Genomic DNA, 112,472 nt, shown 5'->3' on the forward strand with positions numbered 1-112,472 from the left:
TATTAAAACCTTGCCATTTACCTCTTCTGGGGTAATTTGCCGCATTTACTTCAGGAAATGGGGCGGCGCCAGGTGGGCGCGCTTCATGATTTTTCAAGAACAACTCATTGTTGCGTTCAGCAACAAGAAGACAAGAAATTAACTCAGAATATTTTTTAAATCATTTTTCTCGATACTGCTGCTGCAGGAGCACATTCGAGGCATGGAAAGTTGAGAAAGTTTTCTCCAACATATCATGATCAGTGATCTTTTCCCCACATAATTTCATTCGTGAGGTGATTCGAAACATTGCATAATTATATTCATTTATGGATTTAAAATCTTGTAAACGCAAGTGCGTCCATTCATATCGAGCTTGAGGAAGTATCACCGTTTTCTGGTGATTATACCTTTCTTCAAGGTTTTTCCAAAGATCTGCAGGATCTTTTAATGTGAGATATTTATTTTTCAATCCCTCGTCAAGATGACGACGAAGAAAAATCATGGCTTTGGCTTTATCCTTCTGTGATGCATTATTTTCAGCCTTAATGGTATATCCAAGATCCATTGAATCAAGATGAATTTCAGCATCTAGTATCCATGATAAATAATTGTTTCCAGATATATCAAGAGCATTGAATTCAAGATGAGAGAATTTCGACATAATGAAAATTTGTTACTTGAGTCTTCCTAAAAATTTGATCAGAGTCTCGTGCTAACGTGTTGTAAAATAAATAAAAGATATATTAAATATAAAATAAAGATGTATAAATAGAAGACTCTAGCATTAATATAATTAGCTCAATAATGATTTATATATATATAAAGATAGAAAGAAGTATTAAAAGTAAAGAGAGAGAGAATTGCATTTGTTTATTGTTACTGTACGTCCATTGTCTCATACCTCACTATTTATAGAGGTAAAGCATGGAATATTTCAAACTTTATTTAATGTTAATTTGACTTGGGAGCAACACTTTTTCATAGGAAAAAACAACCGCCCATAAATGGTCATTCACATTCCACATTTTTGAACTTATCACAACAGTTAACCGACTAAATTTTCAGTATTTATTAAAATTTACGGTTTTTATCATTTTAGCCCTTCAAATTTCAAGAGTCCTCCAAATGTTCCAAACATCATATTGATTTCTGAATCTTTTTTGGCGTTAAGTCAATGAACGAAATGCTAAATTGACATTTAAATAACGCAAAAACAAAATCATTTTGAAAAATGTAAAAAATATTACAATTTATACATATAAATTCTTTTTCATCTTCTCATTTTTGCCTGGGTTAAGTGCCAAAACGAAACCAATATAATGACCAATGCTGGATCTCAAAAATTAGTGCAATGAATTTTAAATTTAAAAAGCTAAAATGATAAAAATTGTAAATCTAAAAAATCGTAAATCTAAAAAACAATTTTGAATTTAAAAGACTAAAATGATAAAAATCGTAAATCAAAAAACCTATTTTGGAAATTTAATCATTGTTAACCACATTCATTTGGAGTCTAATTTGAATACTGCGATCCAAATCGTTTGCCGATTTTACGCTCTACTCGATAAAGCAAGAACATGTCTAGTCGATCCCAAATCACGAAGATGAATTGCTAAAAAGGAACACCATGCATAGGCAGCAGCAGCATAGCATCCTCTACCCGACGACCTACCCTACATCTTTCTTCACAAAGATACACAGATTCTTGTTGATTGAGATTTATTCTTGGATCCTTTTCTAGCAAGAAACAGTTTTTATTCAGTATTTTAAACTAAGAGTGGAGCATTATGGTGGAGGACAATGAGTGCAAGCTATTCTGTCTTTCATCAATTCACTATTTGATTCGAAGATGATTAATATTGTCTCGCTTATTCGGCTGTAAAAAACCTATTTGATGTACTTGACATCATGACATAATTGAACCATATATACAGATAAAATAAGAAATTTTGTGAAGCGATACAACAAGTGTCGCTCCTGATTGGACCAAACAAGAAGCTAACTTGAGAATTTAGATCATTAGATATTGAGTAAAGAACCAAGAGGAATTATTGAGGGATATAAACCCATAAAGACATCCAGCTAACCCTAACCAAATGCAATGATCTTCAACAAGATCACATTCTATTCCAATCTCCCCGATCAAATCAATGTACAAAGGAACTGCGCCAGCACTGCATTATTATGTACAAGCGCAGCTACAACAGGATGTCTGAACCCTTGAATGCCGATGTACTAAAGCCTGCATATACATGTATGTGTTTGTATGAGACACATGCATCAATATTCATATTGCTATTACAACCTTTTTTTTTTTTTCTAAGGGAAAATAATATGAACAGACTATTTTATATTTGATAATAATCTATACTCTAGTTTGACATGCAACCAAACATTCAAAGAACATTACAATCAGAATACTGGAATAATGCTATAATGAGTTAATGACACAAGTAACTACCTGAAGGATTCTTCATAATATGCTTGCACTTGGTATATCAACAGGCCTATCTCTTACAAAGGATTCATCGTCATAATCTTCATTAGTTGAGTTTTCTTGGCATACCTCACGAGGAGGATTTAAATCAAGGGCATCGTCCCAAGCCATTGAGTTACCCTCACAAGTATTGCCTTCCTCTAAAGCATGATTGACATCAACATGGTCTTCCGCATTCAGTTGTGTATCCACATTAGGTATGAGTTCCACTCCCTTATCATCGTCAATGCATGCTGGTGGATCCACATTGAGATCGTTGCCCAAATCATATCCACTTTGCTCCCCACCCCCATGGTAAGCAACAGTAACAGCTCCTTGATCAGATTGGTCTGCAGCATCTTTTTTCTGCCTCTTCCATTTCTTTGTGGACGATGTGCCATCATCCTCAAAATCTTCTTCTTCTCTTTCTCTGTGTAAATAAACCCACAATTTTCTTTCCCCATCAAATTGTACACAAGGATCACGTTCATAATGCAATCTATCCAAAGCCCCACTAACTACTTGGTTAATTTGTGCATCAGAAACATCTTCAACAATATATTGGGAATCTCGAATTAATGTACAGACATCTGCTCTAGTGCCAATACTTCCCGGCAACCTAGAAGCTGCATCTCTGACAAGACAGAGAATTGTAACATGTGGAGGGCGATCGCGTTTCAACATAAAATGATCTCGGGCTTTGGATGTTGGCTTACCACCACACCTTCTCAAAGGTGCCACAATAGATTTTTTCCCATCAGCTGCAGTATAAGAGAATGCTCTATCAGGAATTGAGTATCTTAGGACTTCCTCCTTCCGGAAATAAGCCCTCACTTCCTCTGAACTTGGGTTAATGGTGTTAAGACTCTTTTGGGCCCTAAGGTCTCTAAACCTCTCTTTCTCATCAAGGTTGACCTGCATCAATGCCAAAGGTGGTTCAGGAAGACTTCCTATTTGTTGAAGAGTTTCTTGACCACATTTCAACCAATTGGCAAAAGAATCAACCAACTTGACGAGCATCTTATGAGGAAGACCCCAAGCCTCAGGAGATGTAACCTCCTCAATGGTATCATGGCCAGATGAATTATGAGAAACTGGGCCAGTCCATGTCCAACTTCTAGTAGACTTCTCATAAGCTGCTAATACCTTCCAACCCTTTGCTCCTAAGGGTGCTGTTTTGGAAGAAAATATTTTCAGAACACCTCTAACCAAATCCTGCAGTGGCTCTTGTGTCTCAAGGATAGAAGGATCACCAGGGTTTGACCTCACACGATTTACAATCTCCAGAACAGTAAGAGATGGCATATTCAGTTGATCAGAAGGCTCAGCACGGGCAACTGCCTTATCATCAGAAAGAGCACCATTGACCACACCTTCCTGCGATTTGCTCTGCTCTTCTCCAGGTTTCTGCACGTCCAAGCTGTCTTCAGCAGGTGGACTAATCATTGCCATCCGGACTGCTGATAGAAGATGTACAACAGAAAATGAAAACCCTGTATGAACAGTAGGCGTGATCAAAGTAAACGGCTTTTTCTGAGGCTTAGTTTCATGTTCCACATCTGCTGTCCCCATATCAATAACACGCTCAGCATTTTCAACATCTGGTATCAAAGTTACCACCTCAGCCTCTTTTTTCTTCTTTGACTTTTTCTTCAAGGGAATGGAATCACCAGTTTGGAGAAGAGTGCCAGACAGAAGATTAGCATCTTCATCTCTTCCAATAAGATCTATGACGTCAGCCTTCACTTTTCGCTTCTTCTTTGATGAGTTGCATCCAAGTAATGGTGCATCGGTTCTTTCACTTTGATCACCCTTATGTGCATCTCTCCCAAACCTACTCTTCCCAACTCCATTATCATCCACCAGAAACTGTTTCTCAAGCGAGACATCATCATCACCAACAGAATCATGCAAATATTTAGACCTCGAAATGGAATGATCAATGGTGGAGATGGTTCTCCCCTTCTTCTTTCGCTCAGCAGTATATGCATTTGATAACAGCATGTCTAGCCTTTCAGCAGGCTCCCCTCGCATTCGACCATTCCTGCCTATCTTGTATGCCTGTCTCCAATCATCATCACCATCATTAAGCATATCTGATCGTGTGGGATAGCTCTCTTCCATAATTCTTCCAGGTGGGTTATGCAATGGACCTCCATTTTGTGCTTTGCCCTTCTGCTTTGCTTTTGTAAGGTAATTTTCAATATGCCCTGCAAATCCACCTTTCTTTTTGGATTGAATAGTTGCATGTGCATTCATATCTGTCCCAACAAATTTTGCCTTTTTAGGATCTAGGTGAGACTTCAATGATTTCATGTGAGAACCATCAGCAGCGCCCATTGGATAAGCAAATTTTCTATGCAATAGAGGATTGTCATCCTGGTCATCATTCAACTGTTCTGATGAGTCCGACTCAGTTTCTTCACCTCTTAGAAACATATGGTCACCCCTCCGAGCCTCTGTACTTTTTCCTCCATTCTGTATAAAATTTACCCTGAACTTCTCTTGCAATGATTTTGCTCTGAAACCAGAGGATTGAAGTCTTTCACTCACCTGCGGTGTGGAAGATCTATAGGCTGTGTAAGTAAGGTCAGGAGACTCTCTTCCTGTCTTCCACTTCTTTGCCCTCAGATTCCAGTCATCATATTTAAACGATGAATCCATACCAAAATTGTCTCCAGGCGTATTGTTATTGTAGAAAAATTCGTCATAATCTGATGGGTCAAGCGGATTACCTTTTACTGGTAACTGTGAACCCCTCGTTCTAGACCTCATCTGATCACTATTTACAAATTGTTGAACATTTTCAGGATATTTAGCCTTCCTAGAAATATCAAAGGAACCCCGCTTGGAAGACGACTTTGCTGTGAACTTCATATCTGAAGATTGGTTTGAATTTCTAGCATATCCATGTAGATCAGCCTTCAAGGACGGAGATATACCCAACAAATTATCAGCATCCCTTTCATCACCTCTTCGTAGGTCATGCTTCTTTCCTGCTCTTGGAACACCAGAATTGTCCATCATGTTGCTACGTGATACATTACGATCTCGGGCAATAAGCCCATATGACATTTCCTCATCATTGTCGCCATTCCTAAGCTGATCCCTCATCCTGAATATTGACCCTGAATCATATCCCACAGACTCATTATGTTGAGAAAGAACAATAACTGGACCATGGAGCCCAGGAATCATATCTAAAGCACTATGGTATACAGAACACAAATTACCTGTTGGGTCTCTTGCTGAAGGTGCCTTTGAACCAGCCAACTTAAGTATACCTTTCGGGCTTTGCTTTTCAGACTTTTCCTGCTCCCTGAACCCCAATTGTCCTCGTGAGTGGAAATCAAATTCAGACCCTACCCCATGGAAAGGATAACGGCCAATTTTTTTAGCAACTTTCCTATCCTTGTTCTTCCTACTCCATAAACCTTCACCAGATTCTTCATCTGAAGAATCAACCTCCAAATCTTCCTTCTCATACATCAAACTCTTTTGACTTTTCATAATGTTCAAAACACGGAGCTTTTCTTCAATACTGTAACTCCTACAATTAAGCCAAGCGTCTCTTATCTGACAAAGATTGTTGACCATGTCATTCTGATGCTTCCTCAGCCCATGGTAATGTTGTCGCTTCTGAAAAAAATTTAAGCCCTCCCGGTACAGGGCAACCCTTGGCTCACACAAGCCCCCCTTCAGCATATCAAACAACCTCTTAATAGGACTCCCAAAATGGAGGTTAGAACCAGTGAAAAGCTCTGTCAGGGTTTGAACAAAAGTCTCTTGGTCCATGTCAGGCAGATACTTGGCGAGCTCAAACCTCTCCTCCTCAGTCAAGGCCTCATTCCACACATCCACTGACAGTATATCTTCAAGTCCAGCAAGATCATACAGTTCCAACGGAATGATGCAGGTTTGATTACCAATCTGACAAAACTCCGCCCCAGTTTCGCCTAATTCCAGCAAATCAAAATCATCAGACCCTGCCCCAGAATCTGCATCATCGAACTCATCATCCTCGTCGGATTCCAGGGCTGAGCTACGCCGTGGAAGCTCATCTTCATCGGTAGACATAGTATCCCTGCTCCGTGGCGAATACTCCGAATCAAGCCTAGACACCTTAAAGCTATTCTTCTCAATTGCCATGAAACATAACACCAAACTGCCGCCAAAAAGAATACGTATCCAGCAACACAATTCCGTAGAAAAAGAAATTGAAAACCCGCCAGCAAATCTCAATCAATAGTTAAAACCCTAACAAAATCAACACCATAAATTACAACCAAAATGTAAAACAATCTAAACTTCATAATGAAAACACAACACCCATCGAGCTCACATATTCAAAAAAACGGAATTCGAAAGAAAAAGCCAGAAAAAAATCAGCATGAATAAAAAAACGCGTAGATTTAGGGCGAGGAATACCTCAATCGAGAGAGAAGCGAGGATCGAAACCCGACGCGTAGGAGAGCAGCGAAGGCGCGAGAAAGAGAGAATGAACGATTGTTGTTGCACAGTGCGATGAAAAAGGAGAAAGAGGCGAATCTGAGAAAACCCTAGGCGGTTATATAGTGATAGAAAAGAGAGAGGTGAGAACGTAAAGGAAGGTGCGGGTGTGGTGAGTGGTAATGAAGAAGACGAAGGTGACGTGGAATGTAATGAACCGTCTGATTCGATGGGAGAGTTGAAAAGACCAAAAGGGTCACCGCACCGAAACAGAGAGAATGGAATGGAAGAGATGAACCACAATGCAGAGAGAGAGAGAGAGAGAGAGAAGCAATGCGAAAGAGCGAAAAAAAAAGTGAGAAAAAAAGGGTTTGGTTCGGTGTGTTGTGTTTAGAGAGAGAAAATTGAAAGAGAAGACGAGAGAAAGAGAGAGTGATAGAAGGTGAGTCAGTGTGTGTGACTCGAGCGAGTCGAGTGAGCCGAGTGAAACTCCAAATGATCTGGAATTATTGACTGTTGGATATGACATGAACGGTTCAGATTAAGCTCTATTACCGCGGGGAGCTGTTTTGATGCGACGTCGTTTGTGGGATGGCTTCCTTTTTCTTTTGATTTTTCCTTTTTAATTATTGTTGTTGTTGTTGTTTTAGTTAAGTAGTAGCGGGAACATGACTGTGACTGCAAAATGCTGAACCGTCAATAGTAGTAGTGTTTTGGATTCACTTCTTATTTCCCATTTTCAATAATGCCCATCGTTTATGTTTAGCTTATCGGATCTTATTTTCCACAAACTATATATCCATTTGATTAGATTTTTAATTTCTTTAATAACAGAACATTAGCCAATAAGAAATAAAACTAACAAGTATTTATTTTGGGAAAAGAGACTTCCATTATATTATAGTAAAAATTGCAACAACAAGAAAAAACATAAACTAAAGAAAAAGTTTAAGAAGTTAGCAACTTTTTTAAATTCTGGTTAGGATGTAACAAACAAGAAAAAGTGAGTTATTGGATGAAATCTCACACCAATCTCACACCATTAAAATCATTATTGATGACTATTTAATAACTACAAATACCAAAAGTTGCTGGTCCCTAACATTCCTCACAAAAAACTGAAATAATTTGTTGTTGTCTATCCATCAGAGGTGTACATAATCCGCCGATCCAAATATTCAGTCTAAATCTAAACATTTTTGGAAGTTAATTTTGTATTTAGAGTTAGATAAAAATCTTAAAAATAGATCCGATTATTATTTAAAATTAGATTTAGATCAAGATAAATCCAATTTTCACCTAACTTATATACATTCTAATAGAACTAAAAAAAAAGTATATATTTTAAATTAATTATAATATTATATTATATTAATTATAAGTTTATTGTTTTATTTTTAATTTAAAAAATAGATCAAAGAAGTATGAAATTAGAATTTATGAACAAATTTAAATTTATAACTCAAATGATATAGTCTCTCATACTCAGAGATTACGAGTTCGAGTCTCACTTTCTCTAATTTTAATGTGATCCGAAAGTAGTATAATTTTATCAAATCTAAAACCAAATAAAAATCTCAAAAATAGATTATTATTCAGCTCCGAATCCAAATCTAGGCAAACTCGACTCCATATAGTCCATGTACATTCCTACTACCCATTTGCACTAAATCATTTCAACTCATTAAATTTATACTTTGCTTTTAACTTAATATATAATATATTTTACTTATGTATCATTCTTACTTTTTTTTTTTTTGGTGACATGTATCATTCTTACTTAAATAACGTTATATAAAATGTTACATATATTGTTATATTTTATTATTATCAATTCGTTTTTTTATTTATTTAATGATTTGTACTTCTTCCTTTTTATTTTCAAATTGAGCAAGTAGTTAAGCCCATCCTAACTAATTTCGATGGTAAGACGAACATGCTTTAACGAAATAAAAAAACACACACACACACTTGAGAAATGAAAATCAATTTTACAAAAAATGATAAATCTAAAGACATTTTTTTAATCTAATTTTTTAAAATATATTATTCTATTTACCCATCAAAATATAAGAATATATTATAAGAATAAGTTTTCCATCTTCATTTTAATTTTTTTTTTGTATTTTATGTACCGTGAAAGTTATTAAATATTAAGTCAATGGTCCTCCTTGTCTCATGTAGGTATCTTTAGTGATATTACTTTTTCTTTTATTGAACTTGTTTGTAATAAATCTTGTGAATTCTAATTTTGATCTCTATAATTTTTCAGTCCAAATATTTAGAATAATAACATTTTCCTATTAGCTCCTACAAAAATGATGTTATGATATGGATTCAAACATGTGTAGACATTTTTATCTGTTTACTATTGCTTAATATAAAAATAAAATTTAATTTGTGTGTCCGTGTATATAATTTTTATACATACAATCAATTATGTATATGGTCGAATTAATAAAAATAACTAATTTTAAAATATATTATTTAAAAAATTATTTAAATACATAAACCTTATTAAATAATTATATAAAACTTCTTGTATTATCAATATATCAAATTTAAACTCATAACAAGACTAGTTTAATATCAAACCAAAAACTGAAAAAAAGATGGTTAAAATTAAAAACAAATGCTTTTGGAAAATAGAAAAGCATTTTTTTTTTATTATGCATACATAACCTATTTACACCAATGAAAATATTATTCTAAAATTATACAAGAGTCTTGTAATATAAGCACACAAAATCTCTCTCCTTCCTCTCAAAAAAAAAAAAAAAAAAACACCAAATTGATCCTTAACGATATTTGTATCGAATAAATTAATCTCTAATAAAAATATTTAACAAATCAATCATTAAGTAGAGATCAATTTGTTAAATTTTTGCTAAAAACTAATTTATCCAAAGGGACCAATTTAGAGTATTACTAAAAAAGATAAATAACAACAAAAGCATACAAGAGTTTCTGCTCTAGACTAGAGTGTAACTTTCAAAAATGTTTGCGGGATCTCCATTCTTAAATTACGATGAAAAGCATCAGACACTGCATGCACATTACTCATAAAACGGGTAAATGGTTTCACCATGTGTTCCTCGAAAGCGACATAATTAGTTAACTGTTAACTACATCCTCTAACCTGCATGCGAAAATATAATAATAAAAAAATTATTAATTAATAATTGGGTAGTCATTAGGATAACAAGTGGGAGGGAGAGAGTGAGGAACCTTTTCAGAAAACAGTTAGCTGCATATCCTCCAATTCAGGGTCCACTTTGACTTCATTTTCCAGCGAGAGAGGAGCATCAAGTTCAGGAGGTGTCTGTCAACATAATAATAATAATAATAATAATAATAATAATAATAATAATAATAACAGAAATAATTGATAAAAAAAAAACCAGTCAAAATTTATTATTTTTTGTTTTATTTAATGTACTTTGTAATAAATAAATATTATATAAAATATTGTTTAGACTGATTATTTTTTGTCTTTCTAACATAATAGCATTACCATAATAATAATAAATATTTTACTAATCAAAATAGTAATTAATTAATTAGGTTTAGTGTATGTGTTACCATGCAGCGGACTAATGCCCAATTAACAGACTTAAAGAATGGATGACGCTTAATTTCATTTGCTCCTTCTTGTGAACCCAATCTATCTTTGGGATCTCTTTGCAACAACCAATAAATTAGCTGCTTTCCCTGGAGACTTACCTGCATTAAGAGTAGTTTTAGCATATTAAAACATCATTATTAATTATTTATTGAATTTGACATAAACTAGCAAGGATCGGATTGGAGGATTTCATCAAATGTAATTAAAAGAACAAACTCACTGGTTTGCTTTTGGGAAATTTAAGATCCTTGTGTAGAATATTTGCAAATGTTTTTTGCCTTGTCTTTCCCCTGAATGGTGTATACCCATAAAGCATTTCATATAGAAGAACACCTGAAAAGAATAACGCAACTTAGTTAATGTCAATTAAACATAACGTGTTAAGTGTTAACATTATCTTACATGCAATATATAAGTTCAAGATTTTATTTATTTATTTAGCATTTGAATTGCCTATTGATAACTTTTTTTTAATCTATAATAATGTCCAAAGCATAAAACGGGATGTGTATAGATAAATTGAAAATAAATAAAGGCCAAAACAAAAGGTGACATTGGAACAGGATTAAACACAATAATAACAAAGCCAATTATGCATGCTAACTTGTGCCTAAAATCTTAGGTATGAAAATTAAAAATTACCAAGAGCCCACCAATCCACAGCACTAGTGTGGCCTGAACCAGATATAATTTCCTGCATAAGTGTAACTGTCAATATCCAGAATAGAAAAAGAGAAAAATATTTTATTCTCATTAGAATATGTCAAGAAATAACAAACCGGAGCTATGTACTCTTCTGTGCCAACAAAAGAATTTGATGCTCTCATGGGTTCAGCCATAAACACCGGAACCTGTTGACCTTTTTGTTGTTTTTTCTTCTTTTTCTTCTTGTCATCCGTGGCTGGTAGAAGCAGCTGCACAAGTATAAATCAGACATAAACAAAATTGTTATCAGTGGTTGAGTTATAAGTATTGCTTATAATAATTAAAAGCTGCATTATATGAAGTTTCATCTCAGAGATACCTGTGGCTTGCAAGATGTTAAACATGACAAATCAAAATCTGTTAGAGCCACATGTCCATTGCTCTGGATTAACACATTTTCTGGCTTCAAATCCCGATATATTATTCCTGCAAATTTTCATAAAGGATGTCAAATTCACTTAAGACATACATCAGGAAATTTTATAGGCAATACTTCTTCCCAGAGTACAAAATGTTGTGATAACAAAGCAGCATCTTTTGATCAGTTATTGCAGCTTGTTAACTTCATACCGGATTTAGAGAAACATTTTGTCAGTCTTATACTTCCCAAGTTGTATTTCATGGGTTAATAATTAAAATTGTTAGGCCATACCAATGCCTAATAACCTACCTTGACAATGAAGATACTCCAATGCAACCACTACCTCAGCAGCATAAAATCTATGAATATTGAGAACTTAATGTCAGTTAGAGGAAAGTAGGAGCCATGTGCATGTAGTAGCATAATATTATTATACCTGGCAGCCTCTTCCTTAAGAACTTTTGTTGGCTGTCGATCAAGAAGCAGGAACAGTTCTCCACCAGGGCAGTAATCAGTTATCAAACAAACATGTGATTTGGTCTGCAAATCAATCAAGTTCCAATGATTTTGACAAATTCATTATATAGTAAAAAATAATGAGGACTAGTATGTTTTTCTAATTTGAAAGTGATATGTGAGCATGAAACCTGAAAGGAAGCATATAATGCAGGTAGAAAAGGATGGTCCAACATGTCAAGGATTTCTCTCTCTGTGCAAGCTCTATGCACCTGCAGAAAGTGTAGAAACTTGAAAGATCTTGATAACTGGAACCAGATATGTGGGATATGACAGAATAGACCCAAAACATAACAGAAAAGAAAGAAACAATTGTGTGCTTCATAATCATATTGAGAACCTTGTTACGATTGAGCATAACACCCTTATCCATAGCCTTCATGGCAAAATGGTGACCAGTTCCACATAGCTCCACTAGATGCACACTGCAAACCAGTAGTAATATACCATAATGTCACTACCACATAAGCTTGATATGAAAAAATAAATAAAAGTCTAGAGTTTTAAAAGAATATATAGAAGTTCTAATTAGTTTTTAAAATATCGAGCTCTCTTGAATTGTTCGCTATTGGTAGAGGAAAATTCACCTATAAGTTTCTCATCTATGTTGGAAATGTGAAAGAGAAATAGGGAAGAACTAATTAAAACCTGCCAGTATCTCCTGATCCCAAAGGTTTAACTGGCCTAAAGTGCTTTAAGCCTATCTGTTCTCCACTGTCCAGGATCTGCAAACCCAAGGTTACATAAACAACAGGAAAATGGTATATCCAACAACTTTCAAACGAAGCAATGAATATAATAAAAAAGTAATACCTTCTTGATAGCTCTCCAAGCAGCATCTTCCTTCCTATGAGGTTTTGGCTGAACCACTTTTGAATGATTCATCCATAAATCGTCCGGTTTCTGGAGATTGTCAATAAGACCATGTCACAGATTGAAGCCAAAAGCTCTTTAAAATACATTGGAACTGGGTAGCCAGTAGATATTACCATATTAGCATCCGGAAGTTCTCTTACTGCCTCATCAACATTTTCTGCAGTTTGTTTGACCTGAAAGTGGATGTCAAAAGAACTTGTTATACTCAGCATTCAGGAAATACTTATAACGAAAATGAATAGATATCAATATTATAAATTTTAATGGAAGTCACAATTCTTAGGCTTTGAAGACTTCAATATTTGGCACAAGTTGAATATGTAATGATGTTAACAGAGTTTAATGATTTGAGACTCAGTATATGGTAAATTAATGAAGCACTTGAATGGAGTCCAAACCAGTTGTTCTCCTTCTTTTGCAGTATTTTCTGCGATGCAGTTGTGAAGAGGCTCCACATGTTGGCTACCGTCGAGTTGAACACCAATAAAATACTGTACTTCTCCCTGTTCAAACGAGTAAAAAAAAGTGTTTATCCATCCAAAACAAAATTTCTGCGGCAAGATATTAGAAGAGCTAACTTCTTCACTCAATTATGATAAGTTATACCTTCTGGTCACGCATAGGTTGCAGATGGAACAAGTTCCAGAACTTTTTACCTGATGAGTTAAGCAGAAAAAGCTTCAATAGCAATAATAGGAATAATAACTGCAGCACTATTGTTTCCTTTTAATGAACTAAATAGTGCCAAGGGAAAAAACTGCTAACATTTCCTATCATTTTAGTAGTTTTCTGTGCAGAAACATTAGGCTAGCTTACCTGTCTTTGTATAATTAATGAGTTGTACAGTAACTTCAGTTTGGTTGTCAATGGCTTGTCTAATTTTTTTCACAGTTGCTGGATCTGTTTCAGGTCCTTGAAGAAATCTGAATGACCAAGGAGTATCCAAGTTAAAGATAAATTTGACATAGATAATTTCCGTTAAATCAACCTCTCCAATGAAATTTTATAATATTCTAAGATAAAATGCAGAGTTTTGTGGAAGTATGGCATATATATGATGTGTGAAACAACAAAGTGTCAATATAATATTCATTTGCCTGTATGGACATTTAACTTGGAGCATATCATTAAATATTAATTAATAACGAAGAAGGCGAAATAAAAAATTAGAACATACCTGCAATTTTTGCCCAAGATTTCTTCACGACTATATTCAGTAAGCTCTAAGAAGCTGTCAGAAGCAAATATCTGTAACAAAAAAAAAATAATACAAAATTACAAAGCTTATCTTGTTCTTACATGTTTATATGAATTGAACAGGAGGTTAATATTCTCATCAGTAGTGTAATTAACAACAGTAATTAGTACATAAATTGAATATTACAATGGGATTGTCAGGGAGCCTAGGATCAGTGATGACAAAGTTTTTCTCAATACGTTCAAGTGTGGTGGCAAGATCAAGACCTTTCCTCTTCTCCCTTTGGATCTCTTTGCCCTCAAATTCAAAACTATCAGGCCTGTCATCATCATCCTCACTCTCTGAGCTCACTTCCTCAACACCTTCGTTATCTATGCTTTCTTCATTTGCCTGATTTTTCTTCATGAACCTGATGAAATAGTATAGAAGCATGCATAACAGCATTACGATAAGATAACTAACTATGAAATAAGCATAATACAGATAAACTACCCCATGAAAGAACGGCGACGGGAGTTTTTCTGCTTCTTTTCAGGGACCTCACTGATTTGCTGCAATGAAGTTAATCCATGTCCTCCTTCTCCTTGTGATTTGCGTCTAGCAGATGAAGCTACGCTCTCAGATTTTCTCCTTGATGTTTTCTCTGTTTTGTGCTCTGCCTCTTCTTGTTGATGACGGTCAGCGACTCCGGATGAATTTCTGATGAAGGGACGGCGGTTTGTTGATTCACTGAGTGCTCGAGGACGCTTTATGGCACTCACCAACTCCGTTACTGAAGTTGTAGCATTCTCTTTTTGCCGTGCTGCATCAAATGTTTAATAACAAAAAGGAGTTAACAAAAAACAACTAAAATTTAACAATTAATAAATGTTAAATAAGGTAAGTTTCGATTTTTTTTTTCTAACATTACCGCTGCATTATATATTTCATGCACAAGCATTAACTAAACAAGATGATCTCATCAAATTCTGTATATATTTCGCATGCTGAGTGATATATTGATATTACCTTCTTCGCCCTCCAGTGAGCAGTGTTAACTTTTTTTGTTATGAGTCCAGCTAGGGAACTAATAGAGTATTTGTACAATGTGTATAATGGACTATTTATTTAGCTTATGAGTTAAAAAATGAACATCTAGAATAAAATATTACTAATTTCTCAAACACAATACATACATACTATCCAAAATAACCATTCGGGTACTAAAGATAATAGACATCTGATATCCTATTGAATCGAACATCCCTATACCCCCATTATACACATTGTATAGATACTCGATTGGCTCCTTATATTCCCTCTTTTATTATTTAACCAACTTTATTGTGATCACATACATATTTGACTAAGTTTCAAGCAATGAGAGACTTATTGTTGATTATTCATTCTGATCAAAGAATATAAAGTGGATAAGTGATATATTGATCTGAATCTGAAATGCAGAGAGCTGTTCTCAGTACCATCATATCGAATCAATGATTCAGGCAAGCCATTGGGACGTAACGCCTTCTCCTTGGCCCCCTCCGTGTGCTTGCTAACCTCCACTTGCATTCTAACACAAATGGGAAATAAATAAATAAATAATCTATATTCCTAATAAATTATTTTACTTCCTAAATAATAATGCTAGGTAACCAATAATATATTTGAACAATATGAACAATAAATTTTGAAATTGGTCAATTTCAACTAAAAGACACTACATCCTAATTTAATGCCACTAATTAAATTTAGAATTAATTTACTCTTTTAATCTTATTATTCACATTGTTGTTCAATATTGTTGTTTACTTATACTTTTTCAAGAACTATTATCATTAAGAAAATTTTTAAGAATATTTTAAAGCTATAATGTATAAGGATTAAGGACCCGTGGCTGGCTGCTACTGGCTCCCTTGTATTCCGTCAAGCCCCACAGGCAATCAATGTTAAGGTTCGAATCTTTAGGCACTTGTGTACGATAACAATTAACAAGTCTCACAAATAAAAAACGTGGTCCATTTGGCCCAACACATGAAAATAACTCACAAATCACATTCATCTTAAAAACATAGATCCTCAATGATGTTATTTGTTAATGGGTTTTTAAGTTTAAACCACTGCTTTGTTTTATAATTAATAATGATTCCCCCCTTGGATTTTTACTTAAATGTTTAGTCAGGCCCTATATATGCGAAGTCAGTTCTTATTTTTATTTATCAAAATTTTCAAACATTCCACATTTAATTACAAAAGGAATCAATAAATGTTATAAATGTCAAAAGGAATCTATAATTTAACAAAAACAGCTAAACAAGTAAACATAGCCCTCGTAGCACTTGGCAGTTTCTAAATGGGAAGAAAATGATACATAGTATGGTCATTATCAAATTATTATCAAAATCCATGCAGCCACAATTTGGTCCCCAACCAGCCCTCTAATTAAAACAATGACAAAGAAGTCAACAATAAAATGAATAAAAAACTAACTTCAAAGACAAAACTCAAAAAGTGGTAAAAAAGGAAACTATCTTTACCCTATGAATTTGATGACTTTGCCATCCTCGTCCTTGATGGGTGAAATAGTAAGAAGGTTCCAGAAGGGCGTCCCATCCTTCTTGTAATTCAGCAACCTTCCACAGTAACTCTTCCCAGCTTCCAATGCTTCCCTTATGCTTGCCACGTCATCCGGATCCGTTTCCGCACCCTGTAAAAACCGACTGGACCCCACCCCGCCATTTAACATAAAAATCGTTATAACCGTTTTCTACTAATTCTGTTATCATTTTACAGTTATGGTTGTTACTAGATACATACCAGTTTCTACCTATCACCTCCTTGGAGGTGTAACCAGTCATCTTGAAGAACCCGGCACTGGCGTAAAGGATCGGGTAATCGGCTTTGGTAGCATCAGAAACCACGAAAGTTTGTTGAAACGCCGAAAGGGCGTTCTTCAGGTCCTCCGATACTCTCGGGATCCCGCGCGATTCCGCTTCCTCCGAGGAGTCGCCGGAGGTGCGAGCTGAGTTTTTCGAGTTCCTCCGGGAGGAACCGCCGCCGTCGGAGTTTCGAACCGCCACTCCCTGAGGCTTCCCGGTCTCCGTGTCCGTTTTCAGTACTAATCCCCACTCTGCAGCTCTCTGCGCCGCCGCACCAGACTCCGAACTCGCCAGCGGAATGGGTTCCTTAAGTGCCATCCAGGAGGTGGCAGTGGTTGTTGTGGACGTGGCGGCAGTGGTGGTCAGCTCCTCCAAGGAGTTACTGCGTGGCAGCTGCTGCTCTGCCGCCCAGGTTTTCCATATAGGCTGAGGACGCGCCGCCGCCGGCGAGCCGGTAGGATTGCCCGCTGCGGATGCGGTGGAGTAGGAGGAGGCAGGGTTAAAGACTTCGAGGGAGCCACGTGGATCTCTGGGAAACGGTTTGAGTGGTGATTTCTTCGGTGATTTCCCTGCTGACTGCTCCATCGCCACCTCCTTCTCTCTCTCTCTCTCTCTCTCAATTGCACTTTGTAGAGTATTTACAGTACAAGCTTTATTAGTAATAGTAAGTCACAACTTTATGCTAAGCTTTTTTAAACAAGTTCAATGAATAAATATTAACATAAGTTTACCCGACTATATACGTATCATCATATATGTGAATTGAATACTGATATTAGGGGAGAAGAGAAAGAGAGAGAGAGAGAGAGAAGAAGGGGGAGGGGGGGGGGGGCACAGCTAGTGGGGTATATTAGATTTTAGTTAGTAATTGTAATGGGGACTTTCGAGAGTGATGGTGTTACGTGAAACAAATGAAGATTGGGACTTGTACAGCGAATGCCACACTGATCTGTCTAGGGTTTGTTTCGTCATTTCAATATTTGTGTTCAAGTCCTATGCCTATGTGGTTGGATCAATGCAAAGGAGCTTCTCTGACTGCCTCACATTTTTCAGGGATAGTTTTGTCATCAGATTTTGAGATGAGTTCAAATTATTGGATGGGGGTGGACAAGAGTTCTAGTTGGGGACCTTAGGGAGACATGGCTTTAATATTTAACTGTGTGTTAATTATGGCAAAAAGCAACACATATCTGCAAGCTGTCAAGAAATTAATCCAAATGAAATAGCAACAAGAAATTAATATGTGATCAAGAATGTTCCTGACACACAAAGCCAAGCATGGACAAGAATGGTCAGATAATTGCAAGTAAGTAACCTCCAAATTCTTAAAATCTCCTATATAGTTAAGTTTTAAATGACAGGATTGAACTTCATATATGTAATTGAAAATGTGATCACAGTAGTTTAAAGCAATGCAAGACGACAATACAAGAAAAAACAATACCTGAATACTCTGAGTTGTGATGTTCTGATGGATCAGGAAGAATTATTGTGCTGATCAATTAGATAGTTCTGCGTCACTAGTATTCATAAGAAGCAAAGACACATGATGAAATGTTATAAAAGTTGGTATTATACTATTATAGAAGTGAGGTTTAATTTTAACGACAAGAGAAGAAATAAAGAGGAAGAAGGGGAAGAATAATTACAATTATCATTATCAAAAAAGAAGGTTGGCTTCTCATCTCATTACATGGATCCTTCAATTGTCCCCAAAACCATTCCTCACTCTCATGTCTTGGAATGATTAGGACACTAATAAGATCTTCATTTCATAAACTTTTTCAATGATATATATCCCTAAAGTAGCCTAATAAGCCTCCTTTCTCCCATCTTCTATAATATCCTTTTTTTTTTCACCTTCAAATCATTTCTTGTCAATGACAGTCTGGAGTAGGGTTGGCACTTTGGTTAAGTATGAAAAGCTCAGAGAATACATACATAGAGAGAGGTGTTGTTATAATCTTCTTCAATGGGCACGTTGATCTTGTTGCATGCTCTACCGACCGGTGGTTATGAGGGTAATGACTTTTGTGTCTGGATTACTAGAATTATTCATATATATATATATGGCGCAAAGACAGAAGTAGAAAGAGACAATAACCTTAGATTGAGTGTGCAATATACACATATATAGTAGTACTAGTATTAGTATCTACTATATACTATGGTTTTTGGGAACAGATATTATATATTTCGCATTAATATATATATATATATATATATATATATATATCTACTTATCTACCAAAGAATTGAACTATTTGAGGTTGGAAAATTAACCCCCACTACTATTGCATCCACACCTAAAAGCAAATGGAGATTGGAGATAGATAACAGAAAGAGAAAAATAAAGCATGGCCACAAAGACAAGCACGGAAAGTGTGCACGTGACAACCATGTTTGATTGATGCATGAATAATGACCACAGCCACATATTGTCGTCAATGTTGTAGGGATTAGGCCTACAATTTAATTTTAATTTTATTTTCATTAAGAGATATGCAATTCTTGAGTTTGACGTTCCCCTAATTGCATCTTTAATTTCTTGTTTCAGATTATTATTTGCAAATGGGGCCGAATAATTCTACATTCTCAATGCTGTGTCTTCTTTTATTTTATTTATATATTGTGCTGTCTTTTTTTATATTGGCTTAAAACAATAAATTTTACGGTATATTTATTTTTTATATTAAAATAATAAATTTTATAATGCTTTTTACTTTAGTGTTTAAATTGTCTAAATCATTTTTTAAATAAAAAATCAAATATTTAAAATTTATTAAATATTAACTAGTTACCTATTTTTTAAAAATTAGACACCATTTATAAGACATTATAGCAATCACTACTAGAAATAGGCAAAAGCTATAACAATGAAAATATCTGAAGGCCATATATATAGGGAATACTAAGGTATATTGTGAATGAAGATGAAACTAAACCTCATCATAGAGAGATCAAAATAGATCATAGAAGCATTATGATGAGAAGCATATTGGAAAGAAATTCAAAGAGATGGCGATGTATTGTGAGAGGATGACCATAGATGGAAGCCAAGCCATAAGGGCCCATAACCATGTGAAGTGCTTTTTGGACAAAAATCATGGGTGTGTTTGGATTTGCATGGGAGAAGAGATGAGCTCGTTTGATTTCCTTGAACGTTTTATCTTATGTTTGGCAATATTTTTATGCTGTAAACAAGTGATTTTTGTCTTCAACCCACGTTTATCAAAAGCTAAAAATTCTAGCTTTTCCGTTCACATTTTCACGTTGTATTGAACTTTATGTTCTATGTACCAATTATGTCCTTCATTTTTCATATGTTTATTGTTTTTTTTATAATACTTTTTTTCTAATACTCTCTTAGTATAGGGTACCAATACACTATCTGCCAACTTATTACCAACAATAATGAATTATTATATTTTAAACATATGTATAAAGAGACACATCTAAAAAATACATCTATAAACACACTTCCATTAGAAACCAGCATAAAAAAAATATTTTTAGTAGACACATCCACAAAAATACTTCCATTAAATAATATTATAAATCAGATTTGACAGAAGTTGGCAGAAATGCTGTTGGTAACGTAACGAGATTGTATTTTTTTTACTTTGTATTATGATTCTATTAATCCTATTAGAGTATTAAAGAATATTGAGAGTACTAAAAAATATTAAAATTTATTTAAATATTTAAAATAAAATTATAAGATAACATAAAATAATTATTTAAATTCATATCTTTTTTGTAATTTTTTAATCTAAAAGTGATTTTGAATAATGTAATCCAAACAATATTTAGTTTACTATAATTCATTTTGAATAAGAATTACCAAATATAAACCACATTAATATTAACTCACTTTTAATCAAAATCAATTCTTCAAAATAATTTTACACAAACTTCCGTTTGCAAACCGTAATCCAAACACACCACATCATAGATCATATATCATGTTAATCACTTTCATTTGCACCAAGAATTCAACTCAGCTAATGTGCTGCTACTTATTGCTATTCCTAATGCTACCTAGAGTCGTAGACAAAGACTATACCTAGATACAAAGATAACTCCGAAACCTTTTACCAGCTTCTTCTCTCAATTTTGCATGGGAATCATGGGTTCTCATGGGTTAATTGTGTATGTTGCTATGTTACATCCTTATCATTCACTACATATATCATCTCATCCTCTATGTACTCTTGCAAATTATCGATCTTCAGGGAACAATATAGATATTCACGTTATTATTAATATATTATTGTTATTCTTATCCATATTTAGGTAGTGGTCCATCACCCATGATCAATTACATCCATAATGTGACCAACCATAAAAAACAAAAATACAAGAGACCATCCATGTTGGGCAAATGCTAGTGGGATATCTACAACACTGATTACATTTTGTTTCTTATATGATGGGAAATCAACCACTAATCCGTAATTATCATTTAAATTTTGGAGTCTACTAGGATTTGAAGGAGACTGGGTGTAGGAATGTAGGGCTCGTGGATTATGATATGATCTAACAAGTACTCTGATGGTCGTTCTTCTATAGGCCTCTATATTTTTGGGCCACGGCTGTGCTATAAAATGGCCCAATTATAAAAAGGTATAAGTTAAAAAAAAGGCTATTTTGTTAACCAAAAACAAAAATAACTCCCTTTTCAAAAACCCAATGTAGGCACGACAAAAAAAAAAAGAAGAAAATAATACTCTATTTGATTCTCGCAAATTAATTAATTTTATTATGGAGGCATCGTTAGTGTAGGACGCAGATATGAAGAGGAGGAGAGCTTTACCGGGCTGTGGTGTCAGGAACACAGTAATCGGACCCTCCGATTTCCTGTAAATTAAAAAAAAAATTCCTCTCAAGTAGAAATCGGACCCAGCGACTAGTATAACGAAATAAAAATAAAAAAAACCAACAAAGAAAACGGACCTTCCGTTTTGATGAAGACATATCGCACCGTCCGATTTCTCCCATGTGAATTTTGTATACAAGCAAAATGGACCCTCCGATTTGCTTAAAAATTTTTCAAAACAAAGAACTCGAAGGGTCCGATTTCTTCATTCCCACAATTCGGTGTAGCACCCCCACATTCCATAACCCGGCACAACACCTGCCCCTCTTCCATAACCAAAAAAATTAGGCTTTGATTCTTGCATGTAAACTTTAATTTATTTTTTGAAATTTTAATTATCTCTATTTAGTCTCCAAAATTTATAGAATTTTCATGTTAATCTTTGAAATAATTTTTTATGTACAGATATTAACGGAATGTTGACGTGAACAATTGGATGTAACATTAGATTTTATAAAACGACGACATTTGTTGTTTTAACACTCAAATAACTTAAAAACAACATCATAGTATTTATTAATTTTTTTCCTTTTAAAACAAGTGATCCAATATTATTTTTAGACTATTTGAGTGTTAAAACTAAAACTATATTATTTTATAGATTTCAGCATAAAATTTGACTATCTATATTTGCATTCTATTAATATTTGGGTGCCCAATATTGTCTTGAAAACTCATGCGAGTTAAGTTTACAAAATTAAAAAACTAAATTAAAGTTAACCTATAAATTTAGGACCTGACTAAAAAAAACGTAATGTAGGAAAAAACCATATATTTTGGTAGTAATTCTTTTGACGAAACGTGGAGACAAATATTATGAAATGAATTCTAATTAAGATCGAAACCTTAAAGTTTGAAATTAGTCTTCCAAACAATTAAACGAATAAGGTCAAAATAATCCAAATAAAGAAAATTGGAGTATGGTTACTCATCACTATGGTGCAAAATTTCAACCTAGCTTCCCATTATAACCGCATTCAACTTCGCCTTCTAGCCATAACAAACTTCACTCATCATAATCACAAACAACAAAACACAAAAAGAAAGAAGAAGACAAATTAAAGAAAAATAAAAATATTAAAACAATTTCCTAATTTTCATTTTTGTGTGATCCGAACTATCCTGAGCTTCCAAGTTTCTTCTCACACATACATCATCTTTGTAAATAAGAAACAACCTCAAAGAAAAGAAAATCGAACCTTGAAAATAAAGTAATAATTAATAAAAACAAATCAAATGCACCCTTATTCTAATCAACGCAATAATGGATCAAAAAGCAGCATCACCCCTTGGTTGATCCTAACCACCATCTTACTCTACATTCTATATTCTTCCAACCTTCTCCTATTCAACAACAATGACCAACAGGATTGCCCTCCCATCACCACCACCAGACTCGACGACACTGCAGAACAACAAATCCTCCAAATTAGTACCGACAACAACACATCCATGACCACATCAACCGAAGAAGAAGCAGCAGCAAGCAATGACAATGAGAATAAAGAAACAACAACACAACAAAAAGCTTCGAATGACGATAAAACAGAAGATGAAGAAGACGAAGAAGAAGCGATTACATCGTCCGAAGAAGAAGAAGAAGTGGAAAATAACTACCCCGTGGTGGTTCGGTTAACCCCAGAACAAACGGCACAAACAACCGAAACAGAATTAAAACACATTGTTTTCGGGATCGCCGCATCATCAAACTTGTGGGAACAAAGAAAAGAATACATCAAGGTATGGTGGAGACCAAAAGAAACCAGAGGCGTTGTTTGGTTGGATCAGAAAGTAACAACAACAAAAGACGAAGGGTTACCAGAGATTAGAATATCGTCGGACACGTCGAATTTCAAGTACACGAACAACCAGGGACAGAGATCTGCGTTGAGGATATCGAGGGTGGTTACGGAGACACTGAAGCTTGGGATGAAGGACGTGAGGTGGTTCGTGATGGGTGACGATGACACGGTTTTCATAGTTGACAACGTTGTTAGGATGCTTCAGAAGTATGATCATCGACACTTCTATTACGTTGGCAGCACTTCCGAGAGCCATATTCAGAACATGCATTTCTCATATGCCATGGCTTACGGCGGTGGTGGCTTTGCTATAAGCTACCCTTTGGCGGTGGAGCTCGCTAAGATTCAAGATCGTTGCATTCAACGCTACCCTGCTTTGTATGGAAGCGATGATAGGATTCATGCTTGCATGGCTGAGCTTGGTGTCCCTCTCACTAAGGAATTTGGCTTCCACCAGGTTTGTAAAAGTTTGATTATCTAATAACTAATTGATTATATTTAATCATTGTTAGAATATAATTATGATTATTTAGCATATCTGAATATTTATTATAGGAGATTACGTCTTTATTATTACGACTCTCTTAGTACTTATAAATATCCTTTTATATTGTATCATTTCAGACAACTTAAATAGACAACTAAAATACACTCAATAATACACTCAATAATACACAAATTCTTTCTCCGGTCTAATCTCTTGTTTCTAACAGTCATGATTATGATGTGTTGGTTGTGCAGTATGATGTGTATGGAAACCTATTAGGTCTATTAGGGGCTCACCCAGTGGCGCCACTAATTTCAATTCACCACCTTGATGTGGTGGAACCAATATTCCCAAGGATGAGCAGAGCAGAAGCAATGAGACACCTAATGGAATCTGTGCGTGAGGATTCAGCCAGCATAATGCAACAATCAATCTGCTATGACAAGACCAGATATTGGTCAATCTCAGTTTCTTGGGGCTATGTGGTTCAGATAATAAGGGGAATGTTGCCACCTAGAGAGCTTGAAATGCCTTCAAGAACCTTTCTAAATTGGTATAAGAGAGCTGACTACACTGCATATGCATTCAACACAAGGCCTGTTTTCAAACATCCATGTCAAAAGCCATTTGTTTACTATATGTCTAGAACTTACTTTGATTCATCAAGGAAACGAGTTATTGGTGTTTATAATCTTGATACCGCTGCTAAACCTCCTTACTGCCGATGGAGAATGCCTTCCCCAGAAATAATCACTTCCATTGTAGTTACAAAATCTCCTGATCCTCTAAGATGGAAAAAGGTATTCACATCTTTGAAATGGATTTTATTTTTATTATTTTTGTTGATAAACCACACATACTTGTTATGATTTGCAGTCACCAAGGAAAGATTGTTGTAAAGTTCTACCATCGCGTAATCCCTCAACTCTGTACATATGGGTGGCAAATTGCCGGGAAGGTGAAGTTATTGAGATGCAGTAGAATGTGACAGGGTACATATATTGTTCCAATCATATGTTTTTACCATTTTTGATCCTAAATATGTTTCAAGATACACAAGGAATGATGAATAAATTAAACGAGTCCTCCTAAAGGTGGAAATTGAGCTTCCAATGATATTACCAATTTGAGATGCTTCTTTTTTGTTCTTTTCATCTTTTTGGTCTATGTAAACTATCCAAGGATACATCAGTTGTGTAGTTTGTCTTGAAATGTATTGTAGTTTGTCTTCAAGTGAATATTAGAGTTTTCTTCCTCAAAGTGATCAAGGACACTGAATATTACAGTTTTCACTTGCCATCAATCCATAGTTCATTTTTTTTATATACATATAAAGGTAGTTATTTTTTGTTGCCACCAAATTGTATCAAATCTTGAGCAATTTTAGATATTATTCGTCTTTAAGGACGAAAGTGAGTTAAGTCAACTCATAAATCAGCTAATTTGACTTGTTAATTGTTCGATAATCAAAGCTCATGAGTTTGTAAGCTACGCTTGAGCATAAATTTGAACTCATATCTTGTATTTTATACACATATACAACAACAACAACAAAGCATTATCCCACTAAGTAGAGTCGGCTACATGAATCAAACGATATAAATATACATATATATAATTATGACAAAGGATATAAATTATAATTGATAAGGTTTTTATTTATATAGAATTATAAATTATGTTCATGATATTTGAGTTCGTGAGTTTTTGGTGAGACGAACTTGAACTTTATAAATATACTCAATTATTAATAAGTCGAGTAATGAACTAAGCTCAATTTTCGTGAGCTGAATTTAAACTTAAATTAAACTCAGCTCGACTCACTTCCAACTACCATACTCTTCGTATTTTGAATTTTATTGACGACTTTTCATGCTCCTAAAATAAACGTTATTTTGTCAAATTATTTATGGTAAAATCACGTTGTACAGACAGAGTCATAAATTCAAGGATTATTATTTTTCTAACAAAAGAAACCGACTCATACGCAATAACTGAAATAAACTTTCCTTTGTTTTGGTGATCATATTATATACATTGATCTTTAACATAATATATTACTTTATAGATTTGGAAAATAAATATGCACTATAAAAAGATGGGAACTCATTATTCATATAACATATTCAATTATTCATATTCAGTTTTCCACTTGAATAGTGAATTTAATTTCCATCTTGGCACTCTGTGGAGCAGAACATCGGCATGGAAATTTGAGTTTGGAAGAACACAGAAAACATTCTGTTCAAACTGCAAACACATGCACTGGAGTCTGAAGGTGGTAGCAGATGTTTAACAAAGATGAAGATCATAAGGTCATTTACTGTTGCAAAGGATAAAGCAACCATTTGCATTAAGAGAAACAGAGCTCACATTTACACCGAGATGGTGAAGGAGGAGGGACTAAAAGGATAGAAACAAAGGCTTAAGAGTTTTGAAGATGCACCACCCGTTATCTTTCCTATAAAACAAAATTGATAACCAGGCACGTCACAGCATGGTTTTGTGTTCAGAAAAATGAGCTCCATTTTGCTAACCTCCAGAACTTCATATCTCAGAACCATTTCTAACAGAACATTCGGGGTCATCACTCCTTTCTGTCTCAGAACCGGTGCTTGGGACAGACCATTGGTCATCCATTTTTCGATTTGGAGATGGACTTTTTGAGACTGGATGAGTGTAAGGATCGTATTTCTGCGAAGCAAGGAAGTCTAGAGCTGTAACCACATCGGCCGTGTTAGGCCGCATATTAGGCTGCTCTTGTAGACACATCGCGGCAATGGCAAGAGCTTGGTACAGGCCTCTCACTGGATATTTACCTTCAAGCAATGGATCAACCATCTCTGAGAATCTTTTCCGGTCTTTGAATAAAGGCCTTGCCTGCAGAACAAATATATGGCTTGTAAGGTAATGTTTTAGGATGGAAAAAAAAAATGTTTTTGGGTAAAGTATATTTTTTGTCCCTGAAGTTTAGCAAAAATTTTAAAAATACCCTTAAGTTTTATTTTGTTTTAATTTTGTCCTAGAAGTTTTCGATTTGCATCAAATATACCCTTAACGGCTAAATTTTCAAAAAAATTAAGACCAATCTAACAATAATGCATGAAAACTATGCTTGATTTGCTTGTGTTGAGAGTTGTTCTTATGAAATTGTTGTTGAATTGGTCTTAAATTTTTTGAAAAATTAGCCGTTCGGGGTATATTTGATGCAAATCGAAAACTTTTAGGACAAAATTGAAACAAAATAAAACTTAGGGGTATTTTTGAAACTTTTGTCAAACTTCAGGGACAAAAAATATACTTTACCCAATGTTTTTTGACAGCTTAGTTAGCTCATTTATTTGCCAATAAACCAGCAACTTTTCAAAGTTGAATTTTTTCTCTTCATTATCATCAATTCACTGATTGAAACAACACATAAAGATCAATGCTGACAAAGGAGCTCAAAAGAAAATGTTGGGGATTATATCAAGTGCTATTTAGTCCTTGCAGGATTCTGTACCAGAACACTTACCACTCAATATTAAACAGGCATAATGAGACTGAAAGCTTGAGTTAATCAAGACTATGAGCATAACATCTGAACCAACTTTGTGAAACAACATTACAATTTTGAGCATTAGTGAGATATAAGATTTTTCATTAGTTTCTAATTGGAGTTTCCTTTGTGTTTGTTGAAGGGAATTTTGGCATGAAACTCAGCTAGACAAATTTTTAACAAGGACAATCACTATAAAAGATGGGATATAAAATCAACAAACAGATGCAGCTTAAAATAGTAAGGTTAATAGGTAAAAGAGCATTGACATACCCATGCAACTAGATTTTCTTCCTTTTCAGGTCTTCTATGGTCAATGACTTTCCTTCCTGTGATGAGCTCCAAAAGAACAACACCAAAGCTGTAAATATCAGACTTGAATGTCAACTGACCCGTCATTGCATAATCTGGAGCACAATAACCATATGTGCCCATAACCCTCGTCGAAACATGAGACTTATCACCACTCGGGCCTACTTTCGCTAAGCCGAAATCAGACAATTTGGCATGATATTTCTCATCTAGCAAAATGTTAGAGCATTTCAGATCACGGTAAATGACAGGAGGCTTCATTTTATCATGCAAATACTCCAACCCCTTCGCTGCACCGGCCGCGATTTTCATCCTTGTATTCCAACTTATCGGTCTTTTTCCCGGTGGAAGATCTAAGGGAGCAAGCAACACAAAAAAATTAAGACAAGCATCACATTATTCTACTCCAAATGAATCAAAGTTATTAGGATGTGAGTATGTACCATGTAAATGGTGCTCCAAAGATCCCAATGGCATGTACTCATAAACCAATAGCCTCTGATCTCCCTCGGCGCAAAACCCAATCGACTTGACAAGATTAGGATGATCTACCAAACTCAAAGTCAAAACTTCTATAACAAATTCCCTAATTCCTTGAAGGCCATGAGGGTCAAGTTGCTTTATAGCTACAACCTACATCAATAACAAACAAACCTCAACCTCAACACATGACAATAGCTGAACTAGAATGATGCATCAACATTAATTTCTTTTTAATTTATTTGAGGTACTTTTTTGTTTCTTGACAAACCTGGTTTATGCTCTCCAAGTGGCCCTTGTAAACCTTGCCAAACCCTCCTTCACCAAGAAAACAATCAGGCCTGAAATTCCCTGTTGCAGCTGCAAGCTCATCAAAAGTAAAGGTCATCGCTTTGTTGACGTTGCTGGGGTTTCCATTGTTATCTCTCAAATTCAACTTCTTCACGTCCAAAGAAAGTTGATTTTCATCATCATTGGAATTGCCTTCTCTTTTAACATTCGCTTTCACATTCAAACCAACTCTGCCCTTATTCCTCTCTGCACAACAATCAAACCAAAGCAAACATAATAAGAGAGAAGAAAACGATTGTTATCAACACAAAAGGACAAAGCCCCTATTCGGATTATGGATTGGACCATTCCATTTCATCCATGCAAACAAAAGAAGAAACAGACAAAAAGAAAAGGAATATGAAAAAGTTTAAGCCTTTAGAAATATCTAACGCATCCATGTTCAAAATTCACCATCCTACACAATTTCCAGACACAAACAAACACAACACAATCAAATTGACAAGTACCATCGTCTTCGCATATGCCACTGCCACAAAATTGGAAAAATTTTCCTGGAAACATGTCTGAGAGAGGAACAAAAACATGACTTTATGAATTAGGACACAAATGGGAGGTGAGATTGAACAGGATCATATGAAACCTGAAAGTATATTTTATTTTAGCAAAATGCATGTGATTTGATTAGAAACAATGAAATAGTAAAAATATTTACCCTCAAAGGCATTATTTTTATTATTGTTGCTGTGTTTGGGGCTATTATTGCTATATACATTGCTGACTAATCTTTTTCGTGGTTTTCCTATGCAACGCAAGCAACCCATTCTTCTTTTTTTTTTTTTTTTTTGGTTCCCTTTTTCGCAAGAGACCCCAAACACAAGCACAAACACAAACAGAATCGAGAGTTTAGATGACTCCGGAAAAAGTGTCACAGGCTGTGTGTGTAAGAGAGAGAGAGAGAGAGAGAGAGAGAGAGAGATGTGGTGTTTTTTTTTAGCTGGGGTTTAATTTCAATATATATTTCTGGGTTTATACGCGGTGTACGTGAATTGCAAAAGATATATTGTGTGTAGCCAATTAGAGGAAGCCACGTGGAAGGAGAGAGGTCCTTTTCATCATGGGATTTTATATCTTTTGCACCTCAATGTGAATGAAACTAATTTTTTACTATGAGTCTTGTATGTCGTTATTTTTATATAAAATTAATAATTAAATTTTATAAAATTATTATTTAATAATTTTTATAATTTAAAAATGAAAAAATCTTGAGACAAGTAATTTTTGTGTTTTGTGGCTAGTACTTAATCATTAAAAGAAAAGTGAATAATCTCTCACTATTAGATGTAATCTCACACCATTAAAAATATTATTAATGGCCAATTAATGGTTACAAAATATAAAAGTTATTGGCCAATTAATGATTTCATATCTTTTACACCTCAATATGAATGAATTAAACTAATTTTTTACTATGAGTCTTGTATGTCGTTATTTTTATATAAAATTAATAATTAATTTTTATAAAATTATTATTTAATAACTTTTATAATTTAGAAATATGCAAAAGAACTGTAATTTGCTTTTATTTAAAAGCCATTATATGATATATTATGTACGAAATAAAATTGGCAACAATGAATGTGAATGGTGATAGTCAAACATTTTTTTTGTTTCTTTTTAGGTGCTGGAAAGCAAAGCTTCCTTTAACAGTATATTGTATATAATATAGTGAACAATTATATATTTGTATAAAAAATAAAAATATTATGTATATCCCAGAATTCAGTCAGTATGTATTGTTCTATTTATTTCGATGTGTATTTTATATAAAAATATTATTATAACATATTGAAATTTGTTAGACAAAGAATAATCTGGTCAACTTGTGAAAGGAAAAATAATCCACCTGAGTTATGAGGTATGAACTATGAAGTATGAAGTGTGAAGAGCAAGCCTACGCGTATTGCACTTATGGTTTTGTTCTTTTATCACTACTGTGCATTCCAACTAACGGTTATCTACACGTTACGGCTAATAATTTCATTTTCAAGATAGCTTTAATTTGATCCCAGCTAGGGTTACTACTATGCTGGATATATATATTACTGCTCCTGTTTAAAATTTGAAACAAAATTTTTATTATAAATGCTCTATTTTGTTGTAGTGTTACTATTCAAAGGTTATTATATACAGGTTCTTTTTCTAAATTTTTTTTTTTTTGCAGATAATTATTCAGATAGTAATACCCATAATTGTATATTAGCAGAAACCTACAATAATATAATATCATATTATTTTTGTTCTATTATATATAATGGCTTGAAATGAAAAGAGATCTGGTTCATAAAAAAAAAAGTAAGGTGTCTATCATTTAGAGACCAATCTTATATTCATTAATATACAAATTTAATCATTAAAATGATATATTATTAATATATATGTTAGTATCTATTTATTACAATACACTAATATAAGGTAAAGAATTTAATAATATAATGTAGTGGTGTTTCTTTTTTTTTCTACAGAAAAAAGACATATTATTAGGAATATATGTTGGTGGTTGGATGAATAATAATGTGGCGACTATCTTGTTTGATATCAGAATATGATTTAATGATAGAAGGCATTTAAGGTGATAATTACAACCATACTCATACATATACGTGCATGTCACTAAACTAAAACTTAAAGTATATGTCTTAATAAGATTAGATTGATTGATATTACATGTTAAGTTTAGCAAACAAATTAAATCCAAAGGGAAAAGAAAAAGGTAAATGATGTCATCGCTTTGAAGAGAGCATAAAAGTTTTCTTTTCGAAAAAGACACATCAATTGAATATTTGGATCTTAATGTAAAGATTATAAACACGTCATTGACATGGCACATGCCTATCCACTATATATATATAAGAAGAAATATTCCTGAGTAATGAGTATGGATAGTTTTATCTGCACCTACTCTTCAACCTAGTTGGTTTATTTATTCATTATTACTTTAAGAAAATAATATTGTTTTAATTTTAAGTTAAATGATATATATACTGACACTAGTGCTTGCTGCTTACTTTTTTTTTTCTTTTTTTTTTAATTTTTATTGCTTACTAGTTAATTTGTTGGGTGGGAGCAACATTGCTCATTTTCTTGTTCAATGAGAAGATTCTCCACTATCATTTGAAAGGTAGAGCCATACAATATTGAGAAGGAATTTTGAGAAGGAGGGTTAGTAGGTAAAAAGAATAATAATATGCATGTGCACCACCATGAACGGTGTGGAGTATTTGATGACCTAATTCAATAGGGTCCCAAAGTGGAACTATTATGTCATATTGGATACGACCCATATACTATTCAACTTTACACTAAATTATATTTATGTTCATGTTGGAGCTCCTATCCTCCTACTCGCATTATTCATAGATTCCAATAATTCACGCTCTTCATTTTTTTTCTCTTTCTGTTTCCTAATATATTTACCTTAAGAAAAGTTCTTAGAACATAGAGAAAGTATATCTTCCTTCTCATCACCAATTGGTCACTACAAAAATACTTAAAAAAAGTGAAAAGACAAAAAAGATAAATAAGTAATTATAATTAAATATGAAATAAGAAGTTTGTATTCTATAAAAAACGATAAAATGTTTATAGTAATACTAAAAGGACAAAAAAATATCAGAATTTATTTTATTTAGTATTTATTAATTATTGTTAAAATTATTTTATTAGTTAATTTTTTTTACTAAACCTTCACGAAATCTTTATTACATCAATCGGAGTTCTGAGAGAGCTTCTTTTGCAAAAAAGAAAAACAAAATAAATAACTTTTAACTTTTTCTTCATCTAATAAATAATAAGTCCTTTGATTAGTTCAAATTAAAAATATTTTGACAGTTTTATTCCACTTATACATTTATCATACATCTAATATATGCATCAAATATTTAATTTAAGACAAGAAAATATAAGATAAATCTATTATCCAAACAGTACACTTAAAATATTTTTGAAGTTTTTAATGATTTTTTAATATATGTGAATTTTGCCTCCAAAAGTGACATGCATGTATCTTTGGAAGGAGAAAGTAGAACAATTACGCGGAGACAAGCATACAGATGGTGGCAGGTAGGAGAATGTATTATTAATTAATTAATTAATTAATTAATGTATGACATCTGCCACTAAGCTGTAAGGAACTAAAATTAGGATGATGAGTAGCGAGGTAGGTTGGTACATGAAATCAAGTAATATGGATGCGCTCGCCGCTCTGTCTTTAAAGTAGGTCCCCCACCATGCAAGCTTAGCTTCTTGCTTGCTTTCAACCAAGCTAGCTAGCTAATTGGTTCCCATACAACAACTACAAGTAGCTCTATTAAGTAGTCAGTTTGGGTTAGTCGAGTGGTCATTTCACTCGTCTGATTAAATAAGTGTCGAGAATTTTAATTTTATTTTGTGTATACGTAACAATTTATTAGTTAATGATAAATCTTTAAATAAAATTAAAATCTGTCATAAATTAATTTTTGACTACCAATTAAATTTGGAGATATCGTAAGTAACCAAAAATTAATTCTCTTGTGTTATTTCATTTCTTGAGATAGATCTAACTAAAGAAAATGTATAAATACAATAATATTGAGAAGATAAAAAAAAGTCATAATTTATTTTATTTAATATTTATTAATTATTATAATAATTAATAAATATTTTATTTTATTTTAATTATTTTTTATTATCAAATATTTTTGGTGTTGATGGATGTTGCTTACTTGCTTCCAACCAGCAGCGCCAATAATTAGTTTCAATTGCGGTGTCTAGATCATTAATTATTATTTATTATTATTGTTGCAACCAGGAGTTCGCAGCATGTTCATTCACGGCCGAAACACAATCCCAGCTAATAATTAATCTGTAGGAGAACAATATTCAACAACCAATTAAAAATAATTATAGTGTTCCGATTGATGTTTCCTACGTTGTTCCATCGCAATTTGTTGGCATGCAACCATTTATATTAGTGGATACGACATGGCTTTTTGTTAGTGTGTTAGGAACTTAGGATTGTGTATATATCAAAGCATAAAAAATACTAACTGTTATGGTTGTTGTCATTATTATTAGTAGCACAAATTCCTAATTAAGTATGGAAACATAGAGCATAAAAAAATATAAGTAAATAACTCTTAACTAATTATTGTAATTAATAATTATTAATTTTATATTTTTTAAAAAAATAAAATATAAATAATCACTAATTAATATTAATTAATTAATATAAAATATAATTTAAAAATATTTATGACTAGACACCATTAATTACCTAACGGTTTGAGGCTAATTTTTTTTATATTAATTAAATATATGTGTAATACATTGTTATTGAAAAATTAGGTATTTTTTTTATATGGTGTTTTATTTAAATCGGATGGTCCGATTTGTTTGATGAAAAAAATAAATTACGAATCGGAGGGTCCGATTTGCTTGAAGAAAAAATTAAACTCCAAATCGAAAAGTCCGATTTTAACATTAATTTTTTTTTTATTTTTGAAATCACAAATCGGATCATCTGATTTGTGATTGTTTGTATAAAAAACAAAACAATGCAAATAAATCAGTGCCTCTTATGTGTATCATCTTATAGCCAAATAAAATACCTCTCTCCTCACATCATATTATCACACACGTTTTTTTCTTCCGCACGAAAAATCAAAAGCGACGGTTTGAAAGCATAATCATGGACAAAAATATTCCATAGTATCTGATATGCACTACTTTTATGTAGAAATAAATAATTTTTTGAGGCATAAACACAAAATAGTAAAGTACATAATATAAGGGAGGTTTGAACTTTGAACAAGTGATTCCACATGTACAGTAGTAGGTGACCACGTCATAAAGAGGGACAACAACATGACGGTAATAACTCTACTCTATCTACTGCTAGGCATGCACGCATGCAATGAAGGAGACGTGAAAGAGTAACACCTTCACGGATCCATTTAAGTTCACACTTTAATAATTCACAACCATAGCTGCCTACCATTTATCTAGATCCCTTTATCGCCTTAAAGTTTCAATAACATTTTTAATTCCACGAAGTAAAAAGCCTCGTATGTCTAGCATAATTAAGACACCTGGGAGCTTCTTCTAGAAGGCACGTTTACGTTACGTGGTTTAATTGTCCGATAATACAAAACACAAGCAGCCAGAGGCACTGGTATACTGCTAATACTAGTCTAATGAACCCACTCAAATAATAACCATAACCTCATTGAACTCCCATATCATCATAGGCCTAGCATTTTTGTATACTCGTACAAAGTTCACATACATATTAATAATTAATTTATTATGAACCAAAACATGCTATACATATACAAGTTAGTGAAGTTACTCAATTTTATATTCAAATTCATCCCATTCATTTAGTTTATGCTGCAAAATTTATTATCTTATTCTTCTTTCTCGTCTTCCTCTTATTTTTTCTTCTTCTTCTTCTCCTTTTTTTTCATCTTTTTTATTATCATCATCGTCACTACCACCATACCACCATATCCATCTCCTCCTCCTCCTCCTGTTTTTTTTAGTTGAATTTCTTTGATTTCCTTCTTTCTTTTCTTCTTCCTCTTCTATTATCATTATCGTCCTCACCAACAATACTAATATTTTGCTAAATCTTTATTGATTTTGATCCTCTATGGTGATCGAATGAACCGAAAATATTATCAAAACAAAACTATTGTAAATACCAAATAAACCGAAAATAGTCTATTATATAAATTCAAATTCAAAAACATCTGCGTTTCGAATGAATCAAAAATATTATCAAAACAAAATTATTGTATAATATCAAATGAACTGAAAATTGTCCATTATATAAATTCGAATTCATAAACACTTGCATCTCGAATGAATAAAAAATTAGCTCAAAACAAAACTATTGTATAATATTAAATGAACTGAAAATTGTTCATTATATAAATTCGAATTTGATGATAACGATAACGATGATACGTATTAAAAGAAGACAATAATGATAAAGATGACGACGATGATAAAGGAGAAGGATGAAAAAGAAGAAAGATACAAAATTTCAATAACAAGAGAAAGAAAAAAAAGAAAAAGAAAATAGAAAAAAAAAAAACGTAACCGGATGAATTTGGATGCAAAATTGATTGGACATGGAGAATTACTCTATTTTGTGCCACCAATGCGTCAATATGAAGATATGTATAACCAATTATTTATCTTTTCTCTCTTTTTGGGTAAGCCATTGGATTTTTTTTTTTTTCAAGTCCAATGAAATAGACCATACTTGTTTTCTTCGTTCTTTTTGGTCATCAAATTAATTTCTTCTTCAGTGCCACAATCGATATTTCTCGAAATAACTAGTGGGCTTATGGCTTGTGAATGGATTCAGGCCCAAATACAGGTCCAGCCCAACATTACCGAAAGCAACACAACATCCAAGCAACGACGTCGTTTCGAACAAGTTGTTACGACTGTGGTGTTAGTTATTTTTTAACTCAGCTGGAACGTGGAAGGCTGGAAGCTACAAGCAGAATCGCCAAGAGCTACCATAACCCAAAAAAAAAGAAGGTTCGAGAACAAATAAAACGAATACAAGAAATGTTGCGATCGTTGGTTGCAAAACCTCACAGTTCCCAATGCTTTATCTTCAACCTCTCGCAGAAGTTACTTCACGGAAACGGCGCAGCTCAATTCCGAGCAACGCGCGCATTCACGCCGCGTTCAGTTGCCGGGGTGTCGCCGCCGTCGAAGGCGATCGTGTACGAGGAGCACGGGCAACCCGACGCGGTGACGAAGCTGGTGGAGTTTCCAGGTGTGGAAGTGAAGGAGAATGATGTGTGCGTGAAGATGCTGTGTGCTCCCATAAACCCTTCCGACATTAACAGAATACAAGGCGTGTATCCCGTCAGGCCAGAGCTACCCGCAGTTGGTGGCTACGAAGGCGTCGGAGAGGTTTACTCCGTCGGCTCTGCCGTCACTTCTCTCTCTCCTGGTGACTGGGTCATTCCTTCTCCACCGTCCTTCGGTGCGGTCTTTTCTTTCTCCTTTCCTCAATTTTAATTCACTTGCATTTTTTCTGTTTTGGAAATTTATGAGTTTTTAGTTTTGGTTCATTTTCAATTTTATGCTGTCTTGCGTATTTTGGTTCAAGTGACTTGACACTGGTTATTCTTATGTAACCTCTTGAATTTGAGTACCTAATTTATTTATCTGAATATTTTTACTGGAACGTTTAATTTTTATGAAGAAAGTTTTTGTGGTATTTCAATGGGAATGGAGTAATTGGTGAAATTCGCTTTTATGCTTCCTTCATTACTTATCAGTTATCATATTGTTTCTAAGAAAACTTTTGATTGTATGTTATTTTGGGTTTGACAGGGACATGGCAGACATACATTGTGAAAGATCAGAGTGTATGGCACAAGATAGACAAGGGCGTGCCTATGGAATATTCTGCTACCATCACTGTTAATCCCTTGACTGCTTTTCTCATGCTTGAAGACGGTGTTACTTTGAGCTCAGGCACTGCTCTTTCTGCAATTCCTATATTATATATAATTTTATTCTGTGTGTTTCATTAATTGATATTTATTTGTGCCTGTTTAAACTTTGTGATTCTGGATATGAACAGGGGATGCAATTGTGCAAAATGGGGCTACCAGCATGGTTGGGCAGTGCGTCATTCAGCTTGCAAAATCACGCGGTATTCGCAGCATAAATATTATAAGGGACAGGTGCTCATTTGAAGGTTCATTGCAACTTTCTGAGCTTCTGAATTGTTATTATAGATGACACTTTGCTTTTATAGTGAAAGCTTGTCCCTCTTTTTATCCATAATAAATAGTAGATAACACTGAACACTTTCTTGCTCCCTTGTGAAGATATTCTTACATTTCAAATCTTTCTACTACAGGGCTGGGGTTGATGAAGTGAAAGAAACTCTTAAGAATTTGGGTGCTGATCACGTTTTCACTGAGAATGAATTGGAAGTGAAGAATGTAAAGAGTTTCTTGGTATATATCATTACTCCTGATGGATTTGATCTTTATCTTTATTTTTGATGATTAGCCTTCACGGGGATGCTAAGGAAGCTGACAAAACTTATTTTTCTTTACTGTTGCAAGAAAAAAAAAATGATTTTTGAAGAATTGTTATCTGTATTGATTTCAAATCAACTTATTGTGTCAAATTGACATGCTAGAATGATATACCTGAACCTGCACTAGGATTCAACTGTGTTGGTGGCAATGCTGCTTCTCTGGTTCTCAAATTTTTGAGGTATGACGTGTCAGACTTGAGATGTTGGATAAAGACTGGGTTGGCCTAGAAACTCTGTTTTGACTGTACATCATTTTTCATTTTATTCCAATAATTTTATGCAGACAAGGAGGAACTATGGTGACTTATGGTGGAATGTCTAAAAGGCCTGTTACTGTCCCCACCTCAGCCTTCATATTTAAGGTATGGCAGGAACTTTTGATCATTGCCTGCGTGCCCTAAATAATGACCATGAGCCAAGGAATCCCATGTATCATGACTTATTTGTGGCGAATTTCTTTCAAATGCCATGTGCCTATCTACTTACTAGCATAGCACACTGCTCGTTTATTAACTTTAACAATGATCTGGAATCTGAAAAACAAATCATATTTGCAGGAACTTTCCTTGAGGGGGTTCTGGCTGCAGAAATGGTTGAGCACAGAGAAAGCTGTAGAGAGCAGAAGAATGATAGACAAGCTTTTGGGTCTTGTACATGAGGGCAAGTTAAAATACAAGTAAGCCTTCTATCTTTAATGGGGAAAACACATTTATACTTCTCACTCAGTTGATTGACCAATTTCATTCGCTGGTCACCTTGTTTACTTTGCAGCATGGAGCTGGCTCCTTTTAGTGATTTTAATACATCATTGGATAAGGCTCTTGGAAAACTTGGGAGCCAACCTAAACAAGTGATCAAATTCTAAACGTCGGATTTTTGGAGAGGGAGTTTGCATTTGTCTCTTATCTGTCAAGTATCAACCCAAATCTTTGTAGAACCTCATTTGTATACTACGTGGATATAGTTATCTAAATAATACGTTGTCTTTAGTCAGTGTATCGTGTCTGTTTTTCATGCTTGATGCAACCAATATAGAAATTCTAATTCAAGCCCGATTACGTAAAACTGATGTGTGCTATTTTTTTATTCGCGAACTACTGTTTGGCTCCTAAATGATTTTATTGTCGTATGTAACTTTTTCTATTGATGCACTAAACCAATGTCATTATGAAATTACGTATAAAACTGAAAAACCTAAAAGCAAATAAATTGAAAGGAAATGTTTTTTATCTCTCGCAGCATATGTGACCGTGTAAACAAATAATTCAAACACGGGGCAGGGCAGGTAAAAAATAAATAATTTTTTTCCAATGAAATATGAAGTAACTAATGCTTCAAATAAATGGCAGAGCAAGCCATACAAATTATTGTATTTTTTGGTGACAAATATTATTAAGCTATGATTGATCATAGAATCACCAATGAACTCTAAAATATTATCTTTGAGCTCGAAAAATTCAGGGACCTTAAAGTTGATGAAACCTACGAATCTTTGCATTCTTTGGTCAGAATGTAGTCCACTGCCTCTTCTACACTGTCAACAACCTGCAGAAGCGAAATTCTATTATAAATAATACTCACCCCAAAGTAGTGGCAGCCATGGCCATGAAATAAACTATTGTTTATCCTTTACAGTGCATCTAAATCAAATTGCTTATCCATTTAGTTTTAAGCAGGCTGCCTACTTCTTGTTACCATCTATGCATCTAGTGTAGAAGAGAAAACATGTGTTTCTCCAAAAAAAAATAAAAAAAGTAAAATACAAAACATAAGCCCGTATCTAAGAAGAGCATGAAGGAGTTACCAGATCCGCTGGGAATTTGTGATGATTTTCCTTCCCCTTGAATACTCCAGTTCTCGTGAGAATAGAAAACCAAGGATGGCCAGTCTGAAATGCATAGTTTCATTCATAGCATCATTTGTTTGCATATAGCTTTATGTATTATACTAGTGAAGTCTAACTTCGACAGACATACCTGTCGTGCACCCCTAATGTCAACTGCAGGATTATCTCCAATCATGTAAAGTGTTTTAAAATGTTGAGCATTGTTATGATTTTTAGCAGGGACATCATTGTAAAACAGCGGAACAAGTTGTCGTAACACAATCTCTGCATTCTGGAATACAGATGGATTAGGTTTGCCAAAACTTGTGTAATCCAGAGGTTGAGAGTGAATACTGCATACAAAGCTTTCCATGGTTAGAATTGGAGACATTATCATGGAACTAGATAAAATTGACCATAGTCTTGGTTGTCTGCTTAAAAGCTTCTTCATCAACATTCAACAGTAAGATAATTGGCAGTCTTACCTATTGAAGATGGATTCTAATGCAATCCTGAAAGCTCCCATTCCCAGACGTTCAGAAGGAAATGCAGTCTACCTTTTGTGGGACCTTGTCAGTGATCATAGTACTATATAATACTTCAACAGGATTCCACATAATCTCTATCTATCTGCAAAATTATCTGTAGCAAACATCAACCAACCTGGTATTCAAGGTCATCATTTGCAAAATATAGACTTGGTTGTGGTCCAGTATTTCTTCCGGGCAGGCCTCCTGTTTTTAATATGTCGCATAGAACCTAGATGAGAAGTCTTGGTTAGTAACCGTCTCACCGATCTACCAATTCCATTAAAATATCAAATCAAAGAACTTTAAAAATCCTAAAGTAGAGATTGTTTATTTGTTTTCATTTCGAGGAAAGACAAACTAAGCAATTATTCAAGTATATGATTTCTAAAACTATTAACGCTGACAACAGCTTAAGAGTATCAATGTTAAACCGAGTTGAATGTACTCATTTACGATCTTTAGCATTTCCTGTTTAGCTATGAAGTGCAAACAAAGTGATGGCCTATGGGTTGCCCAAACACAAATACCACCTTCATTTACTCACACATAATGGCCATGAGCCCAGAACCACCTAGTAGGTAACAACAAACCCCATAAGATACCAAAATCACTTTATATTTATAAACCAATTATGTTGTTTCATGTCATTTGCAAATCACACTGCTTTGTAAAAATGAAATGGTTGCACGATGGTTAAACTTTCCATTAACTTTTTATGTTTATAGACTTATAGTAAAAGCTATTTAATTAATTTATTATTCTTCATAAACTGTGATTCAAATTTTATACAAATAATTCACATGGATCAGACACAAAATCATTGTAACCTGTATGTCCCTGCTCCAATCAACAGGGTCACTAACTATGAATGCTGCTTGAACCCTTTCAGAGAAGACATCATTCCTTGGAGTGCTCTCATTAACCTTTATATTCTTGGTAGTCCATTTCTTGTATGGGGCCAATGGATCAATATGTTCAAAGCATGATGCATATTCATCAATTGTAAGAACATTTCTGAAGGAGAAAAAGTAAATTAGGAGAAAAAAAATAATCAGGCATTATAGATGCAAATTGCTTAACAGTTCCATGAAATATCAGACTGAGACAAAGCAAACCAATCATCTAAGAAACTTACTTAAAGCCATATTCAGACATCACTGCAGCAGGTTCCCCTTTTCCCGCAGCAACAACAAGCTCATTCTCAAATCTGTAAATTGAAATTTCTATGATGATAAATCTAACAATAAGAGTAGGACTGATGGCCCCAAACTGTATATTAACCACCTTACTGGTTCCACCGTAGTTTATTCATTTCTGCCAACAGATGATGTAATATACATACCTGCTAGCCAATTGCCTAAATGGTGAATGACCCTGTAAAACCTGCACATTGATCACATTTATATCTGTTCAGGCCACAAACCCTTCGCACATTCGAAAGAGAACTCAATGCTAAAGCACAAAAAGGCATTCGCTGGTATTTTCAGAGAGACATCTACATACAGAAAAAACAGACCAGAAAATAGCACAATACAAGGCATGAGGAAGAATGGTTGGTTATGGTTAATAAAAACACTGCAGATTTCCTAAAATACCTGTGCAGGTGAGATGTTTATACCCAATATTTGACTCAGCTCAGAGGCCCTTTTAGCTTCAGGAAAACCACCACCTGCATGAAACATAAAACTAATATCACAATAAAAGTGGCATATCAAAATTCCCACGTACCTGAAATTCAGAAACTAACAACACACAGCAAGAACGCACTATGACACAACTTCAAACATATGGCATAAAATCAGAAAGAGAACTCACCATTGGTAAGGAAGACATAAGGGACTCTGAGTCTACCTGAAAACAAAAATCAGATCAACAAAATTCATCACTCCTTAAAGGCTTAAATGCCGGATAAGAAATGAATACAGAAATTTAATTACTCTAATTATTAACTATTTGTTATTATAGTTACCAGTGGAATCGTATAATCTTCTTAGCGCTGCCGGAGAACCGCCGACCGGGGAGTTTCCGAGGAGAATGACTCCATCGATGTCGAACGCAATGCCAAAGGAAGGGCTAATACAGCAACAACATCGTTACCGAACTCAAATCCGAAAACTGAAGAATTCAAAAAGATATAAATGAGAAATAGAAGGTTTCAGTTTTGACGAACCGTTGTTGCGATGGCGAAGAGAGCTGAGAAAATGAGCGAGAAGGTGCTAGAGACGAGAACGTAGTTCGCTTCCTCACTTCGCTCTGCAATGCTTTCCTGAAGAGATGGAACCTCGCCATCGTTGATTCGTTTCTGTGTTTTCCGATCACCAGAGTGAACTACCCTGAGCTCAAGTTAGTTACCAGAAAACCACCGAATCATAACGGGTTCCCCAAGATTGGGCTTAGCCCATATAGGAGCCCAATATGAAAATCTCATATCTAGCCCACAACACCAATTCCTTCTTTGGGCTAAAAAGCTTACCAATTCATTTCACTGTTGTTCAAAAAATATTTAAGCGTGGGAATATACACGACCAAAAAAAAGCGTGGGAATATAGAATTCTATCTTCTAGATAGAGGCTTTTTTTAGTGTATATGAAGTATTTTTGTTAAATTAGTGTTTTAATTAGGGGAAATTGAAAAAATTATCATAATTTAGGGATTTTATTTGACCTGCATGTTCAAATTTTAAACGAAAATAAATATCTTATAACAATATTGAAGTTATTTTCTTCTATTATTTAAGATTGAGTATAACATAAAAATATTCGGAACCTCCAATTTATACATTTACTTAGCCTAATTACATCTGGGATAGCTATTACCTGATCACATCGATGTTACCAAACTTTTCAATTATTAATAGCACGGTTCCGAGTAGAACTAGTTTCTACTCATCGTGAAAGAGAAACAAGTAAGGAAGCAATATACAAAACAACAATGTTTTTTAAACCTCATTTTTTCCATCTTGCGGCTGCATTAGGTTTTTTCCTTGGTCCACGGCTAGATTCGGTGTATGTTTCAATTCAATTACTCCTCTTACTTTTTGGCTTAGCTTGGGCTTGAGCTTTTTATTATTTTATATTAATGTGAACATGCAAATTGAAATCGGGACAATAATTTCCTAAACCAAAAGGACATTCTTTCTTGCTAATAATGATCTCTGCTAAATCCAGAATCCATTTCTTTTTTCTTTTTACTGTTTCATGCAAATTTGTATTTTTCTATCTGACACGGATTTTTTTCTATCTGACACGGATTTTTTTTTTTGTTTTATTCTTCTTCATCGTTATTTCCAAATTACACAGCTTTCAGCTTTGTAAGTTATAACAATTGTTTTCTTAATTTCCTATACCCTAATAAAATACTAAACTATATGATTGATACGACGATCCAAACTTTTACTATAATAAATATCATATATGAAAGGGTATGGTCTAGCCGGCCGACCCTCCTCAATTAATACTAAATTATACTAGCCACCATACATCAGAACAAAAAGTTATTTCAATTATTGCAAAGTCAAGCTGATGAATTTGATATATAGAGCTTCTTACTTCACTGACTTCATCATTCGAGTGATGGCATCACTGACGTACAAAGCTGAAATGCTTCGGGAGGAAGGAACCATGAAATTGTTTGTTGAAAGCACTCTTAAAAAAATAATAATATATATTTATTATCTGTAATGAATGTAATCTAGATTCTAAAATATAGTCAACATACACTATATACATAATCTCTATTTCAAATTTTTTCACGTGAGACCAGTTAATACTCAAAATGACTCTTGAAATTTGATTTCTGACTTAATTTAGCCCTCGAATTATCAATTGATTCAATTTGTACTCTGAAATTTTGAGACGTGGCATAAGTTGGCCCTTTTGTCTATTTCCTGGCACATATAGTTGACACCTGGCAGCATCAACGGTTGTTTGACGTTGCCAGTAATTCCGTTGCCGGCGTCTCATCGTCGCTTTTGGCCCCTGTTTCCGGCCTCCTATCATGTCATCTGGATCTGCCCGCCCCTTGTTTGTGTGCCGTCGTCTTCTACCTCTTCTTGTGCTTTCTTATTCTGTTTGCCTTCACCATCTTCTGGTTTGGCTTCTGATTCATCGTCACTGTCACGGTTGTGGATCAGCATCTACTTTTGCTCTGACTCTGTGTATTCTGGTTCTTCTTCGCCGTCGCGGTCGCGGTGTTTGGGTTGGTCATCTACCTCCACTCCTCCTCTGAATCTTTCGCTGCTCGTGCTAGGATGCTTTGAGTGGCCCTGATTTGCGTAGTGCTAGGTAAATAAGTGCAAAAAGTTTTCAACTTGGTCTACAGCAACACCATGTGCGCATAGCGTCGACAATTACCAAAAGGAGTTGCCGATTACCAAAATTTTCCTTTAAAAAAAAAGAAGCAAATTTGAATCCCAAAATAATTAAAGATAGGGTTCTTCTCATCTTCCCTCCTCTCTCTTCGTGGGTTCTTCTTCACATGCCCAAAATCCTATTCTTTTCTAAGGAAATGTATGCATCAAATTTTCCCCAACCCCATTTTAAAGAACTGTAAGGTAATGCTATTTCAACCAAAAAATTTTGCACTTGATTCTAATCATGCTCTTTTATGTTGAAAAGTTTATGTCTTTTAAGTTTCTAGCTATTAAGCGGAGCAGTGAGTTTAGCTGCCTTCAACAATACTGCAGTGAGCTATATGAATGGCTATGATGAACTTTCTGAGAGGAAAGGTGAAAAAGCGGGTTCAGAGGGATTCGACTTCTTGCATCTCATGGAAGAACATAGCCTTCGGGCAAATTCTCAGACCTTTCTATGGTTGTTAAAAGGATGTATTAAATGTGGATCATTTTCTGATGGTTTGAAGCTTCACGGAAAGATTCTAAAGATGGATTTTTATTCAGAGCAAGAGTTGTGTGATTGGCTGATCAATTTGTATATCAAATTTGGTGATTTGAAAGGTGTAGTCAAGCTTTTTGAAGATATGCGTGTTAGACCTCTGTCTTGTTGGAATATTATTCATAGATTTATTGTGGAGAAATTTAATTGTCATGTTCTAAGTTTGTTTCTACAAATGATGAAGGAAGAGGTGAAGCCTGACGAGAAGACTTATGCAGGTTTTTTTTTTTAATTATCAGGGGCTAAATTGATGTATACAAGAATTTTGCCACGTCAGATAACCGTTGAGGCTACCAAGTGTCAATTACATGTGCCACTGCAGCTTTTCGGTGAGGAAATAGATGGAAGGGCCAACGTGAGCCACGTCTTAAAATTTCAGGGTACAATTTGAGTCAGTTGGTAATTCGAGGGCTAAATTAAGTCTGGGTCAAATTTCAGGGATCATTTTGAGTATTAACTCCACGTGAGGCATAAGACTGTTGAAAACTTTAAATGGTTGTACATAATGTTAGAAAGGGGAGAGGGAGTAATAGGAAAAATGTTTGTGAGTATTCAAATTGTATAGAATGATACAATATAAAATAGAATTTATAGGTGCTAAGAGAATGAAAATAATAAAGACGTAATATCCTATAATAAATATTCAGATATGTTAAATAATGCTAATTGATCTAATTGATCCTAATTATACTCTAACATCCCTCCTCAAACTCAAGTGACAACTTGAGTTTGAAACTTATTTGAAACAACTAAATAAAAAATGCATAAACTGATAGAATTGGTGCAAACGAAACTGCCTGAAGAAAGCGCAGACAGAACTGTCGGAAGGAAGCGCAGACAGAACTGTCGGAAGGAAGCGCAAACGAAACTGTCACAAGGAAGCGCAGATAGAACTGCCACAAGAAAACACAAATGGAACTGTCACAAGGAAACGCAGATGAAACTGCCGGAAAGAAGCTCACACGAAACTGCTGGAAGATAACGCAGACGGAACTGCCGAAAGAGAACGTAGACGGAACTGCCGAAAAATTGTTGAAAAGATGGCGAACTGTCGAAAAACTGTTGAAAAGTGACAAAGTGAAAAAAGATGACAAATTATCGGAAGGAGACGAAAAATATATGGTTTCTTCATGAGAATAAGTAGTGGATGAGCTAATCAGTGAGATCAGAAAAGCATCAGGAAAAAAATGATACGGAAAAAAAGTATGAAAAGTATGGTGATTTCACGAGAAGAAAATCAACTTATCCTCCTTAAAGAGGATACCGTGGCTCTGACACCATGTTAGAAAGGGGAGAGAGAGTAATAGGAAAAAGGTTTGTAAGTATTCAAATTGTATAGAATGATACAATATAAAAGGAAATTTATAGGTGTTAAGAGAATCGAAATAATAAAGACATAATATTCTATAATAAATATTCAGATATGTTAAATAATGCTAATTGGTCTAATTGATCCTAATTATACTCTAACACATAATAACTAGTTATTTATTATATATTAATAGATTAACACTATATAAATTTAGATCTTCTCAATTTTAAATTTTTATTTAAAAGATTTAAGTGTACTTTTTTTATTTTTAAATATTTTTTATATGTTTTTTCTCATTTATAAAACAAATAATAAAAAATTACATTTTACCTTCTAAAAAAAATCTAAATAAAAAATTTAAATTCAAGCTATATATAGTCACTGATTCAGATTATAGAAGTCTTGAAACAACACACAAATTATGATTCTGCGACCTTAATTTTCCTTTTCTATATTAATGCTTCGTTTACCTAAAATTTTTTAATAAATAATCTGCTGCCTTAAATGTTTCTTGCAAATTTTATTAAAGGTGGAGATTTGCAAATTTTATAAAATTAATAATTAATAATTAAAAATTATTAAATAATTTAATATATTTAAATAAATTATTATTTAATAGTTTTTAGTTATTAATTTCAAACAAATATAAATATATACATGAGTTTTTATTTTTGAAAAAAGATCTTCTAAAATGATAATACTAATAAAATGGTAAAGTGATGCTTTAATTATTTTTAAATTTATAATATTTATTATTTGTGAGTTTCACTATCTTAATTCAAAGGTAATTAATAGTATATTTTTTTTTCTAAATTGACAATATAACTTTAGAAAAATTAAATCTTTTATTTTTATATATTAAAATATTTTTTTAATGGTAAAAAAAAGGGGAAAAACTCGTAAAGTACATCACATTGTAAAGAGAAAGAGGCAGATTTTAACTAAACAACATTCTAATGGTAAATTTAATCATTAAATTCTTTCTGTCACATACTCGTATTATATATCACATATCTACATTATTAGATACTTACTAATTAAAAGTGGATGTGAATGCCAATATCATGAAAGATTTCATGTGATCGATTCGTACGACCCATTTTTTCTGGCTTTTTCTATAAGGTAAATTAACTATTTGGTGTTTTATTTTCTACAATATTATTAATAAAAAATTGAATAACGTTAAAGAAGTTTTAAGATCTAAATTGATTGGTTTATTCATAAATATCAACAGAATTTAAGAGAAACTCTGATACCATAACAAAAAAATTAAAAAAAAAAAACGTAACAAAATCTTTTTTATTTTTATATACTTTTTATGTACTCTTTTAATTTTTTATTAATTATCCTTAACAAAACTATCAGACATCAGTTTTAACTATTGAAACATCGAATTGTTCTTTTGTCGTAGGAACTAATTATTATATTTATTGCTATAACTTACTAAACTCTGTTTTTTTGAAAGCAGATTCCACCCAATTTTTGCATGGCTGCCTGACAACATATAAGAAAGTGTAACAAGAGAAAAAGAAAGATGCAACAAATGGAATTAACATTTTCACTTGCAAAAAATTGATCTATGTGCGATAAACTAGTTTAACATTAATTTTATATTTTTATTCGTGAATAAATTTATTAAGACTAAGTTTTTATGAATAAAAATGATTCCATATAAGCCTAATGCATAATGATATAATCCAATTTGACAATTTCGTAGCCCATAGGGTTCAAGCCCCGAAAGAACAATCAATCATTCTAAAAATTCTAACACTGTCGTTCTCGAAATTCAGAGCAATGTAACTAAAAAAGGTAATAACAACATATTTTAATCACAAATAAGGAATAATAATTGTACAAGCAAAATAAACTGTAAAATTTTATATACATAATCAACAGCTACAAATCTACAACCATAGATGTATATACATACATACATTAATTAATTAAAACAGAAAAAAGTAATAATATACCAACAGCACTATTCTATACCAAAAAGAAAGAAAAAAAAAAGAACAGAGCATCTTGAAAATCATCATTGTCATCATGGTTGTCGTCAATTTCCGGTGTTACTTGTCAGAAGGGTAGCCACTCAGAACCGGCGGAGTTGTGGATGTGGAGTTAAGAGGACGATCAGCAGCAGCAGAAAAATGGTAGTAGTAGTAGCTATCTTCTCCGCCGTCTTCCCACTCCTTGTGACGGCTGGAGCAGGACAGCGCAGTCACTATGCTCTTGAATGTTCTAATCTTGACTCGACCCTTCTCGGCGGCAACATCTGTGTGTCTCTGACCGTGGTGGTTATTCGTTTGTCATCTGCATCATCAGTCATTGAAGCCAAAAATAGAAGAATTGTAGAATAAGAATGAAGAGCGAAAAGAGAAACAAGCCTTTTGTTTTGGTTGTGAATTGTGAATTGTAATAAGAGTGAAGCGTGAATTCGAGTGAGAGATGTGTTATAAAGAGATCAGAGAGAGAGAGTTACTGTAGCAGCCTTGCTATTCAAGTTTCTCCATTTTTACATGTTTCATTGTAGGGTCTTTAATTTTTTTTAATAGATTCTAAAAATATATAAAAAATTACAACTTAAGGTTTTGGAAATTGAATAAGTATTTAAAACCTTATAATGCTAGACTTATATTTTTAATCAATCATCTTATACATTCACAAAAATTAAAATTGCGTATTGAAATATGTATTTGATTTTTTATAAAAAAAAATATTATAAATAACTTTTATTATTCAGTTATTCCAGGTTTAATCTTTTTGTTATGGTAGATTTAATTATTCTGAAATTTGATTATTTAATTAAAAATATACAAAATAATATAATTATTTATACAAATTATATACTAATTAATTTTATTATTTTTTATGTATAAATAACAAAAAAATTAAAATATATTTTATTTATTATTTTATTAGCAGATCATGTTTTAATGAGTATTGTACTCTATTTTTTGAATTTGAATTCTTTAAATTTTGAACTTTTATTTTAGAGAGTAAAGTTTGATTTTTTCATCCTTGAATAGTTTTTCTATCATATTTTCTCTTGATCCTACCTATGAAATAAATAGTAACAAATCACACTTTATCTTCTAAACTAAAATTCAAATTTTAGAGGATTTAAATTTCTATTTTTTACATGAGCATTCGTCTATGAGAATAGACTAATAAAAAAATAAAAATATAAACATTACAATTTTCGAAAAACTTAATCTTCCTTTAAAAATTTAATAGTTTATTTCAAAAATTTTCATAAACTTATTTTATATTTTATCTAAATTTTATAAGTTTCTTATATATTTTTTTCAAAAATATACTTACCTTATTACTTTTGTTTTTCCTATATATTCACAATTATATTTGATTTTCATAAACTATAAAAGAGTTCTATCTAATATGAAATATATAAAAATTTTGTTTCAATTAATGAAATCTATAAAAACTATATAAAAAGATACAAAACAAAAAAATGTTATCTTGGGATAATATTTAAATATGATAATGCAAGACAATAAGAAAGTAATTTGATTTAATTTAATATTTAATATTATTGATTTATTCTAACCGTAACTACATAATATAAAATAATAATAAATAATATTTAAAAACATAAAATTAAATAATTTTACTTACTTTTTATTAGTTTTAAAAAATTTTGTTGGAATATTTAAAGAAAACACAGAATACAACTTAAAAACGGAAAAATTTTAAAATTATTTAGAATACAAATATAAATTTTAAATTATTTTTAATAAATACCCAACAAAAATATTTAAAAATTAATTTTTTAAATTCTTAAAAAATATATTTAATATCTAAAAAAACAATCTCATCAAACAATACCTTTAATATTACTAACTTTACACCACTCTCCAAAATACTTAAAGTTCAAAATACAAGAGGATCAAAATATGAAAATATCGACAGTGACACATTTTATAAGAAAGGTTTCATAGTACTTCTTGTAACGAACACTCCTATGCAAAACAAGTGGCACATGACGTGACGCTTTTTTATTGGTGTATAATTTCATCTTTATAAGACATTACAATAACGTTCATTTTACTAAAGAAAAAAACTGATGAACACAACAAATCTAGAAGCCATGAAAATTAATTTTGAACTTGAAAATTTATATGCAAATAATTGTTAAATAATAATTTAGTTAAATTTATTAAATTATTTAATAATTTTGATTTATTAATTTTATATAAAAATATTTATTACATATAAATATTCATTAATTTTAAATTTTATATTTTATACTAATAAATATTCTTTTAATTTCAAGAACGAAATCATAAATTAATTGTTAATAATTGTGTTTTTTATTATTATTAAATATAAAAAATATAAAAAATTAAAAAATTAATATATAAAAGAAATACTTATAAGAATTTTTTTATTACTTATATTTTTAATAATTATTTAATGTGGAATAAAGAGAGTAATTTATTTGTTGGTATTCAATTGGATTAGATAAATATATGTTTGATAAATAATTATAAGAAATTAATTTTTAATTAGTTAATATTAATTATTATTTTTTGTTGTAAACTTTTTAATCTTTATTTTTTAAAATATTTAAAATTTAAAATAAAAATAATTTAAAAAAGATTAACCGAGAAAATGTTAGTTCTCTCATCGAAAATGTATATTACGTCCTTATTTCGAACTTATACAATAATTATCTCATGATCACAAAATAGAGTATACGTAACTTTGTTAATAGTTTTGTTTGTACTTATGGCTAGGACCTCTACGTTGTGCTCACCTTAATTTAATTATCTTCAATTTAGTTGAATATAGGAGATAATAATTAATAAATATTAAACAAAGTAAAGTTGGCCTATAAAAAATAATAATTAATAAATATTAAATAAAATAGTTATTTTTTTATCAACTATTTTTGATGTTATCATATCTGTTGTGAAATAAATAAATAAATAAGATAAATAAGGAAGAGGTAATAAAATAAAGTATAAATAGAAAAATACTATTATTAGTATTTACCAATACTATTATACTACTATAAAGATAATATATTAATATTATATTAGTAGTAAGAGAAAAGTAAATAAGTGCTTTATAGTAAGAAAGAGAGAGAGGGAATATTTTAGTTTTTATTATTACTGTACGTAACATTCATAGGATTACTTCTCTATATATAGGCATATGAAGTTCTTCATTCAGCATTGAAAATAAAAACCAACCGCCCACATTAATGGGCATTCAATTTAACCTTATCACAACACTCCCCCTTAAATGTCCATTTAGGAATATGCCTCATTAAAACCTTACTAAAGAAAAACCCAGTGGGAAAAAACCTTAGCGAAGGAAAAAGAGTACAATATCCTTCGTGACGGGGACTGCCTCATTAAAAACCTTGTCAAGAAAAATTCAATGGAAAAAAAAATCTGACCAAGAAAAAAAGAGTACAGTCTCCCCCTCTTGTCAACATCATTTAATGTCTTGAAATTGGCGCATCACAATCTCATGTACCAATCTTTTAAAGGAGGATTTTGGAAGTGACTTTGTGAATAAATCTGCCAGATTGTCACTTGAACGGATTTGTTGGACATCAATTGTCCCTTGATTTTGAAGATCATGAGTGAAGAAGAATTTGAGAGAAATATGCTTTGTTCTATCACCTTTGATGTATCCGCCTTTAAGTTGAGCAATGCATGCTGTATTATCTTCAAACAGGACAGTTGGAGCTATCTTATGATCAATCAGTCCACATGATGACAGGATATATTGAATCAGACTCCTCAGCCAAAAACACTCGCGACTAACTTCATGAATCGCCAGTATTTCAGCATGATCAGAGGAGGTTGCTGCTACCATATGTTTCGTGGACCTCCATGATATAGCTGTACCACCATATGTGAACAGGTATCCTGTTTGAGATCTCCCTTTATGTGGATCAGACAAGTATCCGACATCTGCATAGCCAACTTGGTTTGACTTGGATCCATAGGGATAAAACAATCACATATCAACCGTTCCATGAAGATATCGAAAGATTTGTTTGACTCCACTCCAATGTCTTCTGGTTGGAGAGGAACTATATCTTGCTAGTAAATTCACCGCGAATGATATGTCAGGTCGCGTATTATTAGCAAGATACATTAGCGCTCCAATTGCACTAAGATATGGTACTTCAGGACCAAGGATATCTTCATTCTCTTCTTTAGGACGAAATTGATCCTTTTTCATATCCAAAGATCTTACGATCATTGGAGTACTTAATGGATGTGACTTATCCATATAAAATCTCTTCAAGATCTTCTCTGTGTATGTTGTTTGATGAATAAAGATCCCATTTTGTATATGCTCGATCTGCAGGTCGAGACAAAATTTAGTCCTTCCAAGATCTTTCATCTCAAAATCTTCTTTTAGAGCTTTTATAATTGTTGGAATCTCTTCAGGAGTTCCAATGATATTTAAATCATCAACGTACACAGCAATTATAATGAATCCAGATGCAGTTTTTTTTATGAAAACACATGGGCAGATATCATCATTCTTAAATCCGTTTTTGGCCAGATACTCAGTAAGACGATTGTACCACATTCGTCCAGATTGCTTTAGACCATATAAAGATCTTTGCAATTTGACTGAGTATAACCCTTGCGAATATTCATTGGATGGTTTAGATATCTTTAGTCCTTCAGGGACTTTCATATAGATATCCCGATCTAATGAGCCGTATAAATAGGCTGTTACCACATCCATTAAATGCATATGCAGTTTATGAGATGCAGATAAACTGACCAAATAACGCAATGTTATCGCATCCACTACAGGGGAATACGTTTCTTCATAATCTATACCTGGCCTCTGAGAAAAACCTTGTGCTACAAGTCAAGCTTTATAGCGTACAACTTCATTTTTCTCATTTTGTTTTCTCACAAATACCCATCGGTATCCAACAGGTTTTACATCTTCTGGTGTAAGGACTACAGGTCCAAAGACTTCACGTTTTGCAAGTGAGTCTAATTTAGCCTTCATGGCTTCTTTCCATTTTGGCCAATCATTCCTTTGTCGACATTCTTCGACTGATCTTGGCTCAAGATCCTTACTTTCATACATGATATTTAATGCCACGTTATATGCAAATATTTCATTGACAATTGTCTTATTTTGGTCCCATTTCTTTCCTGTAAAGACATAATTTATCGAGATCTCGTCATTTTCACAATTTTCAGGTACCTGAACGTCTTCTGACGTTAAAATTATATCAGAATTTTGGACAACTGCAGGTGTCTCTACTATGTATTTTTCAACAGGAATAATATTTACCTCTTTTCTCTTTCGAGGATTTTTGTCTTTGGAACCGACAGGCCTGCCACGCTTCTGGCGTGAATTTGCTTCGGTGGCAATTTGTCCAACTGGGACATCAATCCGAATTGGGGCATTTTCCGCCGGTATATATGACTTGGTTATCCTCTTTGTATCGGAAAATGCATCAGGCAATTCATTTGCTATTCTTTGCAAATGTATAATCTTTTGAACTTCTAGTTCACATTGTCCTGATCTAGGATCTAAATGCATCAACGATGATGCATTCCAGTTAAGTTCCTTTTCAGGAAGCTTATTCTCTCCCCCTAATGTTGGAAATTTTGATTCATCAAAATGACAATCCGCAAATCGGGCTTTAAATACATCTCCCATTTGTATCTCAAGATACCTTACTATAGAGGGAGAATCATATCCAACATATATCCCCAATTTTCTTTGGGGTCCCATTTTGGTGCGATTAGGTGGTGCAATGGGAACATATATCGCACACCCAAATATTCTTAAATGGGAAACATTTGGCTGCTGGCCAAAAGCTAGTTGCATAGGAGAGAACTGATAGTAACTCGTTGGCCTCAAACGAATAAGTGCTGCGGCATGTAAAATAGCATACCCCCAAACCGAGGTTGAGAGATTTGTTCTCATAAGCAAGGGTCTAGCAATTAATTGGAGGCGTTTAATAAGTGATTCTGCTAACCCATTTTGTGTGTGAACATAAGCTACTGGATGTTCAACACTTATTCCATTAGCCATACAATAAGCATCAAAAGCTTGGAAAGTAAATTCACCAGCATTATCAAGACGAATTGCTTTAATTGGATTTTCTGGAAATTGTGCTTTTAATCGAATAATTTGAGCCAGTAATCTCGCAAACGCCAGGTTGCGAGAAGATAATAAGCACACATGTGACCATCTCGAAGATGCGTCTATTAAGACCATAAAATATCTATAAGATCCACATGGTGGATGAATAGGTCCACATATATCACCTTGAATCCTTTCCAGGAATTCAGGGGACTCGAATCCAATCTTTACTGGTGATGGCCTTAAAATTAACTTTCCGTGAGAATATGCAGCAAAACAAAATTCACTAGTTTTAAGAATCTTCTGGTTCTTTAGTGAATGTCCATGGGAGTTTTCAATAATTCTCCTCATCATGGTTGTTCCCGGATGACCCAATCGGTCGTGCCAAATTATGAATTCATTTGGGCTAGTAAACTTCTAGTTTACAGTGGCATGTGATTCAATTGTACTAATCTTGGTATAATACAACCCAGATGAAAGTGAGGGCAACTTTTCTAATATAACCTTTTTATTTAAATCATGAGTTGTGATACATAAGTACTCATGATTTCCCTCATTCATAGTCTCAATATGATATCCATTTCGGCGAATATCTTTAAAGCTCAACAAGTTTCTTCGAGACTTGGTAGACAACAGTGTATTATTTATTATGAATTTTGTTCCTCCGGAAAACAAAATTATAGCTCTTTCGGAGCCTTCAATCACATTGCCTGAGCCAATTATAGTATTAACACATTCTTCTTTTGGCACAAGATGGCTAAAATATATATCACTTTTGAGAATAGTATGCGAACTCGCACTATCCGCAAGGCATACATCTTCATTACATATCCTTGCCATTCTCTTCAAAGACAAATAATAATAAAATGAGTAGTATCCACAGTTAAATTGAATACTTGATCGGAATTATTTTTCTAAGAAATACTGCACATAAAAATAATGTCATATACTAAAATTTTATTTTAAAACTTGACACATTTAATGATTTCAAAATTCATAAACATTAATATTTTATTATTTATATACATCATATTTAAAACTTAAATACATAGAAACTAAAACTTAACAATAAGTTCTTTACATTATTTATTTACATGAATGCTTAACAATCTCACGCATTAAACTATTCCATCATTGATCAAATGACCAATATTTCCTTCAGGATCCTCAAAGAAATCAGATACATCATAATGAGTGGTGAAATTTTCAGCATCATTTGAAACGAAATTCGACTCTTTTCCCTTGTCGTCCTTTTTCAAAGATGCCTGGTAAAGATCAACTAGGTGCCTTGGGGTACGGCAGGTACGTGACCAATGGCCCTTTCCATCACAACGAAAACACTTATCCTCTGTTGATTTATTCTGCCCGATATTTCTTTCTTTATCCCACTTCTGGTGAGATCCTCTCTTTTGAATATAATTCCTTTTCTTTCCATAATTTTTCTTGTTATTAAAAGCTTGCCATTTACCTCTTATGGGGTAATTTGCCGCATTTACTTTAGGAAATGGGGCGGCGCCAGCTAGGCGCGCTTCATGGTTTTTTAAAAGCAACTCATTGTTTCGTTCAGCAACAAGAAGGCAAGAAATTAACTCAGAATATTTTTTAAACCCTTTCTCTCGATACTGCTGCTGCAGGAGCACATTCGAGGCATGGAAGGTTGAGAAAGTTTTCTCCAATATATCATGGTCAGTTATCTTTTTCCCACATAATTTCATCCGTGAGGTGATTCGAAACATTGCAGAATTATATTCATTTATAGATTTAAAATCTTGTAGACGCAAGTGCGTCCATTCATATCGAGCTTGATGAAGTATCACCGTTTTTTTATGATTTTACCTTTCTTCAAGGTCTTTCCAAAGATCTGCAGGATCTTTTAATGTGAGATATTCATTTTTCAATCCTTCATCAAGATGACGACGAAGAAAAATCATGGCTTTGGCTTTATCTTTCTGGGATGCATTATTTTCAGCCTTAATGGTATCTCCAAGATCCATTGAATCAAGATGGATTTCAGCATCTAATATCCATGATAAATAATTGTTTCCAGATATATCAAGAGCATTGAATTCAAGATGAGAGAGTTTCGACATAATGAAAATTTGTTACCTGAGTCTTCCTAAAAATTTGATCAGAGTCTCGTGCTGATAACGTGTTGTGAAATAAATAAATAAATAAGATAAATAAGGAAGAGGTAATAAAATAAAGTATAAATAGAGAAATACTATTATCAGTATTTACCAATACTATTATACTACTATAAAGATAATATATTAATATTATATTAGTAGTAAGAGAAAAGTAAATAAGTGCTTTATAGTAAGAAAGAGAGAGGGGAAATATTTTAGTTTTTATTATTTTTGTACGTAACATGCATAGAATTACTTCTCTATATATAGGCATATGAAGTTCTTCATTCAGCATTGAAAATAAAAACCAACCGCCCACATTAATGGGCATTCAATTTAACCTTATCCCAACAATATCTTAATAATTAAAGATTCTTCCACTGAACCCTACATTACAATCAGTTGTTGCATTGTTGGGAGCTAACTTTCTAACGAATAATCAAGGAACTTTACTTATTAGGCACTCGTCACACCCAAAATTCCTTTCAATAGTTGCCGCTAAATCTGTTCACATTCTTATATACGGGGAAAAATTAAAAGAATCTTATCCAATGTTATCTTAAGACTAAAAAATTTAGATATGAAAGTAAGATGAGTGATATATTTTATTATTATAATTTTTTATATTTTCTAAAACTATGAGAGGTACATAAATTAGATTCTTCTATTTGTGTTTAAAAATTTTTAAAATGATTTGTGTACTCCAAATTTTTAACATTTTTAAATACAAATCAGAGGGTTTAAGTACAAAAATCGGACGATCCAATTTTTTTACCTAAAAATCGGACGGTCCGATTTTTGTACCTCTTAAAAATCAAACTGTCCGATTTATACTTCCTAAATTAAATCATCTCACATTTTTTAAGAAATACCACAGCAGATTACAATTCAAAAACACATTATTATTAGTCCAATATTAAAAATAAGAATGTGCTATCTTAACAAAGGTCAATCATATTTTCATTAATATCAAGTTGGTGACAGCTTGCTCATCTTAAATCATAAGGGAAAAAAATTAAACCAAATACTATATATTATCACCTTAACAATTGAGATTAAGTTAATCTATGTCTAAATTTCTATATCTATAATTTCATTGATGTGTATAGTAGTTACTATATATATGAACTCATTTTTTATATATATAACCTCTTTCATTAATTATTTGTAATTACTACTAGAATGAAGCATATAAACCTCTTTGTTTAACGGAAAAGCTTTATTTTTTAAGGAAAAAAAACATAAAATCTTATCATTTACAAACATATAGTCAAATGGACCACTAAGTTCACAAAAACAAAACAAATAAGCCCTTATTGATCTGCACAGGCAAGTAAGAATTTTGTTGAAATTTTTTAACATACAATGTTGTTAACCGTGAAAAATAAAGTTTGTTATCTTATATATATTATTATAGGTTTAATTTTACTTCAAATCATATACTTCTTTTTAAATTATTTAAAATAACAAAAAAGTTTATAATTAAACGGGATGTCTAATAAAAAAAATACATTTTAAAAGACGTTCAACAGAAATAACAAAAAAAAAAAAGAAAAAAAGAAAAAAAAAAGTATAAATTATATACTATACAGGTATGACATCAAAATTTAACTGTTAAGTTAATGAGTCTCTTATCTTATAAGACTCCTCATTCTTCCTTATTTTCTTTGATGTGAAACTAACTTCATGCATTCCTCGTAAACCACTCAATACATAGACCACGTGTTGCATTACCAACGAATCAGAATAGACACATAGACATCCCGCCCCCACATGCTGAGTTAGCACACCCTCTTCATGTTGGTAACACGCCCTCAACGTGACACGTGCTAAGTTAGCACTCAGCATACTTCCCATATGTTGAAGCTGCCCAACTGATATGTCCACTAATATATAAATACACCAAATACACTTACTTTCATTAAAAATACCAATAATATTTTCAAATTATAAAATAGCCTAATTTGGCATCTTTAAACAAATAACCACAAAATAAATAGTGTATTTTTTTTAGTTCATGTTGTTGTATAAATTGTCGGCTTGCACAGTGACACATGAAATTCAGAAGGAACAGGTTTAAGGTACATGAGAATTTGATAGAATAAATGCTACTTCATATAGTATGTTAGTCAAGAAATATTTTTGACTAGGGCAAGCTAATTCGAAATTTCAAAGAGATATTAGGATGGAAATAGAGGTAAAAAAGGTGCACGTGTAGGCATTAATCGGAAATTATTCGATACGAACTCGACTTAGACACCTTATTAAATCGAGCAAGCCTAGTCGAGCAAGTGAATGAGAAGTCGAATAGTTGTCGAATAGAGAATCCAACGATTACATTAGTAGAGAAGGTGAAGGTTTTCTCTAAAGGAGGAGTTTATGGGTAACGTCTGTGGGCAAAAGAGCGGAACAGTTACCTAAAATCCGCATACTAGGCAATATTGTGTAATCAAGGATCGGTTACAGATATAGGTTATAAATATTAGTAAATTTTAGGGAATAGGGGTTGGAACTTTTCTTCAGAAATATACTCAAGTACACTCACATCCCCAACGAATTCCTGAGTCTGCATTCGAGTTTAATTTATGTAGGGTTCCTTCCATTGTCTTTAAAATTCCATTTACATTTTCTGCAAAACTTTACTTTTCTTGTCCAATTTATCTTTTAAGCAATGTTTAATTTCTTTGTCCAAGTTACATTTCAGTAACTTTTAATTTTTATGTCAAAAGTCCTTTGATTCAATTGAAGGCATTTTACTGCTTTGTTTAAATTTAATGCAGAACATTTCGATTTCAGTCAATTTACTTTTCGAATCTTTTCGTTTGCACTTCTTGTATTTTTTGGCATTCTCAAAACTTATTTCTTGTTTTTATACTCGTCTAATTCGAGAACCTTTGATGTACTTATAGAACTAGTACCTGCAAAAGAGGAGTAGGTTTCGCTCCCAAACCATTAGAATCGAACCACCGTCAATTTGCTAAAAATCGACAAAACAAAGTCATACTTTGGTCCTCGTCCTCACTTAGTTAATCATTTGGTGTTTTATTTTCTACAATATTATTAATAAAAAATTGAAGAAAGTTAAAGGAGTTTTAAGATCTAAATTGGTTGGTTTATTCATAAATGTCAGCAGAGTTTAAAGAGGAGTTCTGATACTATAATAAAAAAATTAAAATAATACATAACAAAATATTTTTTATTTTTGTGTACTCTTTATGTACCCTTTTAATTTTTTATTAATTATCCTTAACAAAACTATCAGACATCAGTTTTGACTATTAAAACATCGAATTGTGCTTTGCAGTAGGAACTAATTATTATATTTATTGCTATAACTTACTAAACTCTGATTTTTCTAAAAGCATATTGCACCCAATCTTTGTATGGCTGCCTGACAACATATAAAAAAGTAGAACAGAGAAAAAGAAAGAAGCAACCAATGCAATTAACGTTTTCACCTGCAAACAATTGGTTTATGTGCCATAAAATAGTTTAACATTAATTTTATATTTTTATTCGTGAATAAATTTATTAAGACTAAATTTTTATAAATAAAAATGATTCTATATAAGCCTAATGCATAATGGCATAATCCAATTCGGCAATTCCGTAGCCCATATGGTCCCAGTCCCGATAAAACAATCAATTATTCTAGAAATTCTAACACTGTCGTTCTCAAAATTCAGAGCAATGTAACTAAAAAAGGTGATAACAACACATTTTAATCACAAAGAAGGAGTAATAATTGTACAAGCAAAATCAACAATAAAATCTTGTATACATAATCAACAGCTACAAGTCTACAACCATAAATATATATACATACATACATTAATTAATTAAAACAGAAAAAGGTAATAATATACAAACAACACTATTCTATATCAAAAAGAAAGAAAAAAAAAAGAACAGAGTATCTTGAAAATCATCATTGTCATCTGTCGTCAATTTATGTTACTTGTCGTAAGGGTAGCCACTCAAAACCGGTGGAGTTGTGGATGTAGAGCTAAGAGGAGCAGGAAAAATCGTAGTAGTAGTAGCTGCCTTTTCCGCCGTCTCCCCGCTCCTTGTGGCGGCCGGAGCAGGATAGCGCAGCCACAATACTTTTGAATATTCTAATCTTGACTCGCTCCTTCTCGGCGGCAACATCTGTATGTTTCTAACGGTAGTGGTTATTCGTTTGGCGTCTGCATCAGCCATTGAAGTGAAAAACAGAAGAATTGAAGAATAAGAATGAATAACAAAAAGAAAGACAAGCCTTTTGTTTTGGTTGTGAATTGTGAATTATAACAAAAGTCAAGAGTTAAAGGTATCAGAGAGTTACTGTGGCAACCTTGATATTCAAATTTTTCCATTTTTACATGTTTCATCGTATGATTTTTAAATTTTTTTTAATAGATTCTAAAAATATATAAAAAATTACAACTTAAGTTTTTGGAAATCGAATAAGTATTTAAAACCTTGTAATGCTAGACCTATATTTTTAATCAATCATCTTATACATTTACAAAAATCAATCATTAAATTGCATATTAAACTATGTATTTGATCTTTTATAAAAAAATTATTATAAATAAATTTTATTATTCACTTATTACAGATTTAATTATTTTGTTATGGCAGATAGATTTAATTATTCTAAAATTGAATTATTTAATTAAAAATATACAAAATAATATAATTATTTATACAAATTACATACTAGTTAATTTTATTATTTTTATTAGCAGATCATGTTTTAACGAGTCGTACTCTTTGAATTTGAATTCTTTAAAATTATTTAGAATACAAAAATAAATTTTAAATTATTTTTTAATAAATACCCAACAAAAATATTAAAAAATTAATTTTTTAAATTGTTAAAAAATATATTTAATATTTTAAAAAAATCTTATCAAATAATATTTATAATATTACCAACTTTACACGACTCTCCAAAATCCCAAGATGAGAAGCAAAATATAGAAATACCGGCAATGATACATTTTATAAGGAAGGTTTCATAGTATTCCTTGGAGCGAACACTCCAAGTGGCACACGACGTGGCGCTTTCTTATTGGCACAAGGTTCCATAGTATTTCTTGGAGCGAACACCTCTACGCAGGACAAGTGGCACACAACTATTCTTGGAGCGAACACCTCTACACAGGACAAGTGGCACACGACGTGGCACTTTCTTATTGGCACAAGGTTTCATAGTATTCTTGGAGCGAACACCTCTACGCAGGACAAGTGGCACACGACGTGGCACTTTTTTATTGGCACAAGGTTTCATAGTATTCTTGGAGTGAACACCTCTACGCAGGACAAGTGGCACACGACGTGGCACTTTCTTATTGGCACAAGGTTTCGTAGTATTCTTTGAGTGAACACCTCTACGCAGGACAAGTGGCACACGACGTAGTACTTTCTTATTGGCGCAAGGTTCCATAGTATTCTTTGAGCGAACACCTCTACGTAGGACAAGTGGCACACGACGTGGCGCTTTTTTATTGGTGTATAATTTCATCTTTATAAGACATTATAATTATAATAACGTTCAATCTACTAGAAAAAAACTGATGAACACAACAAATCTAGAAGCCATGAAACTGAATTTTGAACTTGAAAATTATATGCAAATAATTGTTAAATAATAATTTAGTTAAATTTATTAAATTATTTAATAATTTTGATTTATTAATTTTATATAAAAATATATATTACATATAAATCTTCATTAATTTTATATTTTATACTAATAAATGTTCTTTTAATTTCAAGAACGAAATCATCAATGCCAATGAGTTATAGCTCAAATAGCATAGTCTTCCCATATTCATTTAAGAGGTTGCGGATTCGAGTCTCCTATCTTTGGTAAAAAAAGAAAAAAAAAGAACGAAATCATCAATTAATTGTTAATTATTGTATTTTTTATTATTATTTAAAAAAGATAGAAGACTAAAAAATTAATATATAAAAGAAGTACTTATAAGAATTTTTTATTACTTATATTTTTAATAATTATTTAATGTGAAATATAGGGAGAAATTTATTTGTTGGTATTCAATTGGATTAGAGAAATATATATTTGATAAATAAGTATAAAAAATTAATTTTTAATTAGTTCATATTAATTATTATTTTTTGTTGTAAATTTTTTAATCTTTATTTTTTAGAAAATTTAAGATTTAGAATTAAAATTTTAAATTTAAAATAAAAATAATTTTAAAAAGATTAACTGGAAAAAAGTTAGTTCTATGGTCGAAGATGTATATTACGTCCTTATTTCGAACTTATGCAATAATCATCTCATGGTCACAAAATAGAGTATACGTAATCTTGTTAATAGTTTTTTGTAGTTATGGCTAGGGCCCTACATTACGCTCACCTTAATTTAATTATCTTCAGTTTAGTTGAATATAGGTGTTCATACCCTGACCCAATAATAAAGGCCCAGAACCAAGCGAAAGGCCTAATCCAAAGGGTTGGGCCTCACCCAGTACCAATCTTCGTCTCAGGAAGTCGGTACTCGTCACGACTTGCTCTAAAGAAGTCGGGAACGAGGGTTAGCTGGCATATAAGCACTCATTTGAATGAATAACTGCCCCTAGAATCTCTCTAACCACTTCCCCAAGCCATATCCTAACTTCCCTAAGATAAAGGGACGGTTAACACCCTAAAAAAGTGGCACTACTCCAACGGTGGTTATTGGTTCACCACTATAAATACACTGACACTTCTCAGGTATCTCTAAGTCCCAATACTCTCTAGACCTGCTCACACCCTTGCTGACTTAGGCATCGGAGTGTCTTTGCAGGTACCACCCCCATTCTTTCACGCACACTAGCCAGACGGAGGTCCCCGAGTTGCAGATCCACTTGCGAGCCTCCTCCTTCATACGTTTGGGCCACCAACACCATCCAGCCCATTAATCTCCGGTTACCCATCGTAACATTGGCGCCGTTGTCGGGGACCCGAGAGATCGACCAGTGATGGCGGATAGATCCCCTGAAGAGGGTCATGTGGAGTCAGATTCTGAACAAGAGAATCTGGACACCGGAAACAATGATGCAGACTTGACCCTTCACCAGGAAGCCAATGACCAACACAGGGAAGGTACCTCCGGAATAAAAAATCCGAAGGTGAATTCTTCAGAAGGGCACGAATCAGAGAAAGAAGGACCCTCCCATGCAACTGAGCTCCTGGGATTAGTCCACAGTCGCCTTGAACAGTTAGAACAAGAACGGGAGCGACAAAAGGAAACTGAAAAGAGCCTAAAAGAGGAGATGGAGCGACGAAAAGAGTTGGAAAGAAAACTCTTAAAGTTAGAATCCTCCCTCAAAGGTCGGAACTCCCGAGACGAGCGAGAAGAACTACCACTAGGAGGGGATGATCCTTTCAGCGAGGAGATAATGAGGGCAAAAGTTCCAAGGAACTTCAAAAGCCCCGATATGGACCTCTACGACGGAACCACAGATCCAAAGCATCATTTGAGCAACTTTAAAAGTCGGATGTATCTGGCTGATGCTTCTGATGCTACGCGATGCAAAGCTTTCCCAACAACCTTGTCGAAAGCAGCGAAGAAATGGTTCGACAGCCTCTCTCCGAGGTCGGTCACCAGTTTCGAAGACCTCTCAAGGAAGTTCTTGATGAGGTTCTCTATCCAGAAAGACAAAGTAAAACACGCGCCAAGCCTCCTGGGAATAAAGCAGGAGGTCGGAGAATCCTTACGATCCTATATGGAAAGGTTCAACAAAGCGTGTTTAGAGATTCAAGACCTGCCCACAGAGGCAGTCATAATGGGGTTAGTCAATGGGCTTAGAGAAGGTCCCTTCTCACAGTCCATATCCAAAAGACACCCCATCTCTTTAAGTGATGTGCAGGAAAGAGCTGAAAAGTACATCAACATGGAGGAAAATGCTAAGTTGAGAGACCTGAGTTGGCGACCTGGGCACCCTCCCTCAACAAAAGAGAGGGAGAGGGAAACCAAGAAGAAGGAAGAACTCGGTCTCGATAGACCAAGGAAATATCACTCTTATACTCCTCTAAAGGTCTCCATAGTGGATGTATACAGAGAGATTTGCAATACTGAAAGGCTGCCACCCCCCAGACCCATTAAAAATAAAAAAGGGGGGAGCCGCAACGACTACTGTGAGTACCATAAAATATATGGTCACTCCACAAACGACTGCTACGACCTTAAAAATGTGATAGAAAAGCTGGCTAGGGAAGGTCGGCTCGACAGATATCTCATAGAAAGGTCGGATAGTCATGGGAAGAGAAAGCGAGATGATACGGATAGAAGAGACCCACCACTGCAGACTCCGGAGAGACATATCCATATGATCTCAGGAGGGTTCGCGGGAGGGGGACTCACCAAATCCTCTCGCAAAAGGCATCTCAAGAGAGTCTACCAGGTCGGAGGAGAGTCATCCGACCTCCATACCATTTCATTCACAAAAGAAGATGGGCAAGGAATAATCCCTGGACACGATGATTCAGTGGTAATAACTATGATCCTAGCAAATGCCCATCTCCATAGAACCCTAGTAGACCAAGGAAGCTCAGCGGACATTCTTTTCAAGCCCGCTTTCGACAAACTAGGGTTGGATGAAAAAGAGTTAAGAGCCTATCCCGACACCTTGTATGGATTAGGTGGCACGCCAATAAGGCCACTGGGATTTTTGCCCCTCCACACCACTTTTGGAAAAGGGGAAAAATCAAAAACTCTGAGTATAGACTTCATAGTCATCAATGTAGGGTCATCATATAATGCTTTAATCGGCAAAGCTACCCTTAATCGACTCGGAGCGGTGGTATCCACTCCCCACCTTTGCATGAAATTCCCGACCTCAGCAGGGATAACAACGGTAAGAGGGGACCAGAAATTGGCAAGGAAATGCTACAATGAAAGCCTAAACCTGAGAGGAAAGAGCCGAGAAGTCCACACAATAGAGCTCGGAGGTGCAAGGGCTAGAGAAGAGCTACGACCACAGCCAGGAGGAAAAATCGAGGAGATACAGGTTGGCGAAGAGGAAGGGAAAGATACTCACATAGGAGCCAACCTAGGGGAAACCCTAAAACAAGGGTTGACTAAGCTCCTAAGAGACAACTCCGATCTCTTCACCTGGAAGGCCTCCGACATGCCAGGAATAGACCCCGAGCTCATGTCCCACAAGCTTTCGGTCTACTCGGGGTCCCGACCTGTACAACAAAGAAGACGCAAGCTCGGCCCGGAACGAGCCCTGGTAGTAGAAGAGCAAGTACAGGCACTCCTAGAAGCCGGCTTCATCAGAGAAGTCAAGTACCCAACATGGCTAGCCAATGTAGTTCTAGTCAAAAAACAAAATGGCAAATGGAGAATGTGTGTCGACTACACCGACTTAAATAAGGCCTGTTCCAAGGACCCTTATCCACTGCCAAGTATTGACACCCGAGTGGACTCCAGCTCGGGGTATCAATACTTGTCGTTTATGGACGCCTACTCGGGATATAACCAAATCCCGATGTACGAGCCAGACCAGGAGAAAACATCATTCATCACACCCAGAGCTAATTTTTGCTACGTGGTCATGCCATTTGGACTGAAAAATGCAGGGGACACATACCAGAGGATGATGAATAAGGTATTCGCCTCCCACCTTGGAAGCCTAATGGAAGTATACGTCGACGACATGCTGGTAAAAACCAAAAAAGAAGTCGACCTCTTGTCAGATCTCTCACGGGTCTTTGACACCATAAGGTTACACGGGATGAGACTAAATCCCGCAAAGTGTGCCTTCGCGGTAGAGGCAGGAAAATTTCTAGGGTTTATGCTGACACAAAGAGGGATCGAAGCAAATCCCGATAAGTGTAGAGCTATCCTGGAGATGAAAAGTCCGACTTGTTTAAGAGAGGTCCAACAACTGAATGGCCGACTTGCAGCCCTCTCCAGATTTTTGGCAGGATCAACACTAAAATCCCTCCCACTGTTCTCCTTATTGAGAAAGGGATGTCAGTTTGAATGGACTCCTGAATGCGAGGAGGCGTTCTAGGAGTTCAAAAGATTCTTGAGCCAACCTCCTATTCTGACTCGACCTATAGCTGGAGAAGACCTCGTCCTATACTTATCCGTAGCAGACAAAGCCGTCTCCTCGGCCCTGATAAGAGAAGACGAGGCCGGTCAACACCCAGTATATTTCATCAGTAAAGTTCTACAAGGCCCTGAGCTAAGGTACCACAAACTAGAGAAGTTTGCCTACTCCTTAGTAGTAGCCTCACGAAGGCTACGGCCTTACTTTCAAGCTCACACAATAAGAGTCCGCACGAACCAACCCATGAAGCAAATCCTCCAAAAGACGGATGTTGCAGGGAGAATGGTTCAATGGGCAATAGAGCTCTCCGAGTTCGACTTGAAGTATGAAACTCGGACGGCGATCAAAGCCCAGTGCCTCACCGACTTCATTGCAGAATACGCAGGAGACCAAGAGAAAAAACCAACTACATGGGAACTCTATGTAGATGGATCCTCAAACAAAACAGGAAGCGGTGCAGGCATAATACTGGTGGATGAAAGAGGAACCCAGATAGAGGTTTCCCTCAAATTTGAATTCCCAGCTTCAAATAATCAGGCAGAGTATGAAGCCTTGATTGTTGGATTGAAGCTAGCGGAAGAAGTCGGTGCTACAAAGGTAATGATATACAGCGACTTGCAAGTGGTGACCTCCCAGATAAGTGGAGAGTATCAGGCAAAGGACCCAAATATGAAGAGATACTTGGAGAAAACTCTAAGAACACCTTGGGCGCTTTGCAGAAACCGAGGTCAAACACATAACTCGGGATCTAAATAGCAGAGAAGACGCCCTATCCAAGTTAGCAAGTACCAAGCCAAGAGGGAATAACAGAAGCCTGATCCAGGAAACTCTCCAGGAACCCTCCGTAGTAAAGGAAAAAGACAAACAAGAGGTCCTTGAGGTAGTCGGATTAAGCCTCGGATGGATGAACCCCTTGGTCGAATACATGAAATTCGACATCCTCCCGAAAGAGGAAAGAGAGGCTAAGAAAATCCGGAGGGAAGCACAACACTACACCTTGGTGAAAAATATTCTCTACAGGAGGGGGATATCAACACCATTGTTAAAGTGCGTACCGACTTCAAAAACCACCGAGGTGTTAGAAGAAGTCCATAGTGGGATCTGCGGAAATCATCTCGGAGCAAGGTCATTAGCCAGGAAAGTGATCCGAGCTGGATTCTACTGGCCGACCTTGCAGAAAGATGCGACCGAATTTGTGAAAAAGTGTCAACCGTGCCAGATGCATGCAAATTTCCACGTGGCTCCCCCGGAGGAGCTCATCAGCATCACTTCTCCGTGGCCCTTTGCGAAATGGAGAATGGATTTGTTAGGTCCTTTTCCCCAGGCGCCAGGACAAGTCAAATACCTGATAGTGGGAATAGATTACTTCACAAAATGGATAGAAGCAGAACCATTGGCCACCATCACCGCACAGAGAAGTCGGAGGTTTCTCTACAAAAATATCATCACAAGATATGGGATACCCTATTCCATTACTACAGATAATGGAACCCAGTTCACCGACTCTACCTTTAGAAGCCTAGTAGCCAGTATGAAAATCAAGCACCAGTTCACCTCGGTGGAACACCCGCAAACCAATGGGCAAGCCGAGGCAGCCAACAAAGTCATACTGGCAGAGCTAAAGAAAAGGCTACAAGATGCAAAAGGAGCTTGGGCTGAAGAGCTCCCACAAGTGCTATGGGCCTACAAGACGACCCCCCCAATCCGCCACTGGAGAAACACCCTTCCAACTAGTTTATGGGGTAGAAGCCATGATCCCAATAGAAGTCAACGAGCAAAGCCCAAGAGTGATTCTCCATGACGAGGTCGGAAATATACAGGGGCACAAAGAGGAGCTCGACTTGCTCCCCGAAGTCCGAGAAGAAGCCCAGATAAGAGAAGCAGCGTTGAAGCAAAGGATGGCTACAAGATACAACAAAAAAGTTATTCGAAGAGCATTCACCCTAAGTGACTTGGTCTTGATCAGAAACGACATTGGAGTCAACAAATCAGGGGAAGGAAAGCTCGCTGCAAATTGGAAGGGACCATACAAAATCAATGAGGTCTTAGGAAAAGGCTATTATAAAGTGACCGACCTGGACGGCACCGAGTTACCAAGGTCGTGGCATGCTTGTAATATGAAAAGGTACTATAGATAAAAGCAAACTCTACTCCCTGATGTACTCTTTTCCCAACTCCATGATTTTTTTCCAAAACCAAAGGGTTTTTTCTGGAGAGGGGTTTTTAACGAGGCATCATAGTAGGGGCTAAGGAAAATAAACTGTCAAAAATCCTTAGCAGCAATAAAGTACCTCCCCAATTAATAAAGATCTTTTTTACAAATATCTCTTAAATTCCTTTGTTGTTTTCTCTTTCTACGAAACGCGCCGACTTAAGCTCGACAAAACGTGAAAATCCCATGAACCGACCTAGATGGTCGTCAGGATAAAACGACGAGGTACAAGTCGGTGTAAAGAGGTTATAAAAGGTGATCGTAAGAAACTCGGAAACATTCCGACTCATAAGTCGAAATGAAAAGACCGAGTAGAAATAGAAAACGAATCGCAAAAATAACCTAAGTCATGAAAACTCAATAAAACAAAATTGAGTACTAGGAATAACGAAAGAGATAGAAAAATTAAAAGGCTGTCCTAAAGATCCTTGAAACTAAAGGGTCCAGAAAGATAGACAAGCCAAAGAAAAGGTTTTCCAGAAAAGATCAAAGAGAATTCGAAAAAATCGCAATCAGAAAAGCATGCACGCATAAGGTAACTTAAACCCTTATCCAAAAAGGGTATTTATTTTTTAACTTAAACCCTTATTAAAAAAGGGTATTTTAAATGTTTTGTTTACGGCCTTATAAGGCCAAAAACAAATTGTTCAGAACATCACCACCAATAAAGAAGTTTAAAAAAGGGGGGACCCACAGGCCGGGCCCCCAAAATAGCCAATAAATTACTTTTTAGGAAGAAGAGTAGACGGATCACCACCACCAGAGTCAGGAAGAACGTCGCCAGGACCAGGAAGAGAGGCATCCATAGGAGATGAAGAGGAAGTCGGAGGAACAGTAGAAGAACTCGGAGCGTCCTTAGGGCGAGGAGGGGACTCTATGATCCTCTGCCCCCGAGTCTTCAATTCTGACTCGGAAATAATTACGGGGATAGGGGGATCCACAATGGCACCATCAACGACAACTTTATCAGGATCTAAAGGAGAAAGGTCCAAGTCAGGAGCAATGACTCCGACCTGCTCCTTAAAGATCCTCCAAGCCTCCTCAGCCCCATCAGCAATAGAGTCCTCCAACTCGGTATAGGCCTTCTGAGAATTCAGCAGATCATTTTTCACAGACATAAGATCGTCAAATAAACTTTGCTAGCTGTCCTGTGCTGTCTTCCTCAAGCCCACCTCCATGTTGCATTGGGCTTGCAACTTCCTCTCCTTCTCCCGGAGGCTATCTCTCTCCTCCTTCAACTTGGCGACTTCCTCCTTCAACTCTCTCTCCTGCTCTTGATACATAAGAAGCCTCCTTTCCAGCTCCTCGACCCTCGAGGTCATCCCTAAAGAGATGAGAGGAGTCTTCTCAAAAATATCTAAGAGTTTGCTGCAAACCCCCGCCGCCTTGAGACTCTCCTCAACCAGAGTGGTAAGGTAGTGCCAAACAGAAGCATCATCCATGCTTATACGAGCATGGGGATAGATGTTCTTTCGGACGAATGCAAGAGCATCCGCCTTAACCTCACCAGAAGAGCCAGACTCTAAGGTCTTACGCTTCCTCTTCTCTGGCTCAGGAGAAGGTCGGGCAGAGGGGGGCGGCTGAGAGGAAGCAGAAGAAGAAGAAATCACAATGGGCTGGGAAGGAGTCCCAACGTTTCGAGGAGGAGGAGGAGGAGAGATAACCGCCCTGGCGCCACCAGTCCTGGCGCGAGACCTTGCTTTAGCCTCATGGACTCTCTGGGGGAGGCCTCCAGCCAGTACAAAGGAAAGCGGGGAGAAGAATCATCATCCAGAAAAAAGGGGTGGTGACCCTCTACAGCTTGAACTTTGAAAAAATAATTTTTAAAGTCATGGAAGGATTCGTCAAAAAGGGTAAAAACTCTCCGACCCTGTATGGCTCGGAAAGACACCCACTGTTGCTTATTGTTCAGCCCACTGAAGGGTTTGGTCATATGAAAGAGATAGAAAAAAATCTTCAAAGAAGTCGGGAACTCCAAAGCTTGGCTAATAAATTGATAAATTTTCAAAAAACCCCAAGAGTTGGGGTGAAGCTGGGTAGGGGCAACTCGATAGTGATGCAAAACAGACATCTCAAAGTTGGAAAAAGGAAGAAAAACACCCAAACGGGTGATCATACACTCATACATAAAGAAAAAATGAGGGGCCGCCTCATTAGCCCTCCCAAAGCAAACCCAGTCTTCAGGACCCGGGACTACCAACTCATACTTCGGCTCGTCCTCCTCAGAAGTACAAATTCTGTGGTGAGTACGAAGGTGGATGATAAAATCAGTATCGACCGAGGGTTCCTCCCCTAGGACCGTGACATCAACCCACTGAGAAAGGACATCTACGGAAGCCATTTCTTTTTCTTAAAAAGGTAACAAAAACCTACAAGGGAAAAAAGAAAAGAAAAATAAAAAACACGGTCTCTAAAGGGAGGGAATACGAAACTAAAATCTACAAACCAACCTATCTACAAAATAAAGGCATGCAAATAGAAAAGCATGTTCCAAAAAGAACTAACCTTTATCTGGAAATGAGGGTTGGAGGAAACGAAAGCCTTCGAAGATACGAGAATGCAACACGAACGAATGAAGGGGAAATTTGAAAAATCGCAGAAACGAAACAATGAAAGAGAGGGAAAGTATTTATAAGTACGTTATGGGCACAATGGTAAAAACGGGGCAGTCATTAAAGATGCACCGTTACCAAGGCCATTAATCCCTACGCATATCCCTAACGGACACGACGCTTGATTAGACGTAACTGTCAGAACCAAAAGGTCACAAAAAGTCACGTCGGCTTCAGGCCATCACGTCGATCCTCCAACAAGTCGGCTACAACCCCGAGTAGAATACTCGAACCCAAATCTTAAAGAGAAATTGGGCTCGAGTAGGGGCACTGTTCATACCCTGACCCAATAATAAAGGCCCAGAACCAAGCGAAAGGCCTAATCCAAAGGGTTGGGCCTCACCCAGTACCAATCTTCGTCTCAGGAAGTCGGTACTCGTCATGACTTGCTCTAAAGAAGTCGGGAACGAGGGTTAGCTGGCAGATAAGCACTCATTTGAATGAATAACTGCCCCTAGAATCTCTCTAACCACTTCCCCAAGCCATATCCTAACTTTCCTAAGATAAAGGGACGGTTAACACCCTAAAAAAGTGGCACTACTCCAACGATGGTTATTGGTTCACCACTATAAATACACTGACACTTCTCAGGTATCTCTAAGTCCCAATACTCTCTAGACCTGCTCACACCCTTGCTGACTTAGGCATCGGAGTGTCTTTGCAGGTACCACCCCCATTGTTTCACGCACACTAGCCAGACGGAGGTCCCCGAGTTGCAGAGTTGCAGATCCACTTGCGAGCCTCCTCCTTCTTACGTTTGGGCCACCAACGCCATCCAGCTCATTAATCTCCGGTTACCCATCGTAACAATAGGATATAATAATTAATAAATATTAAATAAAATAAACTCAGCCTAAAGAAAATAATAATTAATAAATATTAAATAAAATAATTATTTTTTTATCAACTATTTTTAAAGTTATCATATCTTAATAATTAAACATTCTTCCACTTAACCTTACATTACAATCAGTTGTTGTATTGTTGGGAGCTAACTTTTTGACGAATAATCAACGGAACTTTACTTAATTACTCGTCACACCCAAAATTCCTTTGAATGGTTGCCACTAAATTCGTTCACATTCTTATGTACGTGAAAATTAAAAGAATCTTATCCGGTGTTATCTTAAAGCTATAAAATTTGGATATAAAACTAAAATGAGTGATATATTTTATTATTGTAATTTTTGGTATTTTTTAAAAATTATGAGAACTATACAAGTCGAACTTTTTTATGTGTTTAAAATTTTTTAAAATTTTTGGATTACACAAATCGGTGTAAAAAATCAAAAAAATTTGAAGTATACAAATTGGATGGTCCGATTTGTGTACTCCAAAATTTTTAAATTTTTTAAACACAACTCGGATAGTCTAAGTACAAAAATCGGATAGTCTCATTTTTGTACCTAAAAATCAGATAATCTGATTTGTACTCCCTAAATTAAATCATCTCACATTTTAAAAAAATAGGACATCAAATCACAATTCAAAAATACATTATTATTAGTCTAATATTAAAAAAAGATGTGCTATCTTAACAAAGGTCAATCGTATTTTCATTAATATAAAGCTACGACTTGCTCATCTTAAATTATAAGAAAAATAAAATAAAATCAACTACTATATATTATCACCTTAACAATTGAGATTAAGTTAATCTATATCTAAGTTTCTATATCTATAATTTCGTTGATGTGTATAGTAGTTACGGTATCTATGAACTCATTTTTTAAATAATTAAAATACTCTTAATATATATATATATATATGCTCTGTTACATGTCTCATTTCAAAGGGAACCTCAAAGTGGCTCTATTTCATTATATTCCACCCATATCAAAATTTCACTCATTTAAGATCCTCCTCTTTGGTGTCAGTGAGATAAGAGATGTTGTTTCTAGTCTATCTCTTTCTATTTCTATATAGAAATATGGAAGGTTGAAAAATCATTATATAAATATATGGATTGAAAATTAGATAATAATCCAGATATTGCGATAGATAATAAAAAACAGAAAATAACAAAAAACAGAGATTTGCGATGATTTTTCAATCTTTTATACTGAATAATCTAGTATATTTATGCATGAAGATAATGAATTCGTCGTGGTCGGACTCTATTATGGATTTCTGAGCACATTCTCCATAGGACCCTCTTATCTCTTCCTTCTTCGAGCTCGGATTATGCAAGAAGGGACCAAGAAAAAACTATCAACAACAGCTGGATTTATTACGGGACAGTTCATCATGTTCATATCGATCTATTATGCACCTTTGTATCATATATATATATATATATATATATATATATATATATATATATATATATTTTTTTTTTTAAATTCTAAATTTCAACCTACTATAAAAAAATAAAGGACTAAAATTTAAGATTTTTAAAATTAATATATATAATAAAAATATTTTAGTTATTTTCTATAATAAGATATTATAGTTATTTTTTATAAAAAGTAATATTAATTTAGACTAGTTCAAAATTTAATTCACAATTTTTCGATCAAATAAATTTGTCTAATCTAATTCTGACAAAAATAACACAATTTAATCGATTATATGTGTTAAATTTTAATTATAAAAAACATCTTTATAAAAAGACATTTTCAACGTTTTTATCTAAGTGCGTGGCTCCCAATAAGATATATCATACCTTCTTTCTTAAATTTTCCAAATAAATTTGAAGATCACACTACTGTTGATGTATATCCAAAATTGATCACAACAGCCAGATTATTAGAATAAAGAACCAACAAAAATAATTTATCCTTTTGGATCATATAACAACACAAACTGTAGTAGTACATATTTCATATACAAGGTAAAACACATATATGATAACGTTAAACCTTAAAGGGAAGAAAAGGGGTTACAACAAGGGTCCTAAAGATAATATAGAAGATGCCAGGTCCTCGATCTATTTCTAAAATATGTGAAGACAGACTAAACTAGCAGAGTTCCGGCAAGACCTACTGTTTATATAAAAACTTAACAAGACCATTAATTTATAAAATAAAAGAGAAAACCAAATAAAAGTGTGGTTTGCTCAACCAGCAAAAACATTGGTATAAAGCACAGGTATATGTAGAATGAGATGTTGTAATAGTGGTCTTAGGAGACATCGTCGTTGTTGCCCTCAGAATTGTAGGCACTTGGTGGTGGGGTAGAAGTAGAGGAAGAAGATGGTGAGGTGCCACCGTTTCCAATCACGTTTCGAAGCGATTCCCCCACCTTGGACACCGTGGACACCACGGAGCTCGCTAAGCCGTTAAATATTTCGGCTTTGATTTGCCCTCTTTTTGGGGGGAAGCTTGATCTCTTCTTTTCAGGTGTACTTGCCATTTTAATTATTTCTTATAGATCTCACCAAACAATATTTGGTGTAAAATAATTTTTAAGAGGAGTATGTGATACAAATTTGAAGATGCAGAAAATAAGGAAGATGGAAGGGAAGAGGGTGGGAATAAGCGAGGAAGAGGGTCGGAAGAGAAATGGTAGGGATATTTATCTGCATATATTATATTTTTTTATTTATTGAATGAGAGAAAATTAGGGGGTTAAACGTGAAAGTGACACACATACACATACACATTATTTTATATATTTTTTCTTATGAGTACGTGGTGAGGTTAAGGTAATTCCTTTCACTTTTTCATGTACACTTTAATTTCTCTTTTTCAATTAATTATAAAGATGTCAATATCATGTTACATAAGGATATATCTAAACAACAATCATGGTTAAGTTTTTGATGATATATATTTAGTACTGTTTAAATAGGATAAATTATTATGAATTTATGATAGACCAAGTAGATGAGGTTAAAACTGGAATTAGAGAGTGTCGCGTGATGCCTCATGTCAAGATATGGGAGTATGTTTTATTTTAATTTGTTGCATTATAATGGCTAATTAAGATAGATGAATTAATTCTAATTTCTAGAAGAACTAAGCGACTTTCCTAGTAGTAAAATATTCATAAATTAATTCTCAAATATACTAATAAGAATATGAAAAAGTCTCAAAAGTCAATATTTTTGTTAAAAATTTAAAATTTAGTCAGAATTATAAAAAAATATATAATTTTATATTATTAAATGTAATTTTATATTATTAAAATATTAATAATAATTAATCAATTATTATAAATCATAAAATATACTAGTCTTCTAGTACTACTGTTTCCTAATAACTAATAAGCCAAGCTTGGCAGCTTCTTTAGAGTTACGAAGTAAGCACCACTTAGCTTCTTTAATTTGCGACTAAGTTCAAACAATGGAGAAACTGCCGCAATTCTAACTTTTACCCTTGTTATTTAATTTAGAAACCACAACCTTGAAAGCTTATGTGGAATATATGTTTCCAGCATCAAGTAAACAAGCAAATATGTAGATACTAATAATACGAAGGGTTTTGCTCATTAGTGATGATGATGTGAAATAATTAAAAGTGTTTATTGAACAAGTAAGATGTACTTTTACTTGTCTTTTGAACTGTAAAAACGTAAAGATACAGTGTTGTGGTTTGGTTTTGATTGGTTTGAATAAAAAATTCGCTTGATTTAAATACTAAATTTATTTGTGATAGCAGTTTAAATTGGATGATTTAAAAAAAAAACTAATTCGATCTAATTTTAAGCAGTTTATATTGGATTAAATTTGCGGTTTTGTAAATTAGAAAAAGTTAAATATATATAATAAGTCTCAACATCACATTTTAAATAATCAACAATGATATAACAAATTTTAACAATATCTTAAAAAGTCAATAATAACATAATAACAAAAATAAAATTATAGGTTAGTTAAAATAAATAAATAAATTATATTTTGAACACAAAATATTTATTAAATAATTATAATACATGAATAATATAAAAATGTATAACAAATTGAACATATTATAACTTATAAGTATAATTATAAATATAATAATAAAGTAATAATATTATAACACATTATGCGGTTTAGATTGGATTAGATCGGATTATGAAAAATAAATCCAAAATCCGATCCGATCCAACAGTTTACAAAAATAGAATCCAATCAAATCCGAATTAGTATAATTTTAATTAATTTTTTATTTGAATTAAATTGAATGCGATTTAATTTAAATTGGTTTATATTTGAACACTTCTATTGAGGATGGTAGATATATTTTTCTTCTTTTAGTTTTCTTTTAAATTTCTTTTATCAAGTGTTCTCATAAATAATACATACCACATAAGATTATCATAGACATGTTGTACTATAGTTTACTCTTAATTAACAATAAATAAATAAACAAAACATGTTTGTCATTGATAATTTTAAATGTGTATTTAATTTAACCTATTTTCTAGTCATAATTATTAGATGTTTCAGTTAAATCTTCAAATTATAACAGTTTCTAGCGGTTGAGCACTATGATTAAATACTTTCCTTCAAATTAATGAGTTCACTAATGTAATGAACCATAATTAATTAATTAGTAGTTTAATCCGGCAAGATGCACAACATTTATATATCAGAGTCTTCACTCTATCTTTTTACTTTTTTACTGGTATCCTACTTGGTGTTTATTAACTAGCATTATTAAATCGATAAAAAAAATTTTTTTAATAAAAAATTAATTTTTTTATTTTTTAGTATATTTAACAAATTTCTAATAATAAAAAATAAAAGCACTAGAAAAAAATATCTATTTTGAGAAGCTACAATTTACATGTTTTTTTTAAAAAATATATTTTTCACATAATAAATAAATAAACAAAAAAATACTTTTATCTTATAAATAATACTACACGTCCAAATTTTTCTATTAACCAAATTCAACCAAGTTGGTTTAACATAACAAAAATCAGTTATGGTTAGCATTATTCTAAATTTTATTGTTTAGTTTCGTTGGACTTGGTTCATAAAAAAAATTTGGATATATAATATTACTTTTATATATATTTGAAAACTATAAATTCTAATCCTATGATGGCAGAAAAGTAAAGGGTTAGAATTTAGAATTCTCAAAATTAATATATATATATATATATATATATATATATAATAGGAGTATTTTAGTCATTTTATATAATAAAGATATTATAGTCTTTTTTTATAAAAAAAATATTAATTTAGATCAGTTCAAGATTTGATTCACTATTTTTTCGATCAAATTAATTTGTTTGACCTAATTTTAACAAAAATAACACGGTTTAATCGATTATATGTGTTAAATTTTAATTAATAGAAAATATCTTTAAAAAAAGACGTTTTAGTCGTCTTTATCTGAGTGACTCCGTTCAAAAAAATTCAGCAGATACATGTATTAACTTGATACTTTTTGAGAACTCAGCTGATACATGTGTTAATCTGATACCTTAGTCTTGCACGAGTATAGTTAATAAGTCACCATAGTTTATAAAAAAAAAAATTGGTAGAAACTTAAAATTTGGAAAATAGTAATATATCAACCGCAACACAAGGAGTAATTCCAAAATAGTATTGCACAGGTGTTATTAAGTAGTCACAATAGTTTATGCAAAAGAATAAAAACAAAAACTCTGAAGATTGACAGAAGCTCAAAACTTAAAAAATAGTAGCATATAAACTACAGATTTGTAAATCTGCAAATACAAGTAGTAACTCTAAGATAAATAGTCTTGCACGGGTGTCATTGATTAGTCACAATAGTTTATGTAAAAAAAAAACTCTTATATAAACTGCAAATTCGCAACACAAGTTGTAACTCTAAGATAGTCTTACATGAGTGTTATCAATTAGTCACAATGGTTTATGCAAAAGAACAAAAAACAAAAATTCTGAAAATTGATAGGAATAGCATATAAATCCCAAATCTACAAAGCAAATAGTAACTTCGAGATAGTGTGATTGCCTTATGGTGGTATATATGATTTGGTGGTTGAAACATAAAAAAGTATATTCAAATTTTTTAAAAGTTTTAATTTTTTGTTTGATCATCTTTTCTTATGAACGTAAATATAAATTTGTACTCAAATTCATGATTTACCATAAGCAAAAAATATGACTTTTGTTTTCATTAATTAACGTTCAATCATTAAACTTTAAAAATTTATTTTCTTCCTACTAATTTTATCATTTTTATTATTTATTGTTTTATATTTTTTTAATTTGATATTGTACATTTTTATAATTATAATTCTTGTGTATTATATTTATTATTATTATTATATTTTTTATAATATGATTTATTAATTTTATTAGATAGAATAAATTAAATAAAAAATTAATCATAAATAACAATAATAGTAAAAAATTACAGCGTATTAAAAAAAATACTAAAAATACTCAAACAAATTATTATATAAAAAAATACTAAGAAAATATAAAAAAAATTAACCATGCATCAAAAGATAACATTATAATTTAATCTCATATTTTTTTTAGTAATTATTTATCTAAAAATTATTTTAATTATTATTATTATTTAGATAATATTTATTTTATTAAAATTAATTTTAATATAAAATTAATATTATAAAATTATGATAATTCAAACTCTAATGTACCAAATAACTAACAAACTAAATACACACTAATATGAAATGCTTTAGCAAAAAAATATTTTACAATGGAGCATAATAAAATGTATTAACTCTCTACAATATATTTAGTGTAACTGTATAAGTGTCATTTTAACCTTTTTAGATATATTAAATTTTTTATATTTAAATAAATAAATACATTAAAACTTTGAGAGCATTTTTTTTCCTTTAAAATTGTCTATTTTGATGACTTTAATCGTTGAGATTATCCAATCTGATAACTAATGAATCACAAGAGATTTTAAATTTTTCAGTGGAATAAAATTTTGAAAAAATTGGACTGATACATGTTAATTTTGTTTTCTACACATGTCACTAGTTAGTCATAGTGGTTTAAACAAAAGAATAAGAAATAAAAACTCTAATAAATTACAAAAGATTGAGTATTTTGATGAAATACAATTAAAAAAAAACTCAATAAAAACTCTAATAATTTAATAAATTATAAAAGACTTTGAATTTTTCAGTAGAATACAGATAGACTGACACGTGTTAACTTAGTTTTGTACTCTAGTCACTTCAGTCATAGTAGTTTATACACAAGAATAAAAAATAAAAGTTCTAATGAATTACAAAAGACTTTAAATTTTTCAGTGAAATATAGATGGATTGACACGTGTTAACTTTATTTTATACACGTGTCACTAGTTAGTGATAGTGGTTAACACTCAGTGTTGTACTCGTGTCACTTCGGTCATAGTAGTTTATACACAAGAATAAAAAATAAAAGCTCTAATGAATTACAAAAGACTTTAAATTTTTCAGTAAAGTATAGATGGATTGACACGTGTTAACTTAATTTTATACACGTGTCACTAGTTAGTGATAGTGGTTTATGTAAAGGAATAAAAAATAAAAACTATGATGATCTAATAAATTATAAAAGACTGAATTTTTTGGTGAAATACAGTTCAGAAAATTGGACTGATATGTGTTAATTTAATTTTGTACAGGTGTCATTAATTATTTTTAAAAACAAAAATTTGGATCTAATAAATGATAAAAAGACTTTGAACTTTTTAGTAGAATATAATTTTAAGAGAATTTGACTAACACATGTATCAACTTAGTGTCATTAATTAGTTGTAATAGTTTAGGCAAAAGAACAAAAACAAAAACTCTATCTAATGAATCACAACCAGCTTTTAACTTTTCCCTAGAATGCAATTTTGAAAAAACTCAATACATGTGTTAACTCAATTTTCCGTAGAAGCTCTGAATATTGAACTAGCAATTTAGAAAACAATAGCATATATTTTGAGTTAAGTGGATTACAGCTTCTTATTTTTTGGTAGTCCTTTTCATTTGCGTCCATATATTAAAAATCCGTAAATGGTTGTCTTCAAAAATGTCATTTAATTTTGGTGGGTTTGTTAGTTTTGATTTGTTTCTGATCTCTAGTTATTATAATTTAATTGAAAAAAATATATCAATTAATTTGTTTGCCGTAATTAAAATTAGTTTAGTATAAAAATATATATTAGAATAAGCTAAAATTATTTTTGAATGTGAGTTTAATAATCAAATTGATATCTTATATATTATTTTTTAAAGGTTAATTTAATTATGTGCTGATATATTTACTCTAATGATGTTGCGAGCAGTGAAGATGTTAGCAATGGAATTTGACAATCCCATCTGCTTGATGAGCTTGTTCGCCATCTTTGATCTTTCGCTCCTTCACTCTCTCTGCCTCTCTCTGCTCCTTCCCGCCAAAACCACAAGCCTCTTTTCCGGCGGCAAAAACTGAAAATCAAATATTTCGCCACTGCTGCCTGCGATGGATAAATGAGAAAAAAAAGAGGGTTCACTAATATATATTATTTTTAAAAAATATATATTAGCGAATAGTCTAATAGCATAGATTTTTTATTCGATAAATTTTTAATTAATTTAATTATAAAAATTTAAATTTAAAATATTATTAAAAATATTATTTAAAAAAATAATAAATCAATTTGTCTCACAAAAATAAATAAATATTAAAGATTTTTAAAATAATAAAAATTAATTAAAAATTAAAATATTCGATTTAAAATTTGTTAGAATTAATTTAGGTGTTTGTTCTAACAGTTTAAAAAATGTCACCATATTTTATTTTTAGATAATATTTATATAATCTGGAATTTATCTTTCTTTGGGTCACTTGAAATTCAAACTTCTTTTTGTGTTATAGAAATTCAAACTTTATTTATATAGGCTGTAGGTCTGTAACATTAGTTTTTTTTTATTTATTTTATTTTATCGGAAGAAACTTTATCCTTAAATCTTTTTTCCCTTCGATCTTCGGGTATTGATTTTTACATTTTGTCTATATATGAACCTGCTAGATATAGTAGTTATTTACTTCTTTTTGGAATCGTAATAGGTTTTCCTTGTTTTTATTTTTTAGTTCAGCCTTCAAGCTCTCATTGGTTAATTAGTAGGCAACCCTCTAATTTATTTTTCTGAAACTATGACCGATTCCAACTGTCCACTCTCTAGGGAGTAAATTCGCAATCTTCCTCACAATAGTTCCAGGTGCTTAGTAATAATGCCCGTATTTTTGAGAAGTTCAACCACGAAGTTGGAGTTAGGTTTTAGGATAATTTTTTCGATATCTAATTCTCATGTTGTTTTTGGGCCATAAAAAGACGCTCTATAGTTATATTTACTCTCATACGAATATTATGAGGTTAGTTCAATTATAGACAATACAAGTTCTTTTTTATGTTTTTTTTTTTTTTGTGAGTAGTTCTTTTTCATGTTATCATTGCTTTTGTCACTCTCTCTTTTGGATTTAGAATTGTTTGATATTTTATTTGACCCAGAGAAAACAGTAATTTTTTTTTTCCTTAAAGTATCTTCTATTTCAATAGATTAAAGATCAATTGTGGATAAAACAGTATAATTTTTTTTAGTCAAGTGAATTGGACAACCCCAATCATAGACATAAACAGTATAATTTAGAAGTAGAATATTGATGAATTACAACATGTAATAGTTCTTTTGTTTTTAATTATTTGGTATATATTTTTGAACATATATTTTGTTTTTGGACACACCAATGGGACTAAGTCCAAAGAAATTACAAACTGTAATATTGGATATCATCACCATCATGACAATAACGTACCCAAACCTTTTTCTTTGTTGGGCCTTGGCCCTTCCATGTACCAAAAGGCATTAGGACCTCCTGCATAACATTCTAATCCTTAGAACTAATGTCAGTGTTTATTTATGGATTGGCTCATTTGAATATTTTTGTTGTTGTTGTTCATGACAACACCAACTGGATGCTGTGCGCGGTGTTTATGTGAAATTGTGAATAAAGTCATATAAACCACAAAGTATTAACTCCAAGATAGTGTGATTGCCTTAGTGTTGTGAGTTACAAGGATTATATACTAATGTTTTAATCTGAAATATTTCACTATTGAGCATAGTAAGGTATATTGGCTCTCCACAATATGTTTAGTATAAGTATCATTTTAATATTTTGAGATATATTAAAATTTTTATATGTTTAAATAAATAAATACATTAAAATTGTAAGAGTAGTTCTCTCTTTAAAATCGTCAATTTTTTTATAACTTTAATTTTTGAGATTATCTAATTTAAAAATTAATAAATTACAAATGACCAAACTTTTTAGTAGAGTACAATTTCAGGAGAACTCAGACTAACATATCTGTTAACTTGATAACTTGGTCTTGCACAGATGTTATTAATTAGTCACAATAGTTGATGCAAAAGAACAAAAATTCTAAAGATTGGTGTCATGAGGAACAACAACAAAAATATTCAAATGAGCCAATCCATAAATAAACACATTGACATAAGTTCTAAGGATTAGAAACGTTTTGCAGGAGGTCCTAACCCCTTTTTATACACGGAAGGGCCAAGGCCCAACAAAGAAAAAGGTGTGGATACGTTATCGTCATGATGTTGATGATATCCAATAACCAATATTACAGTTTGTAATTTCTTTGGACTTTGTCCCATTGGTGTGTCCAAAAACAAAATATATGTTCAAAAATATATACCAAATAATTAAAAACAAAAGAACTATTACATGTTGATGTTGTAATTCACCAATATTCTACTTCTAAGTTATACTGTTTTATCCGCAATAAAGAATTAGAAGATATTTTAAGAAAAAAAAAATTACTGCTTTCTATGGGTCAAATAAAATATCAAACAATTCTAAATCCAAAAGAGAGGATGACAAAAAAGCAATGATTACATGAAAAAGAACTACTCACCCCAAAAAAAAAAAAAAAAAAAAACACGAAAAAGAACGTGTATTGTCTATAATTAAACTAGCCTCATAATATTCGTATGAGAGTAAAAATAACTATAGAGCATCTTTTATGGCCTAAAAACATGAGAATTAGATTTCGGGAAAATTATTCTAAAAACTAACTCCAACTTCGTGGTTGAACTTCTAAAAAATCCGGACATTATTACTAAGCACCTGAAACTATTGTGAGGAAGATTGCAGATTTACTCACCAGAGAGTGGAAAGTTGGAATCGGTCATACTTTCAGAAAAATAAATAGAGGGTTGACTTCTTAACCAATGAGAGCTTGAAAGAAAAACCTATTACGATTCCAAAAATAAATAAATAACTACTATATCTACGAGGTTCATATATAGACAAAATGTAAAAATCAATACCCGAAGATCGAAGGAAAAAAATATTTTAAGGGTAAAGTTTCTTCCGATCGAAAAGACAAAAAAAAAACTTTATAATATTACAGACCTACGGCCTATATAGATAGCAAAGTTTGAATTTCCATAACAAAAAAAGAAGTTTGAATTTCAAGACCTAAAAAATGATAAATTTCAGATTTTATACATATTATCAAAAAATAAAATATGGTGACATTTTTTAAACCGTTAAAAACTTAAAATATGAACAAACACCTAAATTAATTCTAACAAATTTTAAATCGAATATTTTAATTTTTAATTAATTTTTATTATTTTAAAAATCTTTAATATTTATTTATTTTTGTGAGATAAATTGATTTATTTTTTTTAAATAATATTTTTAATAATCTTTTAAATTTAAATTTTTATAATAAAATTAATAAAAAATTTATCGAATAAAAAATCTATGCTATTAGACTATTCGCTAATATATATATTTTTTAAAAATAATATATATTAGTGAACCCTCTTTTTTGTTCTCATTTATCCATGGCAGGCAGCAGTGGCGAAATATTTGATTTTCAGTTTTTGCGGCCGGAAAAGAGGCTTGTGGTTTTGGCGGGAAGGAGCAGAGAGTGAAGGAGTGAAAGATGGCGAACAAGCTCATCAAGCAGATGGGATTGCCAAATTCCATTGCTAACATCTTCACTGCTCGCAACATCATCACCGCCAAGGTTCTCTCTCTCTCTCTCTCTCTCTCTCTCTCTCTCTCTCTCTCTCTCTCTCTCTCTTCAGATTCTGTTTTCGTAGAACAACTAATTTACATCATTCTTTAGTTCTGTTAGCTTCAAGCTCTTTCGGTTCCCCTTCACTAGAATCGAGGTCCTCCATTTCCTATTCTCCGTTATTATTATTAATTAAATAAGTAACTAATTAATAAATAAATTGCAGGATGCATTGTCTCTGACTGAATTTGAGTTGATGGAACAATTGGACGTTGGGATGGCAGAAGTAAAATCTGCAATGGCACATATCAGTGAAGTTGTTTGTCCGCCTTGTCAAACTGTACTCCTAGCTGCTCATTTTCCCTTTAGATTTCTTTTTTAATAATTATTTTACACGAATTTTTCTTCAATTTGTTGAAAAACTGGTGGATATTGTGTTAGGCATTGCTTCTGATGGAGCAGCGAGTGCGCGATGAGAGATCGGCCGGTCATCTTCCAACTCGTTTGAGAGGATTAGATGAGGCCTTGTGTGGCGGCATACCCTTTGGTGTTGTGACAGAGTTGGTTGGTCCTGCTGGAATTGGCAAAACGCAGGTACATTATTAGGGTTTCTAGGGCTTAATTATTTGTTTGTTTACCTGCTTTATCAATGTCAGGATATCCATATCCATAAGTGACTTCATTAGTGTGTATGAATTTATTTATTCTAAATTGTCATTGTTGGATCGGCCAAGACTTTTGTACCAAAAGAAAGAGCTTTCCAGAGTGAGACATGTTTGTTTGCCAAGCTAGGTTATAGCTAATCAGTTAGTTATGAACATATAACTTATATACTGTATAAAAACATAAATACAATCATACAACTCTCTGCATAGTTGTGATTTACCATTATACAGCTCAATTCAATCATTGCCTCAACTCCCACTATCTGTTTAGCTCCTTTCTGTAGCACTTGTACAAGTTGACTGAAGTTTTGTCCATTGGAAATGCTTTCATCATATGAAAGAGCACCTGCATTATATTATAATCTGGTGCCTATTCTAAGTTATAAGAAAAGATGTGTATCGCATGTCCTTTGTTATATTCTTGGGGTTATGCATATGGATATGGGCATCTACATGCTTTCAGCAATTCCACCGGCTTGTAAAAGTATTGTTTTTCCAGTTATTGTTAATCGGATGGGTGAATTTTTATTTGCAGTTTTGCTTGAAGCTCTCCCTGCTGGCATCTTTGCCGGAAAATTGTGGAGGCTTAGATGGGCGTGTCATATATATTGATGTTGAATCCAAATTTAGTTCAACAAGGTATTTGAAGCACATGAGCTCTGTCTAGCTGCCCTGAATCATATGAATAAAATGCAGAATTCTTTATCTGTGAATTTCATTGTTTTTTTCCAGGTTGATACAGATTGGAATAGAGAATTTTCCTGAAATATTTCTCAAGAAAGGAATGGCACAGGAGGTATGCTGGTTATTTCTTTCTCTTTTTCTTATCTGGACTACGTTTTCATCCCAATTGAACTTGATAATCTCTATGAGCCTGATGAAAATTATCTTTGCTTGAGTTATTGCAGATGGCTGGTAGAATCGTTATTCTGCGTCCCACATCACTTTCTGAGTTCACTGAGAGGTGTGAATTTCCTTAAGACTTTAGCAAGGATGTTCAATTTTAGGTGCCGGAGTAGTGAATTTAAAGAAAAGAAACATACTGATGATTGTTCATGTACAAAGAAACCTGTGTAGTCTTAAAGAGATTATGCAATAGTTTGGAGAAGACTGAACAGTAGAGGAAGGTCACGATGACATAACAAATACAAAGCTCTCATTAAGGACAAAAAACAAAGAAATTTAGACAGGGTTTGTGCATCTAAGTAGTTTTACTATTAGCTTAGACCTCGTTCAGAAGGGTCTGGTGTTCATGATTAACCTTCACGGAAGACTGAAAATTCCTCTGATCATTCTGATTGGTCCGTTCATGATTGCACAACAAGGCTTAGTGATCATGAACACACAATCAAAAGGATCAAAGGTGAAAGCCTGATACCGTGTGGGTTGATCCACAATATTATTTTTTAGTTATTTTGCAAATTGGTCTGCCATATCTTATTGCTCCTGTTAAATTGTTTATGTACTGTGTGATGTGTTGATGCTACCAGTTTGCACCATGTCCAAGTATCACTCCTCCAGAAACAAGTGAAGTTGCTCATCATTGATAGCATGGCTGCCCTTGTTTTAGGGTGAGACTGACTTTTGGACAATAATGTGAACAATGGAATCAAATATTCTCATCAAAATTTTAAGTATATAGTGTTCTCCTCTTCATGGATGTCTCATGCATAGAAATTGGTTGGTTTTTCTATCCAGTGAGCATGATTGTGGAGCTTCTAGACAACAAGCATTGGGTTGGCATGTTTCTTTTATCAAGTAAGAACCATGAACCAATACGATCTTTCTTGTTACATGTATGATATTATTCTGAAGAGAGATTGTAATGCAATAATTCCTCTGAGGCTGTACTGATTATGCATGTCTCTAGGTCACTTGCAGAATTTTCACGAATTCCAATAGTAGTGACAAATCAAGTAAGATCTCAAATTGGTGATGAACCTCTTACGTTTTCCTTTCAAGGTATGATGGACAAACTATCTTTTGGAGACTTTCAACTCCTATATTGACATATAACTATCCCTTCTAAGCAGTACGAAGCCACTCTATAAAAAAAGAAGATCGTGCTGCATATGATTCTCATCTTGTTGCTGCTCTGGGCATTAACTGGGCTCATGCTGTGACCATCCGTCTTGTACTTGAGGCCAGATCAGGTTGGCTGTGTTTTTGTAGATGTGCTCACTTGATTTTCGAAAGCATTTTTCTGTAACAAATGCATGTAGATGGCTCCTCAGCATGAATCAAATTATTGGGATATGAGTAGGGATAATAAGTTCAAGTTATGGTTATGACTTCCAGATCAATATTCCAACTTTCAAGCATCTATTGTATATTTTTTTATTTGATGACTTACAATTTCCTATTATTTTAGCCAAAAGAGGAAGAAGTAAGAAATCAATACTGGTTTGTAATCTGCCCTTCTGTTTGTAAAAGAAGAATTTTGTGCATGAATGTTCATTGAATGTCTCTATACTCAGTTAAAATTCTCATAAGTTTTGGCTAGAAACTTCACACGTGATTTGAACTTGAAAATTACAAAGGTCTGATAAACTTTTAGCAATTAGATGAAAAGGGCAATGAGAGATAGGATTGGAGTACAAGATAACTATATCTTACTCAAAAGTCTGAATGACTGTGATGCATAGCACTAACCTTACTAACACAATATAACCTGGCTCAAGAAACACATGATCGATAATATTCTAACAAAATATGTCAGTCACCATTTGAATATTGCAATATGTGATTGTTGTCATACAAATTTAAATTCTAGAAGCTCATTTTCTTGCAGGTCAAAGATTTATCAAGTTAGCAAAATCTCCGATTTCTCCTCCTTTGGCTTTCCCTTTTAACATAACTTCATCAGGGTTGGTTCTTCTGGATGATGATGGGATAGAGATGAAAGGATCAGAAATAAACACTATCCACTGCCAAGGTTTGTCATTGAGCTTCCTATTAATCTGTTAGGCCCTGCTGAATTCATTTTAAGTGAGTAAAAAATATGAAGTGGAAGTGTGGAACTCAAAAATAAGCTTTATTCCCATGAAAAAAGTTTTCTCGTTCTGGAGGAAGTTTTACATGGATTGATGTGCTGAACATGATGTCTAAATTGTCTCCCTGCATGTAAATAAGATATAGTCATAGGTCAAAGCATTGCTGAAGTTAGTTTTCTCAAGATTCTAATAATTATGCTGAGTATTGCAATTTTTAAGTTACACTTTTTCCCTAGGATTTAAGTTCTCCTTTATCTGCTTTAATTGATTAAATCTCAAATAATTACTTACCAAAATTCAAATTTTCATGCAAATATGCAGGCCAAAAAGCTTTGTTCAATTCTGAATGGGTAAGGTTCCAAATGATCAGTCGGTTGTATCTTAGTGTATGTCATGTCACTTGATTTAGTTATACCTATATCCTTCTTCATTTTTCAGTGAATGTAGACTAGTTGCCTTAACCTGCTCAATTAATCCCTTTCTCCAAGACATTACAAGGTTAGTTTTATTTTTATTTGTTTTTTGTGTTAATTTACAAGGTTTAATTGATATAAAATTCTTGCTTGTGGTGTATATATTATCGACTACTCTTTCATACTTGAGGTTATTTTAGTTCATGTTTTTGGTTTGTTTAATTGGGGTGGATAAGTGAAATTTATCTTATAGCATTTCGAAATATTTGGAGTTCGTTTTAATTGATAATTTCTAAGAAATGCAACGCAACAAGTTTAATGACTTCAGTTATCAATCTTGGCTCTGCTGAAATCGGATATTGTAGATTTTTATTCTTTACTTAGATTTAGACATGGTTAGTTTTATACTTTTCACAAAGGAATTTGTGATAAACTGACCATCAATGCAACCTTAGGGAATAGGTCTTATAAAATACTGAAAACGTGATTAGATGATTAACCTGTCAAGTTAACTAGGACTAATAACTTAGGTATCATGTTTAAGTGTGGCTCGCCAAGAAAAAAGAATGGTTGACTTCTTAGATTGCTCGCAGAAACTCTGCTTTTATATAAAGCTGCAAGTAGCATATTCAATGCACCATAATATATAGTTGCTAATGAAGACATGTATATGAAGTTGGTCAAACGTTTCAGACTTATATCGCAATTCTTAAAAGTGATCATTCTAGATTTCTAATATTGTAGCACAGGATATCAAACTTTGAGTTTTACCGAACAAATTTTTATTAAAATATTAAGCTTATGAGTTTACTTTACTCATATTTGAGTTTTTACGCAAGTTAATTCGATTTGAAAAGCTAAGATGATGAACTCGTAAGAATTCAAACTCAGATTATAAACTTGCAAGAAGTTACCTGTCAAGAATTTGGTAATCATGTTAGAAATCAATTTCTTGCTCAATGGAATCAAATTATTTTTAAACATAAAATATGGACTTTCAACAAGTCTAGTTCTAAAGTATCTGCCATAAATTTATTTCTTGTAAAAAAAAATGAATCCTTTTTATAACAGTCTATATATTATTTAGCATAGTCTATACATCGAGTAAATTGAAAATATCCAAACCCAAGATTTAGTTAGGGGATATTAAAATGGAGTGAAATTGAACAGAAGAAATATTTGTATTGGAAAAAATGTATAAAGTAGAAAATGGTTATGGATATTCAGCTGTAGAAGATGATAAAGGGATTTTAAATGAAAATAACCCACAAGTTTATAAAAATTGGTAAAACAGCTTTACTTTTTCTGAATACCATGGTCCATGGCATTTAGCATATGGATTGTTATTATTGCGATTGTTTCCCTATAGGTTAGCTAATAGCTATATGGCGTAATGTGTGTGCTTTTTGATGTGTAGGAGTCACTAATCGTTAATAAAGTAGGATTCTGTTTTTTACTTCATTACTCAGGTTTCAATATTGAATTGTTAAAAAATTGTTAACATTATCTTTCTTGATATATATTATGATTTTAATCAAAATTCATTTCCTTTATTTTCAAACTACTTCATACTCATATACTAAATTATAAATTCAATAGACCTCAACTTAAGCTCTTAACTTACAATTCTTTTTGGGTATTACTGGAAATTCAATATAAAAGTTTTTCCTTTTTTTATTGGATTAAACATGCTAAATTTAAAATATTCAAAAATGCATTGTTCTGATGTTTCATTTTTATTCTCAATATCTTCATTGCACAAATACAAATAATTACTGTTGTAATTACTTCTTAGTCAGAACCTATAATGTATTAGATACGGTCATACGGATACCCTCAAACATGTTAGTGCTACTTTCTATCCATCTTAATGTTACCATTTCAGCTAGTATTTAAGTTTTCGATTTCGATTTCGATTCAGAACTGGATATATGCATGATCCAGGATAATATAGTATTTACCCACCTTTCAGTCACCATTAGTGCTAGCATTTTGCCATTTGGGCAATAGATTATTATTTATTAAGATCAATTGCCATCTGATTTAAGACTGCTAGGTATCAAGTTCCCAAATACACAATCCTAGGGGAAATACCAATATAGTAGTAGTAAACTAGAAGGTGCAGCACGTGATTCTCGATTAGATCAAAGGTCCATATCTACCCTGTACATTGATCTTTGATATCTTAGGAATCGCATATGAATCACGATGCAACTTTTTAAGACTATCTAGTTTGATTCAGAAATTTTAACAAGAATATCTTGGCATGCACTCCATCCAGATTCAGCTTACAAGTAGCTTTTCTTTTCCTAAAGAACCGAGGAAAGGAACGTTTTCAATCTTAATAACACTAAAATATTTGGGACATAGTTTCTTGTCCACGGATAAAGAGGACAATATAGAATACTACCTAGTAGCTTTGGTTTCTTAATCGAGAGAAAGTGTTTGTGACAACAAGCCAAAGATTCCACTCAATTTTTATTTTTTGCTTCTTGTTATCCGTATAATATAATCACATGATTTCATTTAGACAAATTGGGTGTCCCTTAATAATTTATATGCTCCTATGTCGGTTGCAAAATGTGAATCATGTACCACGCAAAACGACCTGACTTGGTCAGAATTAAAAAAATAGTACAATGATCTCCGAAATAAACATCAGTATAATTAATCTATAGTACTGATGACTCTGCGCTGATGGTTGGGCTGCTTTTGTTTATTTATAAACGTGGCATCTTAATCTCCTCGAAATATTATGTTCTTAAATAGTTTAAAGGGAATACAACCTTGTTCAAATCTCATTATAATATTACTAGTGGCATCACATCCAGTGCCCATGATCAACATTTTAATACTTCTTTATTTCCTCGCCTGATGACGCTTTCTTTAGTTAATTTCGTACTTTGTTAGTTGCCAACGTTTGGTGCATTTCACTTGGCCAGGTTCGTAGAAATACCCCTGCTGCTGAACTTTTTTTGTTTCCCACTTAGCATTTCCCACTTCCTTAAATAACAGAAATCGATGTTTTACTTCCGGTCATTTCTGTTTTATTTAGTTCAACATAAAGTCTTACTACCCTTAAGTAGTTTATAGGTCTACCTAGGAACTAAGGATAGAGGAAAAAGAAAAAGAAACACTTTTCTAAATTATTTTTCCTGTTACTTTAGATTTATTCCAACAGAATTACAGAGGATAGACATTTCGTTGAGGTGTGTATTGTGTGTTTGGGTTGGCCAAATTTTAGACACAACACGCATCGGATATTTCTTCAATGTGTATATCTTGTGTCTAATTTATGTTTTTAATAAAATGTAAAAATACCTTTTTAAACACGGTTGATCAAATCCATATATAATATTGTGTCATTGTGTTTAACTTTATTTTTGTTATATACTTTTTAAATAAGTTTAAAAATAGTATGTATATAATAAAAATATTTTTTAAAAATAAGTTTATACTCTAATATCAATAAAATTTTAAGATATTATATATACCTACAATTATGTTAGATGTATATCAAAATTTAGTTATTAAATCAGCTTCTTGTATATAATATATATTGAAATAAAAAAATATACAATAAAAATAAATTAAATAATACATATACTCATAGTGAATTAGTGACTGATTTTTCATGTATATATAGCATTTTTATATTATCCATTTGTTCAGTGTCTGTGTTTTATAGTCTAAGAGACTTAAAATCAGAACTTAATTGCGAATGATGTTTACTAAACGATCTTCGTTTAGTTTGTCATTTAATCATATCAAACTTTTTTTTAAGATAATGTCGATTGATTGAGTGACGGACAAACTCATTTTCTTATTTAGATTGAGATTAAACATCGAAAATAAGAAAAAGAAATTTATTCTAAAAAAGACAGTCGCAAATTTTAGACTGGTAGGCATAAGTTTTCGTGTCAAAATTTGTTTCTTCTTAGGTTTTATATAACCCAACACCGCCTGATAGCTACATGAATGGCCTGAATCATGCTAGATTGACAATTTAATATAGCTCCAAATGAGGAATGACCCAACTCCCAAGCTTTGTCAAATTTTGAAGTCTCTTTTGTGCCTTCGTTTGTTTAGTAACATTTCATGAGGCAACAGAATTATAATGGCCATGCCTCCTGTAGTCCTGTGGGCTGTAGTATACCACCAGGTTCATTTGAACAGCTCTGGTGAAAAAAAAAAAAAACACGTGTTCAATCTGATGGATGAAGCATTCAGAACATAACTGCTATTCAATTCAAAGTATAGTGTCATGTCATAATTTGATAAATATCTTTAGTAATTTTCAATTGCATTAATAAGGACTCATAACGAATTAACGATTAACAACACAACTACTTTTTGGGTTTTGCTCTCCATGATGCTAGTTAAGCAATAAGCACTCTAGAGGAAAGAATTTTGTCTTAATCTTTCACTGTATTTAATGGATTGAAAACTTAAGGGTTTTTTTTTTTTTCTTCTGAACCAGAAATGAGAGCTGGAGATTTGCTGTATTCAGTCACTAAGTTTTTTTACTTTCGTGTCGCGTCGAGTTTAGCATTTTAACTTTGAACATCTTTGCTCAATTAAAAGATCTCAATAATTATCTGTTTTTTTTTTTGTTTTTTTTACATTTTCAAATTTAACGTTCTAATTTGTGCCTACATAAATTTATACTCGCGTATTGCAGTACTGATCAAACAAAAGAAGTCATTAGTCTTTGACAAGTGATTGAAGAATTTTATTTTATCAGTTTTAAATTCAGGTTCACGGAAAAAATCATGTGCTGAAGCCTTGTTTGTCTCACGAAAACATTAAAAAGCGTCCTATCTTCTTCGGTAATGTAACAATATTTTTTTAGAATAAAAAACTCTTTATAATTGAACTGATTTTTTGAATTAATTGATCGAAATTTGACGTAATAGAAAAATAAAAATATAAAAATGAAGATCTTTTTTAAATGATCATGTTCCGAGTCTCCAATATTTTTTTATACTCCCCCCCCCCCCTCTTCTCTCTCCTATCAACTGCACCTGTTCTAGTTTGTAGTTGGATAGAATAATTAAAACAATATTATGAGTTGGCAGCTTGTGTATGGTGTTAGGTTCACCCAAATAATGATATTTATGAGAAAAAAAAAATTAAGAATCAATTACAATATAAGTCAACTTTCTTTTATTTCTAATTTTAAAATTCAAAAAATTAGAATAGTGAGAGTTTTTTTTTTCCTAAACAAACATGTTTTTTAATTAGTTAGCTAAAGTTGGCTTCATCCTTAATTAGTTTTTTGGTAAAACCGTATTTATGAAGGTCAGCAATCAGCACTCAGCAGCCTAGTTGTCACGTGCATTGAAAAGCATTAATACAATTCTATTAGAATACTGTTTCAAATTTGTTGGCAAATCTTAAAAATAAACATTGTTAGCTTTGTTAATTTTTGGTTTTAAGGAATCATAAGTGAGAGTCAAATAGTTTATTTATTCTTTTCTAATCTAGTTTAGGAAGATCATCATTGCCTAATAAAGGATTTATTCTTGACCAACAGTAAAAGGGGAGATCTCAATTCATACAATAGCTTTCATTGTAGTAGTTTGGCCATCTTAATCATCCATGAGTATTTGGTTTCCTTTCTTTTTTTCACCAAAATAAAATTATGAGGTATCTTTTGAGTTTTGTGATTTGTCCCCCATAAAAGAGAAATTGGGGGTCACTTATCAGTAGTGTAAATTTGATAAAATTGACAATCCCATGATAATAACAATAACAAAAGGTGGGTTAACGTTGTGAGAGTCGAGACTCGAGATCCTCAAAATCCTTGAAATTTTATTGTGTGTCCAAATCCAAAGAAAATAATGCCAGGTGTCCTTTCCTTTTATTGGTATGTTGACACTGACTGCGCCTTATCTTCACCTCTCTAACTTTGCACGGCACAACTGGAATCAATCAATCAATTATTATTATAATACAAGGCACATAAACAACATGATTCTTAGACCAATAATTGGGGTTAAGGAGAGGGGCCAAAAAAATAAAATATTCAAATAATACGGAAGTACTACCCTACTTCCTATGAGAGAGAGAATAAAATAATAGTAATGATTATAACTAAAATAATGGCAGAAATGGAAAAGTTTGACAAAACGACGAGATAAGATGTTGAAGTAAGCTTTTCCATGAATGGAGAAGAAGCATCCACGTCTCCCCTATAGCTCAAACCTCGTACATCTTGCCGACAAGGTACACATCCAAAAGCAAGCCCAAACCTAATACACATGTCTAGGATTACTCAATTCATAAACTTAATCCTTATTTCTTAAAAAAATGAAAATTATTCATTTTTCCAAACCATAATAGTAGTTGTATTCTTGCACGTTTTGCCGAGTCCATTATTTTATATTCGTCGAGAATTCGAGATGGTAACGCCTTCTTGCCAATTGCCATAATAAAATATGCAAATTTACTTTTTGATAACCACAAAATTAGTAAATATCTTTCACATTGTACATTTAAATAATCAATGCTTATTAACTAAAATTTGATTTAGACGGTATGTTAATATTATTACTAAATTTTTTAATAAGATTTAAAGTTTAATATATTTTTTGTATATTTATTAAAATAAAATACTTAAATTTTTTTTACTAATAATTTTGAAAAGATAGGATATATATTAGTTAAATTCTATTAATTATTACGACTCTTTGAAACATAGTAATGTTAATTTTTTTAGAAATGGACAAACATAATCTGTTATTTACTGTTCTAAATAGACTGAATTTTTTTTAGCGTAGAGATAAGAAATTTGAGGGTTAAATTTTATAATAAAATTTTATGAGTATACAAATTTAACTTTTAGATTTGTGATTTTAAAATAATAAAAAATTATAAACACAAATCTGACAAACTAACTTATTAGGAGGGTACCCTGCAACAAAGGGATGTGGTTTTAATTTGGTGGACTAATCCAGCTCCGAATACCTAAATTTATCTTCTTGTCTTGGAGTTACATGATTATATAGATAGATGCCTTTGGTTGGTAGGTTATCTTTTATTATTTCTATAATATTTAAAAAAGATTATTTTTATAGTTTAAATTAAATTACCAGTATGCAAAATTTATTCCACTTCAACTAATCTTATTTGAATTGGATTCCTCTCTAGTCATACATAACAAAGTTTTTAATAAATTAAAACATTTCCATTTATAATTGCACATGCTTGCCACTTGATTTTTGTTCAATTATTACCTTTTTTTCAATTAAATCAAAAAGCTTTTCTTGCGTGGGGATATTGCTAACAAACTTGTATAAGATCATTGCAAAAAGTTAAACAAGAATGAACTACACTTGCTTGTGAGTGATGATGTATTTGGAGGGTATTGTCTGATTGTGTCCACACACAAAAATACACAAAGGTCCACAAATAAAACGGTATAATGGACTATTAGATATCTTAGACATGTGCCAATTATTTCTCCAAAAACATTGGTGAGCTTTCAGAAATCAAAATAAGTAAACATAAATATACTTTGCATAATACTCTGTTTTTGTGTAAAATAGTTAAACTACGAATAACACATTTTGGAAATTAGACCAATACATACAATACACACATTCAATTGAAGTAAAGAACATTTTAATGCAACTGTATGTGAATTGATCTATCAAAAGTACTAATTAATAACTACCATAACACAAAATGAGAGAGGCTTTATTATATTTTACCACCAATCAAGCAAGAAATGTCATTTTTCTAAAAAAAAAAAATTGAAGACAATAATTTTTACCTGGAGTCCGGAAAGGACACACACAAATGTACAAATTGATACTTCTATATTTAACCAATTAGGAAAATTTTCAAGTGTACTGGTATATCAGTATTTCAAGAATTTTCAACCGTTGATCTTAATTATAAAAAGTATATATAATATATATAATTAAGATCAACGATTAAAAATTACTGAAATACTGGTGTACCGGTATACTTGAAAACTTTTCAAAAGGTGTAACTTGCAAAGCAGTTTCAGTTTAGGTTCATGCAAAACATGTTTTTTTTTACTTGTTATTTTTTACTATCAAATTGGCACAGGCACAAGTTCATGAAGAGGGACACTAAGGTTTAGTTTTCTAGTTTTGAAAAGAAGGTCCACACTATTCCAATGACATGCATCCATAGCTATGTTGTGTGTACTATTGTTGTACTCTCTGCTAGCTCTTTTTTTATTAATTCTTTCGTCAATAGAAATTCCATAAGAAAATTAAATTTTTAATCATAAAACTTTCTATATTATGATATATTGATAGTGCAAAATAATTAAAGTTTAAAATATATATAAAAAAAAGAATCACTTTATTCTATAATGTCATCCATTAATTATATATATATAGTGGTGCTTGGCTGGCTTTGTAATATATATAAATTGAATGATTGAATCTATCACAAAATATAGTCAAGATTTTACTAATTAACCAAGCACTCTCACCAGTTCATGTATGTTCAACTCCACTAACTGACTAACACCATTATAATTAATTAACACACAATAATATTGGTGGCTATATAATAGTATATGGCAAGGTGGAGGGTGCAATAAACTTAGGGTCCTACGCACACCCGAAAATATTCCATCAACCACCTTTCTATATCACCAAATTCTGAAAATTATTTCAACAAAATATATAGAAGCTAAGAAAGAACTCAAGATATAATTATGCTTTTAGCCTTCTACATATGATTTGGTCATTACAGTTCATATACGAATATTAACTCATATAAATGGTTGTAATAAATATCATAATTCTTTAACAGATAAACGATATATTCTCTTTATTATGATCATTCAGGATTTAATCGGTAACCGATAATTATAAATTAACAAGTTAGAGCAACTCCAATAAAATAGTATTTTTAGTGTTTTAAATTTAACATGTACAACAAGTGAATTATTTTCAAATTTCACTTTACATGATTGATGAAATGAGATCAATTTTAGTATAGAGAAATAATTTTATTTTGGTGAAAAAATGAAAAACTAATTAAATTTTACTACCTTATATAAAATTTAAATTGAATTAAAACTAATTATTGAAGTGACAAATCTCACATTTAATTTTAAATTATTATTTATGACATATAATCAATTATATTAAGTGTAAATTAAAATCAATCATCAATTTAAAATATATATAAAAATATAAAATACACACTATAAATAAGTTAAATTATATATATATTTATACATAAATATATAGTGACTGATTTTAGTTATTAATTTTAATTTACAAATAAACTTGATGTTATATTCATTTTCAACTTTAGATATTGATATTTTGTATGTCGAACAATAAAAATATTTGGCAACAAAAAAATTAATTAAAAATAGATAATATATATCTTATTTAATATTTATTAATTTTTTAATAAATATTAAATAAAATAAATTTGAGTTGTATTTTTTGTTTCTTTATCATTATCAGAACAATATAAATATTTGGTAACAATAAAAGAATTAAATATTGGAGATTTTTTCCTTCTATAAATTAAATAACAATATCATAAGAATTATAAAATATTGGAGATTTTTTTCTTCTATGTGTGGTGAGTGAAGCAAGTAGAAATGAAGGATTTATGATGCATTTAATTATTGTATCGCTAGTGGGGAAAGAGAACAACGAACAAATCTTCTATCGTTACTTAACGGCGTTTGTTTAATGTTTTCTACCTTTGGCAACCTTGTTTTATTTAACCAACATATCCAACGAATTGCATAGCCCATAGGGAAAGGCAAATCAAATAAGAACCGTTGGATGGCCCAATTTTGACCAGCAAAGTGGGGGTATGATGTAAGGAATGTGTGTAGGAAAGCAAGACACGTGTCCCCCAATGATTGGTCCGGAGGCAGACACCAAAAGGGCACATTTTTTGTCTCCCACATAAACCGGCTATAACCGGTTGGAATATGTCAAATCAGATAGGTGGGGTTGGGCCTCATGGTCAAGTTACCCAAATTGGAAAACATTGTTTACCAAAAGGTTTTAAGGTTGGAAGATTACCCTAAGAAGAAGTACTACTAATTATGCGACTAACAAAAAGAGAGAGTATTATTATTATTATTTGCAATTATATAATATTCTCTTTCTATATTCTTCTTCCCATATATTTTATTGCCATTACGAAAGGGCAAGTTGCTATTTCGTTAGGGGTCCCTTTTGTGTGTTTGGCCATATTAGAACCTTACTGGTGAGGAAAGTTCATGAAACAATGTGGGGACCTGCATGTAGCTTTCAACCATTATTTTGTTCCATGATTAGACAAGACACCTTATTTATGGATTACTTTATTTGAAAGAATTTTAAGTGTATTAGATATATTGATATTTTAATAATTTTAATCGTTAATTTTAATTATAAAAAATATATATAATATATATTAATTAAAATTAATAATTAAGATTATTGAAATATTAGTGTTTTGAATATATTTAAAAAAATTTCTATTTTTATAATATCACATGATAGGTCATGCTTGACCTAGCACTTAACAACAAAATTTTCAATTTAATGCTAATTAATGTTTGTTTTTGTCAAAACACTGTTCCTAACTGTGCCTGATAACTTCAGGTTAACTACACCCAATTTTGGACTATAATAGCTTAATTTTTCTGGTCATGATAATACGAGGATCTAATTAGAATATGAGTTTGGGTGTGTAACTAATGCTTTTAAGGCATTTACTAAAAACATTAAATAAAAATATTTTTTTGGTAATTTTTTATTTTTTGAAATTTTAGTATGTTTATCACAATTTTTTTTCTATTCCCTTAATTAATATACAATCCTTTCAAAATATATACAGAAATGTGTTAACTACTAAGTCTTAAAAATAAATTAATAAGACAATATTTAAACAAAAATTGAGCTCAATATCTTGTATTATTATTCCGAAGCTTTAATTTCATTGGTTACAAAATTAATACTTTATTATAATGATGAATTCTGAATTCTGATCATGAAAATAGTGTTATGCTTTTAATATGTACCTTTATTCCACATACAATTATATTTGTACAGTTATTTTAAAATTCTGATGATGTAATATTAATGTGAAACAGTTCTAGAATGCTATTACATAGCCTCAAGATAGAATAATCGTCACAAATTAATTGCTCAATATAATATCTCTCCTATAAATAAATAAAAATACAAATATTTTTACAGTATTATTAATACGTGTTTTAAATGTTCGTACTATAAAAAAATTAAATATTATTTAAAATTTATTAATTTATATTTTTAGAATATTCAATTTAGTTTAATTTATTTTAATTTTGTTTATTTAGTTATTAAATTGAACTCTATGTTATGAACTTAAGATTTTATTTATTTTAAACTAATAAGAAGTTATAAATATTTCACAAATTATTGTAGTCGTCATTGAGTGATTTAGAGGTTTAAAAACCACTTTTTTAATTTCGTAACGAAACAATGATGTAAATAAGTAGGGTTGAGTGAGTCATTCTCTTGTGGACATTGAGTAAATGGTTAAATGAGTTCCTTTCTTGTTACACCATAAAATTGGGTAAAAGGTTGAGTGAATTCCATTGATTCAATTCCCAAACTATGACGTTGACAAATTAAGTTGATGAGTTATTTTTTTATTGGGTCAAGAAATTAGGTAAAGAATATAACAATTCTCTTTTATTCAATTTCAATCTATTCTTTTTATTTTCTATTTCAATTTCAGTATTTTTTTATTCAATTTTATTTCTTATCTTTTTGTTTACTCTTTATTTTCTTATCAACTATAAATAAGGTATACATAAATCCCACTTTAAATCAACTTTAATATATGCTTTATGCAATAACAGCAGTGACTAATTAAGTGGGACAAGGAGGGTTGGCCCTCAAGAGTCAAGAAAACGAAATGATTTTTGCCAATTTGCATAGAATTGAAGGGATGCCAAGTGTGAATAGAAAGCAAATTCATAAATAAAGATGAAGCAAGCATTCACGCAGATTTTATACTGCACAAAATGCAACAAAGTAAAAAACTACAAATCAATTGATTGATTGCTCTAATTATTTTCGTCCATGAATCTGAACCAACCCCATGATAGCTATAGAATCCTCGAGTAAAAGATTAAGACAGGTTAACATCTTATATTTTCTTTCACAAAAGAGTCCATGCACGTGCTAAAAATGTCTAGGCATATGTTGAGTTTTAATTTGTTTTTTTAAATTAAATCCTTCATTTTTTTTGTTTGTTAGAATTAATAATATTAAACTACTCTTATACCTTAACTCATGACAATAATAAAAAAGTCTCATGACCCACAAATTCAACCCAACAGAATACATAAATTCAATTACAATTTTAATCTTTATTATCTTATCTTATCTTATCTTTATGTTATCTTCTTATCTTATCTTATCTTATCTTTATTTTTATCTTTTGTAGGCAATGCACTATATATATTTAATTTGGGTAATGCTAGGTAGACAAAAAAAAAAAACAGCCATAGCTTGCCTTATTTAGCATTCATTAATTGTTGCGACAATTAATGAATGCTAAATAAGGCAAGTTATAGCTGTTTTTGGCTGATTTTCTTTGGTTACCAAATATTTTCGATTTAATTTTACCTTCGTAATTCTATGTTCAGTTCAATCAGTCAACAATCAATACAAGTTTTTTTCTCGTCTTTTCATATTCTTTCACAATTTTATCATGGTATCAGAGCATTGGTATCCTCCTTGAAAAATCTTAGAATCCATAGAGAACATGTGCATGTCCCAAACTGGAAGATCTATTGTGAAATTGAAGGAAGAAGGTGGTGGTAGTGGCGGAGGCGACAGTCTACTCACTTCCCAATACTCCTCCAAGGAGTAGAGATCTTCCACGACCTCGACCTCGTCCTCATTATTGGATACCAATTTGCTCAAGTCAATGCCATGTAGCTGCCGGCGACGACGACGACGGGAATAGAAAGACAGAGTTAAATCCGTGCGAGTCAATTTCGAAGGTGCCGGCATACATTGACTTTTATAATTCTCATATTGCTTGCATTTTCGGCGAAGCTTACTTTCTTATATTCAACGACGAAGAATGGTGTTTTTGGGTTCTCTGGGATTGCAGCGGCGAGTGGGAACGCTTGCCGCTTAATACTCTCCTGGAGACTCAAGATTCCTTGAGTGTTTACCATCCTTATCAGATTCAAAAGTCACAGTGGTTCTATTCTGACAAGAAGCTATTTCTTCCTTCCTCGGTTCAAGATTATAATAAGTCCGAACATGTTTTGTGTTGTTTCGACCTACAAACTCGGCAATGGACAATGGAAGAACTTGACTGCTTCACATCTTTCCATTTATGTTTATATGATGAAGATGGACTGCGGCCGTTGCTGCCCCATCTATTAGTGTCCAATGTTACAGGTCTTGAAGAATACACTAACTACAGTGTGATGCTTTCATACTCACTTTCAGAATCAAAAAGAGGAGAACATTTCATTAAATATTATCCATCGCGAATACTCGCAATAACAAAGATATATGCTATGTTGGTAAATCAAAATGGAATCATTGTCTATCAAAGAATCAATAGTTGTCTTTTATTTAAGGGAATCAAACCCTATTTTACGAGTGTAAAAGAAATATTTTTTTGTTGATCTTGACGAAGGCAAAACATGTGCCATGCTCTTTGGCTTTGCAATTCAAGATGGAACCAAAAAAATTCATTCATCTTTCTGGCTTTCTACACATATTTAGGGTTTGGTTGTATTAGGTTAATTAACAAAAAATGGTGGAACGTTATCTTTGCTTGATGCTGAGTGGAAAGATTCATGGTATCAGAGCTTTGGTATCCTCCTTGAAAAGAATACATAAGTTATCATCTTTCCGGTAAAAAATCACCCTACTTCTTTTTTAACCTCCTCCCGCAATGAATAATCAATCTTCTAATTTAGCTCAAAATTCAACAAATCTCTATTATATCCATCCAAGTAAAAATCCAACATCAGTCTTGGTTATTCATGTTCTAACAGTAAACAACTATCATTTATGGAATAGTCACTATGGCTTGTCTGCGCCTTCTTCCGACAGTTTCATCTGCGCCTTTTTTCGGCAGTTCCGTCTGCATTCTGTCTCAGCAGTTTAATTTGCATTTTGTTTTAGCAGTTTCATCTGCACTCTCATCGCGCTCTATGCGCCCTCTTTTCTTATCGTGCTATAAGCGTCCTCTCTTATTGCGCTCTACGCACCCTCTTTTATTGCGCTATATGCGCCATTTGAAGACCACTCTTATTGCGTCGTACGCGCCCTCTAAAAATCAATCTTATTGCGCTTTACGAGCTTATTTTTTCATTTTTTAAGATCGCTGCTCAAGCACAGCATCTCCTTTATATTTTTGCCGCCGGCAACTCAAGCTCCGCCGCACGCATTTTTTTTTTAAGATCGCTGCTCAAGCACAGCATCTCCTTTTATATTTTTGCCGCCGACAGCTCAAGTTCCGCCGCACGTATCTTCCTCCGCATCACCACGTCAGACGCTCAACAATTTCATCAGAATTTATCCAAGCTGTGGATTATTGACATCTTCTATCTATCAGCTTGCGGGAGCGTATTAAACTACTCTTCCACCTTAGCCCATGACAACAATAAAAAAGTCTCGTGGCCCAAAATTTAGTCCAACAGAATACATAAATTCAATTACAATTTTAGTCTTTATTATCTTATCTTATATTATCTTTATGTTATCTTCTCTTCTTATTTTATCTTATCTTTACTTTTATCTTTCGTAGGCAATGTACTATATATATTTAATTTTACCTTCATAATTCTATGTTCAATTTAATCAGTCAACAATCAATAAAAGTTCTTTTCTCGTCTTTTTCTATTCTTTCACAATTTTATCAAATAATAAATTTTAATTAATAAAGTTTTAATCAATGCGATCCCTTGAATAATAAATTTAATGTAGTCCATAGATGATATATAAAGATAGATTTATTTTATTTAAAAATACGGCTGAATCATTTTGACCTCTAAGAAAATTTAATTTTTGATAAAATAATTCAAACAAAATGAAATTATATTTTAACCCCAGAAGTTATCTTCTCGGTATGATAAAAATACATTAAATATGAAGAGACATATTTTAAAAACTCTAAAAATCAAATTTTGACCAAGTGTTTTGCAAGTCTATTTAAAAAAATAAAATATTTTTGTTCTCAAAATTTGATGATTTTAGCATATATAAATATACGAAATCAAATAAACTCTGTTGATGGGAAAAAAAAATCTCACTATAATAATACCATTTGATCACATGTGAATATGTGATGATATATAAATGATCATATATCTATTTGGAGCCCACTTACATTACACAGATCTGCCTCGTTTATATGGTACAACATGCGACACGTTGTTAAGAACAGTAGTTGACAATTTTGCAACATTTCCAATTACAGGTAGTATCGGACAGGAAAATATAAACTAAACATTTTCTTCAAATCATTTTTAGGGTTGTATTCCGAAGAAGACTATATTCAAGAGTTCATTTGAAGAAAAAAAAAAACTGATGCTGATAAATAGATATTAAATTAAATTTTTATATATATTTAATTTAATATTTTATTTAATTTAAAATAATTAAAATAAATAAATTTATTAAAATATTTTTATTAACTAAAAAATAAAATTTAAAATAAAACTTTGATTTCAAACGCAGCATAATTGATTTTACTTACAAACCTATGATATATTCCAATGCTAAATTAATTCATATATCAATTATAAAACATAATATAAATCAGGATCTTTAATGATGTAAGAAAAAAACTTATAAATATATTGATAAAAAAAATAAATCTCACCAATTTTTTTTATAATATCATAGTAGAAAACACAAAAAAAAAAAAAGAGAAAAGAGAAAAAGAGAAAAATAGTATTGGTGGGAGTCACTACTATTACCGTCGTTATTGAAAAAGATAAAAAAGAGGAAAAAAATTCAAGCAGAATCGAAGACGTATGTGTGCGTGTTTGTGAGAGAGAGAAAGCGAGTAAAAAAGATAGAAAAGAGAAAGATGCTCCCCAAAAAAAGAGGAAGATAGAAACGACGTCGAAAATAGAGACTGTTATCGCTATTGTTATCTTTTTCTCCTTCTTCTTTCTTCTTTTTTTTGTTTCTCTTTTTCTGTCTATGCATGTTCTTTTTTCTTTTGTTCCGATGAAAGAAATAGAAAGGAAGAACATATTAAAGATGATTATGGCAGAAGTGTGGTGGTGAATTAGTAATGACAAAAGTACGATGGTAGAATGAAAGGTCAGGTGGGGCATACGAAGTTTTAAATGAGAATATTTTAAGAAAAAATATTAGTAAAATTTTTGTCTTTGTCTCCAAAAATTTTAATCTCTTGTATTTTTATTTTTTGAAAATATTAAAAAAATTAAAATTTTATATTTCGAGATTAAAATTTTAATTTTAAATTTTGACTATTAAATATAATATTGAGTCTTAATTCTATAATTATAGTCTCAAAATTTCAAAATAAACACAGCCTAATTATTCAACAAATTTAGGACAATTTAAATTATACAAATTTTTTTCCGGTACTTCAAAATTATTGTACAAATTATTAGTAATAAATAGTTATATACTCGACTTGACAAGATAATTTAAATTAGACAAATTTGTAATTTACTACTAATTCATTAAGAATTTTCTTAGAAAGACAATGAAGAATCTAAATAATGTGAATAATGGGCTGCAGATTTAGCCCAAATACATATAAAAAATAAAAAATATTTCACAAATTCTCTAAATAAAAAAACTCACTCAATTATTCTAAAAAAATAACCATCTCAAACCCTAATTTATCAAAACATTTTACTCCAATACCCTCTTCTCTCCCAACCAGCTGCCACCCCACCTTCATCAATAATCATCCCATTTCACCGTTGCTGCTTGGTTTGCCCCACGCTGCCACCAGCGTCGCTCACCCATAGTGAAAATAACCATCCACTTAAGGATAAAAATAATCATCTGCATACCTAATAAATTGAACATTCAACATATTTTAGTTATATATAACTAAATCCAATCCCATCAAAATAATCATCCACATAACAATTAAAATAACCATCCGCATGCCTACTAAAATGACCATCCTATAATATGCTCAGTTGTGACGGTGGCCATTTAAGTATTCCAAAGTCTAAATATCCTCCATGCAATGATAATGAAGGAAGCATGCAAATTCAATCTCTTCCATAAATATACACAAAAGATTGTAGGTAAAGGGTCCTACATTTCTTAGAAAATTTTTCACTCCCTTGTCAACGACAATGGATGGGGGCATGGCGTAGCAGCGCTGGGGCTGACGAGTTTAGTTGTGAGAAGTACGACCGTATGGAAAGAGAAAGACAGCGGTGATTGAAAATGACTTTAAGGTTGGCTTCCGGTGCGGGAGAGAGAGACAAACTTAGCACAACAGATGCGCGACGGGGAGGATTTGCCATCCGCAACGATGGTTACCAGGAGAGTGACGTGAAAACAGCAGCAACAGCATTGGACTGAGCGCCAGAGGGTGAGGCACGTCGGGCTGGACCGGTGAAAGTGAGGGCATCGATGTGGCTGGCGGAGAGTGCAGCGATGCAATATGAGGACCAAAAAAGATGATGACAAATTTTAGACGTGTATTAAAAGTTATGATAAAATTAAAAATAACCGTACGTAGTGTAAAAATAAATTTAAATACTAATACTAATTTTTTAAATTGTAAAATTAAATAATTAATTAATAATCTAATTTTTAATTTTAATTTTATATTCATTTCTTAATTCATTGTTCACAATTAGCATTGTTTTTTTATACTTCCTCGTTAAATAAATAGTATATACTCAACACATTCCTCGTGCATATATTTAGTACTAAATTACAACCTTTCTCGTTGCGAGCATTTCAACTATTACCAAACTATCTAGTCTATCTGAAGTATTTTCTGATCGTAATATTAATAAAAATTTCAGTTTTGTTTAAAATAAATAAAAAAACTCAATTATTTGTTTGAAAGTTAAGAAAAAATATTATAAAAACCCTTTAGAAAGATATATTATTGTTAAATTTTGATACGAGGCGTAGACTTTAGCAAATATCATTTGGTGCTCATCTTAATTAATTAGTAGTGTAATACTATTATTATTATTATTATTATTTTGGGTGGTTGATGAGAACATAAATATACATATTTGATCCTAGGTAGAAAACGGATAACTTTTGGAGGTGCAAGGAATAAATATACGTAGGAAACAAGAAGAATGGTAAAAAGTGGAAGAGCATAATGGTTAATAGTTAAGGAAGCAAACAAGTTGGGGGTGCCCCACAAGGACAAATCTTGCAGTTTTCTATATTTGATGTTTCCTATGAAAGAGAAGAGCACATTATTTTATTTTTTTCCCCACTTTACCATATGCCATATGCCCCTATGGCTAGAGATTGGTTGGATCCTGGAACAACTACAAACGCAGTCAAAATTTGCGACCATTAGTAACTCTCTACTTTTCTTTATGAGTCAAGTTTTAATTAGCATTGTTATTTGGTTAACACTTGGTTAGTATACTAGAGATACACTATGTGGGATCCAACTTTTTCATTCAAAATATATTTATTTAATCATTATGTTATATTTTTAATATTTACTTTATCATATAAAAATAATTAATAAAAATATGTTTTTGACAAATACGAAATATACGATAAACATTGGGAATTTTTTATTTAAATAAATAAAATAAATATAATAATTACAAAAATAAATAATTTAAAAAATATTTACTAATTTGCATTTTTAAGTCATATCTCGTTTACAGTATAAACGAGATGACAATTCATGTATATAAACGAGACATGACAGGTCAACTACAATGTGTCTATCTCGTTTATACACCTTATCTCGTATTCTCGTTTACACTGTTCGAAACAGGTGTCTGTACAGATGTCTCCGAAACACACTCATTCTCATCCCCCACATCGGACGAGTCACTATCCGCACTGTCTGCCATATAATCCTCGTCCGACTCCTCCTCGCCCTCCTCTGTCTCATCCACTGAAATGGCGACATGAATGGGCGGTGGTGCAAGAGGTCGGTCGTCCTGTATATAGGTCGAGTGTACGGAACTCCCACCACCACTGTGTCCCACCTCTGTGGAAAGTTCCATTACATGCTCCACCATGATCCTCCCATGGATGTCGAATATCAGTCGCACATGCCCGTCCCCTTGAAGTCGGAATAGTCGAAACTGGAAGACTCCGTTACGCATGGGTGCCAGCAACCTATACGTCACCCTTTCGATTTCCCTCACTTCTGTACCACCTACCTTGCACAATATCAAACTCTTCAAATCCGACAACGTATTTACACGCTGAGTGCGAAACAATATTGGATCCTCACACTCAAATGTCACCCCGTTGTCACTATTTCTCATACGACAATTGGAATAAACAAGCACAACTATGTATGAATTATTACTGGCCATTGATGCTTGTATTCGTGAGAAATATGAAACACAAAAATGATAGGAAAAGTTTGTGAAGCATACCAAGGATTACACATCCTTTTATAGCTGCTGCGATTGTCTTCTATATATCTCGTTAGGGGTGAGCATGGGTCGATTTGGTTCGGGTCCAAGGTGAAATTAAAACCGAACCGACCAAAATGTAATTGGTTCGGTTTGGTTCAGATTTATGTTTTTTTGTGCATGTATCCGAACCAAACCAAATTGATTAAGAATGGATTGGATCGGTTCGGGTAATTGGGTATCCGATGACTTTGAAATTCATAAAAAAAACCAAATTTTTATCTTAAAAATTCAACAAGTACAATAAAATGTAACATCAGTATAAATAATCTAAACATGTTAAACACTAAATACATTAAAAACTAAACTCATTAAAATCCAAACATATTAATAGTAAATAATCTCACTAAAAGCCACTAAAAGACATATATATTTTTTTATTTAATTAATATATAATCGGGTTTACGAATTGGTTCGGGTTCTACACCCACAAAACCGATACCCGAACCAATCATTAACAAAAGTTATCGATTTGATTCGGATTGAACCCGTTTACCCGTTGGTTTTAGAACCAATTTAATTGGTTCGGATTCGGATTCGGACGGGTAATTGGATATCCGCTACTCGTGCTCACCCCTATATTTCGTTTACACTGTAAACGAGATGAACATTTCATGTATCTCGTTTACACTGTCAATAAGATATGACTTGAGAATACAAATCGATAAATATTTTTTAAATTATTTATTTTGATAATTATTATATTTATTTAATTTATTTAAATAAAAAATCCTAAATATTAGTATGTACTTTTTCTCTATTGTTAAGACCCATCGATAGATAGTTCATTTTAAACGAAAGTAAGAATTTTGTTATTTTATTGGATGAAAAATATCAATAATATTTAAAAGATAATAAAAAAATTAATTTAAATAGTTTAAAATTATTTTATTTAATATTTATTAATTATTATTAAAATAATTATATAATTTTAAATATAATAAATATATAATTATAAATATTATATATATAAAATTATAAATATTATATTATATAAAATAATTTTAAATATTATCTTTAATATTATAAAAAAGATATATACTTAGATAAATAAAAATATAATAACATAAGTATTTATGAAAGATATTCAAATAGTCAAGCTAATATAAAAAGTGTATTAAAATAGTAACATCATTCTAAATTTAGAACTTATTCTTTAAGTAGACATAAGAGATGACTTATATTGCGATTTCATTATAAAAGTCATTTATATTGTAACAGTTCAATTATTAAGTTAACGATTATTGTTAAGGTCGTCAATTACAAACTAATAGTGAACACATAATTAAGGTCGAATTATATTAGGGATGTATGATAGTATTAATTACAAAAATACCGTAATAATTAATAGATACTAGATAAAGTAAGTTTTGATTTTTTTTTTTGTCTTTTTAATATGGGTAATATTAGGTAGACAAAAAAAAAACAGCTAAAATTTATCTTATTTAGTATTAATTAATTATCGCAACAATTAATAAATATTAAATAAGACAAATTATAACTGTTTTTAGCTAATTTTCTTTGGTTACCAAACATTTTCATTTTAATATTATCACAATTAAAAATAGAAAAATATAACAATCAACTAAATTAATATTCATATTAGTCTTTAAAATTACATATGTACTTTAATATGGTCCTCTAAAATTTTGATTTATTATTTTAGTCTCTCAACTTAACGTTATTTTCGTCACATAACTGTGACGTACTGAGATGGATTGACGACTATTACATTAGAAGAATAATCTAATGTGGGAATTGAAAATTTTTATCTCAATATTATTATTTCATAGAAAACTTTTAAAATTCTAATTCTAATTTCACTTTTAAATTTTTTTTGAGACGCAAATTGAAATAAAAAAATTTCAATTATTACATCAGATAACATTAGAAAGTTTAGTATCAATTTATTTCAACACATCATGAATGATTCTATAACGAAAATAAATTCAACGATTAACGTAAGTTATAAATATCAAATTAAAGAATCAAATTAAATAAATTAAAAATTTAAAAATCATATAAGATACCAGTGTAATTTCAAAAACAAATCGAAATATTAATTCTAACTAAAATACTCTATTTGAATTTATCTTAGAAAGAATCATATTAGTTTCTATATTCTTTCAGATGTAATGGATTCATTTTCTTCGTATGCTTAACTACAAACTCTTAACAAGCCTACTACTCTAATATTTTAAGGGTCTTTATTCCGATATTATAAAAGATGAATTTGGAAAATCTTCACTAAGGTGAGAAAATTTTATAAAAAAATATAAACTATTATTAATTTAAAGATAATTAAAGAAAAAAACTGGTACGGCTCTTTATGGTTATTCTATGGTAACTGTCGGTCACCAACCACTATTACATAAGATTTTTAAGTAATCATTTCCGATATTAGTAATCATAATAGTTCGAGTAATGATACGTTTTCCAAACTATCAATCTATCATCCTAAATTCCAAGCGTTGAATAAATTGTAAAGATACTCTTAATATCTGCATGAGGTGGGAACATTGAGGTAACATGTTTTTTAAGTTTGATTTGATATATAGAGAATTTTAAAATTCTTTTATGCTCATAAAAAAAATTATTTTTAATATTTCATCAATATAAAATAATTTTACATGTATTTAATTATATAATATTATATCAATAAAAATAATTAATAATTATTTTTTATATTAATCACATATGTTGAATCTTAAATTATATTCTTGTTAATTATTAAATTTATTTTTTCTACCAGACTTTCTTTTTTTGAATTTTTTTATGAATGATAGTTATTTTCTATTTAGAACAGATGTAACTAAGATTAATGTTAAATTTTTTATTTTTTATTTTACTTGGATGGATGTAATAGAGATTGGTTGTTGAGCTAAATTAAAAAAATTAAGTATTTATTGTGGGAGGAGGTTGAAAAAGAAGTAAAGTGATTTTTCACCGAAAAGATAATAGTTTATGCATATTTTTTAAAGAGGATACTAAGACTCTGATACCATGATAAAATTGTGAAAGAATAAGAAAAGAAGAGAGAAAGAATATTATACTTTGTATTTCTTGATTAATTGAATTGAATTTATGTATTCTGTTGGATTGAATTTGTGGGTCACGAGATTTCTTTATTGTTGTCATGGAGTAAGATGAAAGAGTAGTTTAATAGATTCAGCAACAACTAAAGTGATTAATGGCACATAATCTTCCATCAATCCATGAGGAATTGTGCTCACATAGTCACTCTCTTTCATCGATTCACTTATTGAAACAAGTGCATCAATTGTTTTTTCTAGTTAAGCAAATATTCATTCTGTTAGAAACAGGAGACTGAGAGAATAATATGAAAAGTGTATTATTGAGTTGTGCCAAAAGTACAATATACAAGAGGTATTTATAGGTGCTAAATGAATCAGAGTAATAAAAGCATAGAATCCTATAATTAATATACAGATATACTACATAAATATAGACGATACTAATTGATCCTAATTAATGCTAATGATTCTCTAACATCCCCCCTCAAACTCAAGTGGGAGCTAAGGATACCAACTTGAGTTTGGATAACAAAGTCCGGAAACGAGTCGGGTGATGAGCTTTCGTGAAGATATCAGCAGTCTGATCTAGTGTTCCAACAACAATGAGACGAATAGCATCAATAAGGATACGTTGCCGAACAAAGTGACAATCAAGCTCAATGTGTTTGGTGCGTTCATGAAAGACATCATTATGGGCGATCTGAATAGCACTGCGATTATCACAAAAAACATCAGTAGGGGACGACTGAGGAGCACCCAAATCTTCGAGAAGCCAACGAACCGAGACAACTTCAGCAGTGGTGTCAGCGAGGGCACGGTACTCAGCTTCTGTGCTTGAGCGAGCAGTGAACGTTTGCTTCTTAGCACGCCAAGAAATAAGAGCGTCGCCAAGAAACAAACAGTAACCAGTAGTAGAACGACGATCAGTGGGATCACCAGCCCAATCAGCATCGGAGTAAGCCTGAAGAGATAAAGAGGAATGGGCAGAAAAATAAAGACCATGAAAGAGAGTGCCTTTGATGTAGCGAAGAATGCGCAGAACTGCCGCATAGTGAGTAGTACGAGGAGCTGACAAGAACTGGCTAAGTACATGAACCGGATAGGCGATGTCTGGACGGGTGACAGTCAAGTAGACCAGACCGCCAACTAACTGTCGATAGAGAGTCGGATTATCCAAAACAGTG

General features: G+C 32.5%; 8 protein-coding genes and 2 pseudogenes across 12 annotated transcripts; 4 read left to right on the top strand and 6 right to left on the bottom strand.

Annotated features, from left to right (window-relative positions):
* Positions 1-1,803: 1,803 nt before the first annotated feature.
* LOC107612901 (uncharacterized) lies at positions 1,804-7,313 on the bottom strand. 2 transcript variants are annotated; one of them, XM_016314678.3, is made up of 4 exons: positions 6,887-7,313; positions 5,692-6,715; positions 2,444-5,586; positions 1,804-2,224 (listed from the first exon to the last, which is right to left on the bottom strand). In XM_016314678.3, the coding sequence occupies exons 2-3, from the start codon at positions 6,605-6,607 to the stop codon at positions 2,456-2,458; spliced, it is 4,047 nt and encodes a 1,348-aa protein (XP_016170164.1). In that variant the 5' UTR covers positions 6,608-6,715; positions 6,887-7,313; the 3' UTR covers positions 1,804-2,224; positions 2,444-2,455. The 2 variants fall into 2 exon arrangements, with proteins under 2 accessions (XP_016170164.1, XP_088353354.1); XM_088497228.1 differs by having other exon boundaries at positions 2,444-6,715; positions 6,887-7,299.
* A 2,230-nt stretch (positions 7,314-9,543) lies between these two features.
* Positions 9,544-19,249, bottom strand: LOC107612812 (phototropin-1). 2 transcript variants are annotated; one of them, XM_088497230.1, is made up of 25 exons: positions 18,696-19,249; positions 18,491-18,566; positions 16,985-17,671; positions 16,705-16,887; positions 15,649-15,740; positions 14,681-14,990; positions 14,375-14,597; positions 14,168-14,238; positions 13,807-13,913; positions 13,597-13,646; positions 13,389-13,493; positions 13,104-13,163; positions 12,928-13,017; positions 12,763-12,839; positions 12,455-12,539; positions 12,246-12,326; positions 12,035-12,138; positions 11,908-11,957; positions 11,557-11,663; positions 11,312-11,446; positions 11,175-11,226; positions 10,753-10,865; positions 10,490-10,630; positions 10,136-10,229; positions 9,544-10,046 (listed from the first exon to the last, which is right to left on the bottom strand). In XM_088497230.1, exons 3-24 carry the CDS (start codon positions 17,629-17,631, stop codon positions 10,140-10,142), a joined length of 2,973 nt encoding a protein of 990 aa, XP_088353356.1. In that variant the 5' UTR covers positions 17,632-17,671; positions 18,491-18,566; positions 18,696-19,249; the 3' UTR covers positions 9,544-10,046; positions 10,136-10,139. The 2 variants fall into 2 exon arrangements, with proteins under 2 accessions (XP_088353356.1, XP_088353355.1); XM_088497229.1 differs by having other exon boundaries at positions 16,985-18,243; positions 18,696-19,177.
* A 3,912-nt stretch (positions 19,250-23,161) lies between these two features.
* On the top strand, positions 23,162-25,517 carry LOC107610332 (uncharacterized). Its single transcript, XM_016312393.3, has 3 exons — positions 23,162-24,184; positions 24,469-25,014; positions 25,091-25,517. Exons 1-3 carry the CDS (start codon positions 23,162-23,164, stop codon positions 25,193-25,195), a joined length of 1,674 nt encoding a protein of 557 aa, XP_016167879.1. The 3' UTR covers positions 25,196-25,517.
* A 638-nt stretch (positions 25,518-26,155) lies between these two features.
* LOC107613889 (putative serine/threonine-protein kinase PBL7) lies at positions 26,156-29,828 on the bottom strand. Of its 2 annotated transcripts, none has more exons than XM_016316078.3 (5): positions 29,551-29,828; positions 28,816-29,081; positions 28,508-28,697; positions 28,026-28,417; positions 26,156-27,094 (listed from the first exon to the last, which is right to left on the bottom strand). In XM_016316078.3, the coding sequence occupies exons 1-5, from the start codon at positions 29,657-29,659 to the stop codon at positions 26,762-26,764; spliced, it is 1,290 nt and encodes a 429-aa protein (XP_016171564.1). In that variant the 5' UTR covers positions 29,660-29,828; the 3' UTR covers positions 26,156-26,761. The 2 variants fall into 2 exon arrangements, with proteins under 2 accessions (XP_016171564.1, XP_016171566.1); XM_016316080.3 differs by lacking the exon at positions 29,551-29,828 and adding an exon at positions 29,345-29,509.
* A 6,505-nt stretch (positions 29,829-36,333) lies between these two features.
* Positions 36,334-39,027, top strand: LOC148547019 (enoyl-[acyl-carrier-protein] reductase, mitochondrial-like). The gene is made up of 8 exons (XM_088497413.1): positions 36,334-36,888; positions 37,242-37,385; positions 37,495-37,597; positions 37,777-37,876; positions 38,065-38,141; positions 38,246-38,324; positions 38,520-38,638; positions 38,734-39,027. Exons 1-8 carry the CDS (start codon positions 36,462-36,464, stop codon positions 38,825-38,827), a joined length of 1,143 nt encoding a protein of 380 aa, XP_088353539.1. The 5' UTR covers positions 36,334-36,461; the 3' UTR covers positions 38,828-39,027.
* A 221-nt stretch (positions 39,028-39,248) lies between these two features.
* LOC107614402 (mitochondrial hydrolase YKR070W) lies at positions 39,249-42,658 on the bottom strand. The gene is made up of 12 exons (XM_016316612.3): positions 42,488-42,658; positions 42,287-42,390; positions 42,133-42,168; positions 41,913-41,986; positions 41,660-41,700; positions 41,453-41,524; positions 41,145-41,331; positions 40,451-40,546; positions 40,273-40,340; positions 39,939-40,140; positions 39,767-39,850; positions 39,249-39,507 (listed from the first exon to the last, which is right to left on the bottom strand). Exons 1-12 carry the CDS (start codon positions 42,604-42,606, stop codon positions 39,445-39,447), a joined length of 1,146 nt encoding a protein of 381 aa, XP_016172098.1. The 5' UTR covers positions 42,607-42,658; the 3' UTR covers positions 39,249-39,444.
* Positions 42,659-55,745: 13,087 nt separating this feature from the next.
* LOC148547020 (uncharacterized) lies at positions 55,746-56,717 on the bottom strand (annotated as a pseudogene).
* Positions 56,718-74,377: 17,660 nt separating this feature from the next.
* LOC148547021 (uncharacterized) lies at positions 74,378-75,128 on the bottom strand. Its single transcript, XM_088497435.1, has one exon. It carries the CDS (start codon positions 74,984-74,986, stop codon positions 74,756-74,758), a length of 231 nt encoding a protein of 76 aa, XP_088353561.1. The 5' UTR covers positions 74,987-75,128; the 3' UTR covers positions 74,378-74,755.
* Positions 75,129-84,357: 9,229 nt separating this feature from the next.
* Positions 84,358-88,967, top strand: RAD51B (DNA repair (Rad51) family protein). Of its 2 annotated transcripts, none has more exons than XM_088496983.1 (13): positions 84,358-84,570; positions 84,788-84,901; positions 85,003-85,155; positions 85,762-85,865; positions 85,959-86,022; positions 86,135-86,190; positions 86,717-86,797; positions 86,925-86,984; positions 87,097-87,188; positions 87,260-87,379; positions 88,018-88,161; positions 88,541-88,569; positions 88,658-88,967. In XM_088496983.1, exons 1-13 carry the CDS (start codon positions 84,487-84,489, stop codon positions 88,658-88,660), a joined length of 1,104 nt encoding a protein of 367 aa, XP_088353109.1. In that variant the 5' UTR covers positions 84,358-84,486; the 3' UTR covers positions 88,661-88,967. The 2 variants fall into 2 exon arrangements, with proteins under 2 accessions (XP_088353109.1, XP_088353110.1); XM_088496984.1 differs by having other exon boundaries at positions 84,385-84,570; positions 87,108-87,142.
* A 12,379-nt stretch (positions 88,968-101,346) lies between these two features.
* On the top strand, positions 101,347-102,383 carry LOC148547022 (uncharacterized; annotated as a pseudogene).
* Positions 102,384-112,472: the final 10,089 nt, after the last annotated feature.

The sequence above is a fragment of the Arachis ipaensis genome, chromosome B8, assembly GCF_059453495.1.
Source record: "Arachis ipaensis isolate K30076 ecotype BB chromosome B8, ASM5945349v1, whole genome shotgun sequence".
Taxonomy (NCBI): domain Eukaryota; kingdom Viridiplantae; phylum Streptophyta; class Magnoliopsida; order Fabales; family Fabaceae; genus Arachis; species Arachis ipaensis.

What these genes read in the sequence shown, in the direction of transcription:
- LOC107612901 (XM_088497228.1), bottom strand. Translation starts at nt 6,607, where the DNA reads ATGGCAATTGAGAAGAATAGCTTTAAGGTGTCTAGGCTTGATTCGGAG.
- LOC107612812 (XM_088497230.1), bottom strand. Translation starts at nt 17,631, where the DNA reads ATGGAGCAGTCAGCAGGGAAATCACCGAAGAAATCACCACTCAAACCG. An exon ending in GGATCAGGAGATACTGGCAG is followed by an intron (nt 12,540 to 12,762) that starts GTTTTAATTAGT and finishes ACTGGTTTGCAG; the next exon opens with TGTGCATCTAGTGGAGCTAT. An exon ending in CTTAAGGAAGAGGCTGCCAG is followed by an intron (nt 11,958 to 12,034) that starts GTATAATAATAT and finishes CAATATTCATAG; the next exon opens with ATTTTATGCTGCTGAGGTAG.
- LOC107610332 (XM_016312393.3), top strand. Translation starts at nt 23,162, where the DNA reads ATGCACCCTTATTCTAATCAACGCAATAATGGATCAAAAAGCAGCATC. An exon ending in AGGAATTTGGCTTCCACCAG is followed by an intron (nt 24,185 to 24,468) that starts GTTTGTAAAAGT and finishes TTGGTTGTGCAG; the next exon opens with TATGATGTGTATGGAAACCT. An exon ending in ATCCTCTAAGATGGAAAAAG is followed by an intron (nt 25,015 to 25,090) that starts GTATTCACATCT and finishes TATGATTTGCAG; the next exon opens with TCACCAAGGAAAGATTGTTG.
- LOC107613889 (XM_016316078.3), bottom strand. Translation starts at nt 29,659, where the DNA reads ATGGGTTGCTTGCGTTGCATAGGAAAACCACGAAAAAGATTAGTCAGC. An exon ending in TTTGGAGCACCATTTACATG is followed by an intron (nt 28,418 to 28,507) that starts GTACATACTCAC and finishes TTGCTCCCTTAG; the next exon opens with ATCTTCCACCGGGAAAAAGA. An exon ending in AAGAAAATCTAGTTGCATGG is followed by an intron (nt 27,095 to 28,025) that starts GTATGTCAATGC and finishes TTTGTTCTGCAG; the next exon opens with GCAAGGCCTTTATTCAAAGA.
- LOC148547019 (XM_088497413.1), top strand. Translation starts at nt 36,462, where the DNA reads ATGTTGCGATCGTTGGTTGCAAAACCTCACAGTTCCCAATGCTTTATC. An exon ending in CGGTGTTACTTTGAGCTCAG is followed by an intron (nt 37,386 to 37,494) that starts GCACTGCTCTTT and finishes GGATATGAACAG; the next exon opens with GGGATGCAATTGTGCAAAAT. An exon ending in AGAATGTAAAGAGTTTCTTG is followed by an intron (nt 37,877 to 38,064) that starts GTATATATCATT and finishes TTGACATGCTAG; the next exon opens with AATGATATACCTGAACCTGC.
- LOC107614402 (XM_016316612.3), bottom strand. Translation starts at nt 42,606, where the DNA reads ATGGCGAGGTTCCATCTCTTCAGGAAAGCATTGCAGAGCGAAGTGAGG. An exon ending in ATGTCTGAATATGGCTTTAA is followed by an intron (nt 41,332 to 41,452) that starts GTAAGTTTCTTA and finishes TTTCTCCTTCAG; the next exon opens with AAATGTTCTTACAATTGATG. An exon ending in ACAAATTCCCAGCGGATCTG is followed by an intron (nt 39,508 to 39,766) that starts GTAACTCCTTCA and finishes TCGCTTCTGCAG; the next exon opens with GTTGTTGACAGTGTAGAAGA.
- LOC148547021 (XM_088497435.1), bottom strand. Translation starts at nt 74,986, where the DNA reads ATGGCAAGTACACCTGAAAAGAAGAGATCAAGCTTCCCCCCAAAAAGA.
- RAD51B (XM_088496983.1), top strand. Translation starts at nt 84,487, where the DNA reads ATGGCGAACAAGCTCATCAAGCAGATGGGATTGCCAAATTCCATTGCT. An exon ending in TTTGTCCGCCTTGTCAAACT is followed by an intron (nt 84,902 to 85,002) that starts GTACTCCTAGCT and finishes ATATTGTGTTAG; the next exon opens with GCATTGCTTCTGATGGAGCA. An exon ending in TCCAAATTTAGTTCAACAAG is followed by an intron (nt 85,866 to 85,958) that starts GTATTTGAAGCA and finishes GTTTTTTTCCAG; the next exon opens with GTTGATACAGATTGGAATAG.